The following is a 121,896-nucleotide window of genomic DNA, read 5'->3' as shown; positions in this document are numbered from 1 at the left end:
ATACACCACTTTAAAGATATTCACAAAAGCTGTTTGGTATTAATGCAGTGACTTACAATAACATTGAGCATCATGTTTCTCTTAAAGACTTTGGTAACTGTATTTATTGTGAAAACACAGAAAAAATATAGATGCAGGCATGTACTCCCAAGGCACCTTTCATTCACTGAAACAATGCAGGGCAAAAAAAAATATATATATATATATATATATATTTTATATATATATATATATATATATATATATATATATATATATATATATATATATATATATATATATATATACACACATACAGTGGGTATAGAAAAGAATCACCCCCTTCGAAATATTCCCATTTTTTTGCTTAAATGAAAACTCACACAAAAAATATTTCTTCCCAACTTTACTTACTCAATGCAACCTATAACATCCAAGTGAAAGATAATCACAGCTACAGTTCAGAAAAATTATAAAAAATCAAAAACAAGACATACTGAGATTAATAAAGGATTATCCCCCAATGTCAATATTTTGTTGAAACACCTTTTGCTTTAATGACAGACTCGAGTCTGTTGGGATACTTCTCTATCAGCTTTGCACATCTAGATTGAACAATATTTGCCCACTCTTCTATACAGATCTGCTCAAGTTCGGTCAAATTGGATGGTGAGCGTTGGTGGACTGCTATCTTCAAATCTTTCCACAGATTTTCAATGGGATTTAGGTCAGGTTCAGCCACAGTTTGCTCAATTTTGCTGTGTGCTTCGGGTCATTGTCTTGTTGAAAGGTGAACATTCTGCCCATCTTCAACTTTCTGGCAGAGGATAGCAGGTTTTCCTCAAGAATGTGACGGTATTTTGCCCCATCCATTTTTCCTTCTACCCTAATGAGAGCCCCAGGCACTACAGAAGAGAACAGGATGCTGCCACCTCCATCCTTTACTGTAGGTATGGTGTGTTGTGGATGGTGAGCTGCATTGGATTTCCACCAGGTGTACCATTTGGTATTGAGGCCAAATAGTTTGATTTTGGTCTCATGGCCAGATGAGACCTTTTTCCACTTGGCATCAGAATCTTCAAGGTGCATTCTGGCAAAGCTCAAACAAACCTTAATATGGCCTCTCTTGAGAAGTGGCTTTTTCCTTGTGACCCCCCCAAACAAGCCACAATTGTGGAGCACTTGTGAAATTGTTGTCATATGCACACAATGACCACTCTTTGCCATAAAATCCTGCAACTCCTTCAAAGTGGCCATTGGCCTCTTGGTAGCTTCTCTTACCAGTTTCCTCCTTGCTCTTCCAACCAGTTTGGAGGGACGGCCGGATCCAGGAAGGGTCCTAGTAGTACCAAACACTTGCCACTTCTTTATTATGGACTTTACTGTGTTCTTTGGGATTAATAAAGCCTTTGAGATTTTTTTGTATCCATCTCCTGCCTTATGTCTGTCCACAACTCTATCCCTGAGATCTTTTGAAAGTGGCTTGCCATCCATAGTCAGTTGTTTGCTGTCAATTGCACTACCAAGCAAGGGAATGCTCCAGGAACAGCTTCATTAATCACACTGATTACAATTGATCACAGGTGGAAGCCAGTAACCATGGTCTGCAAAGGAAATGGTGGTTAGTTACACCTGATTGAGTTTACAAATATTGTTTAGGAGGGGGGTGATCTTTTATTAATCTCAGTATGCCTTGTTTTTGATTTTTTATAATTTTTCTGAACTGTAGCTGTGATATCTTTCACTTGGATGTTATAGGTTGCACTGAGTAAGTAAAGTTGGGAAGAAATATTTTTTGTGTGTGTTTTCATTTAAGGCTGTAAAGCAAAAAAATGGGAATATTTCAAAGGGGGCAATTCTTTTCTATACCCACTGTATATATACACACACTTATTTTGCACATTTATTGGCTCATTGAAGTCTGTGTACGTTTTCTTCATGTCAGTAAATCACTTTCCATTTTGTTACAGAATACAAACTATAAGAAAATAAGAGAAACGTATACCCCCCACAACCAAATGCAGTTAGTTAGGCCAAATAAAAACTAATATGGGCTTCACAAAGAGGAAAAAAGTGGAATAGTAAATAGTTCAGCTGTCCTTATGGAATCCTGTCACCAGTCTGAAGAGAAATTTGTGGTTTCGTCGCTGTTGTAAAACAGCATGGTCAGCTTCTGCAGTTCCTCCTCATCAACACCACTCTGTCTTTTGCACCGTATAAGCTTTTCCAGCCCAAGGCTGCGGTCTGTATCAGCCCAGTTAGCAACACTGTTTACCCAGCTCAGCGCAAGAGAGGCAAGTGCTGGTATCCGGGAAGATGCATGTGTCCAGAAAGCTTGCAGGTCAGCCTCCCCTGTAGAACCACATACCAGGATCTGTTTGTACATCTCAAACTCCTCATCTGGAATGCTGTCCCAGCCAGGAATCACATTGTAGTCTTCTCTTCTCTGTGATAGAAAGTGAGCTTTTGCTGGAGCAAAGATTCTCACTGCCTTTAGGAACTCATAACCGGGTTGCCCATCTTCCATAATATAATGAGCAAGCTGGCAACTGGCTTCCTGGAAGGCATCTCGGAAGAGTTGGGAAAGTTCAGCTTCAAGTGCCCTAGAGATACCAGGCTCTTCCCAGCTTTCTGTTTCTACTGGAAGCTGCGACTCCAGGTATGCACGCAGTTCATCCAAGGTGTCCACTACTTCCGTTGCAACAGGTACATGCAGCTTGAAGCGACCAAGTAGGTTTGCAATATTTTCTAATTTTTCTGAGATAAAACTTAGCTGCAGTCGCAGAAGGCATCCCTCATCATCAAGCATCTCCTAGAATTGGGCAAGAAGCAAATGATTGGTAAAAGTGGGTACTAAGTTAATTGGGAAGCCCACCTTTTCACATATGCACACAACAACAGGGCATGCTGATATACAACAAACTGCTTTATGTCAGTGTTTCTCTTCAACATTTTCAAGTTTAAGAAGAATAAGTAAGTACTAATGTCTCCCTGTTTTACTATATTATTAAAAGCAGGTGAAACATCAGTATTGACTTCTAAAAAAATATTTTTACATTTTGGTAGATTAAGAAAAAAGCATGAGTTGATGTCTTCCTTAGTGAAAATTACTGTATTTTTAATATTTTGTTGGTTCTGTGAGGTTCACTGGTCCTTGGGGTCCTTCTCAACATCTCAAATATTCTGGGAATCTCTGCTTGTATATATTGAACCCCCATGTTAATTTTCCATTAGGATGTAACTTGGAACAGATTTTGTAAAGGTTAAATTTAAGAGTAATACTTTGAGCAAAATGTCCTAGTATAAAAAACAATACTTGCAAAAAACAGCTATTGACCTATTTTGTGTTAGGGTATTGGTAATAGAAAAAAGAAATTGGAAATAATGTGGAAATAAATGAATGGCCTTTCTCACCAAAATAAAGTACATAGACTACAAAAGTGTATACTGTTATCATGATGTACTTCAATAAAAATAAATAAATGTACTAAACAGCATGTCATATCTATACACCTTCAATATTTGGAATATATATTTTATGTATAAAAGTAAATATTTTGAAAATTTACAAATAATAATAATTCATACCTTAAGACTTTGAAGTGTGTGACATGGAGTTTTCATTTGCTCCATTTCTTTCTCAACAAACTGCTGCTGAATGTCAAAGTGCTCACTGTGGTACTTAGCAGCAGCAAGGAATGAACTGCATTCAGACTGGCGCACTTGTGGGGGAATTGTGGCAATATTTGAAGGGTTATCTTCACGCAGGCACTGCAGGTAGCGAGACTTTATTCCCCCTGGCAATGCAAACAACTTTTGAAAGAGTTCCACATATTGGCGGGCCAGCCAAAATGGCTTCTGGAAAGCAGATGTCACAAGCTCCACTATGTGTTCCAGACGTGTGACATGAATGCAGTTTGTCAGAAGCCCTTTCAGTACGCAGCTGTAACTTCTCCTCATATATGTAGTATTGTCTGTATCCAAAATGTGGACATCATCAAAATCTATGTCATACTGGGACAATATTTGTACCACTGATTGTGCTACAGAGCTGTGTGAAATAGTTGACCAAAATTTTGTTTCAAGTAAATACGGCTGGAGGTGACCTTGACCATCTCTCTCCATTGGTGCAGCCAAGATGCTGAGAACTTTCCGCTCATCGATGTCGCTAGCTTCTTCTACAATAATAGCCAGTTTCTTTTTGTGAAGCTTTAGCCTTATTGTATTTTTCTTTTCATTGTACATCTCTAAAATGTATTTTCTACGCAGCCCATCTGCCCCTGGGATAGAAGTGCCATTGTTTACATGTGTCAACAGAAAATTTCGAATTGATGGGTGATCTGCCTTCTCCAATGGAATTCCAGCTTCCAAAAAAGATATAAATAAATCCCTGGCCACATCTCTGCTTCCCACAGAGTGCCCAGGCCCAATCTGCTGAAATGTTGTGGTCAGAGTTCGTTGTTTCTTCCTGAAGCGGTCATCTTCCTGTGCCTGCTTTTCCCTCTTAATGTGTCCCTGTGATTTCAAATGATCAATGATGACAGAGCGGCGAGTGTGATCAAGAACTACACTACAGCATGTACAAAAAAGCTTGCCACCATCTTCATGCAGCTTGTTTTTGAACTCAAGGCTGCGGTCTTTTGCAGTAATACGTAGTACCTTCTTTGTGCGTGCACTGTCCACAATGATGCCTTTTGACAAAGAACGATCTGAAGAGGGTACAACAATTGCATCCAGTTTGGAAACTTCTTTTGGTTTCAGAAACACAGCCTGAAAAGCAGAAAAGAAAAATGAACAAATGTCAGTAGACATACATTGTATTTCTCTCAAGTTACTATGTATGTCAGTTTACTGTTTGACTAACAGCGTAAATTTAAACTGATGTGATCTTTGAAATTTTGTTTGAACTCCAGTTGTTTATCTCACAAACAACAAAACATAGTACAAATTCCATTTATTTCAAGTCTTCACAAGAAAGGCTGAAGAAAATTATGCTAATGCCAAGGTAGTGGAATTATGTCAACTACAAGCCAACATCCAACTTGGCAACTGGTTTTCAACTATCAATAGTTGGATGAGCCGTAGAAGTATTAAATGCAATACAAATTTAAATCATTGAGATTACCCTACCAGATTGTTAAATCTGCATAAAATGCGCAACAAGTAGTACTGTTTGTTGTTTCGGAACATCACAAAATTGGTAGTCTACCATGCTGACAATCTATCTCTCTATTATATAAAAAAATCCTGGGATGAGACGAGACTTTTTTCAAGAGATTTTTTCAAGTCTGGCGAGACAAGACTTTGGCCATTAGATTTTTTCAAGTCACGCTCTCCTCTCAACCATTTTTAAACCACACACATGGTACTCTCACCTCTCATTCGCGTGAATGCTTTTGACAGACACAGTTCCTGCACTCTCATATCTTATAACTTTTAACCAAGACGAGACCAAACAAGTCCAAACACAGAATCAAAATTCAAAGTGATATTGACAAAAAGTTAATTCAAAAAATTGTTTTTACTGAAGTTTTACAGTAAACATGTAAGTTTATAAAGTATTTGCGTGTTAATTTCAAAGCCAAACAGAACAAAATCATATTATGCAACGAATAACTCTTAACGCAACATGAAACATAATTTACTTTCAAATTATTACATTTTACTATAATGTAAAATAGTTAGTTCTATTATGCATATGTAACAATTCCCATGAAAATAACAATCTGTTTAAATTGTACATCCACATCCCCATATGTGAGCGGCAGAACTGCAAAGAAGATAGCACTTAGCGTAGGCCCGGGAGTTGGCAAGCGAAACAAGCAGGGGGCAAAGCCCCCTAGTATTCATAAAAATTAAAATAATGACACACCAAAATGTATTGGCTCTTCACAACAAAGACCTGTAGAGTGAGGCTATGGAGCAAATGTGTAGAAATCCCATTAGAAAGGACGTCATAGGTTCAAAGATGAGTCAATCCATGTTCTTACAACTTTAACAATCCAATTGCCGACAAGGGAAAAATGATACAGTCAAAAGAAAATGGATCTTGAAATGATAATACAGATTTTGATACTCACATTCTCCCAGATGTCTTAAGTATATCTAGCTACATTAGACAAAACCCCTCAGCCTGATATTAATAACATAACCAAAAGAGCTCTTAAGTTTTAGTAAACCCAAGTTAGAACTACCTTTGTGGAAATACTCCTTACAAAAATGTCCTAATCTAATACTATACTAATACTATCCTATACTATGGATAATCACACAACTGCTGCTCATACAGATTCACAGTTGCTATTCTTCAAGATAATAAAAGGTCTCCTTGGTCATTAAATTATATTATAATTTTCGAACAAACTATTCTTTTGAAATTAGCAATAAGTGCATTTCATAACATTCTTGTTTATAGACTATGATCATAATTATATACTATAAACAAAAACATCAAATTTATTGTACTTTCCAAGCACCCAGTCACATAGTACTGCCCACATGTTTAATCCAGTCAAAAATAGTAACATTAATCACTAACACTGTAAAAACATGTCCCTTCCACACTGTCATCTTAATTTTGTTCATAGCCTCCAAAGGATAAAATCACTTACACAACAACTATTTATTTGTCGTGAAGCTTTAACAATATGGAAGCTATCAGCTCACTATCTTCAGTCTCTTTCACTCTCTTTTAAACCCTTGTTTCTGGTTCTTGTTAACTAAGGCAAGGAATATAGTAATGCAAAATAAGCAACCCCTGGATCAAAAGTTCTATGACGAGTTAAAGTAATGCCTTCTTTGCATCTTGTCTACTTACTTCCTACCCATGTCTTCTATCAAGTATAACTGAAAAATAATGACACTTACTGTGGACCAGGCAGTAAACAAATTCAATATATACGAGGTTCAGAACAGTGATTTTAGTTTAAAGTTGTATATGGTTAATAATTTGGGTTTAGTTCCCTTGACATGAAATTTGAAAGTCAATCAGAAAGTGGAAAGGCAGAATAAAAAGGACTGGTAGATCCCACTGATTAAAGTGGTTAGCCCACCTATGAAGACCATCGGCAGGCACAGTTCTAAGAATTAAAACTAAACATAATGTTTGCAAGTTTTTATCAATTTTGTTAATAAAACTTTTAGTTAACAAAGTGACTCTAAAAATATATTTTTACTTACACGTTATAATTCACAATGTCCAAAGAAATAAAAAAGCTTAACTGAAGATGTCTTCAGACCTGGTGAAAGTGGCTAGGGTTGGCTTAAGTTTTGTTCTGTGGGGTTGAGTGTTTAGTATAATGTTAGGAGAACTTCTCACTCTTCACACATCAAGTATCACTGGCTTCTGCTCTCCCACCAACTTTTCTTTTAATGTCTTCTTTACAGTATGGCCTGTATCCTTACATTGCACATCTGACAGCTCCAACAAGAATTCTTGTTACATTGTGTAGAAACAAATCTCTCTATTATAATAAAAAAAATCCTGGAACGAGACGAGACTTTTTAGCTTGAGACAAGACATGACTTTTTCAGAGAGATACTTTCATGTCCTGCGAGACAAGACTTTATGCCAAGAGATTTAAGCATGCCCGGGGCCGGAAATAAAAGAAAAAGAGTAGATGACAAAGTAGAATGTCATATTCAACTTCAAAATTCAAAAATGTTGGCGGGATACACATGCAGAGCAGGTTAGAGATAATGAAAGTACTAAAATTCGAAAGTCTCAAAAAAATTATAGTAAAGATTGCATTTGCGCAAACTTACTCAGTGAAATAATGGAACAGCGAAAAGAAATTGAATATATTGTTTGGATTTAAACTTTAAGTCAGAGACTTGTAGACCATCTAATTCATGTTGCCATCAGTGAAAAGTACTGTTTCTTCCCAATGAAGAGGCTGGAATTAAAATATTTGTTGTTTGGCGAAAGTTAAATCCACATACAAGAGCAGCAGAGACGTGAAGTGGCAGGTGCGTACCACAAGCCGGGGGAGTTGGCAAGCGAAGTGAGCAGGGGGAAAAGCCCCCTAGTATTATAGTGAGCATTTAGCGCATCAAGTCACACTGACTCGTGATAGCCTATAAAAGCTTTGCCAATGAAGCCCTCCACCTCTTCAGGATTTCATTGCACAACTACAGTACAGCCTAAATTAAAAATATGCAATTTTACTTGAATATTTGTTACATAGAACAAACACATTAAACAAACATGTGTCCCATGAAATGAAAAAAAAAAAACTTAATGTGCCACCCTTTTTTTTTTTTCTTTAAATAACATGTTACGTCCTCATCATTTTGTCTAGAGCTTCAGTTCCCGCGGGGGTTTCATAGCAGTCTAATACATATGTGGGCTTAGCATTTTTATAACCTATTTGGGAGATTTTTAAACAGAGACCTGTGCATGGTGGTTAAAATCAGAATCTCTCTTTTGTCCATGCACCATACAACATGCACTTTGTCAAACCTAATACTAGTCCACATTTCGACTTCATCCCATTTAATTTTGTTTCTCTGTAGATCCTGTGCCATGCTCCTCTGGTTAGGAGGAAAAGTGATACAGACCTGAAATTTGTGATTTTGGAAATCAAATATGATGTCAGTACTACCATAAAAATGGTCTGTCTAGAGAAAGTAGACTAAGTTCTCAAGTTCTCTCACCATTTCCTTCTTTTCTATGAGAGATTATTAGGTTCCAAATGTGCCATTTTTTTAGAATTAGTCTCACTTACTGTGAAACATTTATGCTAAACCTTCATCTTCTTAGGAAAAATGTGTTCTTTAAGGTACAGCTTTATTTATGTAATACATGATACTCATTTACACACACTTTCTTTTCAGGAATGGGAACTGATTTAAGTGCAAATAGTACAAGGTAGTTAACAACTGTTTACATTTTCCATAACTTCCCAAAAGACCACAGGCCATAATCACTAACTTGCATAAAATGCAAATACAGGGAAATGCCAAAGAGATACTAACGAGACATCAGTGTCTAAATGCAGGTTTTTCAGCAAAACGTTTAGAGCTTCAAGTTGGGTTTCTACATAAGTGCAACTATGATGAACATAGAAAAAAAAACACCCAGAGTTCATTCAGGGAGATTCTCTAGAACGTGAACAGGCCATGTGCATATACTGAGTACCTATTTGTCAAGAACAGCCCCATAAGAGACTCATTAAAATAGAGAGGGAAAAAAGGAAGTGGCCTTTTATCAGGCATATCAACAGTTAGCCCAGGATTTGAAGTGAACAAAAAAAGATCACACACATTCTGTCCCCTTCTTTTCTAACCAAATCTCTCAGCTCTATCTGTAGGCATTGTCTTCACTTCCTGAAAAATAAATGTAAAAATTATTAAAAATAAGCAGTGGCGGCTCGTAGCTAAAATTAGTGGGGGTGCTGCTCCAGAAAATGTTTAGCCTTTGTTTTAAAATTGTGTAAAAGGAAACAAACATGTATAAAAAGAAAATTTATTCATAAACTTGATAAGATCCTAAAATAACAAAATCAAACATTTTTACTTACTATAACCTAAATTGTTACAGTTCAAGCTTGATCTATTCATTTAAAAATGAAATCCATTCTTGTTTTAATTTGCGCGAAAAGATCAATAATTTTCTCCTTGATCTCTGGATGACAACTGAGGAAATTTTTCGCCATTGAAAGCACTGCAAGTGCATTTAGTCTTTCCGAATTCATAGTGCTTCTTAGAAAAGTTTTTATTCTTTTCAATGTTGAAAAGCAGCGTTCTGCCTCAGATGTAGTCATGGGAACTGTCAAGAGGATTTTTATCAGTTTCGCAATTTCACTAAGAACATCATCTAGATTATTTTCCAAGATAAATTTCAGCAGCTCAATTAATTTGCAATATTCATGAATATCAGACCTACAATAGAATACTTTTAGTTCAGTTTCAAGCTTTTCTTTGTCAATCATGGGATATGCTTTGGTGGTCATTACTATCTCTTCTGTAGGATGTTCATTCTTAAAACTAGTGAAGCATTTCTTGTTGAACAATTTAGCAGCTACTAAGTGTTTAGTGGAAGAATATCTGTCCATTATATCAACACATATACAGTCACACACTTCCTTAGCTTCTGCCATGAGTGTCTTTGAATGATTCTCACAGTACTTTGAGTTTCTTAATTCTAAAATAGCAGTTTTGAAATTTGTTATATATTCATTAACTTTAAACACACTAATTTCTCAAGATTGCATTTGGTTGTAAATTATTTCAACATGAGGCATAATCTGATGAAAAAGCTCTAACCAAAACTTGAAATTATCATCATTCAGGTATTTTAAATTTCCTGTTGCTTCTTCAATGGTTTGATCTGCATTTGATGTTGACTGAATTTCAGTAAGGCAGTTTTTTAAAGGTTGCAAATTTTCATGAACTCTGTTTATGGTCCGTATGTTGAAGTTCCACCTTGTAGAGGATGGACATGGAATGCTGACGTCCATATGCTTCTTGAGAATGGACACACGTTGCGGTGATCTTGAGAAGAATGTTGGAATAGCCAGAATGTTAGAGAAAAATATTCTTGCGTTTCGTGTAATACTTGCTGCATTTCTCATTATTAAATTAAGTTGATGTGCATAACAGTGAATGAAATGTGCATTACTATAAACTGCTTTTATTTTTGCTTGAACTCCTGCTTTTTTGCCTTTCATGACATTTGCACCATCAAATGTCTGAGCTACCAGTTTTTGTCCATTTCCTTGAAGGATTATGTCCAATTGTTCTAAAATACCTTTTGATATGCCATCTGCAGTTTGATTTTCTGGAATAAAGAATCACTAAAAACGCTCAAATATTTTGTCATTCAATACGTACCGTAGAACAAGGGCCATTTGAGTGTGTTCCGAAACATCTGTTGTGTCATCAGCCATGACAGCTACAAAGGAAGCTTTTCTAATTTCCATCCTTATCTCCTCATGGTATATTTGTAGCAGGCAGTCAAGTATCTCAATCTGAATGGTCTTAGAAACACCTTTGAAGACTGCACTGGTTTCTAAGTGATTCTTCAAATCTGGATCTAATTTAGATGCAAAATTTACTAATCCTCTAAATACCCCTGGATTTACTGAACCGTCTTTTTCATCAGGTCCACGTAAGGGAGTTTCAAAGTTTCCACAAAAGAAAATGCAGTCTATTATTTTGGACAAAATTTCATGGTTCTTTTTAACCTTTATATTATGCTCATTGATTGAAAGTCTTTATGTCTCACTAAGTTTCTCCTTAATACTTACGGTTCCTAAAAGTGACAGTGAAACGACATTATCAACGTGCTTCTTTGACTTCTCATGCTTCTCAGTTTTTTCTCTAGTTTTTTTAATATTTCTAAAACCATCTTTTGTCCATGTTACATCACCTCCAAACAGCAAACACGGGAAGCAAAACAGTGCATTTTTTACTTCACAGTCGCAAAGCCAACTTTTCTGTTGGTACCATTCAGAATTAAAGCTATGAATATATTTCTTGTTGTTGCTTATGCCTGGCTGAGATATTAGAATATCAGGTGTTGAACGACCTCTTTTCTTAACTGTAATTTTCTCATGGAGAGACAGCTGTGAAAACTTATGCTGTTGAAGTTCACTTACAGTCACAGAACTTATTTCTTGGGGATGCAAGGCCATGGTTAAAGTTTTCTGTAAAATAAAAGAACCGAAAAAAAAAAATGAATCAAATAATAATCTAATAATCTAATTCTACACTTTATCACATTCAAGAATATGGTACACGGTTTTTAAGCACAACACACGCGGAGCAAAAAAAAAAAAAACACTACCTTCCACCAGCACGCCAGGGTTGGCACTGCGGGAGCGACAGTGCTCTCTCTCCCTCACAGCCTCACGTGCAGCTTCCTATGTGTGCATGCGCACAACAGCCAAACAGCACGCCACTGGAACTGTGAAGCGCACAGTTCCATACAAAGATTTTTGTATCTTTTTCATAAACTGGGGGATGGCTACTGACATTAAGCTTATATTGTACAAGTATAAAGAAAGAATTAAAGAAAAAAGGACTCATTATATTAAATGTTATCGATAATATCAAGTGGAAACAGGGGGTGCTGCAGTTCCACAGTGCCTATACGCGAGCCACCACTGAAAATAAGACAACTTCATAATAAAAGAAACTCATTCCTCAAGATTACAAGCTGATACCAAAACTAAGAACACAGATAAATGCTATAGTACACTGCTCACTTCCTCAGATTTAAGGAGAAATGGACTTTTCAGCTATGGATACAGTAAATGCCTTGTACAGTATGTGCAAAACAGATAAATTAATTTCAAGGTCCTGTGCAAAAACAAATGAAAGAAGAGGTGCAAGCAAAAATACTCTAAAAAATCAATGAAGTACAGCCAGTGACCTGTGAAACTAAAAGACATGGAAATTTAGTTTTGTAAACAAAAATTTGAAAATAAATAATGCTGTAAGAGCATAATAAACAAACACATTTCTAATCTACCCAGCAATTCTAAGTCAAATTAATTCCATATGGAATTTAAAACTCTGCAGGGTTCAATTTATAAATTAACTTGTGTGTCACAATTTTCTTTGTAGACAATAATCACAAAGTCCCTTAAAGACACTTTCTAGACAATGATGCTAGGTTCACAGAGATTCTGTATACTGACTCTCTTTATAGGTACCATTAACTCCCAAAAGGTCAGCTGTGATTTTCAATGCCTGTTTTTATACTTTAAAGATAAACTAAATAAGCATTGCACTGGAATTTACACATGCTTGAAACTAAAACCACAAGTTTCTAAAATGAAAAAAGGGATGTCAATCAACCTTGCTTCTTAAAATATGGACTTACCCTCAAATTCTAATTTTCAAGATGTTTTCTTAGACATACTGTATGTGGACTAAAGTAAACTTTATTTTTCGGAGCAGTTATTTCATTGTCCATTATTTTTCACTTTAGGACAAAATCCTTTTTTAATGAAAAGTAGTAATTTGGAGTAAAATTCACAAAATAAAATAACAAAATCTTAATGCAGATCTGCCAGCTATTTACGCCTATGAAGATGAAGATGCACAGATTAATAAATTGACAATATACTGAAACTTTCACCTGTTCCAGAAGCACATGCTGTGGTATTGCTTTTAGAACCACTATCATATTCTGTTCACATCAAACTTTGAATCTGTGATCTAATGACATATAATAAGAAATGCATAATCATCAAGCAAAATGACTATGTCATGAATTATTGTTTTAACTGAAAGAAAGAGTAAAGTGACGAAGACATTGGGAAAGACAAGGTTTTACTATTTGTGCTTTATTGTAATGAATAAAACAATGAAAGGGCACATTAAGTATACATTATGTATTTTTCTTGCAAAATAAAGTGAAATTTCTAAACCTTAGAATCTAATTCTCACTTTCTATTATGATAACAAGAGCAACACTTTGCTTCCAATTTACCTATTTAATTTTACTTAATACCACAAAAAGCAAGTGACTATACCTACTGGTGCATTTTCTTTTCTTATGTTTTGATGGTTGTCTTAAGTAATACCTTTGCTATATTGCAAATAAATTAAATGAAGTTAATTGGTAACAAAAACTAGTCACTAATTAAGAAAATAGTTAGAATGAAAACCTGTAGCCCCTGTGGCTCTCCAGGATCAGAGTTGGCCACCCCTGCTATATATGGTGGATTTAGTAAAAGTATTATTTTGAGTTATTGAATCTATACTAATTTTGTGATGATCTCCTCATGAATGTGTCCTGGCTAAAATAATACTTTATGTCTGATAAAAAAAACCTACACCTCTCCATATTTAGCTGTTATCTTGCCTATATACTGTCAGTACAAGGTTCACTTTGACTCAGCGAGATTGGGTCTAAGGGTACAGGAGTGAAAAATACTGAATTGGTGAGAAGTAAAGAGAGGTACAAGAGGTATGGCAGGGGACTACTGATTAAAGTACAGAGGTTGAGAAGTTGACTAGCTACCTAACAGGCAGAACAATTCACCTAGTTAAGAGCCAAACAGGCTCTTGGGTTATTTCATAATTTGTGTTATACTCATTTACATATCCCTACCTAATACACATTTTGTATAATCAATCATCATTTTTCTATACCTGTTCTCCTTTGGTGTTGTGCCATATGCCATATGCAATTATGAATAATGGGAGCCAATTACAGTATATAGACTAACGACAAGATTAAAAAACATTCAAGAAAACATCTGTGTAACCAAAATATACAGTACATGAGGATGTAAGGGAATGACAAAACTGTACCCTTTATTATACTGTAAATATTGGATTTTTCAAAATAAAATAATCATTTTGCTCAGTTCTGACAATCCCATTTAAATATTGTATAAGTGTAGCTAAACAAAACTTACTAAATATAATCATTTGCAGTTTGCTCTTTTCAGCTCCTTGCTTTTCCTACTGTCTTCCACAGCAATAACTGGAAAGAGTGGATAAAAATTTCAGACTATAATGTTTTTTAATAAGCAAAGCATTTGTAGTAATTAATAATATGCCTAGCATACCAATACATTGCTTCTGTTCCATGTCTAAATATATTAGCCTGACTTTGCTGTTCAATGAAAGAGGCAAATGATCCACAGCTCTTTTTCTTCCACCAGTTCCAATTATGCCATTTTTTGTCCATCTGAGGGGCCTAAGGAGGGGGGCAGAAAATGAAAAGTGTACTTAGTACAGTTGGCAGTTCCATGGCACTCTATTTTGGATAAAAATGAGGTATATAAAGCTCACTTACCCTCATCCCTTTCACAGGTAGCATCAAGTGAGTCTTCTGAATGCTCCATGGTGTCAACATCTGTCATCAACAGTTTTTTCACTTCATGGTACAGTCATCAACAGTTCCCTTTTCACATTTTCTCTATTGCAAATGTAATGCAAGAGTACTTCTGCTAACATTGAAAATTATGCACGATGCCAGTTAAGGTTAACCACAAAAGGCTCTTTACCATAAACTATCTCCTGACTTGTTGGCTTATAAAGTTGTATGTTGGTCTACCCTTCTTCCTACCAAAGGGGAATTTTGTAAGTTAAATGTCCTAACAAGTCACAGGACATTTAGAGAGGAACACATCCAAAGAAGACATAAACAAAATCCCTTACTTTAATTGTATAAAAGCAAAAGCAATGACTCCTTCACCTATAACATTATGTTGCTCTTCTTTTATTAAAACTATAATGACTTCTAGAAATAAGATAAAATTATTACTAAATATATTGTATAAACAGTAACACCCAATGTTGCCAAGTGGCTAAGATGTGAATCTAAAGTACAAGCCTGTCAGCTGAATCATAAGAACAGTAGAATATTGATAATCTGAACATCAATCACCTAAATCATTGCCAACTCCCCACTCCACCCAAAAGTTACAGTATCTACTTTTAGTACACTAAGTGGTTAGGCTGAAGAAAAATACTCCTTCTGCTTAATGCTGTCATTGCCAATTATTTATTCAACGATATATGCAGTAAAGCTATTGAGGGGTAAAATAGCAAAGTTTCATTTCACATAATTTCTCAAAATTACCCCAAAAAATGATTTACATACAATTTTTCAACTGTGAAACACTACACTCACTTATTTATAGTTGAAACACTGTAAAACAATTACATAAGTTCAAAATAAATACAATACACATTGTTTCTTTGAAATATTTTGGTTATCGTTTACAAGCCATTTTCTAAATCAATGATTCCCATAATACTTCATATTTCAAAATCAAGAAGCAATAACCTTGTAGATAATAATTGAACTGTAAGAGTAATTACACTTTTTGTATAAATTTGGTATACTCATATATGTTTGATTAGCCAAGTGAACCCTACATGCAGGTATCTGAACATTAAAGTTAAATAAAAGATAGATTGCAAAGACCTACAAGAAGCCACCACAGAAACAGATTTTAAAGTTAACATTGAAACAGCACTATCAACCTCCGCTGTCTCCAGGCAATGCACAGAAGAAATCAGAAAGGCAAATAAAATATTAAGATTATATTGCATGAAACATATATAAACTAATATACAGCGGATTCAGAAAGTATTCAGCCCCCTTCACTTTACTTAAATTTTGCTATGTTGCAAAAGCTTAACCTCTGAAACATAGTAGTGAGATTACATATGGAGTGCTGTGTGTACTTTTGGTCACCACACTACAAAAAAGACTAAACAGCCCTAGAAGATATGCAGAGAAAAACATATCCCTATCCACCTTAGCCTTGAGCACAGAAGGCTACATGGGAAACAACCTTGGTCTTAAAAATTTTCAAAGGCATGTTACACATTAAATGTCTGGTAGCAGAGAATGGTACATATTGATAAATACTGATTATATGTAAACTTAGTTCTACTTTAAAGGTACATAGCACCCAAAAATGATATATTTTTATATGTTACTTACCTATGCTATATGCTACTTGTTTGTAATGATGGGTGAGAAAAAATTTTAATCTCGTATTTCCACTGATACAACAGGCTAGACAACAGCAAATATTATCAAAAATATTGATGAAAAAATCTCATGTTACTCAAATCTCACATTATTTTCACTCTATATACTCTGCTTTATACATCAACTATCATGTCAAAAAACTATTATAAAGAAAACTCATCATTCACTTTGAACATAACATATTGACACTGCACTATTTTGAGTTCATTTTGATGTTAAGCTTCATTTATTAAGAAAGACAAGTATAAATAAAGTCACTCTGTACAAATATATTTCAAAATATTTTATTATTTTACTGTATTAGATTTACAAAAATTTGCTTTCTCCCTTTTTATCATTTTCCTAATGAGGCAAGCATGTAACTTTTGGTTTTATGTGCTATAATGATGCTTTTGTTTGAAATGCTCAGGCATGTTTCCTAAGTATCATATGGTGCCCTTGCTTTGGTCACGGATATTTCCTACAACTGCCAGATGCCACATTGCATGGTTAGTCTTTCCCCACCACACTTTATGTGTCATTCCATTTGGTCTTTAATTTTATAATGCCATTCTCAGATCCACAGAACAAAATGATGACTTGACATCTCTGGGTTGAACACTAGTAAGAGCCATGTTTATCTGTACAATCTGTCTGCTTATGGATTCTCTAGCTGCACTTTCAAAACATTTTTTTTCTCTTAAGAAAATACTGAAATAGATTCCACAAGTGCAAATTATGTTATTTGTACCTTTGTATTATTCCTCTTTCCTCAGCTAATACTTTTTTGTATACAACACCGAAGTTGCTTAGAAAAAAATGTGCTAAATCAAAAACATCCGGTACATTCCAGCTGGCTTTGCACGCATTTCACCTTCAGTGTCCATCTTTACTTATGACCATTGTTTTGAATCATGCACTTTGCAGACACGATTTGGTCGTGACCCGAACATAATTTCCCCATAAGATTGTATGTAAATACAATTAATCCGTTCCAGACCATACGAACTGTATGTAAATATATATTTTTTAAGCACAAAAATAGTTAATCATATCATAGAATGCACAGTGTAATAGTAAACTAAATGTAAAAACATTGAATAACACTGAGAAAACCTTGAACAACAGAGAAAACTAACATTGCAAGAGTATGCGCTAGACCCTTACGAACCGCTCACTGTAAACACTTTTTTATGAGTTTTAAGCACAGGAAAAAAAAATAAATGCCACTTCTCTTGCAAAACTTTTCAAACCATCCTCTACTGGCTTTAAATTCCTCACCTTTGCCACTCGAAGAAGGATTTTTTTTCCAGCAAATCGCCATGAATCTTCCTGGCTTTCTCGCTTATGATCGGCTCGCTTACGCTATCCCCTGCAAGTTGCTTCTCGTTCAACCACACTTGCATGAAGTTATCATAATTTGAAATAAGAGTTTTTTCAGAAAGCCTTTCTTTGTTGATTGTTTAAAGCTGTGAAAAAATATTTCAAAAGCTGTATCCAGCAGGGGGTGCTTGTTCTCTGGGATTGTGTTCTGCAGAACAGACTTAAGCCATACATATCCCTTTAGTAACCATGGTGGAAATAATCAGACGAGAGCAATATGGTACAAAAAGAGATATATGCATTTAACTTGCTTCAAAATGTAGCTTCCACCCTGAAAATACAATGCATGATTATTTATACATTCATATCCAGGCCAGAGGAAAGCCAATGGAACATACAGTCATCATTCAGTTTTTTCAATGGGGAATGCTGACTGCTAAATGAGCCCTGTCCAGTAGGGTGTTCAGTAGCATGGATACGGCTTCTGGCTTCATGATGGATCCAACCATTATAAACACTCACATATTTATATATTCAAAGAATTTCTTATGAATCTTGCCAGGTATGGGGAAACTGCCATCTGGGCTGTCTATGTTATTTCTAGATTGTGCCCAAATAACACCTTCCCCTGTTCTAGTCACTCATGGCTTCTGCAAACAGTGGCCCTTGGTCATTCTGACCATATATTGATTTAGCAAGCATCAGCATTTTAAAATAGCCTGCCTGGGTTTTCTTTTCACATGTTTATGTCCATCTTCCTAGCCATTTTCACCCAGTCAGCTTTTTAATGGCTTTGAAATAAACTTCACAGATTACAGTGGCACACTTCAAACCTATTATTACATTCCACCCTTTGACAATGTAATCTGTGAATAGTCTCAAAAAGCTTGTGCAGTGTTCCTAGAGAAGTGGAGTGTGCACAGTTCTTATTTGGCTCCTTTAGCAAGTATACATAATTTGTTTACAAATTATAACTACAAATAACAACATACTGTAATTGGATAGACAGTTACATTTTTGCAACAAAATATCCCAGGCCCCTTACACTAGGTATCATCACCTCACGTTACATTATGATTAGTCATGGCACATGCAGATATAATGCCTGTCTAAAGCACTTCAGTGGAATTTACTGCTATTTGGCGCCAATAACTGTCTCCAGCGAAGGTGTGTAAACATACTGTACATGCCGACCCTCTGGCATGTGATCCCTTCTTATGTGTTATAACAGAAACATGTTTTTATGTTTTTTAATTTTATTCTTTATAACATTGATTTCTACCTTAAATGTGATGCTTCCACATCAGCCACGGCACTAATTTGGACTATCATGACCCAGATAGATGGATTGTTGCATTTAAAGATCAAAATGTGTAGAATTTATGATTTATCTACTTAAGTGTGCTGAATGATTCTGCAATGTTTAAAAACATAGCTGATAAATACCTGTTAAAGCCTTAATGACAAAAACAGAATAGATGTTCAGATGTTACAAAAATATAATACATTTCAATATATCAAAAAACAGAAAATACTGTTCAAACTTTCATACAATGTCTATTATATTAATACAATTTATGTTCAAATTAAAACAATTTCCATAGTATACTAATCCTATCATCAAAACAAAGCCTTTTCCTTTAATTAAGTAGCATGCGGAACTTGGCAAAGCTCTCTGAACATAATGGTTCAAGATACTTTGTTTTTGTTTCAAACATACTATTTCATGACATTTTTTGATTAAACGCAAGCTGTAGATGCCTGGAAATACAAAAGATACATCTAAAAAATGAAAAAAACATTTTAATCAGCCACCTCTTGATTTTTCACATATTGGGTTATATTAAGACAACCTGAAGTAACTAAACATGGACAATGTTGGTTGAATACCTTTTTTCTTGTTTTCTCCATCCAAAGTCAAATCCTGAGGGTACTGACCAACCCAAGATAAACTGATATGCAACACCAAGCATTCCAGTCTTTGAGTGATCCTCCATATGCTTTTCAATGTTTTCACCTCTGCTTACAACAGAAGTACCTTTTCTTTATTTATATTTCTCACTCTTCAGTTTTAGCTGTGCTCACATTAACCCATTAGCTGCTCATGTGCCTGTGCAATAGATAAGCTGAAATAAACTAACCAGTATGTATATGCTTGTAAGGCGATGTGGCACTGAGGCTTGGGACACTGTAAGTCAATATGTTTCTTATAACTAGCTTAAAGTAACAGGATAGGTATAGGTATAAGCTGAAATAAACTAACCAGTATGTATATGCTTGTAAGGCGATGTGGCACTGAGGCTTGGGACACTGTAAGTCAATATGTTTCTTATAACTAGCTTAAAGTAATCTCACTAAACCATGAACCAGACTATGGGAACTTATCAGTGGTCCAGTTTTGACTAATGCAAGATCTTATACAAAACAGCCATCAAAGCCACCCTATAAAGGTTAAGATTTTGAAAGCATTTTTCAGAGACATCATAATAGAGAGAAGACAGTTCTGTTTGCCATCTACTGTCCCAGCACTCACAAGTATCACACCTGGCTTAAGAAGACTGCAACAACTAAAGCCACCACCTGATATGAAGCTTGCTGTGTGACTGTGATTTGAATCGTTAAGGTTGGAAGTTTTTAATATCTAATATTTCTGGCATTTTTTTCTATAAATGGAATAAATGATTTAAGTAAAACTTGAACATTACCTCACTGAAGTTGTCTTGTTATTTACTGACATTTATCAATAACTAATGAGTGTTAATATAGAGCTGTGTTCATCCAGGTTAAATTCTTTCTGGGATAGTGATTCAAGTACAGTGTGATGTTTCTTGGCAAGTCTTTCAAACAAGCCCTTGAATTCCGTTAAGATTATTTGTACAGCCCTTCCTAAGGCAGCTATCTGGGTGTGAAGTGCCACATCTGTGAATCCTAGAAGAAGTACAGCTCTCGAAGCAGCTATTGACATTTGCTAAGGTATTCTGAACGATAGCCCTTTTAGGAGAAGTGACCCAGGGGCAGTGATGGGCCCTTAGTCTCTGTTGAGGTATTCTTGCTTTGCATTTGATCAGTATCCCAGCAGTGGCAGTGACAGGCCTTTGGTCACTGTTGTGTTTGAGGCATGAGTGATATGAGGGATGAGTGAAGGTTAAAAAAAGATAAGCACTGCAGCATGTACACATAAAACAAGGCTAATAATTTAGACATATACAGTATTAACTTATCCACCAATATAAAAAACCTTTTAGGTTAAAGTAACATTTGTGAGCACTTGTGCTGCTTGACAAAAACTAAAATTCTACATATAAATTTGCTTTGCTAAATTTGCTAATATGCCATTTTCTGGACAATGTACCATTTTATATGTGGAGTGCACAGAGTCAGTTTGTGCCAAAACTTTGGTGTGCGCAAGCAAAACATACAAAGGAATCAATGAAAAATCATGTTTTGTTTAAGGGCTATTTTCAAACAAAACACGTTATAGCACAAATAATGGGGTGCTAGCGAACAATACTTATTAGACAAATTAATGATGACAAAAAATAATTTGGGCATATTTGAGGTAGTATATTGTTGTGATGAAAAGTCCAAGGTATACTTTGGGAAAGGCATCCACGAATACTGCATGAACTTGCAACAGCTTTAAATGAAATCACGGACATGAGTGAAGCCTGTGGAGTTTGGTAAAATCAAAAATGTGTCTGGGAACGTCAGTTTGGCATTATTTTTTAAAGTCAAAGGAGTAGGAGAACCTTAACTAGTTTTGAGTGCATTGTGCAACAGTCTTTAAAGTGTACATAAGGGCAAGGGAGGCATCTGCTTTCTATGCTGGACCAATTAATGTAGCTAAAAATGTGACATGATTTGTGAGTCTGCAATGCTAACTACTGCGCCACTTTGTCTCCATCAGAAAAAATTGCTAGAATTAAATATCAGAGCTGTACAATTTCTTACAGACAATGGAAACTGGATCAGGAATCATGAACTCACTAAGGCTTGGTCCCCATAGACATATCTGAGATAACAGTGATAGATGATAGTGGGGTAGGCGAGACAGAAGTAAAGTCACAGAACAGGAGCACTCCAAGATCAAGAAGTGGAATTGAAGCAAACCAGAGAACTGAAACAGCTCAGCCACTGTGTAACCACTGGCATTTAATATGATAAAAGTTTAATTCATTGCAAACAAAAGGAGCTTCATCTTTCTCCGTATCTCCCCAACGTTTATCACCCATAGAGCCTTTAGTACTAATTTAAATGTCTGAAATATATACAGTGCATCCGGAAAGTATTCACAGTGCATCACTTTTTCCACATTTTGTTATGTCACAGCCTTATTCCAAAATGGATTAAATTCATTTTTTTCCTCAGAATTCTACATACAACACCCCATAATGACAACGTGAAAAAAGTTTACTTGAGAGTTTTGCAAATTTATTAAAAATAAAAAAATTGAGAAAGCACATGTACATAAGTATTCACAGCCTTTGCCATGAAGCTCAAAATTGAGCTCAGGTGCATCCTGTTTCCCCTGATCATCCCTGAGATGTTTCTGCAGCTTAATTGGAGTCCACCTGTGGTAAATTCAGTTGATTGGACATGATTTGGAAAGGCACACACCTGTCTATATAAGGTCCCACAGTTGACAGTTCATGTCAGAGCACAAACCAAGCATGAAGTCAAAGGAATTGTCTGTAGACCTCCGAGACAGGACTGTCTCGAGGCACAAATCTGGGGAAGGTTACAGAAAAATGTCTGCTGCTTTGAAGGTCTCAATGAGCACAGTGGCCTCCATAATCCGTAAGTGGAAGAAGTTCGAAACCACCACGACTCTTCCTAGAGCTGGCCGGCCATCTAAACTGAGTGATCGGGGGAGAAGGGCCTTAGTCAGGGAGGTGACCAAGAACCCGATGGTCACTCTGTCAGAGCTCCAGAGGTCCTCTGTGGAGAGAGGAGAACCTTCCAGAAGGACAACCATCTCTGCAGCAATCCACCAATCAGGCCTGTATGTAAAAGGCACATGGAAGCCCGCCTGGAGTTTGCCAAAAGGCACCTGAAGGACTCTCAGACCATGAGAAAGAAAATTCTCTGGTCTGATGAGACAAAGATTGAACTCTTTGGTGTGAATGCCAGGAGTCACGTTTGGAGGAAACCAGGCACCGCTCATCACCAGGCCAATACCATCCCTACAGTGAAGCATGGTGGTGGCAGCATCATGCTGTGGGGATGTTTTTCAGTGGCAGGAACTGGGAGACTAGTCAGGATAAAGGGAAAGATAGACTGCAATGTACAGAGACATCCTGGATGAATACCTGCTCCAGAGCGCTTTTGACCTCAGACTGGGGCGACGGTTCATCTTTCAGCAGGACAACTACCCTAAGCATACAGCCAAGATATCAAAGGAGTGGCTTCAGGACAACTCTGTGAATGTCCTTGAGTGGCCCAGCCAGAGCCCAGACTTGAATCCGATTGAACATCTCTGGAGAGATCTTAAAATGGCTGTGCACAGACACTTCCCATCCAACCTGATGGAGCTTGAGAGGTGCTGCTAAGAGGAATGGGTGAAATTGGCCAAGGATAGGTGTGCCAAGCTTGTGGCATCTAATTCAAAAAGACTTGAGGCTGTAATTGCTTGCAAAGGTGCATCGACAAAGTATTGAGCAAAGGCTGTGAATACTTACGTACATGTGATTTCTCAGTTTTTTTATTTTGAATACATTTGCAAAAACCTCAAGTAAACTTTTTTCACGTTGTCATTATGGGATGTTGTGTGTAGAATTCTGAGGAAAAAATGAATTTAATCCATTTTGGAATAAGGCTGTGACATTAACAAAATGTGGAAAAAGTGATGCGCTGTGAATATTTTCCGGATGCACTGTATAATAATAAATAAATGCACCTTTTTCAATTGCCGCCTACGGTGCCTGTGTGACTAGCAACCTTTGCATCCGCCATGAGCTGGGCCGGCCCTTGGTGTGCACAATATGTAATTTCAAATTATTAACTGATTAGATTTTGAGCTGCTCTACCTCACTTGGATTTCATCACTTTGTCCTTAATTCTCTGCTTAACACTTTCAAGTTCACTCTGTTCTTTCTTTGCTGTCCTTCTTAGGCTACTGGATTTAGTAATCCATTGGGGGTTGTTTTATTGTTGCTACCTTCTTAGCACAACATGTATGACTTCATTAGTAATGTTCACCTTGAGTACTCCCCCAACAGAGCAAATATGATCAACAATAATGCACTGTTCTGTAAAAGAAATTGTGTAGATCTTGGGTTCCTTATTAACAGAAAGTCCACACTGGCCTGTCTGTGTGAGAGAAGCAACAGACTGGCATACAGACAATAACGTATAATATTTGGTATCATTAGCCATATTTTAATGAAACAGAATATCCACTCTGTCACTTAACTAAAAGTCTGTGAATTCTCATGAGATTCTAGTACTAGGGTGTTGTACCATGTTAGCCATTATGAATGTAGAGAAAAGTCAAGCAAAATGACACCTTTTATTGGCTAACTAAAAAGATTACAATATGTAAGCTTTCGAGGCAACTCAGGCCCCTTCTTCAGGCAAGATGTAATCAAAGTGTCAACTGAAATCAATAAACTACGCAAAATGTCATCACATTTGGCTAGGTTCACTTTCTTGGCATCTGCTGGGACTTTTAAGATCTTTTTCATACAACCTCTACACGTCTTCCAATTAGAAGCCACGAGTCGTGGCTCAAACACAGACAAAGGTGCACTTGGCTAGCACTTTCTCGAGAAGCATGCTTACCAGTACACTGAAGAAATTTCTACAGTCCATTTTAAACTGCACCTCTCATTGTTCACTAATTTTACCTTCTAACAGCAGTTGCTTCAAAAGATCATCTGCAACAAATCCAGCATCAATTCTTTTCATATCACCATAACACATCATCAGCTGCAACAGAGTTTGAGCTTCCATCATTATCTGTGCCTTAATAAATCACTGCATTAAACCTCTCAGCAAACAATGCATATCCTCATACAGAAATGGTATCATAGGTGCATCTGTTTGGAATGTGGGGTTATTTGCTTGGCTACAAAGTGGAAAAAGTTACCTTTGCCTGTTACCATGGGATCTTTACTTATTTCTTTTACCTTCTAATATGGTGCAGTGTTTGGTTCTTTGAATGTCTTCCCACTTATTTGTGAAAGATAAGTCTTCACATTAGGCAGAATTTTGAATGCTCTCTTGAAGAAAGGAATATTCTCTAACCACCTATGTTGACAAAAATTAAGGGAAAACTTAAAATCCGTGGTTCTGCATGCCTTGGCATACAGTAGTCTTTTCTCGTTGCAGGTGTGTCACTACATAACTGGTACAAGGAGAATAGCAGATCTGATATCTTCCATTTAACATTGAGAAATCCTGCCCTGAAAGTACCATTATTAGCATGGAGTCTACAGATTCTGATGTTCAATAGCATGAAATCACAATTTGATTTCAGTTGCTCTTATAATGAACCAACAGATTTCCAAATTTCTTTAGAGCCATCCATTAATACTTGCCACGGATGATGCAGGATAAGATTCTCCACACACTCATTAAAATGCCATAGCATTGTGTCAGAGTTCTTTATGGCCCATGAACTGAGAACCAAAATACCTTGTACTGATCTTGTAATGATCTCCTTCGCACATCTGAACATGAACATCTATTTGTTTATGCTGCGATTTCTGATTTAGGCTCTCATTATAAAGGAGCATATACATATTAGCTCTAGTCACATGTTGAATGAGAATTGACTTAAAATATATTACTGTACAAGTCCATAACAAGGTAAGTAGGCACATTTGTGTTACACACGAGTAAATTACTTTGCTATCTCACTATCAGGAAACACTTCCTGAAAAAGGTTACCCACATCTTTGCATAAAGTTTATGAAAAATGCTTGTCCAACACATTTAACAACCAGACAATTTCAGACATTCACTTTAGTCAAATATGAAGACAAAGATGGTGGTATCATAGAAGTATCACTAGACCAATTATAGCTCTCAAAAGTGTGGGCAAATCCACTGGCACTTTAATAGCTTGCTGATGCAGTGGGCAGGTGTGACAATAGCCCCACAAAAAGGCTACAAAAATTCTTAACAAAATTACTGGCTTCTTTGCTCTTCTTCAGTTCACCATGTTTACTTCCTTTCATATGGCATTTGAAAGTAGACTCATCCAAATTCCCAATGTTAAACTTCCTCAGTAACGGCGTCCAGCCATATGCTTATTTGATTTGTCTTGCTGAAGCTAATCTTTATATTTAGGACTTTTTAGCCATTTCAATTTAAACACGCACTTTCCTGGCATTTAGACGGCTCAGTAAGTCACAGTGACAAGTCTAATTTACACATTGTAATTTGCCTTGCTAACTATATATTACTTAACACTAACTTAACACTAATAATTCAATGTGCAGGCTAATGGCTACTACATATCTATACCAGTTTGCGTGTACACTCACAGACAGAATACAACACAAGGTGATAATAATGCAAGATGTGGGGGTTTTGTTTATGAAAAATCAGATGTTTTATCTCATGATGTGTGATTATTGGATTTCACTTTAATGTTTTACATTACTTTTAGGTACCATTTAAATATTTGTAAAATTTCAAGGACTACCTAGTATTAGATTTTGGCTTGTTAATTTTTCATGACTTTCCAGGTTTTACAGGGCCAGGACGAATCCTGAATATCTCTAGTCAGTTAAGACAAGACTTGATTTTGATGAGTTTAATGCTGTTTCCAACTTCCTGTGATAATTACACAGGAAAATGAATCAAACCTATAAATGACTATAGTAGTTCATTATACAGAGTTTTGGGCATCAAAGATAAACCATGATAAATCATGATCATATGCATCCCAAGAAAAGTTTTTATTTCTTTTTGTGTTAGAACAATATGATACTTAGATCATTAGAAAACATGTTTGAAGAAAAAGGCATTATATATGATCAAAATCAAAAAAATATTTTCACTGAAATACTTTACTAAATATTATATTTTGAAGTCCTTTTTTATAACATGAATCCCTTGACCTGCTCACAGGGCACATCATTAAATGTAACTTACTACACACTTAAGGACTACAGATATTTGGAATGATTTATATATATATATATATATATATATATATATATATATATATATATATATATTGTCGCAGTTTGAGACCCCTGTCGTCCTCTTGAACCCTCTGACTCAACTCCAGACACCAGGTAAAAGTCCAAATATTACTTTTATTTAGACAATAATGTGCACAAAGCACCCTCTACTCCACAATACTCATAAATCAATAAACACTACAATAATCAATCCTCCACACTCCCACTTTGCCACCCTTCCTCCCAGCTCAGCTCAGTGTACTGGTTTCCCAGAGTCCTTTATATAGTCCCTGACCTGGAAGTGCTTCTCCCTTCTGTCCATGTGATCATGAACACTTCCGGGTCGGACAAAAAGCTCCTTTCTTCAACCCGGAAGCACGTCGTTTCCTCTTGTCATGTGATCATGACGCACCTCCGGGTTATAGGGCAAGTAAGAGTCAGGCAGCCTCCCCACAGTATCCAGAAGGGCTGTGCATATAAACTACAAAGTCCGTGAGGCCCTGCTGGAATTCGGGGAACGTCCACACTGTTGGGAGAGCTCCACCTGGCGGCCTGGGGGTGAGGGCCGGAATATTTAGCCGGCCACACACCACTATATATATATATATATATATATATATATATATATATATATATATATATATATACACACAGGTGCTGGTCAAAAAACTAGAATATCATGACAAAGTTCATTTATTTCAGTAATTCCATTCAAAAAGTGAAACTTGTATATTAGATTCATTCATTACACACAGACTGATGTATTTCAAATGTTTATTTCTTTTAATGTTGATGATTACAACTGACAACTAATGAAAGTCCCAAATTCTGTATCTCGGAAAATTAGAATATTGTGAAAAGGTTCAATATTGAAGACACCTGGTGCCACACTCTAATCAGCTAATTAACTCAAAACACCTGCAAAAGCCTTTAAATGGTCTCTCATTCTAGTTCTGTAGGCTACACAATCATGGGGAAGACTGCTGACTTGACAGTTGTCCAAAAGACGACCATTGACACCTTGCACAAGGAGGGCAAGACACAAAAGGTCATTGCTAAAGAGGCTGGCTGTTCACAGAGCTCTGTGTCCAAGCACATTAATACAGAGGCGAAGGGAAGGACAAAGATGTGCTAGAAAAAAGTGTACAAGCAATAGGGATAACCGCACCCTGGAGAGGATTGTGAAACAAAACCCATTCAAAATTTGTGGGGGAGATTCACAAAGAGTGGACTGCAGCTGGAGTCAGTGCTTCAAGAACCACCACGCACAGACGTATGCAAGACATGGGTTTCAGCTGTCGCATTCCTTGTGTCAAGCCACTCTTGAACAAGAGACAGCGTCAGAAGCGTCTCGCCTGGGCTAAAGACAAAAAGGACTGGACTGCTGCTGAGTGGTCCAAAGTTATGTTCTCTTATGAAAGTAAATTTTGCATTTCCTTTGGAAATCAAGGTCCCAGAGTCTGGTGGAAGAGAGGAGAGGCACAGAATCCACGTTGTGTGAGGTCCAGTGTAAAGTTTCCACAGTCAGTGAAGGTTTGGGGTGCCATGTCATCTGCTGGTGTTGGTCCATTGTGTTTTCTGAGGTCCAAGGTCAACGCAGCCGTCTACCAGGAAGTTTTAGAGCACTTCATGCTTCCTGCTGCTGATGAACTTTATGGAGATGCAGATTTCATTTTCCAACAGGACCTGGCACCTGCACACAGTGCCAAAGCTACCAGTACCTGGTTTAAGGACCATGGTATCCCTGTTCTTGATTGGCCAGCAAATTCGCCTGACCTTAACCCCATAGAAAATCTATGGGGTATTGTGAAGAGGAAGATGCAATACGCCAGACCCAACAATTCAGAAGACCTGAAGGCCACTATCAGAGCAACATGGGCTCTCATAACACCTAAGCAGTGCCACAGACTGATTGACTCCATGCCACGCCGCTTTGCTGCAGTAATCCAGGCCAAAGGAGCCCCAACTGTGTCCTCACAGGTGGCACAGTGGTAGTGCTGCTGCTTTGCAGTAAGGAGACTGTGGAAGATTGTGGGTTCGCTTCCTGGTTCCTCCCTGTGTGGATAGCGCTTTGAGTACTGAGAAAAGCGCTATATAAATGTAATGAATTATTATTATTATTAACTAAATATTGAATGCTGTACATGCTCATACTTTTCATGTTCATACCTTTCAGTTGGCCAACATTTCTAAAAATCCTTTTTTTGCATTGGTCTTAATTGATATTCTAATTTTCCGAGATACTGAATTTGGGACTTTCATTAGTTGTCAGTTATAATCATCAACATTAAAAGAAATAAACATTTGAAATACATCAGTCTGTGTGTAATGAATGAATCTAATATACAAGTTTCACTTTTTGAATGGAATTACTGAAATAAATCAACTTTGTCATGATATTCTAATTTTATGACCAGCACCTGTATATATATATATATATATATATATATATATATATATATATATATATATATATATATATATATATATACAGTATATATATACATATATTTATATTTATATATATATATATGTTTTTTGACAAGTGTACTGTTTCTAAATACAAATTGCTCTTACTAGAGAGCAGGATATGGCATATTTGATGGATATCCTTTAAAAATTTGTTCACTGAAAATCAGTACATCTAGATATGGATTGACTGTAAATTTGGTAAATAGCCGTATACAGTGGGGGAAGTTATGCAAAAACATTTAATGTATTAATATACAATAAATCATGCCACAAACCATGGTTTACTGCTATCGTACCTAGATATTTCAAATGATCATAAGTACATCCCAGTGTTATAAGTAAGCTAGTCCACTCACCGAGGAAGATGCATTACCAGATGTCTTGGCAGCACCACCTGTTCGGTTACGCAGTAGCTCCAGGTACTGCTCTCTGTGCGTTTTCTTTACGTGCCTTTCAAGATAGTGTTCACCAGTGAAGCAAGTCTTACAATGAGGGCAGGGGAAGGAAGTGTTCTTTGCTGAGAAAAAAAAGACATTAATTGTTAACTAGCTTTTGAAATATGTTGTTTTACACTTCTGCTCTTTGCAGCTATAATAATTAATCATTACATCTGACAGAAACAGACATCTAAATGCCTATTTGTCAGTCACTCACCACACTCCTACACCACCCTTAAAACTTGCTATCAGTTATGTATCCTTACAGATCATAGAAGATGAATTTTCATCCACTCTGTTGATATTGGTAGGGTTCTCTTCTGAATTCACATCGCTGTAAAGGACGGCCAAGCCACCACTTGACACTTGGTCCTCAGGAATGGAACTTGAGCTTGCCCCCTGCTGCTCTTCATCAATACATTCTGAGGAATCATCAGCATGCCGTGGAAATTCAAATTCTGAGTCCTCACTGAATACTAGGTCTGTCAGTTCTTGTTTAATACTGCCAGTCAACAATTCATGAACCTCATTTTTGAGACTGAGAGGTTCATTCTCAGTTTTTTCCTCTTTCACATGGACAAGCTCTTGTTCAGAAGCTTCCTCTTTTATAGGGATGGGGAGTACTTTGTCTTGTCCTGCAACTACAAAATGCAAGAACAAGTTTTACATTGCTGATAGTGCCTGTATCATCATACATATACTGTAATTACCTCTTGGGTCAAACAGAATGAGCCTTCAATTAATTTTACTGAAGAAATCAGCCATATTTTAGCAGAACACTACGCAGGGTAGTTTACTTGTGCCCCAGGTTGTCATGCTAGCTACATCTGAAATATTGTGGCAATTGGATAAGCATAGCAAGCCATATAACAGTGATTTAGGATATGAGCAACAAGAATCTAAGAGCTGGCATGACAAACAGCAATGATACAGTGACACAACAGAATATATAAATGTATGAGACCATGTCAATACAGCTAAAAGCTAATATTGCCTATGCCACTGCACTAACAACAACAGTTTATTTCTTGTATAGCCCAAAATTACACAAGAAATGTCTCAATGTGCTTTAATAAGCCCTGTTTTTTGACAGCTCCTCAGCATTCACCCCCTTAAAAGACAGAAAAAAAAACTCCTTGCAGGGAGAAAAAAATGGAAGAACTTTTGGGAGAGGCATCTCAAAGAGCACTTCCAGGTAGGTTGGGCATCCAATGGTTGTCAATAAATGGGATAAATACAATATATAAACACAACACAAGTAAGCTAGATGGCAAATCTACCATTGCCACCTCAGAAATACAATTCAATAATACAAACTATTTAATTTTTGCGCATTGTTCCTCACCAATTGCAGATGCTGAGCACTGCGATAACTCTCAAAGCAAAACTTAACAATAGATTATACTCACTAAATATAGAACTATCACATAACTTAACAACTAACTTACTAACTTGACCGTGTAATCTAAACACACAAACATAACACTGCAGCCTGTACATGTTGGAGACATTGTACAGCCAAACTAAATACAAAACTGTACAATGACTCCAACTCCGAAGCCTTTGAAATATTAAAATAGATACTATATTTGAAATGGATTCACAGCAGAACTTATGGTGAGGATGTGGCAGTTCATAAAGTTTGAAACACATGAATGTAGAATGTAGTACTGACGACCTTTTTCTTAGTCACAAAAGATGGTGCTCCTCCAATGACAGGTAAGCACAAGCTTAAAGCGGTAAATTATCTGAAGAACACCTCACAAGGGTAATTGACACTGTGTTTAAAATGACCAACTTTATTCTAAATCAGTCACTATTACATTGCGATTTATGTCATTACTTGATGAGCCTAGTTGTACAAAATGAAGTGATATGGCGAAGTTGGTGAAAAGTCGGTAAAAACTCTTCAACAAATTTCAGAATTGAAAAACAAGCTCTGGAAAACAAATTAGGCATTCTTCAGTGATTACAGTGCTCATCTGAAAAGGCTAAATCCTCACTTGCAAGGTGAAGGAAAACATGTCAATCACAAAGGTGTGCAGTATAGAAAGCCTCAAAAGAAAACTAAAACTGCAGGGCAAATGTAAGATGCTAATCTTATGTTACAGTTCAGACTGAGACATGTGAGCAGACTCAGAAAGGAGAGTGAAAGGGATTTAGAGTCAAATGAGACAGGCATTTTTCTCACACTGATTCTGAAAAATTGCAGTATACTAGATGTTATGTTTAGGACTCATTCATTTTCCCTGTAAAGAAAATGAAGAACTTGGCTGCCACATTTAAGAAACCTCAAAATATGGTTGAAGATGATCTTATTGATATGCGAGACTAGGGAATGACCTATGCAACTAATCAGGGGTGAATTTCCCGAAAGCATTATAATGTTAACAACATGTTAAACTCCATCTTGAGAGCAACCGTTAACTTAAGAGTGTTTCTGAAAACTCTTTGTAACTAAAGTAGCCCTTTAAATCCTTTGTAATTGATATATTTCTTGACCGATTCTCTTACTCAATATGTGCATCTTAATTGGCTAAATCTTCCATCAACCTTGGCAACACACTAATATCAGACATTAACCACTTATGTGCAAGGTGCCCCTCCAATGGGACAGTGCCATATTTCAAAGTTGTTTCTTTCTAGAAAGTTGATTCAGTTCATCTGGACATAGTTCTTTTCCAGGGAGATATGTTTCATCACTCATCCAAGCGACTTCCTCAGTCTCAGTTGACTGCAGGTTTCTCCAACCTTATAAACAGTACCTTTGCATAATGACCGAAACTAGCACTACTGACTAACAATGGGCCGTGTGATCAATGATATGCAAATTGTCCATTGATCAATGGCTATGAGTACCACACACAGAGAGTTGGGGAATGGCTGCAATCACAGCACTGTAAGATGGTGAAAGATATACCCTTAGGCCCCCTCCTCGGTTCAGAGATGGTTGTTCCTTTTTCATGTAAATGGCCTCCTTGACTCCTCACTCAAACCAGCGTTCCTCCCTGTCCAGGATGTGCACATCTTCATCACTGAAAGAGTGACCACTGTCCTGTAGGTGTAAATAGACTGCGGAATCCTGGCCTGACAAGGTAGCTCTTCTGTGTTGTGCCATCCACTTCACCAGTGGTTGTTTGGTTTCCCTGATGTATAATTCACGGCAATAAACTATATTACTCTGTCTGTGCTGGGGCACCCGGTCCTTGGGGTGGACCAATTTTTGCCGTAGCGTGTTTTGGGGTTTGAATGCCACCGAGACCTGGTGTTTTGAAAAAATGCGTCTCAGCTATTCCGATACTCCTGACACATAAGATAGATAGATAGATAGATAGATAGATAGATAGATAGATAGATAGATAGATAGATAGATAGATAGATAGATAGATAGATAGATAGATAGATAGATAGATAGATAGATAGATAGATAGATAGATAGATAGATAGATAGATAGATAGATAGATAGATAGATAGATAGATAGATAGATAGATAGATAGATAGATAGATAGATAGATAGATAGATAGATAGATAGATAGATAGATAGATAGATAGATAGATAGATACACATAAGGGATCACCAGAAGTTTTTGCTTAGGCAGTAGTTGTCCTTCCTCTCTCCTGGATTGCTTAGAGCATTCTTTAGGTGTCTTCCTTGCTTTGACAAAAGTCCAGCTGGGATAACCACATTTTCTCAGGGCCTTTTTGATATGATGTTCTTCTGCTTCCCTGGCCACTGTGTCTTTGGGTATGGTGTTTGCTCTGTGTTGTAGAGTCCTGATGACACCTATTTTGTGGTCTAGTGGATGGTGAGAGTCAAACCTTAAATACTGATCCGTATGCGTTGGTTTACGGTACACATCAACTTTCAAATGTGCCCTATTGCTGATGGAAATTTCACAATCTAAGAAAACTAGCCTGTCACATTTCATGTCCTCCCTGGTGAACTAGATGTGTTTGTCCACTGAGTTGATGTGGTCAGTGAATTGTGGTACCTCCTGAGATTTGATTTTCACCCAGGTGTCGTCCACATACCTGAACCAATGTCTCAGTGGTGTTCCAGGATAGGATAATAGTGCCACTTCTTCCATAAACAGATTGGCCACAATAGGTGAAACTGGGGGACCCATGGTGCACCCATGTTTCTGCCTGTAGTACTGGCCTATGTATATAAAATGTCTATCTTACTAAACCACAGTTAATATATGCACTGCGGACGCACCGAGGCACATGCGCACTGCGGCCTTGGCGCCCGCCCCAGAGTCCACAGTCAAACGCAGCAGCTTTCCAAAACGCGGTGGCTTCCCAGAGTCAGTAGGTGGCGCCCAAACAACACAACCTGTACAGTCAAACGCAGCAGCTTCCCAAAACGTGGCAGATTCCCAGAGTCAGTAGATGGTGCCCAAACAAACAACACAACCTGTAAGCGCCCAAACAACACCACCTCTAAACTAGACTTGCTCTAATCCACTGTGCCAGTAATGTAGATCACATAACGGTCATTCATTTTGGTTGCCCGCCCCAGAGTCAAACGCAGCGGCATCCCAAAACGCGGCGGCGCCCGCCCCAGAGTCAAACGCAGCGACTTCCCAAAACGCGGTGGCTTCCCAGAGTCAGTAGGTAGCGCACAAATAACATAACGTAATGCGCCGGTGCGCCCGCCCCAGAGTCAAACGCAGCGGCTTCCCAAAACGCAGCGGCTTCCCAGAGTCAGTAGGTGGCGCCCAAACAACACAACCTGTGAGCTACACTTGCTCTAATCCACTGTGCCAGTAATATAGATCACATAACGGTCACAGACTCTAACCCAGCGGCTTCCCAGACTCAGTGGCTGGCACACGAACACCACAACCTGCACACTAGACTTGCTGTGCTCCACTCTGCCAGCAGTCGGTGTCAGCAAAGGCAACGGAATCATGTCTCCACAAAACAAAACCGCTTTAGTACAGATATGCTTATGTAATTAAATGCCATTTCCCCAGACGCACCCACCCTCCATGATATGTCATCCATCCAGATATCAGACAGAACAGAAACTGATTGCCATTCTTGGATTTCTGATTCGCTAGCGAATCGCAGGCTTACTTGTGTGGATTGAAGACACAGTTCCAAGAGCAGACACACGTGGTCGGTGCTGAGAGTGGTCCTTTTACTGAGTGTGGGGTCATCCTGTAATCTCTTACGGACCACTCTTACCTGGATTATTGAGCATGCATCGAGACATTCAAAGTTGTTTGTGTATGTTGCAAAAACCCACAAGTCAATCAAAAGCAATAATGATATTTTTACATTCCCAAAGGCATCTTCTTTCAAATAAATCATACGTTTCCATACACAATGTATCTTTCGTTATTAAAATATCTGATTTACATACATATAGCCCAAGGCAAGCAATATGTAATAGCCAAGTTAGTCTGCTTTTATCAAACATCCCTCCTACATCGAGATGTAACCTCTCATTTTTATGTAAAGTGACACATCACTTGAGTAAGACTTTGTAGAAAGTTTTGACTTTATTGAGAATGACATGTTTTGATAAAGGCCCTGAGACTATGCTTCATTTGTAAGTACTACTCAGTATGACTTTAATGCTTTGCTGCTTGGAGTTTTACAGTTAAAGCATCAAAGGTGCAATTACCATACCCAGAGGCTGTCTGCTGCATGCTCTCCTTGTTAGTTTTCTGAGCAGTGCTCTTTCAATTTCAACTTAAGTGTACAGGCAATGTTTCTTAGTGGAGCAATGAGTAATTGTTAGGACGTACTTGTGTCTCTTGAAGTTTCATACAAGGACCCACCTCCCCTCCCCCACCCAACCTAATGCCACTGTATCATGCTGCTTGCTTTGCTTTGTCACCAGCATATGGAGTAAAAAAAAAAAACAACAGCTAGTCACTTGTCTTACCAAAGAAATAGACAGTGCAGAGAAGTATTTTTTATCCCACTTCTAATCATGCTTGTTTCACCCTCAGCTCCCCCAGCAATGTCACCCTCCTGGGAAGGGAGAAGCAGGTGCAATTACAAAAGGGGAATAAAGTTGAACAGCAGCCAGCAGGTTAGGAAGATTTAATGGAGAACAATAAGAAGTGGGATAAAAAGTCTCATAAGGCTGCATCGATCCCTTCGGTAGCATCGCAGGGAAAAAGTAGGGAGCTGGTTATACCCTGAACAAGTTTCATATGCTTGCCTCCTACGACTCAAAAATAGCTGAAAAGTACTGGTTTGGGTGTGTCTATATGACTTGCTCCGTGCCATGCCTACCAGCAAAGGATTTGTCCTCAACCCCCATACCCAACACTGGATGAAGCTGGTGTGAAAATGTATGCATGTGCTTAGTTTATTTCAGAACTGAAATACAAGAAAAAAATCAACACGAACAAGAAAAACAAACAAATAAACATTTGTGGGGCAACTGCAACAGAAGACAGGAGAAGGTGTGTAAATTGCAGCACAGAAACCGCAATCTATTGTACAAAATGTGAGCTTCCCCTGTGTCTAGTGGTAGACAAAATTATTTTAAGGACAGGCATGAAAAATAACTTGGAAAGTAAAGGTTTGGATGAGTACATAATTATATGTACATAGTTATAAATTGTTTCGTTGTTGCTTCAGAGTAACATAAACTGTGTGCATTATGTATATTTTTTCTAAATATAAAATAACATATATCGGCAAGTGAAATGCTTGTTTTGAGAGATTGTTTAGGTGCAAGTGACTAAATGTTTTCAAAAAGGGGCACTATGTTTCCAAATGGGGGGCACCTTGTGCCAAACAGTATAACTTTGAAATGCCATGGGTTCTGACATCTAAATTTGGCATAATGATGGCTGGCATATTACATAAGCAGAGTTACAGCCATTTATTTTAGGTATGTAATAATGCATAAGGGGCTAAACACCAAAGAAAAGATAAACACATGAAATATGTAATTTCCTAATTATATTAAGAAAACAATTAAAAAAAAATCTCTGAAAATTTAGAATACTAACATTTATACTTGACTAACTGGTACAACTTTCATGATGAAATAGCATATCATTTTTGTAGGACATTACTGAATATAAATAATCATTTCTGTTAATAGTAACACATTTAAAAGTTTAAAATGTTTGAAAATCTGTGTTCTGGGGTTGCAGCTAGATTTACTTTGACAGAAACACTTTCAGGATTAAAATAGGTTAATGAAGAGAAGCAAAGTGAAAGAAAGAGAGAAGGACCGGAAGTAGAGGAGTCTGGGGATAGACAATACAGCAGCGATAAAGAAAACCTACTCACATAATCATTAAATTCTGTGTCTGTTTAACCACAATGTTGCAAATCCAACACTTTCACATTATTTAAGTGAAACCACTGGATTGTAGCTGACATTCATTTATACTCTCAGTCTATTGGTACCTAGTCACACTTTTATTCGTTTTTTATGACTTACTAAAGCAAACTGGTGTGTGAAATTTGGCAGTGTATCAGAAGTCAAGATAAGATATGTTTGGTGATAGATAGCTATGGGGTAGTAGGGGTATCCCCATTGTGTATAGCTGTTGACACCTGTAACTAACCTCCAGACAACAGCAGAAGAACAATACAATGCAGCATATCACCAAACCCACCCCAAAGGTGAAAAATATGCTTCTGCCGTCTTTATAAATCGTCAGGTAGCATCAAGTTTTCACCTCAGCCATGCTACACTGAAGTTATTTGCGCAATACTGCACACAACTGCTGTCCCTGTCCAGTGAGAATGAGGAAGAATTCATGGAGGTTGGAAATATCAAAATTCCTGATTTTAGAGGAGAAGGTGTATATTAGGCTGGTGCAGAGGCGAAACAGGCTATCACCACTACTGTTGCATGATCATTATTTTTTATTCATTGGTTTGAAATTAAAAGATTTTGTATTTACTTTATAGTATGAGTTATTGCATATATACCACCCATTGTCTGACTTTACTTTGCATAGGAATAAACGTACAGATAACATGTTTTCGATTCCTTTCAAGCATTCATTACATCATTTAGTTTACTTATGTTAAATATATTAGACTACATACTTTGAACCCTGCAAATGTAGCATTCGCTTCTATAAGGCAGGCATAGAAAGTGGCTACGTCCTTAACTTAAAGAATATAGCTACTGTATATTATTTCACCCAATCCCATAAGACTAGATGCTGCTGATAGTGGAAGTACTATAGAATGTGTCTGAATGGCACTTTGGCCATTTTAAGTTTTGAAGTTACTCATAAATTTGATTTAACCTATAAAAGCCTATAAAAATTCCCATTTGGTAATACAGAGTATCCCAAACCTGACAGTAACCCCAACCTCCTATCTTAATGTCCTCAACTTTAAAAACAAGCCAGCTAAACAATGTGCACGAGAAAAATGTACAAATATTCAATTAAAGACCCTGTAATCTAAACATACAAATGGAACACTGCAACTCACCTGACTGTGACAATGTTTCTCCAGGCCGAACTTGGAATTCTTCCTTGATTTTGATGGTTCTGTCATCTGCCACAACCCATTTCAAAGGAGCTAATGGGGACTTGCATTTCTCACGGTTTGTCTCCATCTTACAGTCTGCGGTCATCTGATCGTCTACTGCATTATTACAGTGCTGCAATTAGTGCAGAGGGAACAAATTAAAAAAAATCTTGAACTTCAGAAAACTCAAGCAAATAGCATTGGTAATGTTATGCAGGGAGCTCTTCTTAAGAAAAGAAAAAAACAGTATTGAGATTAGATGAAATTGCACAAAAGACTTTATTACAAAGTAACAAGCCATGTCTTAGTCCGCAGAGCAAGCCTCTCAATATAGTACATAGTTCTTCTTTTATAATATTTCTTATCATCATTGCATCATCTTAATTAACATTGTGTTTTTACATGGTTCCTCCTAATGTACAAACACTTTCCACAATTACCTCATAGCCATCATTTGACCAAAACTTGTCACCATTATCTCATAGTCTGAGCAGGTGTTCCCACCATTTGACTAAAACTCGTTTATTTACTTCAGTTTTTCACCTTGGTGGTTACACAAGCTATTCAAAACAATAAAAAAGAAGAGGCAAATGCCTTTTATGTGTTTGTAAGCTTAACTCCTAAGTCATATTTTAATTATGCTTTATTATCGTTTCCTTAGTTTTAGTTCATTAGCTTAAAAAATCATTATATCTAGGATTATGAAATACCATATATTTCTCCACTTTGGGACTTTCTAAACTCCCACCATATTAAACTCAAGGGGAGAGAAGAGGTTCAAAAAAATCAGGGCACAAACATTTCAGCCTTTGTGACTAGGAAGCGTAAAAAATCCCTAGTCAGACAATTCGAACAAAGGAATCATCATAGATCATCAGTAGTTTAAGCCAGTGGTCCCCAACCTTTTTGACAGCAAGGACCACTTTACTAGAAGAAAATTTTTCCAGGGACCTGGGGGGGTAGGTTGAATGTGTAGTTGAGGATTGGGGCGGGTTCGTAGGGCAGTTTTATACACAATTTACATTTCTATTATTATTAAGTTATTAAGCAGTTTGCATACGTTTGCAATCCAAGATTTTTCTTCTTTTTTTCATACAAAAAAAAAATATGCATTGCATTTGTCATTCCAACAGATTGCACATCACAAACATTAACACTGTTATCGTTTTTTCGTGTCTGCCGTTTCTATAGGAGGATGACAATGAGTTAAATTCCAATGGATGTTTTTCAAATGTTGACAAGCAATAAGCAAAAGGTATCACTGAAAACCACAGAAAACAAAAACAGCAACAAAAAAAAAACAGTACGAGGAAAGTTCGAAGAAAGAATTTTTTTTTTTTTTAACAATGTTTCTGTTTGGGGATCGTTGTGCAAATGTGCACATCTGAGCTGCGACCACAGATCTAACTGCTCTGTGGATGATTCATACAAGCATTTCAAAGTCACTTCGTTGTAATTAAAGTATCTGCTGAATGTACTTCGTAGTAACGAGATTTCTATAGACTCGCGTCATATGTGGAAACTGTTGGGACCATCAAAATACTTTGTTGTAATACTCTCTCACCTCGGTCTCTCTCCTCTCTCTGCGCCGCTGCAAAGCCCCGCCCGCCAAGCATTCTGAAAAGTCTGAGTGAGTCTCCTTTGTCGGCAGTTCTCTCGCGGCCCGGCTGTCAAACGGCTGCGGCCCGGTAGTTGGCCGCGGACCGGGGGTTGGGGACCCCTGGTTTAAGCTATATATATATATATTATTAAAAAAAATCCTGGGAGGGAAACTAGGGAGACTAGATGTGATCTTCTCGGAAGACAATTTGACGTCTCGCGAGAGACACTTTAACATCACGCAAAGATAATTTGACGTCCTGTGAGAGACACTTTAACGTCATGTGAGACAAGGCAATGAGACAACATTTAAAACAAGTTCACGGACATCTAACCAAGCAGTTGTTGGAATGCTTTTGGCAGACAGACATCATGTGCTCCCAGCTCTTAAAATAAAGACAAGCAGAACACGCAGCTTGCCAGCAGCAGCACCAGGAAGCCAGCAGATGATCCGACCGCTTCTCCTTATCGTGTGTTCAGCCCACCCCCCCACTGTCCCTTTCACAACGCGAGCGGCAGAGACGCGAAGTGGCAAAAGGATAGCTGCTGTACAGGCTTTGAAATGATCAATGCAAAACACGACAAGTAGAAAACGCAGCTCGCCAGCAGCAACAAGCCAGCAGATGATCCGACTGCAACTCCTTAGCGTGCGTTCAGCCCCCCCATCATAACGCGAGCAGCAGAGACACAATGTGGCAAAAGGACAGCTGCTGTACAGGCTTTTAAATGATCGACATGCAGCGTGACAAAAAGAACATGCAGCTTGTCAGCAGCAGCAGCAGAATGACAGCAAATGATCCGACGGCATCTCCTTAGCGTGCATTCAACCGCCCCCCCCCCCCCCCCTTCAAAACACGAGCAGCATTATACGTCCTGCGAAAAAGATTCAACCACACCCGGGGCCAGAAATAAAGGACAAGTATTGTTTTTACAAAAGTTTTAAAGTAAAAGTGAAAATAATGCATATGTAACAATTCCCATGAAAATAACAATCTCTTTAAATTGTATATCCGGTAAACCAAACCCAGGGGTGGGCAAGCAAAGCGAGCAGGGGGCAGAGCCTCCTAGGGTATATATATACAGTACTGTGCAAAAGTTTTAGGCAGGTGTGAAAAAATGCTGTAAACAAAGAATGCTTTCAGAAATATAAATAATGATTGTTTATTGTTATCAATTTACAAAATGCAAAGTAAGCAAATAAAAGAAAAATCTAAATCAAATCAATATTTGGTGTTACTACCTTTTGCCTTCAAACCAGCATCAATTCTTATAGTTACACTTGCACAAAGTCAGGGATTTTGTAGGATTATAGTCCGGTGTATGATCAACCAATTATACCAAACAGGTGCTAATGATCATCAATGTCACACGTAGGTTGAAACACAGTCATTAACTGAAACAGAAACAGCTATGTAGGAGGCTTAAAACTGGGTGAGGAACAGCCAAACTCTGCTACCAAGGTGAGGTTGTGGAAGACAGTTTCATGTCATGGCAAGATTGAGCACAGCAACAAAACACAAGGTAGTTATACTGCATCAGCAAGGTCTCTCCAAGACAAAGATTTCAAAGCAGACTGGGGTTTCAAGATGTGCTGTTCAAGCTCTTTTGCACAAAGAAACGGGCAACGTTGAGGATCATAGACACAGTGGTCGGCCAAGGAAACTTAGTGCAGCAGATGACAGACACACCCAGGACCCAGGTACACCCATCTACTGTCCGGAGAAGTCTGGCCAGAAGTGGTCTTCATGGAAGAGTTGCAGCCAAAAAGCCATACCTCTGACATGGAAACAAGGCCAAGCGACTCCTCAAGTATGCACGAAAACATAGGAACTGGGGTGCAGAAAAATGGCAGCAGGTGCTCTGGACTGATGAGTCAAAATTTGAAATATTTGGCTGTAGCAGAAGGCAGTTCGTTCGTCGAAGGGCTGGAGAGCAGTACAATAATGAGTGTCTGCAGGCAACAGTGAAGCATGGTGGAGGTTCCTTGAACGTTTGGGGCTGCATTTCTGCAAATGGAGTTGGAGATTTGGTCAGGATTAATGGTGTTCTCAATGCTGAGAAATACAGGCAGATACTTATCCATCATGCAATACCATCAGGGAGGCAGCAGGACAACGACCCCAAACATACAGCCAAAGTCATTAAGAACTATCTTCAGCGTAAAGAAGAACAAGAAGTCCTGGAAGTGATGGTATGGCCCCCACAGAGCCCTGATCTCAACATCATCGAGTGTGTCTGGGATTACATGAAGAGACAGAAGGATGTGAGGAAGCCTACATCCACAGAAGATCTGTGATTAGTTCTCCAAGATGTTTGGAACAACCTACCAACCAAGTTCCTTCAAAAACTGTGTGCAAGTGTACCTAGAAGAATCTGTTTTGAAGGCAAAGGGTGATCACACCAAATATTGATTTGATTTAGATTTCTCTTTTGTTCATTCACTGCATTTTGTTGATTGATGAAAATAAATGATTAACACTTCCATTTTTGAAAGCATTCTTTGTTTATAGCATTTTTTCACACTTGCCTAAAACTTTTGCACAGTACTGTATATATACTCTGTATATATAAAATCCTAAGCCTAAAAGTGCAATGGTGACGTTTATATATCACGTTTAAATCTGCCTTATTTTAAAACCTACATATATATGTTTGGTATCATTCTTTTCAGAATTTATCTAACTTTAATGTGATGTTGTTAGATTTTCAGATTCTTATTCCGTTTTTAAATTATAAACTAAAAAATATCAAAAACTCACATCTCGCGAGACAGGACTTTATGCCAAAAGATTTAACCATGCCTGGGGCCGGAAATAAAAGACAAAGAGTAGGACAGCTGCTGTACAGGCTTTTACATTTTCGAAGTGCAATGCGAGATGCAGATCACGTGGCATGGCAGCAGTAGCAGCAAGACAGCACCTGATCGAGCAAAGAGGAGGTAAAAGAAAAACTGTTATTTGTTTCCCATTGTATTACCGTTTAAGAGGGTGTTTCAGAGGAGCGACCGCGTCTCCCTAGGGTTTGTTCAGCCCCCCTCTTCACAACACGAGCGGCAGAGACTTGAAGTGGTTAGCGCGTAGCGCAGAAAAGGGGGGTTGGGGAGCGAAGCAAGCAGGCGTAAGCCCCCCAGTGTGTATGTATATACGTATGTATATATATATTTTTTTTTTTTTTTTTTCTTTTTTGAGAATGCAGAATTAACTGACAGAAAGGTTCAACAGCCACAATAGCCATATTTGAGTTTTATTTTTAAGCTATCTAACTATAATGAGAAAACAAAAATATTGCTTTGTAGTAGTTTGCAATTTTATGTCACCATGTTTCCAGCAAAATCAGTTTTATTATTGCAGGTAAATACAAAATCAAAACATTTATTATTGTAAATACAAAAAAACTAGCCATGTGCGCCCAACTACATTGCGTGTGTTAAAGTTGTCTGTGAAGGGCTCCCTGTTTAAACGTGGCTGCCAGTTGTGAACTGGGCCCTTCGTCACACAGCATTATGATTTTTAATAAGGGAAACAAAATTACAAAAGAAAACCCTTGGACATTGATTCGATAGGAACGGCCTACTCGGAATCACTGTCCGAATAGTAATTATTTGGTGGTGTAGGAGCATTTCTGCTTCTCTACGTTCACAGTCTGTCTCGTTTTCACGACGCTGTCGTTTCCTCTCACGATCTCTTCTCAACCTTTCTCCAATCTCGCAGGTTGCTTTGTGGCAATCCAAAGAGTAAGGCAATATACACGGAGCAATGGTTATAAAAGGGTGACACATAGGTATCCAGGTTCTTTAAAGCATAAATAGGGATCACTTCACTGACATGTGAGCAAGCCACGGTACAACTGTGAGACGCACAGCACTCGCCGGCTACAACGTAACAATAATAATTTCCGGAACGTGCTGTTATGTTGTCATTCATTTTACCCACTGTCTTTCTTTCATTCATATGTTACGTAGGCACATACCTTTTATCTTCAGCAATCTCAATCTCTAACCAGGCCTCAGGAGTTAACCAGCGTAACACTGTCCACCATCCCTTTCGTTATTCTGGCACATTGTTGACATCCATGAGTAACAACAACGTACTAAACTGGAAGGTGGTCTACGCATGCGTGGAATTCGCGGACAAAGATCAAGATCCAAATGAAGATTATATATAAAGATTAGTTAATTAAAAGCACAACAATTTGTTTAGTTTGAATGTCTGTGTTTTGAGGTGTGACTGGAGTACTACAGTCTTCAGTAGTATAAGCCTGGAGGAAATTCTTAATGCAATGCCTATGTTTTAGCTGTCTCTCTACTGCCATCTAGTGCTTCTTCTTCTAATTCATTCGCGGACAAACAAACATCAAGATCCAAATGAAGATTATATATAGAGATTAGCCAAACACATTATTCAAGGCTTCAAAATAGGATAGTATTTAAATATTAATTATAAAGCCAGAAAATACTATGGTAAGTGAAAATGTATTCATTCATTTTATTAACTTGCTTATGCCAGTATAACAGGAGAAACTTAGGAAAAATACTATTACATTTATATATTTGGAAGAAACAGGGATAACTATACATTCATTTATTAATTTTGTTAACTTGCTTATATTAATACAGGGCTATGTTGGGATCATGTTCTATCCAGACAGAATGTGGCACAAAGTAGGAAGGAACCATGACATTAATAAACCTACAAACCATAAATTGCATACTCATTTACTAACAATCAGCTAATCAACCTAACCAGGACTTCTTTAGGATATGACAGAAAACAGGAACAAACATGTGGAAAATGAGCCTTGGCTAATATTTAAATTACAAGACTCCAAAGCTATGAGGTAGCATTACTAATCCAAGTACTATTGCAACACCTACAATATTAATAAAAATATTAATATAAAATATAAAGCAAAATAAAATAATGGATGCATATCATATGGTCTTTGTGTGTTACATTTTGTAATATGCATTCTGTAAAAATAGCTACGGTAATCATTCATGTTTTTTGAAGCAGCATAGCATTCATGAAAGTTGCCTGAAATGTTCCCAGTTATTTTTGCTCAATGTTATAAATTGCTTAATAAGTGGTGGTCAGAATTTGTTCTCCTGCATTCTCTTTAGGCCACAAAAGAGAATATGTTAACAACTAAATGGCTGCTTACACTGTTAAAATACAACAGTATATTAAACACGGTTAAAAATAATTCACATTTTTTTCTATTCCCTGTAAATTTACATCATATTAAATAAACGTTAAGCAATTTTTAATCAACAACAAAAATTAAATAAATCTGTATAACTAGATACCTCAGTGCTTCCAGCACAGTGTCTTTTCGCTTCACCCTGGGAGCTTGCTTCAGGCTCAGAAAGAGCTTCCTCTGCTTTTCTCCGCACATTTTCTTTGACAATCACATCACCGTGAATGTCATTTTCAGGCATTATTTTCTTTGATGAGGTCTTCCCTGACATGCTTTTGAAACATAAAAGAATATATATAATCATTGGGTTTTAATGACTGTAATTCAACCCTCTCCAAAACCAGATACTTTCTACATTTAAAATATAATAGAAATCTACAGGAAAAATGTTGCTTTATAAAAATACTATGCACAAGTCTAGGTAATTTTACATTAGATTGCAGTATTACTCATAAATGAACATCACACAATTACCAAGTGTAGTGAAAATTGTATAAATTATGTGGTTTGATCCTACTCTAAAGCAGAAAGTCAACTGGAAAGCTTAACTTTAAACAGTAGAGTTCAATATAAAATATTCTTTAGCCACATAAGGGACAGAACCTTCAACATTGACTTTATGGTGACAAAAAAGGGTGAAACACTGCCTGATCCCTGTTTAATCAATTAAACAATTGCTAACTTCAAGATGCTTTAAACAGATATTATACACACTCAATATAATGTCAGACCTCCAAAGAATGACTGTTAACATATAGTCTCACACTGCAGTATGGTGTATGCGTGTTCTGCAAGTTTTTCCTTTTTTTAAGTGCAATTTAATTGCATTCATTTTACTGTGATGTTTAACATGCCACATTGTTGAATGAACAAGCAGAACTTCCCAGCAGCAGAAGAACTTTTTCTGTAACATTAAAAAACTGTATTTTTACAAAGACACTTTATTCCTTTCCTGTGTTAAAACCCTTTGTTATGTTATTTGGATACTGAAAAATATACCTTGTCTTTGCATGCTTTTGTATTTGCATAAGAATCACCAGACAATTTTGATAATAAGTTTAAGAAGAAAGTGTAAAAACCTCTGTAAGTTGGTAGGTTTAAATCAAATGTATAATGCATTACAGATATCAAAATGTATGTATGTTTTCATAGCATGTTTCTAAGTACTTGGAAGAAAACATAATCACTCTCTTTTACACTGGGCAAGTTTAGAGCCACCAATTAAAACAACACATACACACCTTTAGAATTAGGGAAAATAATGGGTTAGTGTAAAACTCAACAAAATGTACTATAACATAACAAGCTTCATTTACATAATGACCAGATCAAGATACAAACACAGTCTCTTGAAGATAATGCCATAAACTAGTATTATTAAATGATTTACACAAAACACTCGCAAAAATTAGTATAAAATACATGCTACTCTTTTTTTGGTACACATCACAAGTCAATTTTATCATTGGTGCCAGTCAGTAATGTATGGCATTGAAGGTAAAATTATTTTTGATATTTTTGTGACTGATAATAAATATGTGTTAAACTGGGTAACATATTATTTATTTTGCTCTTAAGAATACAGGTTGTTTGGCAAAAATGTTACAAGTGTAGGCACTGTTTCACTATATATACCAATGACTACAAAACTACAACTTGCTGAGGCAGAGATGGCACCAAGATCATACAGAACAAAGAATGGGTCAGCCAAGACCCATGTAGAGCAAAAGGAAACCACACTGACTGTCAAAGTAAGTTAATGTACAAATATGTGAGAAAGGAAAAAGAAAAGGGGGGGTGGGGGGTGGGATGTAACTGTAGTTGTTACAGATGCATTGATGATGCCAATGGAAGGCAGAAACACTGGCTATAAACAATAACAGCAAACCAACACAAATTCTCCCAGCTGGTATGATGCAGCACACTGATGCTGAATGAGATATTTAGGACCATATTGTTTCTTTACGAGAACAGGCAGAACAGGGCTTAGCTTACAAACCTGGCTTTTTGAAGGAACCATGGGACAGTGAGTTTCAGTTGGGGCAGTTCCCTCAGAGCACCCTGGTTTATTAAACCTGCAAACTTATAGACTACCAACTAACTGCACAAGCCATTCGGAAGCTTGGTCCAGATGTCATAGGAGATGGGGTTTAAAAGCCATCCTCACACCAGATGAAAATGAGCAAACAGACAAAAAATTCAGATTTAAAGAAATATCAAGCACTAGTGCAAGGCACTAAAAAAGCATCTGAACATCTCAAAGTTTACACATTTTAAAACAGAATATTCATGATCCATTCTCTCAGATGTACTTCAAGACCCTCAAGAAATTGAATAACAAAATTTTACTAGTTGTACTGAAATTAAACCTTTATTAAGCATATTCTAACAATCACTCAAATGGTAGAGATACCTGATGACAGATAACTTGCAAATATGATTCTAACCCACAAAAAAGCAGACAAAATAGATTCAAGTAATTACAGAACAATAAGCTTTATTTCTATGCCATGTAAACTTGTGGAAACTACAATAAAAAATAACAGCCAGCATGGGTTTATGAGGAAGATCCTGATAAACCAATCTGTTAGGCGTTTTTTGAACAGGCAACTGGGATAAAAAAACAAAAGCAAAATTTGTCACATACTTTAGAGTTTCAAAAAGCCTTTGATACAGTTCCATAAAGGAGGTTAATTCTGGAACTAGTGGATTCTGACATCAACTGGATTGTTGGAAATACAATGTATGAATGAAAGAATGTTCCACAAGGGATGAAGTCATCAGTGAAGTTTATATGGGGTTTGTCTTTGGAAACTGACATACATTCTGATATAGTTAGTAAACCTGGGAAATTCACAGATTACACTAAAGCTGGAGAGATACGGCTTAGTGGAGGAGGCAGTAAAAGCAATTCAAAAAGATTTGGAAAATCTTTAAAACCAGTAAAACACTTTGAAAATTAAGTTTAATATAAATACAGTACAACGTACAGCAGGGTAAAAGGAATGTTAATTATAAATACAAAACGAAAGACATTGTCTTATAAGAAGCAACCGCTGAAAAGGATTTAGCGGTTTACATTGAATGATCATTTAGGTGCGGTGCAGAAGCAAATACAAAGAAAATAAAAGAGTGCATTATATTGTAAAAATTGTTCAATATAAATAATGGGACATTACACTCGAACTGTATAATGTGCTAGTCTGGAGTACTTGTGCAGTTCTGGTCACCATACTGCAAAAATAACACACAGCAGCTCAGGGAATTGAACCATTTTAGTTTTGAGCAGAGCAGTCTGCATGCAGAAGTAATGCAAGTTTTTAAAGACATGGATAAAGCCAATTATTATTATCTATTGGTTTTTGCTTAAAAAGCATCTGTGGTGATTGAAGAAAAGCAAATTTAAGACTCACGGTAAGCACTTCTTGACACAAAGAATTGTAACAGTCCGGTACAAACTACCAAGTTATATAGTAGACGGGGAAGCTTGACACTTTAAAAGTATCTCGTCCAGATGCTTTTTAAAAAGTTAGCTTTTAGTTAATCTAACAACACTGAAGTTCTGAAAGTTCTACTCTCATTTGTCAAACGTCTTATATTCTTAACCAGTGAGTATGGAATCATTAGGTGATTTAGGACTTTACTGATATTATTGTATATAACTCAAAATACCAAGAAATATTCCACTTTCTATTTATTACAAAACATGTATATCTTATTCTGCCAAGACAGGAACAAGGGGGGAAAAATATAACAACAAATGTAACTGGTCATTTCTAACAGCAAAACAAAAACAAGTACAAACAGTCCCTCAAAGATAAAGGCATGAAATATTCATAATTTGGCAAACAAACCAGCATTATTTTTTCTAATGTGGCTCTGCCTGCGTCTATAACCTTTTTTCTGAAGGTTTCAAAGATCTCTTTCGATCAAGGCATTATGATAACACACACTCTTTGTTCAACAACAAAGAGTAAAACAAACTAAATGTCAAAGGATTAAATAAGACAGGTTCATCTAAGGTCCTCATGACATAATTACTTGAACTGGTTCTGGTGCACCTGATTCTAATTTTAGATATTTGAGGTAGTAATACATGTCGGGGTATATTTGTTTTCAAACATGAAATTTGGATTTATGTTTATTTAAATTATACAATAGACAATGTATAAAATTGTATACAATGTAAATTTGGTGTGCTGTTATTATATCACCTTTATCTATAGGTTCTGTTTAAATGAAGATCAAATCTTGATATGTCCAAATATATTAAAAAGGAAAAAACATTTCATGGAGTGAACTTACTTTTTAACATGACTGCAAATGATAAAATACAGTTTTATTCACATTCTTAAATAGAGCAGATCTATAAACTTCAAGTCTGTGTCCAAGATCACTTCTAAATTTTGATTTAAGAGGCTGACTACAAGCCTAATGAATTCAAGATTACTGTATTCTCAACTCTACAGACCATAATTGGTATGTTAGACCTATCATGATTAAGTTTAAAAAAAATGCTTGCTGGTATATTGTCAGTTATTCAATTCATTAGAATACTAAGAATGATGCTTCATACTGACAAAAAGGTTTATGTCATTTGTATAACTGCCCCTCAATTATTTCCCTAGGGGGTAACAAATAAGGAGAAAACAGGAGAGATCCATGAGGCACACCACGACTGACCAGCATGATGGAAGAACAAGTCCTGCCAATAGAAAACAAATACTGTCTTTCATGAAGATAAGACTTAAACCAGAATAGTGCTGTTTTAGAGGGGCCTATCCAGTCTTTGAAAGAGTCAATCAAGATAACATAGCATATATTAATAATAGTAATAATAGTATGATTGTACAATTATATTATTAATTGAATAAAAAATGCCTTCCAGAATCCCATAGGCTACTTTTCCAGAGCTTGCACTACAAGCAACAGGTGTCCTGCTGTCCAGATTCCAGCTGCTAGACAACACCCAAGTAGACTGACCACCACACAGTATAGCAGGGAACCACACATGTTGCGAGGGGTTTTTCTTGCTGCCCTCAATTGTCTCCCACAGTCATTGTATTACATTAAAACACCCAGAGCATCTGCCTCTAGGATTCCCCTTACAATTAAGCATCACTCCATTCTCCCACTATGATAGATCAGGTGCACTGGCACAGCCACACAAATTGCTGTTGCCAGTAAATACACCCTATAGCCTGTTTTCTGTCTTGTAAACTGCCTGAAATTCCAGCTTTGATTCGATTCTTCACCACAATCTATTAAGCAAGAGTGGTGAATCTGAAAGTGGGCTTAAAAGAACAAAAAACATAGCATTTACAGAAATGAACAAACCTGTAAGTGACATTCAGCGTGGAGCACAATGTAGAAACAAAATATTATGATTGTCAATTTGGCAAATGCACAAAACAATATGCCCTAGACATTTTATATGCACAGCTGAGCAAAAGAGGATTCTGAAGTAATAATGATACAGGGGGTGTAACATAGGACCATAAGGCACAGACGATCCACAAAAGAAGATGGCTCAGACAGGCTGTTGAATATGTATGCCAGAATCCTAAAGCAGAACATGAAGCCAGTGCTGTTTCTTGCTATATGCAGACTATGCAGATGCATAGGGCCCCAAAGCTGTTGTGTCACGCAATGAGTGACGTCTTCCGACAGGTATGATGGGATGACTCACTGACAGCCACACATCACACGAGGAGGAAAATAACAGTAACCAAAACCACATTGATACCTAAGATGGCATCAAAACTGGTTTATCCCTTTTATGCTGAAAAACGGAGAAAGAAGAAACCCGAAGAAGAAAAATGTGCACAGAATAAAGGTAAAGCATTTGTTAACAATGTTGCAATGGATTAGAGGTGGGAAGTAACAAAGTAAAACAACTTTGTTACTGTTCCTAAATAGAATTTTCATGTAGGCTATCTGTATCTTTACTTGAGTACAGTACTACATTTCAAAGGAAACAAAATATGTGCTCCCTACAATAAAAAAAATATCTGTAACTTACTATCTTACTAATAAGTTTCTGCGTCCCAAAAACAAGGGAATCTAGGTCAGATAATTTTATTAAATTATTCACACATATGTGCAAAATTGAGGGACTATCCCATTATAAGAGAAAAGAGAGAGAGAACAAAAAAGCAGGGGAGAACAAAAGAGAAACAGTACAGGTAACGGTATCCGTCAATAAGGGCGCGCACATAAAGGCGACCTTCAAAAGGGCGACCTCAATTGGGCGCGGCGAATAAAAGCGCACATAAATAAAGGTGATCTTCAAAAGGTCGACCTCAATTGAGCGCCGAATAAAGGCGCGCGCAAATAAAGGCGAGCTTCAAAAGGACGACCTCAATTGAGCGCCGAATAAATGCGCGCGCAAATAAAGGAGTGCTTCAAAAGGGTGACGTCAATTGGGCGCAGCGAATAAAGGCAAACGCAACAAAATTACAGAAAATTTATTAGATAAAGGCAATGATTGAACGTATAAAAAGGTGAAAGCAAGAATATTAAAACATCCAATTAATTAATGCATGAACTTCTAACGAACTACTTCTAACGAACTATTTCTAAAGCTCTCTATATTTCGTTGTTTTCAAAATTACAGAAAATTAGATTAAGGCAATGACTGAATGTAGCCTATAAAAAGGTGAAAGCAAGTTACACTTGAAGCTGTAGATTATGTGCAATGCCACGTAGATATTCGAGATGCGGTCTATTAGCATAATCAAGGACAATTAATTTAAGGTCATCCTTTTGAAGCACTCCTTTATTTGCGCGCGCATTTATTCGCCGCTCAATTGAGGTCGTCCTTTTGAAGCTCGCCTTTATTTACGCGCGCCTTTATTCGGCGCTCAATTGAGGTCGCCCTTTTGAAGATCGCTTTTATTTATGTGCGCTTTTATTGTCCGCGCCCAATTGAGGTCGCCCTTTTGAAGGTCGCCTTTTGTGCGCGCCCTTATTGAATAGAACCACAGGTAACAACTGTGATGATTTAAACAGTGAAGATATGGTCAAACAAATACCAAGCAACACTGAACTTATTAATGAGATCAAAGATACAAGTAGGTCAGAAAATATGCCCCATACAAGTGGTTGGCACAAAAAATGAGCCATGGTGAATGCGTTCTCTTTTGTGCCAGCCATAAAAACACAAGGTGACAGCGTTCACAATTCACCCTCTGATCTTAAAAAAAACACAAAGAGGTAAGCATGTTCACATGAACTTTTGTTTGACTTGCCATTTGGATATATTGATTATTAAAACAGTAACTACAAATCAATTAAAATAAACTATGAATATCAGAGAAATATGATTTTTCAATGACATTATTGGGATAGGCTAAAAAGTTAATCTAAATATGGTGAGCGAATGAGTGTGCAAAACAGATTTATATATATATATTATTAAACATCTTTCTTATAGCTGATTCTTAATCAGAGCAATTTTCAACTAAAGGTAGTTTTTACTTTTATACTCAAAAGTAAATTTAAGAACATGTACTTTTATACTTTTACTTGAGTAAATAAGATTAACTTAAGAGTATTTTTATAGATGAGGACCTGCACTTTTACTTAAGTAATGCTTTTTTGTACTTCTACCAACACTGCAATGGGTAAATCTTTTAATTGTAAGCGTTGCAGTGCCTTGAAACTCACCTCTGCCTGTCTGTCTCTTTCTCTCCCTCTGACTGCTGTGATCATAATGATCCTGTCCCTCTACATCATTAATTTTCTCTTGTTTTTATTACTTTAAAGAGATAAAAGCAGAAGTAGTCTGAAAGTGACAACTTTGAAATTGGGTGCATGCTTTAAAAGGGCACTGTATATTGCAATGTTTAGTTATATTTATTTAAAAAAATACATTTCTCTATTAGTGAATAATTGAGAATTTAAGGAAAATGCTACATATTTTGAATTCAACAGATATAGAGAAGCCTCATTGTTTACCTTTTATTGTCATTTTCTGTAGCTTTAAATTGCTTGGGTCAACATGAGACCATTACCTTGAATTTTAGCTTTACAAATGTAACAGACTGATGCATCAGTATGGATCATTTTAAAGGGTTTGAACTCCATTGTAGTTTTACAAAATAGAAACCCCAGAAGAGAATCTTGCATAATCTTACAAAAAGCTAGAAACAGCCTGTGTGAAGACCTCAATACATAATTCATAAGAATCATTGTATCAAACCAAGTAGCTTGCTTTCATCCAAAAAACATATATAAATGGCTATACTAATTAAAAAATATCAAACAATACAGAATGGCTGGTTACAGTTTGATTTAAATTAAAAGTAGAAAATTATATACAGTATATATATATATATATATATATACACATACACACACACATATATACAGTATATATAATCAGTTGGTAGAATGCAAAAAATATTGGTATCACTTTAGAATTTACATATTCATGTCTCAGTAATCTGATATTTCATATTTGAATAGATTATAATTTTAAATTAAAAAGCATATAAACTAAACATAACTTGCCAAACTCCTGTGGCCACTTCATGGTGACTGCCTGAAGAAGGGGCCTGAGTTGCCTCGAAAGCTTGCATATTGTAATCTTTTTAGTTAGCCAATAAAAGGTGTCATTTTGCTTGGCTTTTCTCTACATTCATAATGGCTAACACGGTACAACACCCTAGTACTATAATTTAATGCAGTAAATGTTCAAAATGCTGTTGGTTATTTAATTAGTAACTGTCACAAATACTAATCACCACTTTAATTTAAATTTTATTTTCATCAAACACACAATGAACACAAAGCCATAAAAAATGTGTATTAGCTTCTCCAACACATCACATTACTTGTGCAATTACTTAAGAACTTAATGATAATGAAATCTCCACATGATACACCTTTGATATGAAAATGTGTTGTATAATAAGGAATACCATCTTTGTATACCAAAATACTACATTGTGTCTATATTGCGGGGGGACTGTCAGCATATCCCAAACTTTCTTGCAACTTGTACAGCCCCAGCTGCACCAATTCACGCACAAATGTTAGTTTGAGTGCTTAAAAAAATATTTAAATTTTTGATGGGTTGAAAAGGTGGTCCATTCTCATTACTCCTGTCTTTTTAGGTTTTTCTCCACATACTTCAGTTTTTACCTCCACATTAGGAGAACCTTCAGACGTTTTGACTAGGAACACTAAACTTGGCACATATGAATGAATATGGATAAGCAAGTTTGCCTTGGGATGAAGTAGCTCCCTATGCAGCTATGGTTCCTGCATTTTATCAGGGTACAGAACAAACATGAACATACAATCTGATTATGCTGAGTAAGTGGATTGTCTTATTTTTATATGTCTTAAAGTAGCTTTAAATATTATAATGAAAAAATTAAAACACAATTCATTACACATTGTAACATAAACATCATTTCCTATCATATTTTATTACACACAGCCAAATTTATGGATGATGTCCCTCCTATTTGTGAATCAAAACAAATCTGTCAGCGTTACCATTCAAACAAGTCAGCGTACAGTCTTTTTAAGGTCATGTTTGAAATTGTAATATTTTTTGCATGTGCGAAAATCGCCATTTGAAAATGCACGAGCAGAATAAATGCCTTGCTTAAACATTGTTCGAATCAGGCACTACGCTATAATGGTCGATTCTGGAATATTATCTTTTTAGTGGTCTTCTCCTTCAGATCTTATCAGTTTTGACTTTAGTTGCGAGTCTGTATTAAGTTCATCTATGCCACTGGCTTCGATTTGGGGTCACACACTATGCCACAGGGTCACTTGCCTGGCTGGCTATAGCTACAAACACTTTTACTATCGGATTTGTACCATGTACTTTGTTTCCATAGACATTTTGTATCTATTGTTTATTGGCATGCCTAAGTAATTTCAGTAATGTTTATATTCAGGTATAATTACTCAAAGCTAAGTGATTTACAGTATTAAAAAACAGAACAGTGTCACGCCTTCGATGGCATTCACTCGCAATGAAGAGCTCAACAATTTTCTCGCAATGAAGAGCTCAACAATTTTCTTACAGAAAGCATATTCCATCTCTGGTGTTCGCAAGCATTCGCAACACTTCAGACACGTAAACATAATATCAGTCCTCCAGGTTGCATACACACTGGCATTTTATTTAAAATAAGGTGCCACTCACTCGAAAAAAAAATCCGCTGCAGCTCCAACACACTGCTCCGGAATTTGTGTAACACACACAATGGCTCCTAAGTAAAGGCGGGCGCTTACTTTACACGCAATCTCTCTACGCCACCGCGATGTGCGGTAGCCGTTCATTGGCTAGTATGCGCATACCTCTGGCGTCGCTGTCTTGATTTCTCCAATGCTGGCTGCAGCTAGACTCTTCTAGATTACTTTGGATGACGCCCGAGGCGGTTTAGATCAGATTTTTAACAGCTGGAACACAGGCAGGTTACGTGAGTCGCATTGGCACACAGTACAGCGGAGGCGAGTGTTGAACCGACAACATTGCGCTGCCGCGGTAATTCCTAAGCCACTACTACATCACGTAGCTAGCAATAGATCAGGTGAGCAATTTTCAGGTAGAATTTAGAAAGTTCATACGCAGATAAATATAAATCTTCCAATTTTTATATGACTATGCTATACTCTGGGGTTTTTGTAAATTAAAAATGTAAATATGGTTCCTTAGAACAAACGATCTGTTCATAGTGTGATTTATATCTTCCACTTACCCTTCGAACATTAATATTTATTTGGGACACACACTCATACAGGTAATGAAAGTTAGGCAGAGAAATCCCAGTACATGTTGACAGTGGCATATAGATTATTTGTTCAGATTCTCATTTATCAAGCAAGAATGCAATTTTTCAGCTCTTCACACATAATACATCACTGGGCAGTGAGGAAGATCTCCAGGATTTGATAATGTAATGTCCTTTAAAATAAATTTTAAAAAAACATCATACCATTTTCAATATCTCACAATTACATTCAGAGTAATAATGTCAGGCATTGTTCAGAATAATGACAGGCTGAATGAAGAGGTATGTTAATGTACTGTTCAGTGCCCTCCTTAATGTTTGGGACAAATACATGTTTTTCCTTGATTTAGCCCTCTGCTCCATAGTTTAAAATTACAAATCAATCCATTCAGATGTGATAGAACTGCACTTTGCAGACTTTAATTTAAGGGTATTTTCATAAATTTTGGTCGCACCATGTAGAAAATGACAACACTTTTTCTACATGGTCCACTCATTTTAGGGCACCATAATGTTTGGGACATAGCAATGGTAGGTATATTAAAGTAGTCTCATATTTAGTACTTTGTTGCATTTCCCTTGCATGCAATGACTGCTTGAAATACTGTACTGATGGTTTCCTCATTGTGATTATGTAACACTTCTATTTATTATGTATTTTATTAATGTTCATTTATTTTATTTCTATTTATGTTATTCATGTTAATTGTATGTTTTTCTTTAATTCTATTATTGTAAAGCACTTTGGCCACAGCATTCTGATGTTGTTTTAAATGTGCTGTATAAATAAAGTTGACATTGACATTGATGTCTGCAATTCATAGAGATCACCAGGTGCTGAATATCTTCTCTGGTGAAGCTCTGCCAAGTAGCCATATTCAGCTCCTCCTTGTTTCAGGGGCTTGTCCCCTTAATTTACTCTTTAGCACGTAGAAGGCATGTTCACTTGGATTTAAATCAGGTGACTAGCTTGGCCATTGAATGATTATCCATTTTTTAGCTTTGAAAAACTCCTGCATTGCTTTAGCAGTATGTTTGGGATCATTTTCTTGTTGTAGGATGAAGCTCCGTTCAATGGTTTTGGAGGCACTTACTGGAACTTGAGCAGATAAGATGCTTCTGTATACCTCAGAATTCACTGAGCAACTGCCATCAGCAGTTATATCATCAATGAAGTGTGTCAGTACCTGTGGCAGCTACACATGCCCAAGTGATAACACACCCACCACCATGATTAACTAACAGAGTGCAACTGCAGCCCACAATACCTATGAGATCAGTCATGGAATGCCTACAACATTGACCTGCCCAAGCAATGACACCATCATCGAAACACCCTTTCCGAGTGTTTCTGAGCGTCCGGAGAAGGGTATTGCTGCAGACCGGAGACATTATGGGTGGATCTAGAGGTGGGATAACTGTCAATCAAATTCGACTTCAGTAAATCACATTGTGCTAATTCAGAACTTCGAGCCTGACGTACACAAATTTAAAATATGATTGGCTGAAGTGAAAAATGATATGTTATGCCCATTGTCAGCAGCAATATCTATTTATGCGTCTGGACATTTTTCACGTCATCCCCTCTGTGATTTCCAAGCGTCACTCGCTTCTTTCCCTCTGGGAAAAGAATTGACAGGCTTATTGCAAAGTAGCCTGACACTGTAAGAACTAACAAGTTTTTATTTGGGGTAATGACTTAAAGTCTCGCACTATCTAAGCATGTTAAGCTCTATAACATTTGGATCACCTTGCTGATATAAAATTAACAAACCAATTTAGAATCCCGTGTTTCAAACAGAACGTACCTCATGAGAGCAATACTGTTAAGAAACACCATTACCTTTTTACTGTACACCCAGATACATGGAAGTTCTAGCTAAAGATTTCCAGTTCATAAACATATTTCATATTCCTACCAGATAATCATATACATGTGAAACAATATTAAACTCCATAGATTTTTAAAGGTTTTCAAAACAGTGCTAAAAAATGTTGAAAAAACTGACAGGGACACGGTTTAGGAAATAGAGCTATTTATTGACTTATTTGATTCATCAGTGTTTTCATGACTAAAAGCTGTATGTGTGAAATATACAATTCCCACAAGAATGGACTGGTATGTGGCAGCCATGAGTTTTGGGGGTTGGTGGCAAGTTCACACAGCTCTGAAATGGCAGACAGGACTCCTTTCTGCTCTCCGCGAGAGTAGCACTGTTGCTGCTGTCCATAGGAAGGCTCCTCGCATTATGAAGTGGATGGGGGAAAGTCCTCTGGAGTCTCATCCCTGTAAGAGTCAGAACTGTCGGAAAGCCAATGGGGTCAGGCCTGTTGGGGATTGGAACTGGTCTGGTGATTAGGCATTGCCCGCTGCAAGGCAGCACTCGGGGCCCAATTTCTGCAGCCCATCCGGGTAGGCGCATGAAACGCCTTGTCTCTCTGGCAAAATGGTCATCTTCCTCTGCTGTCAGAAGAGCTTCATAAACTCCGCAATTCAGTGGCGGCACTCTCTGAGGTGCACAGACCTAGGACTGGCCAGATCTCTGTAGGTGGGCACACCTTTTATTGGTCTGGTTGCTCTGATGGCTATCATACTCGGGGAGTAGATGTTGCTGTGGCAGATTGGCTCCTTCCGATGGTATCCAATGTTGCTCTTTTCAATGAGCGTATTATGAGACTCAGAATAAGGCACTGAGTGCCTTGTCTGTTGTCTCCATGTTTTCTCTAACCGTGTTGAATGATATCTCGGTGAGGGAGACATTTTATTTGCAACATCCCTCAGTGGTTGATGGATGCCCATGGGGTGACTCTCCTCTAGTCTTGGGTGACTTCAATGCAACCACTGATGCTGACAGGACTGGCTACGAGGATTGTGTCCATTCCCATGGGTCTGGCAACCATGGTGAAGGTGGCTCCATGTTCCTTGACTTTGCAAAAGGTCAGGGGCTGCGGATCACTGGATCTAGGATCCAGCACCCTGAGCCACATCGTTGGACTTGGTACTGGTGGTGTGGTGAAGGAGACTGATCACATCCTTGTGGGCAGATGCTGGAAGCTTCTACAGAACTATAGTCTACCGAAGTGCCCAGTTTGTGAATTCTGACCACAGACTTGTTGTTGCTACTCTGAAGGTCCAACTTATGTCCAGTAGGCTACCACCTATTAGGAGACTAAGGCGGGACCTGGCCAGATTCCAAAATCAGGCTGTTTCTAATGAGTTTGCACACAGTTTGTGTGAGGAACATGCAGACTTGGGTGCGACTCCTGATCCTAATGTAATGTGGGAGGCCTACCTTGACTAGACCCCGCTTACAGAGCAATCAAATCAGTTCCTCACAGATTCACAGTCAGGTTGGGTGATCCATGATCACTTGCAAACCTACCAGCAACTGGAGCAGTGTGGTATTATGCCTAAGAAGTCTACTGTTGACTGCATCTTGGCACTGAGGATTTTCATGGAGCACAAACACGAATATCTGCAGAGTTTCTTTGTAGCCTTTGTTGATTTTCATTAAGCGTTCAACTCAGTTGATTGAGCTGCCTTGTGGGACATCCCACCAAAGTTGCTGGATATCATGGCCAGCCTGTATACTGGTACTGTGAGTGCTATGCAGAATGAAGGCAGAACCTCTGCATTTTTCCCAGTTGATCCTGTGGTTTGTCAGGGGTGTGTTCTTGCTCCTACTCTATTCAATGCTTGCATGGACTGGGTGTTGGGCAGGGTCATGGGGTCCAGCAGCATCCTTTATTCACTTCAGAAAATGTTTGAAGATGGATCACTCATCATTGCGGTCATGAGGTGCTTTAGCATACAGATCAGCCAACCTAAAATTAAAGTCTTTCTCCATTATATCCTTGTTCTTCAATATTTCTTGAATTCAGCTGTTATTCTGCTATTGAATATTGAATATCTTTATTGTCATTGCATAAGTACAATGAAATTGGATGCCATCTTATCAGTGCAAAACAGCAAGAAATTCTAGCACTACAAAAACATGTAAATATGAAGATTTATAAAAGTGATTCTAAAAGTGGAAAAGCAAAATAAAAATCATATTATACAACAAGACATTTTTCACATTTTGCTTTTATTTATTGCATAATTTGTTCCCTTTAAAGTTTCACAGTGTGAGCATCATTTATTGCTGTCACTGTCTTAGGGTAAAAGGTATTTTTTAGTGTTCTTTCTCTGTGTTTTTATTGTCTTGAAGCTTCTGCCCAAGGGTAGCAGTTCAAAATAGAGAGTGTCTGGGATGGGATGGATCTTTAATTATGCTCTGAGTCTTTTTCAGGCAGGATGGGAGTGGACATCTGATGATCTTCAGTGCAGTGTTGATGACCCTCTGGAGTGCTTTCTGATGCAGTGCAGCTGGCAAACCACACACAGATGCAATATGTCAATATGCTCTCTATGGAGCAATAGTAGAAGGAGAATATTCTATATGGTGGCTCTATAAGGCTCTGTCTGCTCTTTTCGATTTACATGCTTCCGTTAGGTCAGATTATCTCAAGGCATTACGTGAGCTACCACAGCTACGCTGATGACACACAACTGTATTTGTCAATAGTGCCTGATGACCCCGACTCTCTTGATTCACTGACACAATATCTCACTTGTGTTTCTGAATGGATGAGTAGTAATTTTCTCAAACTAAATAAGGAGAAAACAGAAATTTTAGTGATTGGCAAAAATGGATATAATGAGGGTATTAGAAAAAAGCTTGATCCATTAGGATTAAAAGTCAAGATGGAGGTAAAAAATTTAGGGGTAGCCATTGACTCTGACCAGAATTTTAAATCACATATTAATCAGATTACTAGGACAGCATTTTTTCACTTAAGAAGTATAGCAAAAGTTAGACCTCTTATAACATTGCAAGGTGCTGAGAAATTAGTTCATGCTTTTGTTTTTCAGTCGGCTAGATTACTGTAATGCACTCCTCTCAGGACTACCCAAAAAAGACATCAATCAATTGCAACTAGTGCAGAATGCAGCTGCTAGAATCTTAATTAGGAAAAGAAAATCCGAACACATCTCTCCAGTTTTGATGTCACTACATTGGCTACCTGTGTTATTTAGAATTGACTTTAAAATACTGCTTATGGTTTACAAAGCCTTCAATAATCTCGTTCCATCCTATATTTCAGAATGTCTTTCACCTTACACTCCAAATCGTAACCTTAGATCTTCAAATATGTGTCTGCTTATAATTTCAAGAGTTAAACTTAAAAAAGTGGTGAGGCAGCCTTCTGCTGTTATGCACCTAAAATCTGGAATAGCTTACCAATAGAAATTCGCCAGGCTAATACAGTAGAGCACTTTAAAAAACTGCTAAAAACACATTATTTTAATCTGGCTTTCTCATAGCTGATATTCTGTATATGCATTTAATTATCATTATCATTCATGGTGGCTCTGAAATCCGTACTAACCCCTACTTTCTCAGCTGTTCTTTCTCCGGTTTTCTGTGGTGGCGATCTTTGATGTATTAAAGGCCAGACGTCCATATGACTATCATCATCAAGTTCTTCCATTTATGTTAAGTAGAATGCCTAGAAGGGACTGGGTGGTCTCATGGCCTGGGAACCCCTGCAGATTTTATTTTTTTTCTCCAGCCATCTGGAGTTTTTTTTTTGTTTTTTTCTGACCTCCCTGGCCATCAGACCTTACTTTTAATCTATGTTAATTAGTATTGCCTAATTTTATTTTTTATATTTTGTCTTTTTTCTCTTTCTTCATCCTATAAAGCACTTCGAGCTACATCATTTGTATGAAAATGTGCTATATAAATAAATATTGTTGTTGTTGTTGACAAGAGCAGTTTTTGGGTGAAATGGTTCTCCCTGAGGATCATCAACCAGCTCTGTGATGTTAGCGTTCCAATTATGGTTCTCCTCTATGTGCACACCCAGGAACCAGATGTTTGAAACCAGATGTTGAGATCCCCATCAATGAAAAGGGGCTGAATATTTGTTTTCTTCCTCCTAAAGTTGATGATCAGCACCTTGGTTTTGGTGGTGTTAATAACCAGATTGTTGTCTCTTTACCACCTAGACAACTGTTCCACTTCGTCCCGATAAGCAGACTCATTGCCCCCAGAGATGAGTCCCACCATGGTAGTGTCATCTACGAATTTGATGATGCTGTTGCTGTAGTGTGCGGGGTTGCAGTTGTGGGTGTAGAGGGTGAAAATTAGGGGGCTCAGCACACAAGCCTGTGGAGGACCAGTGACGAGGCTTAGGGCTGAGGAGATGTGGGAGCCTACTTTTACCCTCTGTGAACAATCAGAGAGGAAGTCCATAATTCAGAGGCAGATAGAGTGAGACAATCCAAGATCTGTCAGTTTGGTCACTGGTTTATGAGGGAAGATGTTATTAAATGCAGAGTTAATATCTGCAAAGAGCAGCCTAGCGTAACTCCCCTGCTGCTATAGGTGGGTTAGGACAGTATGGAGAGTTGTGGCTATAGCTTCTTTTGTAGACCTGTTTGCCCTGTAAGCATATTGGTGTGTGTTTAATATTGGTGGAAGGCTTCAAATGATGTGAGTTCGGACCAGTTTCTCAAAGCACTTCATGATCACAGGAGTAAGTGCTACTGGACGGTAATCATTTAGGCTGCTAATGGTAGACTTTTTTGACTATAAAAAAAAGAGGACTTCAGGCAGCACTTGATCACAGATGCTGTCAGGTCCAGCAGCCTTCCTCGGGTTCACCACCCTCAGTGTGTGCCTCACCTTATGTTCCACCTTGAGGATATGGCTGTTGTGGGCTGTTGAATGTGTTGTAGCTATCTCTGGTGACTTTACCTCGAAAGGGGTAAATAAGTGGTTCAGCTCCTCTGCCAGCAAAGCATCATCGTCAGCAGCTGAGGGGTTGCTGAATTTATAGCCGGTGAAGTGCTGAACCCCCTGCCACACCTGCTTTGTATTTCTAATATAGAAGCAGTTCTCAATGCTCTTGTTGTAAGCAGCCTTAGCCTTTTTTATGCCTTTTTTAAAATTTGGCACTGGCAGCACTTTATTGTGCCCCATCTCCAGACCTGAAAGTGGCATTTCTGTCCCTGAGCAGGCACTGAAGTTCTTTTGTCATCCAGGGGTTCTGATTAGGATAGACCTGAATGCACTTGTCCACGAGGACAGTGTCTGTGCAGAATTTAATATAGCCCAGAACAGTTGTAGTGTACTCTTCCAGATCCTGATGTTTAAAAATATTAGAGTTTGTTTTCTCAAAGTAGTCTTGCAGCTGTTGAGAAGCCCCTTCAGGCCAATTTTTAATAGTCTTAAATGTGACAGGAGCACTCTTTCTAAGTGGGATATATCTGGGCATTAAAAACAGGGGCATGTGGTCAGACTGGCCCAGGTGTGGTAATAATTGAGTTCTGAAGCCCTGTTTGATATTGAAGTAGACCTTGTCCAAAGTTTTTGCGCCCCTAGTAGCACACTTAATGTACTGATGGAATATGGGGAGTACTGCTTTTAAATCCACATGGTTGAAGTCCCCCACTATGATGTGAACAAACTCAGGATACAAAGTCTGTTGACTAATGATACTATCTAAACAACCAAGAGCCAAGTTAGCGTTTGCATCAGGTGGAATATACACAGCAGTTACCTACAGAAAACTTAAAGAAAACTCCCGGGGAAGATATAAGAGCCTGCATTTATCAGTCACAAACTCCAAGTCTGGTGAACAGTGACTTTGTATAGTCTTAGTGTTAGTACATCAGCTGTTGTTGACATACAGGTATAATCAATCCCCACCCCCCCTTTTTCTCTTACCAGAGTCTCCAGTCCTGTCGTGCCGGTGTACTGTGCGGCCTGCTAACATGATAGCTCTGTCCGGAATGAGTGGGTGAAGCCAGGTCTCTGTGATTAGCAGAATGTAACTTAAAATAACGATCTTATTCGCTACAACCTGTAGCTTCAGTTCGTCCATCTTATTTGCGAGGGATCTTGCATTAGTGAGAAAAATGCTAGGAAGAGGCAGCTTGTATGGCTGCCTCCGTAGGCTCGCCAGCAAGTCAGACCTGGAGCCTCGCTTCCACTGTGCTGTCCCTGCATCGCTTCCGTCTCCTTCCTTTGTCTGTGATTGAATAGTACCCTTGGTGGTGACATAGACAGCAAGTATTTACAAAAACTTCAAAAGTTAATGGTTTATGTTGCCAATGACGTGTACAAAAATGATCAGAGACAGAGTCCTCATACAAACAACCATGCTCACATTCTCATGCCCTCATCCACAAAGTCACCCCATTCTAAATGCAGCTGTGGTCTATACTAGGTTGTTCCATTAAAAGCAATCAGTGATTTTGTTGAAAGTAGATGTCAATCCTCCCTTTGGAGGACGTCAGCACTACTCTTATTAATGCAAGCCACTGGCTCTTGTCAAGGTCACATTTAAATTACAAGGGTTATACCCAAGCGTCTTATTGATGTTAAAATCTTCTGCCACCACATGGGTTCTTCGGTTTGTATCTGGGCTTTTTAATTTCACAAACTGCACTGTCACCACTCTGTGCATAAGACACATCATCTCTGTGGTGACCAAATATTACTTTGTTTTTCTATATTGCTTAGGCCCAAGAAGCCATAATATTATTTGTCCTGTATTTCCACCAACTATTTCTGTCTATTTGACCCTACGTTCTTCAGTTCCCAAAGCTACTATTAAACACTATCTTACAAACTTTGTTTCCTTTATAACTTGTTCTACAAACTTTAATCCTAACAATCAACATAATACAATTTGTGCCCTAATGTTGTATCTAATCCTAATGCAAAGTTCCAAATATATTAATATTAATATTTGTTCCATTCTTCAATATCAATTGCTGTTACATAAATCAAATTAACATCCATCATGAAAAATAAATGGTACATGTTTTTGTGTCAAGAGTCTTCTACTTTAAACTATATCTTCACCTAATATTAATGGCTTTAGACATTTTGTTCTGAGTGTCTCTATTCCCAAAACACTTGAAATTTACCATCCCTTAAATTACAATCATTCTACTCAGTTAACAAATTTCTGTTTATGTTAAACTCTATATTATAATCAATAACCAATAATTAATAATGCTTAAATTGGACTGACTTTAACTGGTAATACTTAAGTGCTAATGTGATGATAATCTCTAATGTACTGTAGTAATAGTCAATAGAACAGTCCCAACAATAGAAATGCTGTCAGGAAGCAAACATAGTTAAGGTGGAATGACAGTCTCACAGAGTAAAAGTGTGACAAAATTCCTTCTATGGTGAGGATTTAATATGATAGTCTGGTCATGGGGTCCAATACCCCAAAGCACAGGATACCAATATCTAAAACTCTTGATTCAGTGAGGATGGATACTATCTATGATTTAGGCCCCAAGATGATCTTTCGGCATCACCAGCAAAGCTGAGTTGTTAGCAGCAGGCACCCATGATCCCCTTAACTGGAATTTGAGTATGTTGTCTAGTAATCAAATGGTCAATGTTTCACAGCTTGATTCCTTCTCTGGTATGACTTGTTTCCCCTTGGAATTGGACAATTCGTTCATTTCAAAAATGATAAAATAAATTACCTTTATTACAGCTCAGTTTCTGAGTTCAAATTCAAGTGTTGTCATCTATGATGTGCTAGTAAAAGCAGGTTCAATCCACAGGTGCAAAGACATAAAGGTTTTGTTCCATATTAGTCAGTTTTACAATGCTTCATCTGTAATTTGTTTTTCTGAAAGTTACTTATGGATCCCGTATTAAAGTCTCATAAGGTATTAGGCCTGTTTCATTGGGGGTACCCCTTATCAATAATAATGCTAGCAGCAAAACAGGTGGTTCATTTTAATCCAGTCTGCTTGTTTCTTGATCATTTTTTTTTATAATGTTCAAAGTGAAATCTGAACTTTATAAGTTTACATTCATTGTATTCACTTTGTGGAAAAATAGATCCCTCATTAAAAAAAATTCCTTTATAATTTATTTTGTTTGGCCATTGTTGTGGACTTCACTCAATTAAAAGCATATTTGTCATAACAAGTAAACCAATGCAAAATAAAATCAATCTTAATGTATACCAAGGGAAAATGCATTCAGTTTGTCTCACAATATTCAAACTATTGCCACATAACCTTTGCTGTTATGAGAATAACTTTTCAAACTAAAATAAATGTTCAACCTTTCTCCCCTTAGAGGGAATGTGGAACAAAAGGGTATCAGTGAGTGAAAACTCAAAAGCCATTTGTGTTAATATAACAACCTGATAAGAGACGAATGTATTAACTATCATTACAGAAAATAAAAATATATCCAGGGATGGGAAACATGAGAAAAGAAAAAGACAGAATGATGTGGATGTTATTGATCGAAGAGTCATGTTCTATGGAGGTTCCTTTAGAAATTAAGAAAATTTGGAAAGGACTTTCACCTCAGACACCCCCTCCTTTTCATAGAATAACAGATGATAATATGACACCAGTGTCCTCCAGAGAACATTTCTCAGTCTGCATAGCAAGCAAAAGTCAAGGAAGAATTCAACACTCTGCACTGGTAATGTCCTAATTATTTTTGGAAAAAAGATCAAAATAAGCTAAAACAGTTAAGCTCCACATTCCCTTTTAATTTTTAAATCATTTACAAAAGAAATGTATACTTTACTATGTCCAAGGCTAACAGGGTAATAGTTTATTTTATCATTTTCCTACATAATGTCCCTTAAATTATTTCAAAATACATCTATTAATATATCTTGACATGTTAGCTAAAGCTAAAAATGTCTTTATACATTAACCGGCTATGTTTCTTTAAGTTATTATTTTACTTAATTAAATTAACACATACATTTCTACCAAGTGTCCAAAATGTTTAATTAGAACATGAAATTATAGGAAATTAAACTAAATCTTCCATCAGCTATGCAGTTTGTTGATCATCAACATGCTATTGTATTTCACATTTGAAGTATACAAGTTACTTATTAAATAATCACATTGTACCAAATGCCTTAAAATTCAAAATCTTTTTGTCTTTTAAATTCTTTTCAGGTAGTTAGTGCATCACCACCCATATTGAGAAAGGAAGTTCTGTTCCTGTTCTATTCTGTGACAGTTAAACATTGAAGCATTTTAAACTAACATAAAATTTTATCTATGCTTAATAATATTGATTTATTTTAGCCATAACTTTCCAGAGTGTTGATTCTGTAGAAAAAGCACAATCTACGTTTTTTTTTTTGGTTTTTTTTGTTAGTTAACTCCTCATTTGTACAGCATTTCTTAGTATGGAACACCACCTAGATTGGAACCAGGCAGTGCTCAACTTCCTTGCTATCCTAGAGAATCTGACTTCTTTTACTTTATATTTTACTTTGAAATTACTGAAAGAATCTCCTTCCGTTTAAGTCTGCCCAGTACTCAAATGAAACGTGTTGTACACACACTATACTAAATCAGGAGAGTTTTTTCCAGTTCCATTTCCTAATCATATCATTTTAAGCTTGCATTCAAAAGATATACAGTACATTTATGCACACTTTTATCAACACCATATATTTTCACAAATTATGTTTAAATAAACATATTCTCAGACTCATTTTAATTTCCTTTAAGTGCACTTTAGTTGCAGAGATCTCTTCCACATGCTGCAAAACATACTCAAGGTCACTTAAACTGTCTTTAACACATCTTAAATTTACTTAAGACTTATTATTATCATTATTATTTAGCATCTACCATTTAAAGCACTTACATATTTTTTCTTTTTATGCCTACATTTATTTCACTCCATACAGAGAACAAACAAGTTTGAACCTTCATTTTATGGTTATCACTGTGCCACCATACTACTCTTCCTTAATAATACATTTCGACTCACCCATGCTCAATACACATTCTGCACTTCTCAATAGCATCACAATATACACAGCATCACACACACTATTAGCATTTTTTACTCTTGAAAGAAATTGTCTCCTTTGTCTTGTATATAAACGTCTACGCATGGAAGTGTGTGTGTCTGTCTGTCCGGCAGTGAGACATGGAGTCAGGCTAAGGACTCTACCTCCGAGGATACGCAAGCGAGGCCAGCAAGTCGGCAAAACGAAACCTCTGAAGAAAGTCACTCGCTTAGCTGCTAATACAGAAGTGAGGCGAACACATTGGCAAAACGGTATCCCTTTTACTTTTCCTCCCGCTCCTAATACACAAGCGAGGTGAGCACGTTGGCAAAACGAAACCTCAGAAGAAAGACAAAGTTGCTTAGCCGCTAATACACAAGCAATGCGAGCACGTCAGCAAAATGAAAACTCCTTAGAGAGAGATGCCCAGAGTAGTTCCTTTCAATTACCTGACATCTCTACATTTCAATTTTTTTGCTGACAATTTCAATAGTTTCTAGGACCCCGGGCTTTTTACAGCATTGGCTTACACAGGTGAAGAACAGAAGAACATTTTTCCTTAAAACTTGATTGGGGTTTGAAGGAAAGATGTTTTACACATTTATAAACATCTTTATAAGCAAAGGTGGAGACGTGTTCATTATACAACATTTTCAAAACTCATATCTTAACCCAAATTAACTCATGGCTCTTATTATCAAACATTTCTAATTTTGTGTGCACAATATTTTCAGCAATTGCCTTAACATTCAGTTTCATACTTGTTTCAGACAAAGAAGTCCCATTCACATGCCATTTCTTAGGCACTGTGATGCCTGAGTCACTGCCTTGCACCTGAGAAAAGACGCAGAGTCCACAAGTTTCAGGCAAATCAACTTTATTTTTTTCACAACGGATAAAGTCAGGATCTTTATTTCAATGGGAGCTATCACTTTAATATGCATAGACGCAGCAAATAAACAGTAACAGTGCAATTTTAGTGGCTGGGTTAGTCTATTTCTCACATCAACCATTGGCCGACTGGCTCATTACGCGCAAGGCTGCAAATCTGCACTCTCGGCAACAGAGAAATAATCCCTTTCTGCATTGACAGAGTTTTGGTGCACTGTGCAACTTTTCGGGCCCTTCATCAGATCAGTGAGAGGGGTGGCCCGATGCATGAATTTTGGAATTAATCATCTGTAATATCCAGCAGGTCCTATGAAAGCACGAATCTGCTTCTGCATTTCCGGTCATGGATATGCAACGCACCTCACCCACCTTGTCCAACTAGGGTTTAATCAAACTGTACCCCATAGAGTACCCAAATAATGTGTTTCCAACATCCCCAATTTACACTTCTTATGGTTTGCTGTCAACCCAGCCAGTCTCAAAGTGTCAAGCACTACTTGCAGGCAGTCGAGATGCAACCTCCAGTCATTACTGAAAATGACCACATCTTTGAGCTAGAATCTCATCTATCATGTACTGAAAAGTCAACGGCACACCATAGAACCCAAAAGGGAGCCTAGTAAATTCAAACACCTCTCCACAGTGGCAAATGCAGCCTTCTTGCCACTGGACACCTCTAGGGGTACCTGCCAGAGTATCCCTTCGTGAGATCCAGGGTGGAAATATACAAGGCTTATCTGAGTTTCTCCAACAAGTCATCAATATACACAATATTCTGACCTTGTAATTTACGGGACATATATGCTCCTCTACTACCGCTGACCCAGCCACTTTGCCTGAAATTTATAGGCTCAGAAGGGATCAACACCAGACCCGATCACCCTTTTTTAATTTGCGAATTTTGCTTTTCTTGTCATAATTACGTTTTTGAGCCTCTTGTTCATGCTACTGAAGCTCCACTGCAACAGAGGACAATTTAGAAATCTGCTCTTGTAGTAAAATGACTCGACTGGCAAATCTCACCCTGTGAGTGGCACTACAACCTGCCATCCATTCCTCCCAAAACACATCCAACACCCTTCTGCCAAATAACAGTTTGAATGGACACAAGCTGGTGGATGATTGGGGGAAATTCTGAATAGCAAATATTTATAAAAGTGTGTTTTTTTTCAGTGTATCAGCTAGACAATTGTAATTCTTGAGTTGTAATTATAACTATTGATTACCATTTTAATTATGTAGTACTATATAAATAAAATGCATTATTATTATTATTACTTATTTTCTACCAAAACTTAGGCTGTATGACACACAGCAACAAATAATAAACATAATACAAACCTTTAAAAGGCCGCAAATGTGTCAAATGTTCATAAGCTGTTTATCAAGAAGACGCAAGACTAACGTATAAAGGTTTATAAGTCAGTCATTGTCCAACCCGCTATATCCTAACACAGGGTCACGGGGGTCAGCTGGAGCCAATCCCAGCCAGCACAGGGCGCAAGGCAGGAACAAACCTCAGGCAGGGCACCAGCCCACCACAGGGCACACACACACACACCCACACACCACACACACTAGGGACAATTTTAGGATCGCCAGTGCACCTAACTTGCATGTCTTGGGACTGTAGGAGGAAACTGGAGTACCTGGAGGAAACCCACACAGACACGGAGAGAACATGCAAACTCCATGGAGGGAGGATCCGGGAAGCGAACCCAGGTCTACTTACTGCGAGGCAAGGTTTATAAGTAAAAGACACAATTTGCTGTTAAGCTAACAAGCCTATTGTTTACTAAGCACCAATTTCAAATTCATCTTTATCTTTTTTTTCCTAATTAAAAAGGTAAGCTGCTGCATATGGAGTTAGATAGATTGCTGCCAAACATCTGTATTTGAGTAGAGCGAATTTTGTAAGCGTAAGTTACATTTTGAGCATATTTTGAAAGCACAAGTTACATTTTGTGTGCATTTTATAAGCACTAGTTACATATTGGGTATTAGTGATGCACTTAGTGATGCAAGTGTTTTGTGATCATGTGATTTTTGGAAGTGTTCTTGCGTGGCATCACTGCCAAAATTATTTGAGAGCGAAAGCAGCAAGACAAGGTTAGCTGAGCATGCACCAATACAGCACATTGTCGCACCCACCACACAACAAACCACATGGATTGGGACCCAAATCTGAGTAGTCAATGTTAACCAGCAAATCATGAGGTACACCTCCTTCCCCATCTCTAAATGGAAAGGTACATTGTTTACTCTATGACATGGAATTTACTAAAAATATGGATTTTTTCACCGGTTTGCTGCAGGTGTTGTATCCAATTCAGTCCCCCAGCAAAAATGTCAAACAAATCTCAAAAATCAGTGACATTTCATGATGAGAGCTTGCATAGAACTCAGTACTAGACCACACCCTTCTCTACACATCATTGCAAGGTCCAAATTTTATTCTCTTAAAGAAAAAAAAGTTATTCACCTTTACAAATGCAAGGAACCCGAGAGAATGGCCTTCCTATGGCTCATTTACAGATGACAATTATGTGCACAATGCTTGATTCTTTTGAGCTGTTGAGATCAGAATATGAAAGAAGAATCACGCAGACATGCATTTCATTTATACATGAAATATATATAATTTTACAGCCTTTTCTAAAACATTTTTTGTCTGGGTGGCTTTGTTCTTAGGCATATAGCATGCATCCTCCCAAGTACAGTGGAAAGGAACAGGATGATTAACCTGTGATGTCCAGAATTCAAATCTGATCAATTGTGAGTGTATATGTCTGTTCATCACATGCCATCAGTGTAATTTAATGTATCATTAAGGAATAAGAAATCAGTTCATACATGCTTTAAAACATTCATGTGTCTCATAAAGCAACTACTTTAATTATTTTTGAAATGAAAATAAAGGGGGGGACCAAAACTGATGTGCAGATCATCAGATTTTCTCACCCCTATCATTTAATGTAGCACTAAGGAAAACAAAATCAGTCGATACCAAATTTTATTTCATTCTTGTCTTTCATAATATATAAAGTAAAATACACTTTCAAAATAACAACAGCACAATGATGAACTTTATACAAAAAACACTGCTGTCTTTAATACTTTGAATACCGGTTTAATTTTCTTAAACTGGCTTCTCTAACAGATTGTATCAGTATAGCACAAAGTAGAAAGGTGTCAGAAAACAGCAAATTTTTGTGATTACAGGTTTTTACACAAAAAATAAAAGTAGAATTACAGTACAGTAATTAATATGATATGTTAGTGTAACCTCACAGAAGAAAATAATTACAATAAAATTACAGTGAAGTGGTAAACTAAATATATATTATTGCAAGGCATGATGGGGTGTGTGGTTTATGGATCCCACCTTTTGTTATGATCTGGCCATATCATCTCATCCACATCATAAACAATGTCACTCCTGGCTAGATGTTGGTGAGCATTCTGCACTGTACACTATTCACAGGTCAAGGTATCATAGGGTGGATTTTAGCCAAGGGTTTGAAGTGTGCCACTATGATCTGTAAAGTTTATTCCTTACACATTATTTTATTTAATACAGGTAATTGGGTCCGGCCACAGGGGATGCACAAACCAGTGTGTTTCTTCGTGCCAGTCCCAAGCCCGGGTAAATGGGGAGGGTTATGTCAGGAAGGGCATCCGGTGTAAAAATTTTGCCAAATCAATATACGGACAACAATACAAATTTCCATCCCTGATCGGTCGAGCCCCGGGTTACCAACGACCGCCACCAGTACTGTTAGCCAACAGGGTGCTGACGGAAATTGGGCTACTGTTGGCCGAAGAAGAAGGAGAAGGAGAAGAAGAGGGGTGAGACGTGTCTGGAGGCAGGAGGAGAGGAGGAAAGTAAAGAGAGTGGAACTGAGGGTAGAAACTTTGATGTTGGCAGTATGACTGGTAAGGGGAGAGAGTTAACAGATATGATGGAGAGAAGGAAGTTTGATATATTGTGCGTGCAAGAGACTAAATGGAAGGGGAGTAAGGCCAGGTGGATTGGAGGTGGTTTCAAATTGTTCTATCATGGTGTGGATGGGAGGAGAAATGGGGTAGGAGTTATTCTGAAGGAACAGTATGTCAAGAGTGTTTTGGAGGTGAAAAGAGTGTCAGGCAGAGTAATGATTAAGAAGCTGGAAAATGGAGGTGTGATGATGAATGTTGTTAGTGTATATGCCCCACAAATTGGGTATACGATGGAGGAGAAAGAAGATTTTTGAAGTGATTTGGATGAAGTGAAGAACAGTGGACCCAAGGGACAGAAAGTAGTGATTGGAGCAAATTTCACTGGACATGTTGGTGAAGGGAACAGAGGAGATGAGGAGGTGATGGGTAAGTATGTCAAGGAGAGAAATGTAGAAGGTCAGATGATAGTGGATTTTGCCAAAAGGATGGACATGGCTGTGGTGAATATGTATTTTAAGAAGAGGGAGGAACATAGGGTATGTACAAGAGTGGAGGAAGATGCACACAGGTAGATTACATCCTATGCAGAAGAGTTGATCTGAAGGAGACTGAAGACTGCAAAGTGGTGGCAGGGGAAAGTGTAGTTAAGCAGCATAGGATGGTGGTCTGTAGGATGACGTTGGAGACCAAGAAGAGGAAGAGAGTGAGGGCAGAGTCAAGGATCAAATGGAGAAAGTTGAAAAAGGAAAACTGCAAGGTTGAGTTTAGGGAGGAGGTGAGACAGGCACTGGGTGGCAGGGAAGAGTTACCAGACAGCTGGGAAACTATAGCAGATGTAGTAAGTGTGACAGCAAGAAGGGTGCTTGGCGTGACATCTGGAAAGAGGAAGGAGGAAAAGGAAACCTGGTGGTGGAATGAGGAAATACAGGAGAGTATACAGTGGGAGAGGATGGCAAAGAAAAAATGGGATAGTCAGAGAGATGCAGAAAGTAGACAAGAGTACAAGGAGATAAGGCGCAAGATGAAGAGAGAGGTGGCTAAGGCTAAAGAAAAGGTGTATGATGAGTTATATGAGAGGTTGGGCACTAAGGAGGGAAAAAAGGACCTGTACCGATTGGCTAGACAGAGGGACCGAGCTGGGAAAGATGTGCAGCAGGTTAGGGTGATAAAGGATAAAGATGGAAATGTACTCACAACCGAGGATAGTGTGTTGAGCAGATGGAAAGAGTACTTTGAGAGGCTGTTGAATGAAGAGAATGAGAGAGAGAAGAGGTTGGGTGATGTGGAGATAGTGAATCAGGAAGTGCAATGGATTAGCAAGGAGGAAGTAAGGACAGCTATGAAGAGGATGAAAAATGGAAAGGCCGTCGGTCCAGATGACATCCCTATGGAAGCATGTAGGTGTTTAGGAGAGATGGCAGTGGAGTTTTTAACCAGATTGTTTAATGGAATCTTGGAAAGTGAGAGGATGCCTGAGGAGTGGAGAAGAAGTGTACTGGTGCCGATATTTGAGAATAAGGGGGATGTGCAGGACTGCAGTAACTACAGGGGAATAAAGTTGATGAGCCACAGCATGAAGTTATGGGAAAGAGTAGTGGAAGCTAGGTTAAGAAGTGAGGTGATGATTATTGAGCAGCAGTATGGTTTCATGCCAAGAAAGAGCACCACAGATGCAATGTTTGCTTTGAGGATGTTGATGGAGAAGTTTAGAGAAGGCCAGAAGGAGTTGCATTGCATCTTTGTGGACCTGGAGAAAGCATATGACAGGGTGTCTCGAGAGGAGCTATGGTATTGTATGAGGAAGTCGAGAGTGGCAGAGAAGTACGTAAGAGTTGTACAGGATATGTACGAGGGAAGTATGACAGTGGTGAGGTCTGTGGTAGGAGTGACGGATGCATTCAAGTTGGAGGTGGGATTACATCACGTATCAGCTCTGAGACCTTTCTTATTTGCAGTGGAGATGGACAGGTTGACAGATGAGATTAGACAGGAGTCCCTGTGGACTATGATGTTTGCTGATGACATTGTGATCTGTAGCGATAGTAGGGAGCAAGTTGAGGAGACCCTGGAGAGGTGGAGATATGCTCTAGAGAGGAGAGGAATCAAGGTCAGTAGGAACAAGATAGAATACATGTGTGTAAATGAGAGGGAGGTCAGTGGGATGGTGAGGATGCAGGGAGTAGAGTTGGCGAAGGTGGATGAGTTTAAATACTTGGGATCAACAGTACAGAGTAATGGGGATTGTGGAAGAGAGGTGAAAAAGAGAATGCAGGCAGGGTGGAATGGGTGGAGAAGAGTGTCAGGAGTAATTTGTGACAGATGGGTATCAGCAAGAGTGAAAGGGAAGGCCTACAGGATGGTAGTGAGACCAGCTATGTTATATGGGTTGGAGATGATGGCACTGATCAGAATGCAGAAGACAGAGCTGGAGGTAGCAGAGTCAAAGATGCTAAGATTTGCACTGGGTGATGACGAGGATGGATAGGATTAGAAATGAGTACATTAGAGGGTCAGCTCAAGTTGGATGGTTGGGAGACAAAGTCAGAGAGGCGAGATTGCATTGGTTTGGACATGTGCAGAGGAGAGATGCTGGGTATATTGGGAGAAGGATGCTAAGGATAGAGCTGCCAGGCATGAGAAAAAGAGGAAGGCCTAAGAGAAGGTTTATGGATGTGATGAGAGATGACATGCAGGTGATGGGTGTAACAGAACAGAAGGACAGAAAGATATGGAAAGAAGATGATCCGCTGTGGCAACCCCTAATAAGAGCAGCCAAAAGAAGAAGAAGAAGAATTGGGTCCATAAATAAATACAGCTGAATCCATGCAAATGAGCTGACAGGGAGAACCTGACAGGGAGATGGTAAGAAACAAGTGGAAAATGACTCAGACTGACTGATGTGTTCACTGTTTAGTAATAATCAATATATGACCAGAGGCAAACTGTCTGCTGTTTAGAGTTTCCATTTGAATGTATCCAAGTTTGGCAACTGCATGTTCTTATTTTGGAACCTGAAAAAGTATAAAGCTCTGGCAACTGCACTGGACATTATAGCTCACCTATGGACTGATGGAAGACATCACTCCTGCCTGTGCCTAGGAAATATGCTTCCTGCACTCTCAAAGAGGTCAGGAAGCACTATGAGAGAATGCTCATGCTACCATAGAACAGAGTTTGATATGTGGTACAGAAAGTAGAGCTGCAGATGAGGATCTGAGTGAGCGAGAGGGAGTGAAAGTCTGTAGGAGATCAGTTAGGTAGGGAGGAGCAAGGTTGTGGAGAGCTTTAAATTTTAAGAGCAGTATTTTGAATTGTAATTCGTTAGTAAACAGGGAACCCGTGAAGTTGGGAGAGAATAGGTGTAATATCTTCAATGGATTTAAAACAGGTTATTATCCTAGCAGCAGATTTTTGAAGAGGTTAAGTTGTAAGCGATGAATAAGTTCCTGTGGGATGCCAGATAGGATAGCATTACAGTAATCTATACGTGAAGTGACTTGGGCATGAACCAATACTTCAGTACTGTGTTGCATAAGAACAGGACGAAGTCTAGAAAAGTTTTGGAGATGGAAGAAGGCAGTCCCAGAAACATTACTTATATGGGAAGAAAAAGAGAGAGTACTGTCAAGAATGATGCCCAGGCTCTTAACCTGGGAAGAGATGTTTGTGTTAATGTTGTTAATTAAAATGGAAAAATGGTTAACCTTAGCAAGTGTAGCATTAGAACCAATGAGGAGCACCTTAGTTTTATTGTTATTTAATTGGAAAAAATTGTGAGTCATCCATGACTAAATGTCTTGGAGACATGCCATGAGAGTATTTGGAGAGAAAACCGAAGTGTATTTAGTTGATAGATAAAGTTTTGTATCATCAGCATAACAATAAAATTTAATACCATGGTGTCGAAAGATATTACCTATTGGGAAGATGTAAATGAGAAAAAGAAGTGGCCCCAAAACAAAACCCTGTAGAACTCCCTGAGTAACGACCGAATTCTCAGATTTAAAGCCCTTTACTTGAACAAATTGTGTCCTATTACTGAGGTAGGAAGAAAACCATTGGAGGACAAGGCCACAGACTCCAAAACTAGCTACACTTTTTAAAAGTATCTGATGAGATATGGTGTCAAATGCGAAGCTGAAGTCAAGAAGTACAAAAATTGATAAAAGTTCCATGTCAGCTGCCCGGAGAAGATCATTTCTGATTTTGACCAGGGCAATTTCTGTGTTGTGTTTAGAACAAAATCCAGATTGAAACTGTTCAAAAAGCTTATTTTTTTGAAAGATGGGACTGAGGTTGGGAAACATCTATCTTTTCGAGAACTTTAGATATGAATGGAACATTTCAAATAGTCCAATAATTGTTAAGGATATTAGGATCTAACTGTGGTGGGTTGGCACCCTGCCCGGGATTGGTTCCTGCCTTGTGCCCTGTGTTGGCTGGGAGGATTGGCTCCAGCAGACCCCCGTGACCCTGTGTTCGGATTCAGCGGGTTGGAAAATGGATGGATGGATGGATGGATCTAAGCCAGGTTTTTTCAGAATTGGAGTAATTGAGGCCGTTTTTAGTGAGAGGGGGACCATGCCTGTAGTAAGGGAATTATAGTAGATATCATGGGATAAATATGTGACAGACAGGACTTAACAATGCTTGTAGTTATTAGATCCAATTGGCATGTAGAAGAATTTGATTTTGTTATAAACTCTGAGATATCATTTTCAGCTGTTAAACTGAAATCTGAGAATAAGGTGGTTGGTAAGGGAGTATGGTTGATAGTATGTCATTTTCTGTAGAAATAGAGGAAGCAAGTTGCTGGTGGATTTTTTCAATTTTGGAGTTGAAGAAATCCAAAAAAGTACAGCAGTATTTAACAGGGAGGTTATGGTGAGCAACATTTTCTGGTGGTGTAATTAGCCTATTGTTGTGGAAAAAAGAGCTCTAGTATTTTTCCCTCCTGTATTGATAATGTTAAAATAGTATACAGTTTTGGCAAAAGAGTTTTGTATTTTAACATATGATCTGAATACATTTCCTTATGTACAACAAGACCCTAAATGACTAAGAATTTGTAAATTACTAATACAAATACTGTAAAAATAGGGGCACTCTTGTAGCATTCTATGCCCCCAAATGAAGCAATGAGAGCAAAGTAAAAATAATAAGGGTATTTATTAAAACATAAATTACAAGCAGAGCATGGTATACAAATCAGTAAAAAAAAGTAAAATCTGCTGCTCTGTTTGTTCAGTGAAGTGGCCCATCAACTTGCTCACTCACCAAAATACTATGTCACAGACACCAAACAATTTTGCTCCCTTCTATCTCTATCAAGCTAGACTTTAGTGTCTCTCTTATGCAGCCTATTTAAAGCTTACCTCAACTCCACTCTCAGAGAGATAATTTTTCTAAAATGGCTTAAAACCACAGCCTTGGTATATCTATACATTGGAAGCAATCCCTGAAACTACTTTAAGGGACAGGAAAGTTTTCAGTAAATTCTGGAACAGTTTCATAAGAGATCCCTCTGGCAATGCCAGGTCTCCCAACACCCTGGGGCCCCAGGTTTTGAAAGCAGCTCATCAGTTGTCAGCTGTCTTAAAGGGACGTCATGGTCCCAGATATTTATTTCCTCTAGAAACCATGTGCCTTCTAGTGCCTGTGAGGTGAGTTTTCTTCAGGTGTTCCCCACCTGGTCTCATTTTGTCTCTCCAGTCAGAGGAACAGGAATTCCAACAATTGCTGAACTACCTGCCCATACTGCAACTCTCACTCTCTCTATCTTTCTTGTGTGTGTCAGCACCTCTGTTCACTACCCTTCCATGGTATTCAATACACCTACAAGGCCCACTACCTCATTTTAACCATGCCAGCATTTGGATTAGCTTTTCAATTACTGTCATAGATTCTTCCTTTCTCAGCCAGATTTGTTCAGGTGTATCTCCAGTCTCTCAGTATATAAATACCTTTCAGATTGTAGTTTCCATGGATCTGTATAAATAAGTAGCTGGGTAAGAAGCTACAAGCCATAAGCAAACTTACGTAATAAGAAATATGCAAAGTTTGCCAATGAATTTATCTACTGTACCCACATTAAAAATGTAAAACTCACTTGAAATAACACAAAAAATCATAGTGTGTCCTTAGATGTACTGCTGATATATGTGTTGGCTGAAGTCTGCAAAGTTTTTTAAGTGAATCTGACTAGTATACCCCACATTGGACTGGGCAAACCTCACTTGATTTTTAACTCAAAATTCCGTCTTGTTTTAAGCATAAAAAATAAAGATGACCCAATGAAATTTACCTTTCATTGTAATATTTCATGCACTGCACTCTGATATCCAGCTTTATGACTAAAAGTATTCACATGGCAGAGGGACAAAACTGGACTGAAAAGAAAAGTGCTTTTGTATCAGAATTCTGAGTCTGATCCGCGTCGTCTAGCAGGCGTTGTCGTACTTGTGTCGTTACTATAGTGCCTGACTCACCCAAATCCGATACAAAACGCCTAGGAACTGTCCACTACCTCTTCCGTATTTGTAAGACGGTGCTCATTGTGTGTTGCACCACTGAAGAAACGGTCGCTTGGAAACATGGCAGCTACGGTAAGTACTTGAATGAAACATAAAAAAACAAACAAACTTAATAAGCTTCTGAACTGTGCTGAAATCTCATGTTCGTGTGGCAACAATTCAATAAACGCAGCATTTGCATCAACGGATGGGTCTTCCCAGTCCGTAGAAAGGCAGTCCAACTGCATGTTTAGTGGCGCACGAGGTTTTCGTCAAATGCGATTGTGTAGTGCATTGTATTGTCTGAATTTGGCCCGTTATTCTTAATACTGTATTGTTTCTGCACTTGTCACGTTTAGTATGCCGAAATTCTCTTCCCAAACGTAATTGGCACAAACCAGTTAAGAAAGTTCAAGTACTGATGACAGTGCTAATTGTATCTGTTGGCAGAATGTGTAAAGTAGATGTAACCCCATATTCCAACTTTACTTTGTAACAATGATAAAAGGTCTACAGAGTGTTTTATTTTGTAACATAACTCAAAAGTGTAACTTTCATATCGAGTGATCTGTTCCTGTAATTAAATTATCTGCTAGTTTTGAGTATGAAATGCCTTTAAGATACTGCTTTTGTGAGATGAAACGGACACTTTAAATAATTAGGATCTCATTAGCTCATTTGACGGTTTGTTTCGTATCCCCCGCCTGCTGCTGTGCCATACGTGTATGTCGTGATATGATCCTAGATGTGGACTTTTTGGACGATACGTAAGAATTCGATCACAGTCAGCACCGTGTTATTTGTTTTGTTTCTCTGCATTGTGTGTTTGTACATTTTGAATGGTGACTGCATTTTAATCAATCATTTTTCCATTGGTATAATTAAATTGCATCGCTTATTAAGCCACGGTTGTTTCTGACATTAGGCAGTAGGCAATGAGTCAGCAGTCAAATATCGGAGTTTTAATATTTATTCTGCCAACATTAGCTTTAAAGACACTTAACATCGCTAAAACTGGAATGTGATGAGTCACCATGATTTTAAAACGAAAAGAATCACAAGTCTGTTCAAGCAAACTTTGTGTTTTGCTGCAGTCTCCCGTAGTAACCTTTAATTGCCAAGCAATTGTCTCAATTTAGGAGTTAATTCTTTCCATACACACCTCAAATCAGTCTTCCCATCTCACACCATTCCTTGTCACATTTAAAGGGTGAAAATGTAGCAGTCTGAACTAATGTACCGTTTTTATCAATGTGAGATGATGTCTCTGAAAATCAAATTGAATGCTCCAAAAGCTAAGACTCACAAAATGAAACTATAACTTAGTAATGTGCATTGTGTGATGTTCGTGGATCCCATTACAACACTGATTCAGAGATTAGATTTTTCAATTACTTTTTCTATTATATTTTTATACTTTTTTTATTAATGTGTAAATTATATTCAACAAAACTACATGAAAAATCAAAATGCAACTCAAAAAGCATAAGTCCTGAATATTAATATGTTTATTAAAAGGAATAGGAACTAACAAATTGAAGTTTTGTCTGTGGTTTATTTCCTTCAGTACCACAACCTTCTAATTTGATGCTTTCAAAACTGCTGTTACTGCACTAATCAAGTCCTCAATCTCCTCTCAATACTGAACGTTGTAACTAAGCTGTAGAGAATAAGCCAATCGTTAGAGAAATAAAATGTTGATTTCAGATTTGGAAGTCATTTTTCATCTTAACTGTTCCACACTAGCATATGAACCACTCCAGTGCATCCTGGACTTACGGTCAGATGTGGTCAAGAATAGGTTGTCATTTTTCACTAGCTATAGCAATGCAACACTTCGGGACCATGTACTGAACAATTGTTAGGCTTTGGTAGTTCCTTGATATTGACAACATGAAAATGACTAATAGTAGGGATGCTCCTGTCTGGTTGTTTTAAGGCCAATACCAATCACCAATTTCATGTCACTTGATCAGCCGATTCTGAATTTTTTTTTTTCTTTATCCTTTTGCAAAAATGTTTTACACTAAGCTCCTGCATAACTAGTTGCATTATGTTCTATATGTTACCTTTGGTATTTTTATAATTAAACTATAGACCACAGATGTTGACTGTTTTATTTTTTATTAACAAAATGAAATTATGCAGGCTTATTGTTCAGTGACCAGAAAAGTACAAAAAGAGATAAAATTTCCTTAAAACACATACTTTAACTAATAAAATATGCACAGAAAATGAATCAGTAATACATATGGCATAAAAGAAAATAAAATGCTTATTGTTATTACATGCTGTCATATTCTTTTATTTGTAATGTATCTATATAGTGATCCGCTTCTCACAACTGAGAGGGCATCCGTGGCGGATGTTTGCTGACTGGCAGACAAACCACATGCGTTACCTGGTAGGTAACCACCCATACAATTAGATCGGGACTCAGACAACGGATGATATGAATATATTATACAGTATATATACAGTACTGTGTAAAAGTTTTAGCCAGGTGTGAAAAAATGCCGTAAACAAAGAATGCTTTCAGAAATAAATGATTGTTTATTGTTATCAATTTACAAAATGCAAAGTGAGCGAACAAAAGAAAAATCTAAATCAAATCAATATTTGGTGTTACTACCTTTTGCCTTCAAACCAGCATCAATTCTTATAGGTACACTTGCACAAAGTCATGGATTTTGTAGGATTATAGTCACTTTTTCCACATTTTGTTACGTTACAGCCTTATTCCAAAATGGATTAAATTCATTTTTTTCCTCAGAATTCTACACACAACACCCCATAATGACAACATGAAAAAAATTTACTTGAGGTTTTTGCAAATTTATTAAAAATAAAAAAACTGAGAAATCACATGTACATAAGTATTCACAGCCTTTGCTCAATACTTTGTCTATGCACCTTTGGCAGCAGTTATAGCCTCAAATCTTTTTGAATATGATGCCACAAGCTTGGCACACCTATCCTTGGCCAGTTTCGCCCATTCCTCTTTGCAGCACCTCTCATGCTCCATCAGTTTGGATGGGAAGCGTCGGTGCACAGCCATTTTAAGATCTCTCCAGAGATGTTCAATCTGATTCAAGTCTGGGCTCTGGTTGGGCCACCCAAGGACATTCACAGAGTTGTCCTGAAGCCACTCTTTTGATATCTTGGCTATGTGCTTAGGGACGTCGTCCTGCTGAAAGATGAACTGTCGCCCCAGTCTGAGATCAAGAGCGCTCTGGAACAGGTTTTCATCCAGGATGTCTCTGTACATTGCTGTAGTCATCTTTCCCTTTATCCTGACTAGTCTCCCAGTCCCTGCCGCTGAAAAACATCCCCACAGCATGATGCTGCCACCACCATGCTTCACTGTAGGGATGGTATTGGCCTGGTGATGAGCGGTGCCTGGTTTCCTCCAAATGTGACGCCTGGCATTCACACCAAAGAGTTCAATCTTTGTCTCATCAGACCAGAGAATTTTCTTTCTCATGGTCTGAGAGTCCTTCAGGTACCTTTTGGCAAACTCCAGGCAGGCTGCCATGTGCTTTTTACTAAGGAGTGGCTTCCGTCTCGCCACTCTACCATACAGGCCTGATTGGTGGATTGCTGCAGAGATGGTCGTCCTTCTGGAAGGTTCTCCTCTCTCCACAGAAGACCTCCGGAGCTCTGACAGAGTGACCATCAGGTTCTTGGTCACCTCCCTGACTAAGGCCCTTCTCCCCCGATCGTTCAGTTTAGATGGCCGGCCAGCTCTAGGAAGAGTCCTGGTGGTTTCGAACTTCTTCCACTTATGGATGATGGAGGCCACTGTGCTCATTGGGACCTTCAAAGCAGCAGAAATTTTTCTGTAACCTTCCCCAGATTTGTGCCTCGAGACAATCCTGTCTCGGAGGTCTACAGACAATTCCTTTGACTTCATGCTTGGTTTGTGCTCTGGCATGAACTGTCAACTGTGGGACCTTATATAGACAGGTGTGTGCCTTTCCAAATCGTGTCCAATCAACTGAATTTACCACAGGTGGACTCCAGTTAAGCTGCAGAAACATCTCAGGGATGATCAGGGGAAACAGGATGCACCTGAACTCAATTTTGAGCTTCATGGCAAAGGCTTTCCCTTAAAGATAGGGTGAGAGGCTCGGTCATCCGGGAGGGGCTCAGAGTAGAGCCGCTGCTCCTCCGCATCGAGAGGAGTCAGATGAGGTGGCTCGGGCATCTGATCAGGATGCCTCCCTGGTGAGGTGTTCCAGGCACGTCTAACCGGGAGGAGGCCCAGGGGAAGACCCAGGACACGCTGGTGGGACTATGTCTCTTGGCTGGCCTGGGAACGCCTTGGGATTCCCCCAGAAGAGCTAGAAGAAGTGGCCGGGGAGAGGGAAGTCTGGGCATCTCTGCTCAAGCTGCTGCCCCCGCGACCCGACCTCGGATAAGCGGAAGAGAATGGATGGATGGATGGATGGATGGCAAAGGCTGTGAATACTTATGTACATGTGATTTCTCAATTTTATTTTTAATAAGTTTGCAATTATCTCAAGTAAACTTTTTTCACGTTGTCATTATGGGGTGTTGTGTGTAGAATTCTGAGGGAAAAAAATGAATTTAATCCATTTTGGAATAAGCTGTAACATAAGAAAATGTGGAAAAAGTGATGCGTTGTGAATACTTTCTGGATGCACTGTACTTATTTCGGAAGCTGTGAGAAAACAGTAAAAAGGAGGCGTGTCAGACGTCATCGTACATTTTCTGATGCAGCTAGACGGAAACAACTTTGTGACGCAGCCGCCAAATACTCACAGAAAAATCCACAAGTTCATAGACACGCTGTCGCTAAATACTCGCAGGCAAATCCACAAGTTAATAGAGCTTCTGTTGGATCCATGGCTGTTGACTGCGAGTATTGTCAAGCTCATAGGTGGAAATGCAAGTCTCCTGGTTTGTGCTGTAACGGTGGTAAAGTCTCTGTCACTCCTTTACATAAGCTTCCTGACTTTCTTGAGGTCCTGTTAAATGGCGAACATCCTCAAAGTGAGCATTTCTTGAACAACAGTCTAAAGTACAACAGTGCATTTCAAATGACGTCATTTGGTGCTAACCAAATCGTTGAGGGAAATTTTATGCCTTCATTTAAAGTACAGGGACAAGTGTATCACTTGATTGGCAGTCTTTTACCTATGCTGACTGAGGAACACAAATTTTTGCAACTTTGTTTCGTCCGGGACAATGAAAAGGAAGCACACATGCGGTGCGCTAATAGGCCGTCCGTCACTCCGGTCTCTTCATTCCCTTCCTTGCTTCGCCACGATATTCACGTCTTCCTGCTGATAACTGCAGCCTTTTTATTTAATCCATGGCTTCTCCTCTGTTTTATTGTTCATTTATTACGATTCTAGTTATTGTGTAGGTATTTTAGACTTAGTTTACATTGTTCAGGTACGCATTTCCTTTATCGTTTCAACCGTACCCCCATTAACATGTCTATTGAGGTGATCACCATCGATCAAACAACTGTCACCGAGTGGTTTCCATGCCCGGTGATGGTGACTGCCTTTTCCATTCTCTGTGTTACATATTGCACGGCCATATCAGGCTCACTCTTGATATCCGGAGGAACATTGTGTCTTATGTATTGAATGACTGGGACAGGTTCAAGGTGTGGACTGATGATGGTACAGGAAATAATTATACTACACACGAGCACTATAAGAGTGAAATGCTTAAGCCCTTCACCTATGGTTCTGCATGTGAGTTGATGGCTGCCGCTGAATTGTTCAGTTGTCGCTTTCAAGTGTACCGAAATGGCCAAATATTTTACACCTTTGGACAACCGCCAATGCCTCTTAAACATCTTAGATTCACAGGTGATGATTTGAGTAGTGGACACTTGGTGTTTATGAATGTTTAAACTCTCAAAAGCTGGATGCGAAGTTATCGATGAAACCCATTTCAATTCAAACACCTCCAATTTCCTGTAAGGCTCTGCTTCGCAATGACAATTAATAAGTCTCAGGGACAGACCCTACAAAAGGTTGGCATTGATTTGAGACAAGATTGCTTTTCACATGGCCAACTAAACGTTGCATGTGCAAGAGTAAGAAAAGGGCCAAACTGACAACATGGTATACAAAGAGATCCTTAACAAATAATTATTTGTATATTTTCCCTCAGTTTAAAAAGGTTTACTTTTCTTCTTAATAAAAATTTTAAGACAGTACTTTGCCTCTGCAAAGCGTGGGTATTTTGCTAGTATGTATATATGTGTATATGTATATACAGTAAGTCTTCATCCATGGTGTAGTAGGATTGCATGGTATATGAAAACCTGGTACTGTACCAGAATTTGTGGATTTTCAGAACAGAAGTAAGCAACAGCTTTCCCCTCAATCTCATCTAATTCCCCCACCCCTTCTCTTGACTCGTTGTTGCTGTTGAAAAAAATGTGTGTTTTGTAGACTTCACGAAATGAAACTACACATTTTGATGTGATCAGAATTTCACAGGGGACACGCCCAACCCTTATTGATTCAGTTTTCATACTCATGCTGATGTCCATAAGCCAATATTGTTGTCAAAGTCAAAATTTTAGTACCGATCCAGCACTACAGTATATTAAGATAGCACAATATGGAATAGGCAATTGTAATTTAGACTAAAACATTTTTCAGTTCAGTCCCAACACAAATGTATTGACATGCAGATCATCTAATTTTACATATAAACTTTTTACTAAACTATTAGATATGACTCTCACCAGCTCACAAAATTTGTAAACTGTGTTTTTCTGCCTCCTAGCTACCAAACTGTCTTAAATTAAGGATATTTTCTTGCATACGTTTAGATAACTGTCTGGATTTTAGACTTCAAAATTTCATGTTCAGATAAGTTGTACACTTCCACAATATCTCCCATCATTTTATGTTAACAATAGTATTGCATTGCCTCACCTTTATCAAGCTTTGCAAAAATGCTTGTTGAACAATAAAACTAACAAAAAGATCCCATAATAATAGCATGAGCTGATTTCATTACATTTCTGTTAAGTCCTGAGTTGAAAATTTGGCGATACCAGTGAGGATATATTGAGATTCACCAAGAGAGACAAATACTGTATAAATATAATTGGATATTGGTTCCAATGTCTCAGCCTTATTGACTGTTATAATAATAAAAAATATATACATATACAATATGTTGTCCTTATTTTCTGTGACCTACAAGCAAATGATTACCATAAACAAACCTGCATCATTTAAAATATACAAATTATTGAAAACAGACAAGTTAATTACTATTTGATATTCTGTGTCAGAAGGTTGGTTTGATCTTGCTTAACCTGAAGTGTTAGAGCTGCAGGAAGACAGCTACTTGAAATAATGTGTGTTTTGGGCTTTTTTTATTTTGTATAATTATTTGTTTATGATCATCATGATGACACTGTGGTTAGCACTTCTATCGTAATGGTCTATAGTCTTGTGTTCAAATTTCTGGCAGAATCTCTGGGAAGTTTGCACATGCAATAGTCACGTGTCTCAGTGAGTTTTCTTTGGGATCTTGTGTTTCTTCACACATTTCAAAGACTTGCAAATTAAGATAGAATTATTAAAATTAGTTACAATTTAGTTAATTTTTTTGAAAAGTCTTTCTTAAATCTAATTTTATATTGTGTTATGATCCTAGTCTTAATTTCTGGTTTCTCATTTTGTGTTTTTCCTCTTGTCTTTCTTGTAGGCCTTTCAGGTTATGAATTAATGTTAACATGTTAACATTAACATGTTATGAATTTTTTGGGGGGAATTTGACACTGCTTTTTTTAACTTCCCATTCTTTTTTGATTTCCATAAAAATTGTTAACAAGAAGAAAAACATGCATTTAATAAGACATCTTGATTTATTATTTTGTAATGGTGATTAAGCACATTATTGTTAAAGAGTGAATTATCCTTAATTTACAAAGTTAGTACATGCAATATCAGAGGAATTCTTAGGGATCCAAGGAATTCCAAGAAAGAACATAAGGAATTTGACCAGAAAAAGGAGACCATAACTCTTTGAGTAAACAAGTGCTTCCTGGCTTCAGTCTGAAATGCACTTCCCTTTGTGCTATTAAAAAACGTTACAGTTAGACAGAGCTCATTTAATTAAATATATTTATAACAGTTAAAATTTTAATATGCACTGCATTTAATTTTTGTCTTAAGTAAATACTGTTAAACTGTGCTTTCATTCAGAGCAGGTAGAGGATTATAGCATATATAGCATAAAAGTGGTCTTTTCCTGAGTAATTTGTCACTTATTTCCTGGTAATTTGTAAAAGGCCAGGATGTACTGTGAATTGTCTTATATGGTTCAGGCTATACACCACTAATTGTATTTTGTTTTGTTTTTTTTTTTTTTGTTTTTTTGGGGTTCCTAAAGACAACAACAACTAAAGTCCCAGAGGTCCGAGATGTCACCAGGATTGAAAGAATTGGTGAGAAAAATAATAGATATGATTGATACATTTCACTGCTTAATTTTACTGAATAGGTTATTAATATATAAAATGTGAATTTCATCTTAAAGTAAACTTTTAGGTACTTTCAGGTATTTTATTTTTACAAGACTTCTATTCTGATTCCTGATTAGTAAAATCCAATAAGAATTGTCACTGTCTAAGAAACATATCAAAACAAAATATTCCACAATTCACTAGTTGTTTTGCCCAGGTGGCAAGCTGATGTTTATCCAAATGAAGAACTCCTGGATGCTAAACTTTACAATTTAAAATATCTGGAAGCAGGAAACACTACAACCTGAAAACCACAAGAATTTCATTGTGTACATTTAAAACAGTAAAATTTGATAAATGTGGTACTTGTAACACATTTTCATTTAAATTCACTCTCTTCTCCTATGGTTTCAACTACATGTGTCAGTGGAGACTAATTTTTTTACAACCTTATTACCACATATTTATGGCAATTCTTCAACCCATTCCAACAGGACACCTGCAATATAGTTTTCTAAACCCCCTATTACTGTGATGGTAACCAGTTGTTTTATCCACACTCATGATACTGAACACACCTGTGCAAAATTCTGATACTAGCTAACATGGTTGCTACTTCAAGCTGAATTATGAAAACCCATGCTACGTGACTGCAGAAAATCATCCTATCATTCACCCCACTTCTCCTTGATCTGTGTAAGATATGTAATTGTCAACAACACACTACTAATACAACATAAATGTGTGTATTTGTGCCTTAACCTACATTATTTAAACATTCTTTTTATAATTCCAAGGAATATAATAACATATAATAACATAGGGAATTTGACAAAAAAAGAGGAGACCATAACTCTGAATAAACAAGTGCAAGTTCTCCTTGAATAAATGAGAGCTTCCTGGCTTCAGTCTGAAATGCACTTCCTGTGTGCTGTTATAATATTTGATATTATAAACACTATACAGTTAGAATTAAGTAGAAATCATGAAATTAATTATAAATATAATAGTTAAAAATTCTGCAGTGGGTTGGCACCCAGCCCAGGATTGGTTCCTGCCTTGTGCCCTGTGTTGGCTGGGATTGGCTCCAGCAGACCCCCGTGACCCTGTGTTCGGATTCAGCGGGTTGGAAAATGGATGGATGGATGGATAGTTCAAAATTTGAAATGCACTGAAAAAAGTTAAAATTTCTTTGTTTCTATTCTGCCTGCTTCAGACTAAAATATAGGTTTTAACTGCCCATTTCCTCTAACCTGACCTGTATTGACACATATCATGTCCATAGGATGCTAGATATACATGATAGTCATGTCTGCCTCGAAATACACCTATTATATTTATACTATTCAGGTATGTGATATAGGATATAACAGTGTGATTAATATGAGAAAGAAGGACAATTTGTAGCCAATCTTTGCATACCTGTGTTTCATAACTGGTTAAACTGCTTTGTGTTTTATAGGTGCACACTCCCACATTAGAGGTTTGGGGCTGGATGATGCTTTAGAGCCCAGACAGGTATGTTTCTAGACATTCTAATCAGGTGGCCACTAAAGTAAAGGCATTTGCATTTAATTAAATTCCTCACAGTTACTGATTTTGGGAAATGTCAATGCAAATGTACTGCTGCATTAATTGTGCAATGTCTTACTTTTTCGTTTTTTTTGGAAAAAGTGGTAAGTTTTATTTTTTTGATGTTAATAATTTCTTTTCAGTTTGACAGTAACACAATTTTGAAGTTTGTAAATGATTAAAAAGTTTACACATTTATTAAAAAAAGATTCTATATATCTTTAAAAAGTCTGTAAATTATATACTAGAATTTGTCTTGCTTTGTTAAAGTACATGTAATCGATGCTGTGGTCTTTAACAATAAAACAGTTTTCTATCACAGTATTTAAAAATCAAACTTACAGGTATGCAGATAAACTAAATATTTATCACCCTCACTCTTCTAAGCTATATTTTCTTTGTTGTACTGTTTGGGTGTTTGTTCTACAGTTGGTTATGTTAAATACTTAGTCTCCTCAAGTTCATGTGTATTTTATGAGCATACTTATTTGCATCAGGGTTAAATTTTTATTAAGTACATTTCTTACACAACTTTACTAATAAAGCAAGTACGTGGGTTAAATGGCACAATACCACATCTGAGAAAAAGTAAACTCAACTTGTTTAGTCCTGAAGTTGTTGATTTTGTGCCACAAATTAGGACTAAATTTAGCAAGTTTATTTGGGAAATTTGACAACATTTTGCCCAGGTTAATTTTCAGTGTGTTGTGTAGACAAGATGATTATACATTACATAGTACAGTGTACTGGGTTATAGTTTGTCTATATGATAATTTTTCATTTTGAATCCTAGTGACATTAAAATTGCTCTGTGCATCACATTTTTTCAAATGTCTAATAGAGAGAGGAAGTAAAGAAAAACAAGTCAATAATTTTAATTATCAGGAAAAGAAAACATATTTTGAAAATGCACTGGATCGTGCTTTTGTCCTTTCATTCAATACCGTATTTGAAACATTGTACTTCTGTAGGCTCCTGTAGCAGTGAAGGTTAATGAATGAAAGTTTCAAAAACAGTGAATTAAAAGCCTTTTTTCCCTGGGTATTATTTTTGATACAGTTGTAATTGGAAATAGTTGTCTCAGCAGAGGTCAGATATTTCTTTGGTCAAAATATGGTGTTGTCTGTACTTTTTAACAACTGGTGCAACTTATAATGTGTTCTGATGCTTCTCCTGTTCACACAATTCTATCAGGATGTAGCAGTTGTTCTGAAATTTTGGTCTGTGTACAACATGTGGTCTGCAAGTTGACAGCCATCCTGTTTAAGCAAAATGACATTTACATTGCTCAGGTATATTTGCCCATTAGGTAAATCTTGTTTCTGATTTGTTCATTTGTGGCAAGTGATATTAAACTTAATTTAATGGAATAAAACTGCCTCATCAGGATCCATGGAGTCTTCTTAAAGGAATACTCCATGAAGTTTCATATATTTGTTATGTATTACATGCAAATCGTTTTAATCTCATATTTTTGTGCAGAGCGAAGATATAAAATTGTACAATATACTGTAATAAAAGCCAATAGTGACTAGTGCTGTACAACAGTATATAACTTGGAACACAACCATGGAACAAAAAAGAAATCTCACATTACTTGTGTCACATAATCCACATTTAAGTTATCCAGTAGTGTGCTGAAATTGTTAAACACACATGCATTTGTTTTTAAAGTATTGTTAAATAGATACTTCAAGAAAAAAGCCAATACACATCATAAATAGAAAACATATGTCCCCTTGTAATTGCCTTTTTGAACTGAAGATAAGACTGTTGACCAGTGAGTGAGGGGGAGAGGCTGATTGGCAGTCAGTGACATGAATATTACACGGGAGAAAGAAAGAGAACAAATAGTAAACTGACCAATTTGAGACAAGTCTGTAAATTTAATTATATAGTGTTTATTTGCCCTCCCCTTTCAGTGTTTTGAAATCAGTGTGAGTGTGTGTAGCTTGCTAAATCTAATATATTGTGTTCATAAAAACGATTTGGAAATTACTTAAGTGTTTTTTTGTCTGGCGCTTCCTGACTAACTCGTAAGAGAAAATACTCACATATATTGTTTGAGTCATTTTGATGTCTAGCTATGAAAGGCATCAATCATTTTGGGGTTCTGCTATTGTTTTGCCCCTCTATTCCTAAAAAAACCCTCATTTTTAGGCCGTTTTTAATCCATATTTTGTTCAGGAAATTATGTTCATATTAATAAAGCGTAAACCATTTGGTGTCTTTAGCAAAAATGATAAGAAGAACTTCAAGTTGTGCATGCCATATCAGCCAGCCCCAGGGGTTATGAAGGGTCAAAGTTGCTCCTTTTAGCAAAACTTTGGGAAAAAATGGGAATTGTTAATATAGGCATGTGGAGTTCCGATTTATGCTATTTTAAAGGTACTGAACACGACTGTGATATTTTTGATATTTAATTTAATAATTGATATTTAATAAGAGGCACTCCCATAAAGTTATACTGTAAATGACAAATTTTCAAGCATAAATATATACGGTATCATATTAGATTATTTCAAGTCAGTGAATACGCATATGATGTTATTTTAGAAATACTGATCTTTCTACTAGGGATTTATCCCTTTTTGTACATCTTTAAAAAAGTGAAAGATAACCGAATTCTATTACAGTCAAAAATATTTAGACTTTAAACATTTAAATTGAAGCACACAATTTATTATTTTAAATATCTGACAAAACTATTCTTGTTTATTGTGTACTTCCACCTCATGAAGTAAATTACTATATTTCTGAAAAACACACCGAATTAGGGTAGCTTAAGTTAATTAAGACTTTATTTCTTTTGTTTAGGTTTTTATCAACACTTTCTGTGTTTCATTTGAGATATCAGTATTATTCACTTGATTTTTTTTTTGTGTTGTTTTACAAAATGTAGGTGGGTTTAGGTGGGACAGAAATGTCACAGCCCAGCACCGACCAATTAGGTTTTTCTGGCCCTGTACAGGCCACATGTTCAGAAGCTTTTTCCAAATCTACAAACTGTATCTAAATGCTCTTGGCAGAATCCCAGGATCACTTGGATATCTGTCCACTGTTCTTGGCTGTAATGGATTTCACATAGTTCCTCCTGGATTTTTAGTTCATCTGTCGGAAGGAGTCTTTGTTTCTATGTTCCAGCATAGCCTTTCCCAGGAGTATGATACCCTTAGAAATGAAACACACTTTCGTATTAAAAATGGAGCTGTCACTCCTTTCTGCCAGTCCCTGCTTTCTTCACAACATTGAACAGCTATGTTAGTAAAAACAACCCTCTGTAATATCAAATGATTTCAGCATTTTATGTTGGGTGGCATCCTCCACTATAGGCTTGCTGCTATGCAGATTTTTAATTAAAAAGAAAAACCTCAACCACAGACTTGAACTAAATTCCAACCAATGCTTTGGCCATTGTTCCTATGAGGAGGCTATATTAACACTAGAATCCCTGAAGCCTATGAAAAAAGTCGTAATGCCTGACACCTTAAATTCCTTCACATCTCCTTATCAGTGTCTTTGTTTTGCAAATGTGTCAAGCAGCAAGCAGCCTGCTATCCCATCCCCCACCGATGCAGCTGAAGTTCTCACAGCTCAAGTCTGTTTATCTGGGTATAAGGTACCTGGAATTGTATAGGGTAAATAATATATTGTCATTTTGAATACATACATTTCATGTGTGTTCTGTGTCTGCAATGATCTGGGTAAATGTAGGATGATGGGAAGTGAAGTGCAAGGCGAGAAATGTTGAACACATAACTAAAACACAAACTTTTTTCATGTTGCAGTAATAATTGATAAAATATTCATGTGAAATATATAATGTGTGAAGACTGAAGTCCAAATATCAAATGAATACTTTTACAAAAGGTATAACAAAACAAGTGTGCCTTTATTTAAGAATATAACCAAAAAAAATAAAGTTTTCAATTTACATTTACAAGTTGCTGTCAATATGTAAATACTGAAGCCCCTGTGATCACATGGTTGGAGGTAAGAACGCCTGCTTCTAAATCAAGTGGTTGTGGGTTTGATCCCGGGTCTTCCCCACATTTTCCGTTTTGACTAGTGAGCTGCTATTATTATTATTATTATTATTGTATAATAAAAAACCTTCATTTGATTTGAGTCTGTAACACCTGTTATAAATTCTTGCTACTTGTAAAAGTTAGTTTTTTTTTTTTAATTCTTTTTATTATTCAGTTTTATTCTCTCAGTCACGTTCACGTGGTACAACGAATCTGCCTCTCCCTCTCTGAGTTGATGGTGTTTATCTCCATTCTTTTCATAAGAGCAGTGATGACCACAGGTAGTTCTGACCAGGGATCAACCACAGCACCATCTGTTTTACTGGCAATCAAAGATACGATGCCCCATGACAACAATTAGAATGTCATGCGGCAGTTGTGCTTTGACAACAAAGACACCCGTACAGAAAGTGTGAAAAAGTCGGATTTTCTGTGATCTCTGACATGTTACAATGTTTTGTTGAACTGTGTTTTGAGTTGCAACCCAAGGCAACATACAGTTAGGTCTATAAATATTTGGACAGAGACAACTTTTTTCTAATTTTGGTTCTGTACATTACCACAATGAATTTTAGATGAAACAGCTCAGATGCAGTTGAAGTGCAGACTTTCAGCTTTAATTCAGTGGGGTGAACAAAATGATTGCATAAAAATGTGAGGCAACTAAAGCTTTTTTTTAACACAATCCCTTCATTTCAGGGGCTCAAAAGTAATTGGACAAATTAAATAACTGGAAATAAAATGTTCATTTCTAATACTTGGTTGAAAACCCTTTGCTGTCAATGACAGCCTGAAGTCTTGAACTCATGGACATCACCAGATGCTGGGTTTCCTCCTTTTTAATGCTCTGCCAGGCCTTTACTGCAGCGGCTTTCAGTTGCTGTTTGTTTGTGGGCCTTTCTGTCTGAAGATTAGTCTTCAACAAGTGAAATGCATGCTCAATTGGGTTAAGATCAGGTGACTGACTTGGCCATTCAAGAATTTTCCATTTCTTTTCTTTAATAAACTCCTGGGTTGCTTTGGCTGTATGTTTTGGGTCATTGTCCCATCTGTATCATGAAACGTCACCCAATCAATTTGACTGCATTTAGCTGGATTTGAGCAGACAGTATGTCTCTGAACACCTCAGAATTCATTCGGCTGCTTCTGCCCTGTGTCACATCATCAATAAACACTAGTGTCCCAGTGCCACTGGCAGCCATGCACGCCCAAGCCATCACACTGCCTCCACCGTGTTTTACAGATGATGTGGTATGCTTTGGATAATAAGCTGTTCTACGCCTTCTCCATACTTTTTTCTTGCCATCATTCTGGTAGAGGTTGATCTTGGTTTCATCTGTCCAAAGAATGTTTTTCCAGAACTGTGCTGGCTTTTTTAGATGTTCTTTAGCAAAGTCCAATCTAGTCTTTCAATTCTTGAGGCTTATGAGTGGCTTGCACTTTGCAGTGCACCCTCTGTATTTACTTTCATGCAGTCTTCTCTTTATGGTAGACTTGGATATCGATACGCCTACCCCCTGGAGAGTGTTGTTCACTTGGTTGGCTGTTGTGAAGGGGTTTCTCTTCACCATGGAAGTGATTCTGTGATCATCCACCACTGTTGTCTTCCGTGGACGTCCAGGTCTTTTTGCGTTGCTGAGTTCACCAGTGCTTGCGTTCTTTCTCAGGATGTACCAAACTGTAGATTTTGCCACTCGTAATATTGTAGCAATTTCTCGGATGGGTTTTTTCTGTTTTCACAGCTTAAGGATGGCTTATTTCACCTGCGTGGAGAGCTCCTTTGACCGCATGTTGTCTGTTCACAGCAAAATCTTCCACATGCAAGCACCACACCTCAAATCAACTCCAGGCCTTTTATCTGCTTAATTGATAATGACATAACAATGGACTTGCCAACACCTGCCCATGAAAAAGCCTTTGAGTCCAATTACTTTTGAGCCCCTGAAATGAGGGGATTGTGTTAAAAAAAATGCTTTAGTTGCCTTATATTTTTATGCAATCGTTTTGTTCACCCCACTAAATTAAAGCTGAAAGTCTGCACTTCAACTGCATCTGAGTTGTTTCATTTAAAATTTATTGTGGTAATGTACAGAACCAAAATTAGAAAAAAGTTGTCTCTGTCCAAATATTTATGGACCTAATTGTATCACTGTTGATGAGCAACTGTTTCCAACCAAGGTCCGTTGTCCTTTCTTGCAATATATCTCAACCAAGCCTGACAAATTTGGCATAAAGGTTTTAGATTGTGGCACATTTGGAGACAAAGTACATGCTCAATGCCACTCTTTATTTAGAAGCGATCCCAGTCGTCCCACAGGAGAAAGACTTTTGAGACTGCAATCATAAAGCTGTTTCTGACAATGGCAGAATTGTAACAGATAATTTCTTGAAGTCACTTTCGCTGGCTAATAGACTGCTGCACCACAGCACAACTCTGCTTGGCACTGTAAAGAAAGTGGGACAGAAGCTTTCATCCGCAGCTAAAGTAACATTAGTACACAAAGAATTCTTCAAGCTAGTGTTTAGATCTGGCAATGCCATGCTGAGGGTGTATGCACCCAAAAAGAAGTCTGTCTGCATTCTCGGTACAATGCACCACAGTGCGAAGATTTATCAAAAGCGGGGAGGAAAAAAAAAAAACATGTTCAAATCACATAGCATTTTCAGATAATTGCGTTTTCATGCATGAATGTGTGTGTGCGTGCGTGATAGAGTCATAGACATATCTGATATAATTCAAGTGGTTACTGGAATATAAAATAAACACTTTTGCAAAGGTATAATAAAACAAGTGTGCTTTTAGTCAAGAATAAAACTGAATAAAAAAAAATCTAACAACATTACAAGAAGACATGTTTCACCAGCATCATATTCATATACATATACATATTGGCGGAGTGGTGGATATGAGGCTAAGGATCTGCGCTGGTATCCCGAAGGTTGCTGGTTCGAATCCCCGTCACTGCCAAAAGAGATCCTACTCTGCTGGGCCCTTGAGCAAGGCCCTTAACCTTCAGTTGCTCCAGGGGTGCTGTACAATGGCTGACCCTGTGCTCTGACCCCAAGGGGTATGCGAAAACTAACAAATTCCTAATACAAGAAATTGTATAAGGCGAAATAAAAAACAAAAAAAAAAAATATACATAGACAATATTTTGGTACCCTTGCATCTCATTGAAAAAGTGCTGTATGCCACCTAATAAGTGTTTGGAGACATGTTTTCATTTAGTCGTGCAATCACTCTTTCAGCCTATTTAAATGGAGAAAAATAGTCACTCTACTGTTTGGTATTATTGTGTGTCCCATACTGAACATGGACCAGAGAAAGCAAAGGAGAGCGTTGTCTGAGGAGATCAGAAAGTAAATTATAGACAAGCATGTTAAAGGCAATAAGACATTCTACAAGTAGCTTGATGTTCCTGTGGCAACAGTTGCAAATATTATTAAGTTTAAGGTCCATGGGACTGTATCCAGCATACCTGGACATGGCTGCCAGGTGAAAATTGATTCCAGAATGGGTAGAAGGATTAGAGTGGTAGACAAAAAGCTAAGGACAACTTTCAAAAAGATACAAGTTGAAATCAAAGTCGAGGTCCATCTGTATCTGATTGCACCATCTACTGCTTTTTTGAGTGACATTGAGGTCAATGGAAGAAGACCTAGAAGGACTCTGCACTGTTGAAAGAAAAGCATGAAAAAGGCAGACTGAAATTTGCTAAAATGGATATTGACAAGCTACAATGCTTTTGGGAGAATTTCTGTTTGACAGATGAGACAAAACTGGAAAAAACTGGAGCTTTTTGGCAAGTCATATTAGCTTTATGTCTACAAATGAAAAAATTAAGCTTTCAAAGAAAAGAACGCCATACCTACTATGAAACATGGAGGAGGCTCAGTTATGTTTTCAGTCTGTATTGCTGTGTCTGGCACAGGCTGCCTCAAGTCTGTATAGGCAACAGTGAAATCGGAAGACTATCAAGACTTTCTCGAGTGAAACATACTGCCTATGGTTAGAAAACTCAGTCTCTGTCACATGTCCTCCAACAGGATAATGACCCAAAACACACAGCTAAAAGCACCCAAGAATGGCTAAGGAAAAAAAATATTTTTATTTTATTTATATAATATTCTGAAGTGGTCCTCCTGTGAGGTCTGATTTGATTTCTATCGAATATCTAAGGAAAGAACTGAAACATGCATGTTGGAGAGGGCACCCTCTCATTGAGTCTCATTGGGAGCTACAGGAATCATTTTTTTCACAGTGATTGCCCCTAAAGGTTGTGCAACAAAATATTAAGTTAAGGGTCCCATCATTTTTTCAGAGACCATTGTGGGTTCTTCTTTTCCATGGAGGGGTTCCAACAAATGTGTCCATGTCTTATGTTAAAAAGAGCACTGATCATTAAGAAGCTCCACTTTTTTAACATTACCCAATTCTGGTAAAGTTCTACCCTTTGCTTCCTGAGTTTTTTCCATTTCTGCACACAGTGAATTTCCACTTCCTTTAGTTTGGATTTTGCCTCATCATATTACATTACATAACTAGAAAAAAATGTTGCATTCTCTATTTTACCTCACTACCATCTTCTAATTGTATCCCCAGTATAACATGCATATACTGTACAAGAAAAAAAATAACAATTTTGATTAGTGGTCATCCATAAATTGACATCCCTAACTTTACATTATGACATACCTTTTCATTGTACTTTTCTTAAAAACATCATCTCATACCCTATTAATGTGCATTTGTTGATCTGTTTTTTGTCATTTTTCTTTATTATGTAAATATGCATGATTCTATGTACATTAATTCATACATACAATATATACAAATAGTATAAGCAGGTACATATCAAATATAACAACTCAACCCTTTTTTCCTGTGCTATTTTCTGATTCTCTCACAGGTGTCTCAGGGAATGGTTGGGCAGCTTGCTGCACGAAGAGCAGCTGGTGTGATTCTGGAAATGATTAAAGAGGGGAAAATAGCTGGAAGAGCTGTGCTAATAGCAGGGCAGCCAGGCACAGGAAAGACTGCCATAGCTATGGGTAAATATCACACATCAACTACAGAATTTGTTTCTGTCATATTTCATGCTCAAATGCTGTGTAGTGTATTTTCTTTCGTTTTGCTTATAATTTGCATGCTAAACATGTAATTCTATGCCATTTTCTGATGCTCTTTTTTCATTCTCTTCTCCATCCATCTCTTCCGCTTGTTTTTCTGTTTGCTATGGCAGGGATGGCTCAGGCTCTGGGAATGGACACTCCTTTCACAGCAATTGCAGGAAGTGAGATTTTCTCTTTAGAAATGAGTAAGACTGAAGCTCTCACCCAAGCCTTCCGCCGATCCATTGGAGTGCGAATCAAGTGAGTAGCACTGTATAGGTTCTCTACACCAAATTCTTTATTCAGATTTTTTTGTTCTTATTAATCTGTATTTAGCAAATGCCTTTGAGACAACTTGCACAAACTAACTAAAGCTAGCTAAATACTATTTATATAATTAAAACCGTACAAATTTATCAGACAATAAAGAAAATAGTCTGTAGTGAGAATGAGCTGTTGTGAAACTTTCTGTTTTAAGCATTCTTTTATTTCTCCAAATGGAAATACACACATGCACTAGGAACTGGAAATCAGTTTGTGGCTAACAGCATTAACAATGTAATGCTTGTTATATACACTTCACCTTCTCATTTTGAATGTTTCTTTCCTAATAAGGAACAACAATTTGAGAAGAAGAGACTAAATTTCCAATGTACTGTGACATTCTCCAACTCCATATGTAGAACTTGCAAATGGATGTTGTTTACAAATTAATACAATATCTCCAGCATGTCATGAGTTTTCTTGGCTATGTATGATAGATGTTTAGAACTGTACTTTTTGATGAGGAAACCACTTTATCTGTAATCCATCTATCCTGAGCAATAACCACTGTAGTATGTGATCTAATTACTTCTCCCTGAAATTGTAAGGCAGCAGCTGTGTCACAGTCAGATCTGATAAAAGCTGAAGTCCACCCTGCTAACATTAATTTGACAATATCACATACTGTACATAATAGAAGGAGCGAATCACCTTGCACTCACAGCTCTTTACACTGCCGAGTTCTTGAATAATTTATTCAGACCCCATGCTCAATAATACAAGATTTTATCCAAATTTGAGGATACTCATGCCAAACTGTCATCTGCTCATTTTACTGGAATGTCTTCATTTTTTAAGCATGCCTGCATTACAAAGAAATTGTTTTTAGGCCTGTCTAAATCTTCAACAAACATTAATCAGCAGTCATTTCAAGTCATTACTTGAAAATAACATCTTTCAAGGTACATCTGTCAAACCCAATTTAAACAGTGAAGTTTTTCTGTAGAACTGCAGTATCAGTAGGTTATGTATTTTCAAGGATCTCAACGATCACACTTTTTTAAGGACATGGAATACTGAGTAATTGTGAGGTGCATACACATAAGTACTAGTGAAATTCGTCTTCTCTGTAGTTTGAAGTCTTATTGAAAACCTTTCTTCCAGCATCACAAACTGTGTCCCCTAGCTGGGTATTTCAATGTTACAGAGCCCGCACAAAGTTTCTCTTTAAGGGAATCTCCAGAGAAAAGAGTCCTTTACCCAATCAAAAAAATTTGTTCAATAACTGTTGATGTGTGCAGATTCAATTCTTAGGGTACAGTTTTACCATGATTTGATTACTAGTACTGATAGCCAGTAAATCATTAAGTGTTGGCATATACCATGTACTGGTATGAGTCTTTTTTTTTGTTTAAAAAAAAAAAAAAAAAAAAAAGGTTAATGCTAGACTTTTCAAAACAGAAGTATTGAAGGGATTCAACACATTTAATATACTAAAGCTATCAATAAAACTTCCAGTTTTTGTTTATTGAAGAATTACCAATACCATTTATTAGAATGAATTAATAGTAACATGAGTATTAATATTTACCTTGCACATGATACACATTCATTTACCAAAAATTCATTTTGGGGGAAAAAACTTAGTCTACTTATAGTCTGGTCTTCTTCTTATTCTTTCATTGACCAATAAATCACAGGAGACAATATAGAAATTGTTCTTCTAAAAGCTAATTTATTTAATAAAGTAATATTGTGATTTTTTTTTTTTTTTAAAGAGAGGAGACTGAGATTATAGAAGGAGAGGTGGTGGAGATTCAGATTGATCGACCAGCTACAGGAACGGTACTATTATTTGCTTCTTTCTTTAAACTGAAACAAGTCAAGTTATTTTTTTTTTGTTTTTCATAATTTATTCTATGAAATCTTAGAAATATTTCTACTAATGTGCAGCCTTGTCAAGATTGCTGGTCTGTTTCTATTGTCTTTTTAAATTTTTATTTATTAGACACAAGTGTAAATAATGAAAACATATTGGGTTATCGCCACACGTGCAACACCCCAGTTCTATTAGTGTACATGACTCGCTGTTAAACAACTAGTGCTATTTTCACAAAAAATTTTTTTACCGTACTATATTCTTTTAAATTCAATAACTAAACATAGAAATAGACTAGGATGATTATTTCTGTTGTAGCCCTCCAGATCTGAGTTGGCCCACCATGACTGTACAGGGTAGAATGTATTGATTATTTGGAACTTAGAGAAAAATTATTATAAAAGGTAAATTGTATAATTATTTCATATGTTGTTCAAAAATATTAATATCCTGTTTATTCTTAGGGAGCTAAAGTTGGGAAACTAACTCTGAAGACAACAGAAATGGAGACCATTTATGATCTGGGAACCAAAATGATTGAGTGTTTGACAAAAGAAAAAGTGCAGGCTGGGTAAGAGTTTTTCACATTACCATATTTTAGCTCCTGCTGCCTGGCTGGAAATAAAAAGGAGAAATTACGTAAGTTTTATCCAGTTGCTTTAGAAGAAATGCAATGGTGTCCACTTCATCTGCAGTGGTTTCAAGTAATATATTAGCACACTAAGCGGTATGAACAAATTAATCCATATTAAATAAACCCCATGATTCTGTTTTCTGATTGTAGAGTTTTTTATCCTGATAAAATTAATTCAAAACAATGTATTTTCAATGTATGAATAATAAAGCTATTAGTAACAGAGCAACACAGCCCTCAAACCACACATGTGATACATCGTCCACATTTTCATGTTTTTTTTTTTTCTTTTATGACTCTTGCATCTGACACTAAATATACTGATAACATGAGCATTCCAGCCATTAGTTTTGGTTTCATGTGATGATAGTAGGTTAATCATAATTAAATTCATAACATCTAGACAGTTTTTAACTTCATGATTATTTACAAGGTCACCACTTTTATGTACCTTTTATATCCATTGCATTATTTTTGAACATCACCATCAATTTATACCTTAGCCTCTGTGCATAAGGATGCATGTTATGGTTTTCTCGTGCTTTTTTTTTTTTTTTTTTTTTAAGGTGTGCCCGCATAAAATGCGAAAGCGCCTATTGTCGTTATATTCAATACTGTCTGCCTGTTTGTTTATATGAAACAAGTTGGCACCTAGTGGATTGATTTTGTTGAAATTTGGTAGACTTCTTCTTCATAGAAATTTGCCTTGGAAGTTCAGTTTTTAATGAGATATCTCGAATAGAAAACGCTTTAGACGTTTTTTTTTATAAATACCAGAAACATCTCATTTGAAAGCATTAGTGAATTTTTGAAAATGTCCGACTTAAAACAGAGAAACATTCTGTGTAAACTTAATTACCAATTGATCTTTTAAATTTACCTTGAGAGAAGTTATTTCAGCCTGTACATACCCCTCTTTTACATGTCCGATAGCCTCTCTTGACAGCAAAAAACAAATCCCTTTTTGTTAGTCAATATCAATGGTGCCAGTGATTCTTAAACTTTATTGATATTACGTTTTTTATTTTGGAAGAAACTATGATATTTATGATATAGATTTTACTTCATTACATGCCACCTCACAGTAAATGTGTATGCCTTAGTTTGTATGCAGTGCTTCTTTCAAAATCAGGATACACTAGGGGGCTCCGCCCCCTGCTTGCTTCGCTCGCCAACCCCTGGTGTTGGGAAATTACAAAGAGCGTGATGTATGAATGAGATATAGCATAGTGTGAAGGTGTAGATGACGCAGATAGGAAGCAAACAATAAAGTGTTTGGTACAGTGTAAAGGTTTATTGGAAAATTTCTTTGTAAACAACATTAGTAGTAAAGATGGTGTCTTGTCCTTGAATGAGTTTTCCTTGGCATGGAGCATTTATGACCTTAACTTTAACGTCAGATGAACGTCGAAGTTGTGAGAAGGCCACATAAAGTTGTCCATGTACAAAAACGGGCTCAGATAGGTAGATGCCAACCTTGTGCATGGTTTGTCCTTGTGATTTGTTGATGGTCATGGCAAAGGCAGGTTTAATGGGGAATTGTTTCCGTTTAAGTGTAAAAGGTAATTCCAGGTCAGAACTTGAAAGGTCAATTTTAGGAATTAGAACAGTATTGTTAGCATGTGATCCTGTAAGAACTGTTGCTTGAATAACATTGTGTGTTATGGTGTAGACGACTAAACGTGTACCATTGCATAAACCCTGTTTAGTGTTAAGGTTTCTTAATAGCATGAGTATTGTTCCGTTTTTAAGGCTAAGACTGTGTTGTGGTAATCCGGCTGGGTTAATAGTGTTCAAATATGCTAAGGGGAAATTAAGATGGTCATTGTCGTCATCAGAGTCAACTTTGTCAGAGCTTAGAAAGAGGTGTGACTCTCCAGGAAGTAATGAAATGACCTGGTTATTAATGTGATCAACAGTAATATTTTTTGGACATAATATACTTCGTTGTGTTAAAAGGGGCATTTGGTCTAATGAGACCGCTGTTCCAAATATCTCCGTAAGTAAGTCGTCGCAGATGAAGGGTTGAGGAATTGTAATAATATTTGGGTGAAGTCCATCTGTATTGGTGAGTGTACAATGTTCTAGTTGTAATAACCAATTGTTATATTCGGGATCTGGAAATCGCATGTTTTGTACCAAGTGTATCTTTAGAAAGCAATGCCAATTGTTTGCGTAACATTTTTTGTTCCGCGGTTTTAGACGCTTGCCGAGGTGAATTTTTTTTTTTTTTTGGTGCGGGTTCGTGTTTGTGGTCCCGTTACTCGAGCCGTCTAGTTTTGTATCCGTGATCGTGAATTGATGACTTGTGTGATCTTTATCGTTAGGAATATGGATAAGTAATAAGTAGGATCGAACTCACTGTTAATATGCGGACTGTTCGTTTCTTCGTATTATCACCAATCAGGTCTCGCGCCTGTATATGTATTGTAGTTCGGTCTCGTGTTGTTTATATGACGTCGTCGCGTATTTTAAGGTGGACTGAATAATAGCTGAGCACATGGCATGTGGAGCAATAGGTAAGCACTGTCTAAAATCTACTCCTAATAAAAGTACCTTTCCTCCAAAGGGAATATTATTATTCATCAACGCAATGCCAATTGTCCGCGTATTTTAAGGTGGACTGAACAATAGCTGAGCGCATTGTAAGTGGAGTAATAGTTAAGCACTGTCTAAAATCTCCTCCTAATAAAAGTACCTTTCCCGCAAAGGGAATATTATTATTCATCAACGTTTGTAGAAGTTTATCAATGGTGTTGAGTAAGTGACTGGATGCCATTGTACATTCATCTATAATTAATAGTGTGGCAAGATGGATGTCACATGTATTGTTACTGTGCATTGTCATAGTGGATCCCGATGTTTCTGTGATTGGGACCGGTATTTGGAATAAGGAGTGACATGTGTTTTTGGAGCCGAGACATTTTTTCTTCCGCGTTTCAGAAGCGCTTTGTAGGTGCCGACGTGATTTGTGCATATTTGCGTTCTTGATTTGTTTCAGGGTGCACTGTTCAAATGCGATGTAATATTTGTCCACATACGCGAAAGCAGTATGGGTCATTGCCTTTTGGTGACCTGATATTTACTCTGGTAGATGCAAAATCAAATGAACTATTGTAGGATGTAATGTAGTTCATAAAGTTGTTACTTTCAGGTACTTCGTTAGTTAGAAGCTTCTGTAGATATGCAGGATATGAATGTAAAGGAGGCAGTGTAATTTGACTTTTTTGACAACAACGTGTAAATTCATTACTTGTATTGCCAGTTGTTTCTTCAGGGAAGTTAAGTGAATGACAATGATTGCAAATGACATTCATTAATCCCAATGAATTTCCATGAAAAGTGGACTTATTATTGAACGCGCTGTCAGCTAACTGGCGCAATCGTTCGTGTGGTCGTGGGTCTGAATCGTCCTTTTTGTGTACGTTTTGCGTGCTGTGTCCGTAGTCTGTCCCGTTTCGTGTCCAATGGGCTTTGTGTGGCGCTCGCGGCTTGTTTTTTTTTTGTGTGCTGGGGGCTTGTTGCCGGAGTTTTTATTTCTGTTAGTGGAGCGGGTGTTTGTGTGTCGTGGGGCTGAATCGTCCTTTTTGTGTGCGAACTGTTTCGTGTGCTATGTGTGCCTGCGTGTGACTCCTTTGTTTTTGGTGTCCTAGGGGCGCGTGGCCTCATTTCTTATTTCAGTTACTGGAGGGGGGCTTTGGGTGTCGTGGGTCTCAATCCTCTTCTTTGTGTGTGTCCCGTTTCGTGTGCAATGGCTTCGTGCGTTTACGTTGCATTCCATCCGGCCGGTTTCCGTTGCTTTGGGGGGGGGGGGGGGGGGGGGGGGGTTGTGGGGCGCCTGCGCAGTACGTCTTTTGCGGCCACGGCCCATGGCCGGATGTCCCTGCGTCCATCCGGTTTAGCATTCTCAGTTAGTAATATGGATTGTAATTGTTTATATGTGTGGCTGTAGGCGCAGAAGAAGACTAGGTGACTTCCTCAGGGATAGAATGTGACACAGTGTACGGACAGAGATTTGTTTGAAAGTGCATGACTCTGTCAAAACGCTATACTGCCTGACTTAATAAAGATAACTTGAATAACACTCTGAAAATATATTGTTTTGTCCATGCATTACTTACAGTAATTATCCATCCCATTTATCTTGTTCATTCCATGGAAGTTAAGGCCTATCCCAGCAGCAGTGATTCATGGCGTTATGCCAGTAACTAAGACGGTATGCCAGTCCATTGTAGAGCATGCTTGAACAATTTAGTTTCAGCATTTATTAATAAAATGTGTGTATTTTAATTAAAATGTATTACAAAAATAACACTCTTTACTGAGTATGTGTCATATTCTTTAACTCTGGTGATAGCAGCCAGACATTTCCTATAGATATTGTTTTTTCCCAGTAAACTACTTTACGTTATCCAGATTCTTGGAGTTTTTTCATGGACAGCCCACTTCATCTTTTGCCACAATGTCTGATTTCAAATGTGTTCTTTGAAATTATTAAGGTTGCGTATCTTAGTTATTTCAGTAGTGGTATACCATAGGTGACAAAACAGATATCCTTACACTCCCACCACCATGCCTGGATGAAATGGTATTGTAGTGTGAGATTATTCTCAAATACAGTGGGGCAAAAAAGTATTTAGTCAGCCACCAATTGTGTAAGTTCTCCCACTTAAAAAGATGAGAGAGGCCTGTAATTTTCATCATAGGTATACCTCAACTATGAGAGACAAAATGAGAAAAAAAAATCCAGAAAATCGCATTGTCTGATTTTTGAAGAATTTATTTGCAAATTATGGTGGAAAATAAGTATTTGGTCACCTACAAACAAGCAAGATTTCTGGCTCTCACAGACCTGTAACTTCTTCTGTAAGAGGCTCCTCTGTCCCCCACTCGTTACCTGTATTAATGGCACCTGTTTGAACTCGTTATCAATATAAAAGACACCTGTCCACAACCTCAAACAGTCACACTCCAAACACCACTATGGCCAAGACCAAAGAGCTGTCAAAGGACACCAGAAACAAAATTGTAGACCTGCACCAGGCTGGGAAGACTGAATCTGCAATAGGTAAGCAGCTTGGTGTGAAGAAATCAACTGTGGGAGCAATTATTAGAAAATGGAAGACATACAAGACCACTGATAATCTCCCTCGATCTGGGGCTCCACGCAAGATCTCACCCCGTGGGGTCAAAATGATCACAAGAACGTTGAGCAAAAATCCCAGAACCACATGGGGGGACCTAGTGAATGACCTGCAGAGAGCTGAGACCAAAGTAACAAAGGCTACCATCAGTAACACACTACGCCGCCAGGGACTCAAATCCTGCAGTGCCAGACGTGTCCCCCTGCTTAAGCCAGTACATGTGCAGGCCCGTCTGAAGTTTGCTAGAGATTAAGAGAATGTCGTATGGTCAGATGTAACCAAAATAGAACTTTTTGGTAAAAACTCTACTCGTCGTGTTTGGAAGAGAAAGAATGCCGAGTTGCATCCAAAGAACACCATACCTACTGTAAAGCATGGGGGTAGAAACATCATGCTTTGGGGCTGTTTTTCTGCAAAGGGACCAGGACGACTGATCCGTGTAAAGGAAAGAATGAATTGGGCCATGTATCGTCAGATTTTGAGTGAGAACCTCCTTCCATCAGCAAGGGCATTGAAGATGAAACGTGGCTGGGTCTTTCAGCATGACAATGATCCCAAACACACCGCCCGGGTAACGAAGGAGTGGCTTTGTAAGAAGCATTTCAAGGTCCTGGAGTGGCCTAGCCAGTCTCCAGATCTCAACCCCATAGAAAATCTTTGGAGGGAGTTGAAAGTCCGTGTTGCCCAGCGACAGCCCCAAAACATCACTGCTCTAGAGGAGATCTACATGGAGGAATGGACCAAAATACCAGCAACAGTGTGTGAAACCTTGTGAAGACTTACAAAAAACGTTTGACCTCTGTCATTGCCAATAAAGGGTATATAACAAAGTATTGAGATGAACTTTTGTTATTGACTATACTTATTTTCCACCATAATTTGCAAATAAATTCTTCAAAAATCAGACAATGTGATTTTCTGGATTTTTTTTCTCATTTTGTCTCTCATAGTTGAAGTATACCTATGATGAAAATTACAGGCCTTTCCCATCTTTTTAAGTGGGAGAACTTGCACAATTGGTGGCTAAATACTTTTTTGCCCCACTGTATGGCATTTTGTAGTATAAAATTTTAGCTTTTACCTTCCAGAGAGCATTCTTTCAAAATTCTGTGATAGTCCAGATGCTTTTTTGCAAACCTTGTGTAATCAGATGTGTTACTTTTATGTGAACAGTAGTTGATGTTGATCACCCTCTCATAAATACAATTGCTGTTCTGCTTTATTGCTATGTATTGATATACTGTATATACATTGTAATAAAGACAAAAACAGATCTTAACGTTTTGGGCTATCCGTCCCCGTATACTGTAAGGTACTTCTTCAAAATTGGTCAGTTCACACATAGAACACAAGACAACTGGTATAACGACAGGTGGACAATTTATGGGGTGGGAACGGAAGTGGACAGACAGAATGCTGGGAAGGAACTGTTGTGGTAGATGGGTGGTAATGAAGTCATCAGGTGGGGACCAGAGGGAAGGAAGGAACCCGGAAGTGGCTTGCGTGTCTTTTGACGACATTGATATTGGTGGAAGCAAGAGAGGTCTAGAGATTCTTAGATATGGTCCTATGGTCTTTTTGGCATTCTATACCGATCCTTTTTTTGCCCTATGGGACAATCTGAAGCATATTGTGATATCCAGGTAGAATTATCATAGACTCTGTTATTAAACTATTAAAAAAGGGAGCAGGATCGTACACTGGTTAGCTGCCTTATGGCATATATGTAGTCTCCTTAACGGGGTATACGTGGATTTTCTCCAGGTATTCTAGTTTCTTTTCACATCATATATATCTGCAGGTTAGGTTAATTGATAACTCAGAATTCACTCCTAAGAGGAAGTTAGCAGATGTTTCTATGAATGTGCATTGCAATGGCCTGCTGTCCTGTCCAGGTTGGTTCCTGTTGTGTATGCAATGCTGCTGTGATAGGCCGTGGCCCTGTAATTCCTAAACTTAATAATTGGGTTAGAAATTGGATGGGTGGATAATAGGAGATGGCAAAGTTTTTAAAACACTGTACCTATAAACAGCTATTCCGGAACGTAAAATTTCCAGTGGTAAGGTTTTTGTATTGAACAATGAAGATGAGTGAGAGAGTGCTAAAAAAAAAAATAATGTGAGGTTAAGTGAAAGATATTGAGGTGCAAATAACTGATGTTATGTAAGTTATGAGATAAATGCAGCAAAAAAACTGAGTGAAGGCAAATAAGCTATTCTAAGTATTAACTTATTTTGAAATTGTATTTGATAAATTGCAGCCAGGCATTAGAAAGTGGACACTGAGAACATCGTGCATGGACACTTATGACATTGATAATAGCTGGAGTGCAAATAGTAGATATAAATAGCTAAAGTTTTGATTTCATCAGTGATTTGCTCTGAGCCTGTTACTGTAGGGATAAGAGTGTTAATTGCATGACATCTTGTCTCTTGGAACAAGGAATATACTGTAATTTTTCTGGCAGTGAAAGAGCCAGAACACATACAGGTTGTTAACATTATTTGCTAGCTGTAATTTGATTCACTTGTTTTCAAAACCTTTGCCTTTATGCAAGATTATTTTGACAGTGGAGTACAGTATGTCCTACTGTGAATATATGCTCAGTAGTAGTTTCAGTATGTGAGAGAATGCTCAATAGTTCTTAGCTGTGGTTGTCCTTCTTATTTATGCCAGTGAATGAAGTGATCAACGCAAAAAACCTTTTAGCTACAAAGAGATGCTGTTTAATTGTTGGCTTGTGCACTTGGATGGTACCTAACAGCTTTCTGGTGATGCCACTGCTGTTTTAGGTACATACAGTACATTGGATGGAATAAGGATAATGCTTACTGGCTCTGTAGTCATACTTAGAGACTTTAGTGCTCTCAAGATGATATATGGCGATACCCAAAGGTATGTGATTTGGGGGAAGAAATGGCCTGCATGATGTAAATTTAGAGGTGCGAATATTAGATATCTGTGCGAATATTAGATATCTGTGCTAGTTAAGATTTGCCCTGACATTCTCCGTGTTTAAACATATAGTAGCTCATTAAGTTGAGTATGTTTAAAGTGGATATAAAACTCAGTGAATGATGCCAAGTAGAGGTGCAACTGTCATGATTTTTAAAGCTGATATTTTGTCTATGGCTTCTTTGGCATAAAATCAGACAATTCTTAGTCTGATTGCTGATCATTGCAGCAATTCCTTTCAAAAGTTCATGTCATGTTGATATTGAATGCATTTTTTTAAATTAATTTTCAATGTTACACATATACTCTCTATCTAGAAGTCTGGATCATGTGGTAAATAGTAGACTTGTGCCAAAAGAAGTTGTTGGGGAATCAGCAGGTCCCTGTTTAATCCCAGGGATGTGAGGGGGAAAAAGTGGTCAAAATAAGCAGCACGTGAGGTTGTTAAAACAAGAAAAGAATGAAATGCTTTTGATGAGGTCCTTCTCAGTCACGGTTAGTCAACAAACTAATGTTCTCTTTCCGGTCCCGGTTGGTTTTGAAGTGCTGATTCCCAGAAAGGGTATGTCATGGCGATGCACTTTCGGAAGTGACGTCACTTGCCTTCTGTATGGGGTTCCACTGAACTGCAGATGGAAACGGGAGATTGTGTTAGGGAGAGTGCAACTCTCTGCTCGGGTGGCATTTCTTACCTGTATTGAGGATGTCTCCTAATTACACAAGCCTGATAACCATCACACTGTGACCAACACATCTATATGAGATTGTTGGACTTCTCTTTCCAAAACCATGGACATTAATTTGAGGTTGGCCCCCATTTTGCAGCTTTAATAGTCTCCACTCTTCTGGGAAGGCATTCCACAAAATTTTGGTGTTTCAGTTCATCCCAATGGTGTTCAGAAGGGTTGCAGGGTTACAATCAGGCTGCACAGTTTCTCCATACCTAACTTGTCAGACTGTGTCTTTATCAACCTGGCTTTGTGCACAGGAGCATAGTCATGCTGGAACAGAAAAGAGCCTTTCACAAACTGTTGCCACAAAGTTGTAAGCACTCAATTCTCTAAAGTGTCTTTTTTTGCCTGTGGCATTAACATTATCCTTCCCTGGAACCGGCCAAAGAGCATTATCCCTCCTCCGCAAACCCAGATTTGTCTACCAGACTGCCACATAATGAAGTGTAATTCATCACGCCACAGAGCATGTTTCCACTGCTTCAGAGTCTAGTGGTGGTGTGCTTTACACTACACCAGCGTGATGTTTGACATTGGTCAAGGTGATCTAAGGCTTGGGTGAAGCTCCTTGACCATGGACACCCATTTCATGATGCTCCTGATGCACAGTTGCTGTGCTGTTGTTGCTTCTAGAGGCAGTTTGGAACTCCTTTGTGAGTTATATAACAAAGGTTTGGAAATTTTTGTACGCTATACATTTTAGCACTTAGCAGTCCCACTTTATGAGCTTGTGTGGTCTACTATTTTGTGGCTGAACTGTTGCTGCTCCTAGACACTTCCACTTCACAATTATAATACTTACTATTGAGTATGACAGATCTGGCAGAGCAGAAATTTCATGGGCGTACTTGTAACAAAGTTGGCATTCCATGGCAATGCCACGTTTGAAGTCACTGAGTACAACCCATTCTATTGCTAGTGTTTGTCAGTGGAGATTGCATGGCTCTGTACTTAACAATCGTAATTGCTGAACCATCTGGACATTCAAGTACTATGACACATCTTTGCATCCAAGACCATTTATACAAAGCATTAAAATATTATAGCAAAATATGTAATTTTTCAGCATTCATAAAATTACATTATTTGCCTTTTTTTTTTTGTTGTGGCTTTACATTGTACCCGCATATTATGCGGCCATTCATAAAGAACTGATGGTAAACCAAATACAATAAACTGTAGGCTAATTTTGTTTAATGGCTTTATGAGCTTTCTCATTTATTTGTTGCCTTTTTTACATTTGCTGCAGGGATGTAATTACTATTGACAAGGCAACCGGAAAGATCACAAAGCTGGGAAGATCATTTACCAGAGCAAGAGACTATGATGCTATGGGAGCTCAGGTACGTTGCCTTGGAACTGGAAATGTAGGTTTTCCAGTCTTTTCAGTTTTGCAATATTATGTTGTCTTTGGTATTTCTGCAAAAGTCTTTTATGTTTTAATGACTAGTTTGTCTTTTAACCAGATATAACAGGAAATTAGTTCATGCTTTAAATTAAACTAGCAGTTTTGGTATTCCCTGTACAGGATCTAAAGTCATGCCCACTCACTACTCCACCCCAAAATGTATTACTTTTTTAATGGAAGGTGTTAAATTATTCTTTTCATTTTAAGTTGATTTTATGTTATGCTGTTTTTTCCTTTAGTAATTGCAGTTGTATTTTAAAGCAGTTCAATATGGAAAACAGTTATACAGTGGAACCTCGAGATACGATCACCTCTGTATACGAGAAATTCAAAATACGAGGAAAGTATGAGCGAAAAATTCAGATCTAAATACGAGCATTGGCTCACGTAACGAGCCACGAGCCAGGCTGTGGGTATAGCTCGCGGCTTAGGTAAGGGGCGTGGTAGCTGTAGCGAGCCACAGGGCGATCTGCGGTGTCTGCGTTTCTCACCTAAGTGCACAGGTGGGAAACTGCCCACATCCATGATTTGTCCTGTGGCTGATGGGCTGGGCAGGGTTGCCACCCGTCCTTTAAAATACGGAATCGTCCCGTATTTGAGAATGAAATTGCGCGTCCCGTTTTGAATCAATACGTATGCAGCCCTTATTTTTTTGTATTAAAAGTGGTAACCCTAGCAGCTGCCATGTCTTCCCCGCATATATAGAGAAGCGCGAGCCGGTTAAGGGGGAGAAGAAGTAAAAGAAAAGAGAGGAGAGGAGAGAGAACGGAGGTTGCAGGAGGAGGCAGGAATCCGCAGCAGTAGGAAGTAGGTGCGAGAGAGCGAGCGAGTACAGGCGAGCCAAACAGCTGAAGCAGGACGGTGTAGAGAAGGTCAGCTGCATTAAGTGTCTCGCCTATTGCAGAGCCCGCATGGGAGAAGCAGGTGAGACGCTAACAGAGAAGAAGCACCGGGGATTGTCATCTGTTTTTTGAAGACTGCTTCCTGTTGACGTTTTAACCTCGTGTTAAAGGATTGTTATTCTTATGTACTTTAAACCTTCACTTCACAACTGTTTTAAGGATTATTTATTTAAAGATTTATTGAATGCTCTACTGCACTTTGGACACCTGTTTTGATTCTTTTAATAATCAGTTATATTATTTACCAGTGTTATTTATTAAAGGTAGACTACAGTATATATAATTTATCAGTGTTATTTGTTAGGAAAATTTATTTTTATGTTAATATATTTGGGATGCGGAACGGATTAACTGGATTTCCATTATTTTCAATGGGGACGTTTGTTCTAGATACGAGAAATTCGCTATACAAGCTCAGTGCTGGAACGAATTAAACTCGTATCTAGAGGTTCCACTGTAAATGGTTTAACACTGAGGACAAATTTCTACAGTTTTGTTTGTTTTCTTTAAGAGGTTTAGAAGGAAAGTTACAGCAAGATAACTCATGGCTTAACAATAGAATCCCTGAAGTCTAAGAAAAAAGTCGTAATGCTGGGCCACCTTAAATTCTTTTGCACCTCTTCAGTGTTTTTGTTTTGCGGATGTGTCAATCAGCACAAGCAGCCTGCTATCCCACCCCCCACCGATTCAGCTGATGTCAGACGCAAAATTCTCAGAGCTCAAGTCTGTTTATCTGGCTGTGAGGTGAATGGAATTGTATAGGGTAAATAATATATCGCTATTTTGAATACATACGTTTCATTTGTGTTCCGTGTCTACAACGATCTGGGTAAATGTAGGATGACCGGAAATGAGAGGCAAGAAATGTTGAACACATAACTAAAATAAACTTTTTTCTTGTTATAGTAATAATTGACAAAATGGTGACATGAAGACTGAAGTCCAAATATCAAATGAACACTTTCACGAAAGGTATAACAAAACAAGTGTGCTTTTATTCCGGAATATAACTGAAGAAAAGGAAATCATTAAATTTACATGTTACTGGCAATGTGTAAAAACCAAAGCCCAACTACCAATCGTCAAAGAGCCAACATGAGTGTTTGGCCAGTGCAGAGGTAAGAACTGCTGCCTCAAAATCAAGAGGTTGGCCTTCCCATTTTGAGTAACAAGCTTCTATTATTATTACTATTATATAATAAGAATGTACATTTCATTTGAGTCTGTAACACTCAGTGTAAATTTTTGCTAACTGTAAAAGATATTGCTGAAGGGATTTAAGCAGACACACGAACGCTGGTGAATCATTTCTTCTTGGTATCTTGTTGTCCCTTGAATTTTTTGTTATTCAGTTTTATTCTGGAGTAAAAACACACTTGTTTCATTATACCTTTTGCGAAAGTGTTTGTTTTATATTCCAGTAACCACTTGAATGCAATCAAATCTGTCTCTGCCTCTCTCTCTTGCACATACGCGCGCACACGCACCCATGCATGAAAACAGCTTTGTTTGAAAACACTGTCATTTGAACTTTTTTTTTTTTTTTTAATATTTTTATTTTATTAATTTTCATTGTAATCATTCCATACAAACAGATCAATTTATAACCCAACAAATTTGAAGACAAATCAAACCCCACCCCTGAGAAGGAGAGCTTAGCTAAAGGAAAATTGCTTTAAGCTTTTTAATAAGGCAACATTAAACAAAAGAAGGGGAGAAGTAAATATCTATATAAATAAGAGATGGAGAAGGGAGTTAAATGCAATAATAGTTAATTCTCTTATTCTAAAATAATATTGATTAAATCCTGCCATGTTTTGAAAAAATTTTGTACAGATCCTCTAACTGAAAATTTGATTTTTTCCAATTTCAAATAATATAAAACGTCGGTTTCCCACTGACTTATAAGAGGAGCATTAGGATTCTTCCAATTTAACAGAATAAGTCTGCGTGCCAAAAGTGTAGTGAATGCAATCACCGTTTGCTTGTCCTTCTCCAATTCAAGTCCATCTGGAAGAACACCGAACACAGCTGTTAATGGGTTAGGAGGGATTGTGACCCCAAGGCTGTCTGAGAGGCACTTAAAAATTTTTGTCCAAAATGATGTTAGTTTGGTGCAGGCCCAGAACATGTGACCCAGTGAGGCAGGAGTTTGGTTGCAGCGCTCGCAGGTTGGATCCTGGCCTGGAAACATTTTGGACAGTTTTAAGCGAGACAGATGAGCTCGATATATAATTTTTAGTTGAATAATTCTATGCTTTGCGCATATAGAACTCGAGTGAATTCTCTGCTTTGCTACCTTCCACTCCTTTTCTGATATATTGATTAAGAGATCTTCTTCCCAATGTTCTCTTGGATCTTTGAAAGGTAGGGACTCTAATAAGATTTTATATATTGCGGAAATAGTGTTTGTTTCCTCGGAATTGAGCAGTATTTTTTCCAGCATTGTGGAGGGTGCAAGGTGGGGGGAAATCGGGCAATTTCTGTTTAACAAAATTTCTAATTTGAAGATAGTAAAAGAAATGTGTAGCTGGGAGGTTAAATTTTGAACGTAATTGTTCAAAAGATGTAAATATGTTGTCTATATAAAGATCTCTGAGCATTTTAATCCCAAAACTTTTCCAGGTATTAAAAACTGGATATACTTGCGAAGGTTGAAAGAGGTGGTTCTCTTGCAGAGGTGCCACTGATAAAAGATTTTCCATCTTAAAATGCTTCCTAATTTGGTTCCATATTCTGAGTGAGTAAAGCACAATTGGGTTATTAGTATATTTGCGATAACTTTCATTTATTGGAGCGCAGAGCAGGGAATATAAAGAAGTACTACAGGATTTTACTTCTATTGCGGACCAAGCCTGTGTATGTTCATTTATTTGTGTCCAGGTTTTTATGGCTTGTATGTTTGCTGCCCAGTAATAAAACTGAAAATTAGGTAAAGCCATGCCACCTTCTGCCTGAGGTCTTTGTAGGGTCGCTCTTCGGATACGTGGGTGTTTAGAGTTCCAAATGAATGAGGTTATTATTGAATCTAACCGTTTAAAAAACGATTTATTGATATATATTGAAATGTTTTGAAATAAAAAGAGAAGTTTAGGAAGGATATTCATCTTAACAATGTTAATTCTTCCGGCTAGAGTGAGATGAAGGGTTGACCATCTATGCAAGTCTTGCTTAATTTTTTCCATACAGACGCCAAAATTTTGTTGATAAAGAGCTTTATGTTTACTTGTGATATTTACCCCTAGGTATTTAAACTGATCTGCTATGGTAAAAGGTAGGGTGTCTAATCTAATATTATATGCTTGTGAATTCACTGGAAAGAGTATACTTTTATTCAGATTAATTCTAAGACCAGATATCTTTTGAAATTCTGTTAGTGGTGTTAAAACAGCGGGGACAGTGTTTTCTGGGTCTGATATATATAAGACCATATCATCTGCATATAGAGAAATTTTCTGTTCCAGTCCTTCTCTGACAATCCCCTTTATCTGATAAGAATTTCGGCAGTGAACCACCAGTGGTTCAATAGCGATTGCAAACAACAGTGGCGACAAGGGACATCCTTGTCTGGTACCACGTTCTAGTTTAAAGTAGTCTGAGCAAATGTTATTAATACAAACTGAAGCTTCTGGATTGGTATACAGTAGTTTGATCCAAGCACAAATATTCGGGCCAAACCCAAATTTCTCCAATGCAGTGAAAAGGTAATTCCATTCGATCATGTCAAATGCCTTTTCTGCGTCTAATGATACTAATATCTCTGGGGTGTTTGATTTTGCTGGTGAATATATAACATTAAACAAGCGTCGGAGATTTGAAGATAGGTGTCGGCCTTTAATAAATCCAGTTTGATCTTGTGATATTACCGAGGGCAGCACTTTCTCCATCCTTCTAGCTAGGATTTTTGAGAGTATCTTAACATCATTATTCAGGAGTGAAATTGGTCTATATGATGCACATTGTAACAAGTCCTTATTTTGTTTAGGAAAGATGGTGATTAATGCTTGTCGAAATGTTTGAGGTAGTATTTGGTTGTCTCTAGCTTCTGTAAATGTTGCCAATAAGAGTGGAGCTAGCTGAGTGGAGAATTTCTTATAAAACTCTATGGGGTAACCATCAGGGCCTGATGATTTCCCGCTTTGTAGTGACTTTATAGCGTCTAGTAATTCTGTTAGCATTAGAGGTTTATCCAGTTCCTCAGCACTTAAAGCATCTATTTGTGGTATTTCTGAATTATCCAGAAATGCATTAGATTGCGTGTTGTCTTCTTTGGGCTCAGTGGAATATAAAGACTTAAAATAATGCACACATTTAGAGATTACTATATTATGGTCGATGATTTCTTCTCCATTCTTGTTGGTGATTACTGGTATTGCATTGTGAACTTCTTGTTTATGAATTTGTTGAGCTAAAAGCTTATTAGCTTTTTCTCCGTGTTCATAGTAATGCTGTCTAGACTTATAAATAAGTTGTTCAGTTTCTTTAGTTGTTAAGATGTTAAGTTCTGTGTGCAGGGCCTGCCTTTTCCTGTGAAGAGCTTCACTTGGACGCCTGGCTTGTTCATCATCTATTCTAGTAATTTCATTTCTTAGCTCTGACACTTTCTTGGTTTCTAATTTATTTCTGTGGGAAAGATATGAAATAATCTGTCCTCTTAAGAAGGCCTTTAGAGTTTCCCAGAGTGTTCCTGCAGAAACCTCTGTGAATCATTTGAACATTTTTTTAAGTTATTTATTTATTTATTTATTTTTTACCCCAAATGCCTACCCTCCCCTCCATGTTATGGTGCCTGGTACTGAGAATGTAGACAAACTTTTTCTTTTTGGGCACATACACTGCCAGATCTAAACATTAGCATAGAGAATTTCTTGCATACTAAAGTGATTTTAGCTGCAGGTGAAAGTCCCACTTTATTTATGGTGTCAAGCAGAGTTGCGCTGTGATGCAGCAGTCTATTAGCCAGCAAAAGCGACATGAAGAAGTTATCTGTTGTTACGATTCTGTCTTTGTCCAGAAACGGCTCCATAAGCTTTTAGAGCACAGTCTTGGAAAGTCTTTCTCCCGTGGTGCGGCTGGGATCTTTTCCTAAATAAGGAGTGCATTGCACATGTACTTTGTCTCCAAATTATCCACAATCCAAAACTTTATGCCAAATTTGTCAGGCTTTGTTGAGATGTATTACAAGAAAGGACTACAGACCTTGGTTGGAAACAGTTGCTCTACAACAGTAATACTGTGTTTCCCTGGGTTGTAACCTAAAACACAGTTCTCAAGAAAACGTTGCCAGATATCGGAGATTGCAGCAAATCTATTGTTTTTCACACGTTCTGTACATTTGTCGTAGTTGTCAAAGCACAAATGCCGCATGATAGACTGAAATCGGTCACTGGGCATCCTATCTTTGATTGCGGTACAACAAATAGCTCTGACGAGGCATCAACCACAGCACCAACCGTGGTCATCAATGCCTTTGTGAATAGAATGGAGACAAACACCATCAACTCAGAGAGGGAGAGGCAAGTTCGTTGTACTACGTGAACATTACTAGGAAGCAAAGGTAGCAAAAATTTACACCGGGTGTTAACAGTCTCAAATGAAATGTATGGTTTTTATTATATACAGTCATGGCCGAAATTATCGGCACCCCTGGAATTTTCCCAGAAAATTGTTGCAATTACAAATATTTTGGTATACACATTTATTTCCTTTATGTGCATTGGAACAACACAAAAAAACAGAGAAAAAAAGCCAAATCTGACATCCTGTCACACAGAACTCCAAAAATGGGCCGGAAAAAATTATTGGCACCCTTTCAAAATTGTGGGTATATCATTTTATTTCAAGCATATGATGCTCATTTGAACTCACCTGTGGCAAGAAACAGGTGTTGGCAATATAGCAATCACACCTGAAGCCAGTTAAAATGAAGAAAAGTTGACTCAACCTTTCTGTTGTGTGTCTGAGTGTGCCACACTAAACATGGAGAACAGAAAGAAGAGCAGAGAACTGTCTGAGGACTTGAGAACAAAAATTATGAAAAAATATCAACAATCTCAAGGCTACAAGTCCATCTCCAGAGATCTTCATGTTCCTTTGTCCACTGTGCGCAACATAATCAAGAAGTTCACAACACATGGCACTGTAGCTAATCTCCCTGGACGTGGACGGAAGAGAAAAATTGATAAAAGACTGCAACGAAGGATAGTCCGAATGGTGGATAAACAACCCCAATCAACTTCAAAACATATTCAAGCTGTTCTGCAGACTCAGGTTGCAACAGTGTCAGCTCGAACTATCCGTCGACATCTGAACGAAATGAAACGCTATGGCAGGAGAACAAGGAGGACCCCACTGCTGACACAGAAACATAAAAAAGCCAGACTGGAGTTTGCCAAAATGTACTTGAGGAAGCCAAAATCCTTCTGGGCGAACGTCTTGTGAACAGATGAGACTAAGGTAGAGCTTTTTCGTAAAGCTCATCATTCTACTGTTTACAGAAAACGGAATGAGGCCTACGAAGAAAAGAACACAGTACCTACAGTCAAACGTGATGGAGGTTCTAAGATGTTTTGGGGATGTTTTGCTGCCTCTGGCACTGGATGCCTTGACTGTGTGCAAGTCATGAAAGACTACCAAAAGATATTGGGGCGCAATGTAGGGCCCAGTATCAGAAAGCTGGGTCTGCGTCAGAGGTCATGGGTGCTCCAGCAGGACAATGACCCCAAACATACCTCTAAAAGCACTCAGAAATAGTTGAAGACAAAGCGCTGGAGAGTTCTGAAGTGGCCAGCAATGAGTCGGGATCTAAATCCGATTGAACACTTATGAAGAGATCTCAAAATTGCTGTTGGGAGAAGGCGCCCTTCAAATCTGAGAAACCTTGAGCAGTTTGCAAAAGAAGAGTGGTCAGAAATTCCAGTTGAGAGGTGTAACAAGCTTGTTGATGGTTATAGGAAGCGCTTGATTTCAGTTATTTTTTCCAAAGGGCGTGCAACCAAATATTGAGTAGAGGGTGCCAGTAATTTTGTCCAGCCCGGTCTTTGAGTTTTGTGTGAAATGATGTCAGATTTGGCTTTTTTCTCTGGTTTTTTTGTGTTGTTCCAATGCACATAAAGGAAATAAACGTGTATACCAAAACATTTGTAATTGCAACAATTTTCTGGGAGAAATGGTGCATTTTCAAGGAAAATTCCAGGGGTGCCGATAATTTCGGCCATGACTGTAATAGTAATAATAATAGCAGGTCACTACTCAAGACTGGAAGAACCTGGGCTAGAACCCACAACCTCTTGGTTACAAGGCAACAGATCTTACCTCTGCACCAGCTAAGCAGACACATCTGTTTTCTGTCGATTGATATTTGGGCTTGGGTTTTTACTCATTGACAGCAACATGTAAATTGAATGATTTCCTTTTCTTTGGTTATATTCTTGAATAAAAGCGCACTTGCTTTATTATACCTTTTGTGAAAGTGTTTATTTGATATTTGGACTTCAGTCTCCACACGTTATACACTTCACGTCAGCATTTTGTCATTATTGCTATAACATGAAAAAAGTTTGTTTTAGTTATGTGTTCAACATTTTTTGCCACTCTTTTCCTGTCATCCTACATTTAGCCAGATCATTGTAGACACAGAAGACACATGAAATGTATGTATTCCAAATAATGATACCATTATTTACCCTATACAATTCCATTCACCTCACACCCAGATAAAGAGACATGAGCTGGGAGAACTTCAGCTGCGTCTGTGGGGGTTGGGATAGCAGGCTGCTTGTGCTGATTGACACATTTGCAAAACACAGATGCTGATGAAGAGGTGCAAAGGAATTTAAGGTGGCCCAGCATTATGACTTTTTTTGTAGGCCCCAAGGATTCTAGTGTTAACGCGCCTTTACTGTGTTTCTTTGAAAGGTTTGGTAAATAAAAGAGAGAAATAGGCATTTTAAACACATGTAATCGAAAGGTTCAACAAATGTATATACAATTGGTTTGATATCAAAGCAGGATTTCTCAACGCCATGTTTATGTTTAATAATCGCTGAGGACAAGTATAAAATAGTAAAGCAAATACATTTTTCCAGGGTGGGACAGTTGTTTTTTGAGTCACAAATGGCTGCTATATTTGATTCTTACCAAAACACTCTCTTGTTAAGTTCTCATATTATTTTATTATGAATATTTTCAGTATAGTGATTTTAAGATTAAAGATTTAAGATTTTGTGATTAAAAGATACTTGGTCCAAGTGTCTTTGTTTGCATACTGAATACAAGAGCTGAGAACTATAGGTTAGACTTATTTAGAAGGACCTATTGACAACATTAAGTAAATTGAGAGTAATTTCTAACACAAGTCTAGTTAGTGCTAACATTTAAGATTGAGGATTATGAGGAAAGTAAAGAGAGAATAAATTGTCCTAACTGTACCATCTCTCCACTACCATGTTCCATTTGTCTAATTCAGACAAAGTTTGTCCAGTGTCCAGATGGGGAGCTTCAGAAGAGGAAAGAAGTAGTGCATACTGTCACGCTACATGAGATTGATGTTATAAATAGCCGGACACAGGGTTTTTTGGCTCTCTTCTCAGGTAAGCATTTTTTTCTTACATAGTAGTAGCAAAAAACTGTATAAAATTAATTACAAAGAATTTCAGTGCAGTATGCTAAAATAAAAATCCCCCCGTTCTTTTCTTTGTATATGACAAAGGTGTTTTGCTGAATAATTTGGATTATTTATTTCAAATGGAAGTGAAAGAAATTCAGACTTACTAGGGCAGAGTATTTCAATTTTCATGCAGGTGACACAGGAGAGATTAAATCAGAAGTTCGAGAGCAGATCAACGCCAAAGTGGCAGAATGGCGCGAGGAAGGAAAAGCTGAGATTATCCCTGGGGTTAGTAAAATGACATTAGCAAAAACTGTGTTTGATAATTAAATGAGTAAAAAGTATCCACTATAGTGTTCTAACTCTTTTATACTGTTGGTTGCAGAAGTAGGTGCCTGTGTGATTTATTTGTCTAAGTTGCTGTTACACATGAATTTTTGCAAATACATGTCAAAGAGATTAGTATGAATACAGATTATTTAAGCATGTAGCTTGCACCATTTTTGGCACTCATTTAGCTCTAGTTTTCTCCAGAAATTGAATAGCACTTATTATATACTGTTATTTTAGTCAATGCCAGCAACATGTAGAAGCTAATGACCTCTGCATATGGCCATGTCCTTTTTTTCTAATTTGTGCATAGCAGGCTGTTCAAAAGCTCCCCATCGATCTTAGCACCATCGAGCAATAATTACTTTTAAAAATGCTGATTCATATGTGACATGTTTTTAAAAATAAAACCGATGTATATATTAACAGGCATATATGATGTTTTCATAAATAATAGTTCATTGATCTTGTAGAAATTGCTGCCTGATTCCAACAAACATGACTAATCTATGATATGTGATTTACTGATGTACTGATACATCCATTGAAGTACTTTGCTTTGCATGTCTCTTAAATGGTCTTTACTTGCTGGAGCTTAAGGTCGCAATACATCTGATTAGAAAACATCTAACTCTGTAAAAGTTGTAGAAGCATAACAATGGATTTTTAGAATGACTGAACAACTAGGTACATTGCAAACATTTTTTGAATTTGAAATATACTGTATCAGTGTATTGTTCATATATTCACACTGTCTGTTGGCTCTGAGGCTAGGGATCTGTGCTGGCAATCGGAATGTTGCCGGTTC

The 121,896-nt window shown here is 37.7% G+C and overlaps 2 protein-coding genes across 3 annotated transcripts in view; one reads left to right on the top strand and one right to left on the bottom strand.

The window, feature by feature from the left end:
- Positions 1 to 1,696: 1,696 nt before the first annotated feature.
- Positions 1,697 to 55,323, bottom strand: LOC114660799 (uncharacterized). Its single transcript, XM_028813705.2, has 7 exons — positions 55,240 to 55,323; positions 45,178 to 45,340; positions 38,235 to 38,406; positions 30,062 to 30,436; positions 29,715 to 29,875; positions 3,568 to 4,749; positions 1,697 to 2,791 (listed from the first exon to the last, which is right to left on the bottom strand). The coding sequence occupies exons 2-7, from the start codon at positions 45,337 to 45,339 to the stop codon at positions 2,093 to 2,095; spliced, it is 2,751 nt and encodes a 916-aa protein (XP_028669538.1). The 5' UTR covers position 45,340; positions 55,240 to 55,323; the 3' UTR covers positions 1,697 to 2,092.
- A 23,743-nt stretch (positions 55,324 to 79,066) lies between these two features.
- The window catches only part of ruvbl2 (RuvB-like AAA ATPase 2), a 71,688-nt gene continuing 28,858 nt past the window's right edge, over positions 79,067 to 121,896 (top strand). The window contains exons 1-10 of one of the 2 annotated variants that reach the window (XM_028813702.2): positions 79,067 to 79,137; positions 87,448 to 87,502; positions 88,983 to 89,038; positions 98,031 to 98,172; positions 98,364 to 98,493; positions 100,275 to 100,341; positions 100,840 to 100,946; positions 111,090 to 111,183; positions 120,618 to 120,741; positions 120,952 to 121,046. In XM_028813702.2, coding sequence (XP_028669535.1) covers positions 79,126 to 79,137; positions 87,448 to 87,502; positions 88,983 to 89,038; positions 98,031 to 98,172; positions 98,364 to 98,493; positions 100,275 to 100,341; positions 100,840 to 100,946; positions 111,090 to 111,183; positions 120,618 to 120,741; positions 120,952 to 121,046 — 882 coding nt within the window. In that variant the 5' untranslated portion in view covers positions 79,067 to 79,125. The remainder of the gene's footprint in view (positions 79,138 to 87,447; positions 87,503 to 88,982; positions 89,039 to 98,030; positions 98,173 to 98,363; positions 98,494 to 100,274; positions 100,342 to 100,839; positions 100,947 to 111,089; positions 111,184 to 120,617; positions 120,742 to 120,951; positions 121,047 to 121,896) is intronic. The other variant, XM_028813703.2, reaches the window with a different exon arrangement.

Source organism: Erpetoichthys calabaricus, chromosome 11 (assembly GCF_900747795.2).
Source record: "Erpetoichthys calabaricus chromosome 11, fErpCal1.3, whole genome shotgun sequence".
In the NCBI taxonomy this organism is placed as follows: Eukaryota; Metazoa; Chordata; class Cladistia; order Polypteriformes; family Polypteridae; genus Erpetoichthys; species Erpetoichthys calabaricus.
The sequence above is the reverse complement of the archived record's forward strand: the minus strand, read 5'-3'. Positions and strand labels throughout refer to the sequence as shown.

What these genes read in the sequence shown, in the direction of transcription:
- LOC114660799 (XM_028813705.2), bottom strand. Translation starts at nt 45,339, where the DNA reads ATGTCAGGGAAGACCTCATCAAAGAAAATAATGCCTGAAAATGACATT. An exon ending in AGAAACATTGTCACAGTCAG is followed by an intron (nt 30,437 to 38,234) that starts GTGAGTTGCAGT and finishes TGCATTTTGTAG; the next exon opens with TTGCAGGACAAGACAAAGTA. An exon ending in AAATTCATCTTCTATGATCT is followed by an intron (nt 29,876 to 30,061) that starts GTAAGGATACAT and finishes TTTTTTTCTCAG; the next exon opens with CAAAGAACACTTCCTTCCCC.